The 144,179-nt window shown below is 41.6% G+C and overlaps 3 long non-coding RNA genes across 6 annotated transcripts; all 3 read right to left on the bottom strand.

Annotated features, from left to right (window-relative positions):
* Positions 1–24,624: 24,624 nt before the first annotated feature.
* On the bottom strand, positions 24,625–101,832 carry LOC120380947. 4 transcript variants are annotated; one of them, XR_005587888.1, is made up of 7 exons: positions 101,699–101,827; positions 99,571–99,741; positions 96,292–96,425; positions 89,798–89,943; positions 67,807–67,970; positions 31,201–31,358; positions 24,625–24,659 (listed from the first exon to the last, which is right to left on the bottom strand). It is a non-coding gene; the product is annotated as an uncharacterized LOC120380947 (long non-coding RNA). The 4 variants fall into 4 exon arrangements; XR_005587886.1 differs by lacking the exon at positions 67,807–67,970; XR_005587887.1 differs by lacking the exons at positions 67,807–67,970; positions 89,798–89,943 and having other exon boundaries at positions 101,799–101,832.
* Positions 45,442–67,225, bottom strand: LOC120380949. The gene is made up of 5 exons (XR_005587889.1): positions 66,993–67,225; positions 66,044–66,190; positions 47,793–48,132; positions 47,036–47,467; positions 45,442–46,397 (listed from the first exon to the last, which is right to left on the bottom strand). It is a non-coding gene; the product is annotated as an uncharacterized LOC120380949 (long non-coding RNA).
* Positions 101,833–113,933: 12,101 nt separating the features above from the next.
* Positions 113,934–127,204, bottom strand: LOC120380200. The gene is made up of 4 exons (XR_005587654.1): positions 127,095–127,204; positions 123,638–123,768; positions 123,424–123,537; positions 113,934–113,999 (listed from the first exon to the last, which is right to left on the bottom strand). It is a non-coding gene; the product is annotated as an uncharacterized LOC120380200 (long non-coding RNA).
* Positions 127,205–144,179: the final 16,975 nt, after the last annotated feature.

Raw genomic sequence — 144,179 nt, 5'->3', positions numbered from 1 at the left:
CAAACAAACATATGCACACAGAGCAATGCATGGCCTGTTATCCAGGGAGAAGTCAGCGCACATACCTACAAATGCAGCTGATCTTAAAATCATGAATGTGCCACCAGAGGAAAAGGGAAGATTAGCAGAGAGGGTGGGGGGCCGTAGTAACTTACCAGACTTGGGTTCTGGTTCCTGCTGCGGTTCGGGGTTCTCCACATGTTCATTATGGGGGGCTTCCTCAACCAGCTCCTTTGGGTGAAGGTGAAGATTCACATGCTCCTTGTCCTCTGGATCTCCTGCAGCATCCTCTGTAGTCTATGTTGCCTTCTCCCTGGCCCTCATCAGACAATGAGGCCAGAGGAGTTGGACAAGGGATAATGAGACACTTAAGGCTCAGTACTGGGAGTCCTGGACAGCATCAGGTCAAGCTCCTTGTAGAAGGGGCATGTATGATGAGCCCTCCTGGAGTCACTGTTTGAGTCTTTGGCCTTCCTATTCAGGACCCTCAAGTGCTTGCTGTGCTCCTGGCACTGGGCCACAGGCCGCTGAATGCCCACTGCCTCCAGCCTTTCTGAAATTTCCTGGCACAGGTGAAGGAGTGGGTTTGTGTCACAGCTAAAGACTTTGTAACTGTGCACAGTTATGGATTTTGCATAGCTTTAAAGTCAATAAAAATGTGTGTGTGTGTGTGTGTGTGTGTGTGTGTGTGTGAGAGAGAGAGAGAGAGAGAGAGAGAGAGAGAAGACCTGCATTCTGTATGTCTGATGAAGACAGTTATTTTAAGGGTCTTGATTACAGGTCCCGTTATCCTTGTATTGAGCCCAATAACTTGTGTGTGCTGTCATTGCCCCTTCCTCCTCGCAGCGCTCTAAGTAACTATAAGGACACTGACATTTGTGTACAAAAGAGATATATCCTGATTTTGCAGAAGCACCATAACAATCTTCCCTTTCAAAACTTTTCCAGAATAATATGTAAAGAAACATCAAATATTTCATAGCATTATTGCAGCAAACTAAAAGTGTTTCATTTCATGGTTAATTTATTTTGTAATTATAAATCTGTTGGTAAACAGTGCCATAATATTCTTTGCTTGTTTATGCTGTTGAACAATTTAAGTTTTAATATGTTTTCACTACAAACGACATGATAATAACTGCTCCTGAAAATGGCTTACTAGATGGGTTCATTCAAATGTAATATTTTAGCATTTATAGATATACAGATTGCTCCTGCATATACCTGCTAGTAGAGAACATTAAAAAAATTAGGTAAAAAAGAAAATGGATTCAGGCAATTTTTAAACTGCAGAATAGAAGTAATCATTTATAACCAGAATAATTTTAATACTATCTGTATCGTAATGATACTCACTTTTCTCAGAAAGTCAAGAAGACAGTTTTCAATTAAAACTACTTTGTGTGGAAACAAGATATGTTAAATTAACACATGTACATGCATTTCCTATTTTAAACCATTCTCTACTTCTTCAGCATAGAGAATAGACAGAATCAAAGCTGTAGACTCACATTCTACTATATTCTCATGTCTGCATTTTCAAAACAGAGATGTAATTCCCCCACCCTGAATTATGAGAGGGTAAATGGTAGTTTGCTTTTGCCCGGTTCTGTTCAGTACTTTGCAACAGCTTCCGAATAATGGGGCTTGGAATTTAAACACCTGCATTACCAAAGTGAAAGAGATTAGCCCTTTCAAAGTGTGGATTCTTTAACATGCTTCTTGCATTCTATTTTACAAGAATACATTTGTTTCAGCTTGGCTGTGGCAGTAACTTTTACAGTAGGGGTAATTGCTGAGCATATAGCAACACATAGGGTCCGATCATGAGAGTAATCTCCCTAATTATACGTGCAAAATGTACAGACAGGGAGGCCTATATTTTGAAAGGCCAACCACTTTTCTATTTCCAATAGGATGTTCTTCTATAGGCTCATGTGTATATTTGCATTTCAGCCTTGATGGTGAAAGCACCACCATGTGTTCTAACATTTCTAATGCATAGTATGCTTACTTCATGTAAGCTGACATTTGCACATGCACAAGTATTAGAAATTGCCTTCACATGACCCACAGAGGACAGCAGGATTTGCAGGTGTAAATTCTTACACGTGCAGATATTAAATTATGGAAAGCATGGATATAGGTATTTAAAATCTGTACAGAGGTGCTTGCATCTGCAAAACGTAGGAACCAGTGTGTGCATGAGATTAGGGAGACCACACAATAGGGAGATGAGCCTCTGAAAGTTTATGTGTCTGTACAGAAGACAAAGAACTTGGTTTTGTCTGGCCCTACACACATCTTCACAGGGGTGAGGACTTTGGTCAGTGTGGATAAGAAAGCTCAGGTAGCCATCTCCTTTATGCTGCTACACAGATTCTTAACACAACTGCACAAGAGACTCAAGGACTCAGCAAGTCTATTACTGCTGCCATAGTCTTATTACCTCCCTGTCAATCTGTCCCCTCACGGAAAAGAGCATAGACTACATCCTCTTCAAGTGCAGTACTGCAGTGGTTACACTTTATCATCAAGTGACCATAGTTACGTTGCAATTACTTCCAGTCGCTGTATTTTATAGCTTAACCTAGACTCAAAATGAATAATTTTGCTATTCTCTTCAACTCTTCTAACATATTTAACATAGGCCAAGGAAGCACTATGTAGTGCTTAGATCATACAATAATTCTTTTGCACAGAATAGCAACCCGTTTTTAATCCATTTGGAGAGGAGTGAGAGTATGGAAACATTATTGCCATCCTGAATCAGACCACGGATCCATCTAGTTCAGCATTCTGCCTCTGTTACTGCTCAGTAGAGACACAGGTTAAAGCCATTAGATTATCTAGTCTGACCTCCTGCATAACACAGGCCATAGAATTTCACCCCGTTATCCTTGTATTGAGCCCAGTAACTTGTGTCTGACTAAAGCATATCTTCCAGAGAGGTATTCAGTCTTGATTTAAAGACTTCAAGAGACAGAGACGCCACCATTTGCACTACCAGATGCTTTGGAGGAAGGTGTTAATGGACAATTGCCAAATAAACTGGTCATAGGGGAATTTCTTCCTAAAACTAGAAGGAGGAATATAATTATTAAGACAAATTTATGTAAAGGAGAGAATCGGTGTTATATTTTACATAGCTAGTTTTGTAGGAAATGTGTATATATATATATATATATATATATATATATATATATATAAGGACCACAATACAAGGCAACAGTGGCACAGCTGAGTGGATAGCTGAATTCTGGAGTCCACTTTATTGCGGAAAGCTAAGACAGGTGTAAGTGTGCTGCCTTCAACATGAAAATTATTTGTGCATTCTCCTGGGTTTTTAACATGCAATTCATATAGCAAATGATCTAGATTCTTTTTGGGTTCAGTTCTTGAATAATCTCTGTGCGAAGCAGCAGCTTTTTTTATACGTAGGTATCTTTCAACATATAAACAGCTGACTGTTTGTTCAGTTCTAATAATACATTCTTTATGCTCTGTTACCTCTGTCAAGTTTTAAAATCAGTTAAGAGGGTTTTAGTTCTCATTTTGTGCGTCAAAAAGTTTATAAAATCTTTTGATGTCGTGACTATGGAAGGAGGTTGAATACCTACTTTTATGTAACAATGATGTTTTTGTTATCTAGATGAAGAGAAAAAGAAATACCTATTTGTAATATCAAAAATGTGTTTCATTGTATTGTCTTTGTAGAATGTGGTAGAAGATTGCAGTTTGAGAAAAGCTAATTGTTTTTCTATGGTATGTCTGATACTTTTTAATGTTTATTGACATTTTAAAATATTTATTGAAATGTTAATTCATATTCTTTGAGAAGTACAAATTGAAACCTAGATCTGTTTACATAATACAAAAAGTGATTCATAAATACGTTGATGAATATATTTGGCCAACTCAATCCACTGTCATTCGTGGAGGCCATATTCTTCTTTCTTTGTAAGTATTCATTACTAACACAATTTTACTACCTGATTTGTTGGTGCAAATTTAGAGGATGCTTTGAGAAATATAACCCTCAAAATTACCTTTTTAATAATGCATAAAAATTCTTTGGGATAAGGCCCCAAGAGGGCATCAAACAAAAAAAAATAATGGATTTCCCTATTTTGGGGTTTTGTGAGAGAGATTGAAATATGGCATTCCAAAAATGTATGCAACTCAAATGATATAGAAAACTGACCAATGATTGAAACACTATGTTCCACGTGTAATAGAACCCTGACAGTGGAGCTTCTCAACAGATATACTGCTAATCATAAATTACACCTCTTCGGGGCACGAGAAAACCCACAAATCCAACCTTCCTGTTTGATCATAGGGTTGAAAGATAGATGATATTTCATATTGGGGTGGTTGGGAAAGGCATTAGGTTTATTTTCTTTGTATCTCCCAAGCAGAAAGTCATTTTAAAATCCTTCAAGCTGTCCATCTTGAATGATTTTCTCATGAGAAATTAATTTACAGGCAGAGATGATAGATCCCTAAAGACTTTTTGGGCAGAAAATAATTAACTTTGTCAGCTTCCTGAACACTCTGAATGATTTAAAGTTTCCTGAGTTACTGAGGCAAGTGGTGGTCTTATCTCATCACTGAGCACCAAGAACTTCTGCAGAAAGTAAGACAAACAACTTTGAATTTCATCATTTAAACATGGAACATCCAATTCACAACAGTAAAGGACTTTGAGGTCCTGTTACTTTCCATTTACTTATGCGTGTGGATATGCTGTCTGCACAGAAGTCTAGTTCAAAGGGGATGGATATTCATGTGGGAGTTTCACTAACAGTCTCCAGAATTAGTGAGACGTTGGTTGACCCTGCTCTTGGCAACTGAAAGAAAATATTTTCCCCTTCATTGATCCAGATCCTAGAATGAAAAAAGAAGTATACATTGGAGATGTAAAGTAATGATGGTTTCATCCATTTTCTAGCCATCCCCAGAACCTAGCTTGCTATAGTCTTTGAAACATACCCTCTTCTCTTTAGTACTGCAATCCAGTACCTATGTTTACGTCTAAGTACTTCAAGGACTCTCATCTGGGGATATTTAACTGCTGCAAGGACTAGTACATTCCACTCTGCATAGAAAGGAGATAAATATCCAAGTCCTTACCTGTGAGGTGCTCAGAACTCCTATTAGTTTCAAGTGAGTCGGGTGAATTCTGACTACTCTCACTTTCACCTATGAGTTACTCCCTTATACATTCATGAAGAGAGATAGCAAAAAAAAAAAAAAAGGATTATACAATCTCAGAAATAAAAAAAAGATCTATCAGGTCATCTAGTAAGTCACCTGCCTGGTGAGGGCAGGATTATCCATACTATAGATATATCTACACACACACACACACACACACACACACACACGACATCAGCTGAATGTTTTCCCAATTTTCTCCAGAATACTTTTCTTTATTTCATCCTAAAGTTTCTTGCTATAGCCCTTGGCACTATTGCAAAGTAATGTACTGTGCATAAATAGGATTTACATTTCTGAACCAGAATCTGAACTCTATCTACAATAGAAATTTGGGGCACTTAAGGGTCATAATCACACCCAAATTTCATGGCATTTGTGTCTATCAGAGGCAAAACCTGAACAGACTTGGAACTCTACAGAGATTTGATTCTAAATAAGTGTTTGATACAGACTTCATGACTCAGGCTGATCTCTGTCACACACACATTTGTATCTCTATCAAACACATATTCCTCCTTTCTCCATTGTACAGCTCTGAAGGGCACATGTGCATTACTCTTAGTCCATGGTGCTCTAGTATAGTCATGCATTATAAAATCCATGATTCTTTAAAATACATGAATTTAAAGCTTCACTTTTGTCCCAGAACCAGCTAAGTTTTGATGAATGAGATCTCAGACTAGACAGGTAAATAGAAAAGGGGTGAAGTCTGTGAGCTTGCAATGTATAATTTATTATAAGTGCCACAAATACTATTGCTGAGAGAAAACAAATTATTGGCCTCTCATGCAGTGACCATGAGAAGGTGATAAATATTTCATTATATGGTACTCATCAGACATTTGAATAGCTCATCTGTCCTATTTATGCCAGCTAAAATGAATTCAACCTATCAGTGGCAAATGTATTTTTAATGATTCTCTTTACCTTCTGTGGAAGAAGCAGCTAAAAAGTCCATCTTCCACAGGGATTACATTATTCATTTCATTACATACTGTAAACTGTTTATGCTCAAATAGGCTTTTCCTACTGAAAACAAGCCTTAACATCTTAAGAAAATTTCAACTGCATTGCTCATTCTGGTTACTTTCCTTGGGCAGAAGCAGAAGTTACCACCGATGTTTTCAAAGCTTTACAAACTTGATATTTTAATGGCGAAAAAGTCCATCCTCAACCCAAGTTTTAAAATGTTCAAAGATATCTGTGGGGACTTTCTTCTTTTGAGAAGGAATGCCAAGATGGCTACCATTTTGGAAGCTTTTTCTAAGTGCCTTCTGAACTTGAAAATCATATTGCATTTCTTCGCAAAATGATATTAGTAATGCTTCCTGTGGTGGATATTTCAAGCTGTCATATTTATGTAATGTCAAAATTTACAACATGTTTAAAAATTGTAACCATTAAATATGCAAAAACTGTAACATGAAAAACAAAAGATATAAGGCTACAAAATCATCTTGGTGCTCTAATGGCAACACAAAAACTTATGAGCTTCTTTCTCACTCATACAGTCCTTGCTTGTGCTGGGAGGTGCCTAACAATGCCTGAGCAATGCTGAGTGTCTTCAAGTCAGTAGGAGTTGAGAGCACTTGGCACATCATGGGATTATATCCCATAATAATAGACATTCTTAAGTCTATATCAGATTTATCAGGAGCATCTTCTGCAAGGCACCTATTACCTTGGCAGATTGGGCCAACAGTTACCAATATCCAAAGGAAGCATCACCTACCCCCCAGCCATGAGCTTCTCCTTGATACAATTTTCTACAAATTTAATAATGTGGTTAGCATTACTTTCATTACCATGTTCAATTAAGTTTTGGTCAAAAGCACACTCTAGTCTCTTAGAGGTTTTTAAACAGACACATTTCTTGCCAATACTCACGCATACGGGGTTACACGATATTACTGTGAACTTGAAAGTAAGGTTGAGAGCTTACGTTCAAAACTTCTGACATAAAAAAATTATCCCCCTGAGCTAAAAGTATGAAGTGAAAGGCACTTGCTGATTTAGACATCTGTATCTAAGAAGGGTCTTTTCATTTTTTTGCCTATATATAGTAGAGAATGAGAGGTTTGCAGTTGATTTAATCATCTAAAAAATGTCCACTTCTTATCTGTTTTGAGGGATGGTGACACTTGTGTCAATAAAAAAAGGATTTAGTGGATAATATTTTTAAAATAGCTGCATATCATCCTAATGTTGTATAGTATCTCACATTCTTCATCATATATCCAGAAGGCAGGTATTTGGGGTGAAAGAGGATTAAACACTAACAAAAACAAAATATTTTCTTTCACTGTGCCCATGAATATCCAAGCTGGATATTTTCAATGTCTTTAGTTACAAAAGGATATAAAGCAGCCACTATTATCAGGGGCAGCTCTAGCAATTTTGCTGCCCCAAGCATGGCGGCTCGCTGCGGGGGGCATTCTGGCGGTTGGCGGTCGCCGGTCCTGTGGCTCCGGTGGACCTCCTGCAGACGTGCCTGCGCAGGGTCCGCTGGTCCCGCGGCTCTGGTGGAGCATCCGCAGGCATGCCTGTGGGAGGTCCACCAGAGCTGCGGGACCAGCGGACCCTCCGCAGGCACGCCTGCGGGAGGTCCACCGGAGCTGCCTGCCGCCCTCCCGGCGACCGGCAGAGCGCCCCCCGCGGCATGCCGCCCCAAGCACAAGCTTGGCGTGCTGCGGCCTGGAGCCGGCCCTGACTATTATAAAGCTGGAATAGGCTCTTATGGTTAAAGCCCTGGACTGGGAGTTAGGAAATCTTGGTTCAATTCCTCCTCTGCCTTGGACATCCTATATGACTTTGAGCAAGTCATTTAAAAGGGCCAGGTCTTCAACAGCACCCACAACTGAACCTGGTCTGCTCAGGGCACCAGTGTGCTGAACTCCTTGGAAATCCTGGCTGTACATCTCTCTGTGTTTCTGCAAAATGGGGATAGTTATACATCCTTTCTCCCACCTTTCCTTTGTCTTGTCTGTTTAGACTGTAATCTCTTCTAGCTAAGGTACCACAGTATCTGAGCACCTCACAATCATTAATATATTTATCTTCACATCACCCCTTTGAGATAGGGAAGTGCTGTTATCCCAGGTTAACAGATGGGGAACTGAGACATAGAGAGACTAAGGGCTTGTCTAGCTGGACACTTAGGCTATGTCTACATTTATGGAGATAAATGCTGTGATCAGTGCAGTGGGGGTTGATTTAGCGGGTCAAATGAAGACCTGCTAAATTGACCCCAGAGCACTCTCGGGTCGACTCAGGTACTCCACTGGAGAGAAGTAAGGTAAATCAACGGGAGAGTGTCTCCCATCAACCCAGCATGGTGTAGACACCGCAGAAAGTCAACCTAAGGTACATCGACTTTAGCTACATTATGGAGTAGTGTAGTGTAGACAAGGCCTAAGTAGTGCAACAAGCTGGGTGTGTAAATCTAAAGTGCACTTGTGTATCATGCACTACCTGTTCATGTGGACTTTGGCCTGGTCTACACTAAGGGGGGCGGTGAACTAAGGTACGCAAGTTCAGCTACGCGAATAGCGTAGCTGAACTCAAACTACCTTAGTTCGAAGTACTCACCCATCCAGACGCCGCGGGATCGAAGTCCGCAGCTCCCCCGTCGACTCCGCCACCACCGTTCGCGGTGGTGGAGTTCCGGAGTCGACGGGAGCGCGTTCGGAGTTCGCTATATCGCGTCTAGATTAGACGCGATATAGCGAACTCCGAAAAGTCGAACGCTAGCCGCCGACCCAGACGGTAAGTATAGACGTACCCTTTGCTACTGTGCACTAAAGGTTCCCAAGTGTGCATTGACCTACTGCTGTTTCAGATCAAGAGTAGATTAAAGCACACTATGAAAATTTTAGTGTGCAGTACCAAGGTCCATATGGACAGTTAGTGCATGACACACTAGGGCACTGTAGACTTGCAGCCCAGCTTGCTGCATGCTAACTTGCCATCTAGACCAGGCCTAAGTGACTTAGCCGAGGTCACACAGGAAGTCTGTGCAAGAGCAGGGACTTGAATGCAGGTCTCCCAAGTCCTAGGTTAATGCCCTACCCACGGATCATCCTCTCATAGACAAGAACTCTCAGTACTATACGTTTGTACAGTGCATGGCATAATGGGTGCTCGAACTTAGTCGGGGCTTAATCACCCCTTTACTACCAATCTTTTTAATAAATGAACTATTTACCACAGAATTTTATATACTTGGCTCTACTAAGCTGCATATTTGAGAATAATCCATGCTTAAAAAATTACAGCTGCAGTCGACTGTTTGCCAGAAACAGAAACTCTAGAGACTAAACCTGACAGTTGACCTTATAAAAAGGTCCATCCTCCATTCAGACAACAAGCTTGTGTGGGACTCACAATAATAAAACCTCCCCTTTTATTTTATTTGAACCCAGTTTTCTTTTCTAATTTCTCATGAAATGCTGCATGGGGCTCAAGCAATTGTAACTGCCATCCGCTTGCAAAATGAAGTTAGCAGGAAGCATTCAATAACCACTGCCTCTCAACTTAGTCTGAACATTCTGATGGGATAATGATTTTTTTCAGAGAGGAGAGAGAAAAGGTGCGACATCCACTTGATACTGATGGAAAGATGCAGCACATTATTTTTTCCTGTAGATCATGCTGAACACCACTTTGGGAGCTGGAATGGGAGGCTCTGGGTTTTTAAATGTAATGCTTCCTCCCACCACCCACCCTTATGCTTTAGAGGAGGCAAGGAGCAGCCAGCTTGCATTGTGCAGCTTTGCCACTGATTAAAAATGTTGCTCATGCAGGGAAGATGTCACAACTCACCAGGGGCCTTACATAAAAAATAAAGATTTGAAAATCCAGACTTTAATGAACAGGGGAGTCAATAATAACAGGACCAGCCCCAACACGTGCGTATCTCTGCAAACTAGTAGAACTCTGTAGGAGGAACTACTTGTTTTCCAGCTAAAAGGCCGGAATACTAAAACTCGCAAGGATTAGTAACTGGTTAAAAGATAGGAAATAAAAGGTAGGAAAAAATGGTAAATAGCGGTGTCCCCTAGGGGTCTGTACTGGGACCAGTACTGTTGAACATATTCATAAATGATCTGGAAAAAGGGGCCAACAGTGAGGTGGCAAAATTTGCAGATGATACGAAACTACTCAAGATATTTATGTCCAAAGCAGACTGCAGAGTTACAAAGAGATCTCACAAAACAGGGTGACTGGGAAACAAAAAGGCAGATAAATGCAAAATAATACACATTGGAAAACATAATCCCAACTATGCATGTAAAATGATGGGATCTAAATTAGCTGTTACCACTCAAGAAAAAGATCTTGGAGTCATTGTGGATAGTTCTCTGAAAACACCCACTCAATGTGCAGCGGCAGTCAAAAAAGCGAACAGAATGTTGGGAATCATTAAGAACGGGACAGAAAATATCATATTGCCTCTATATAAATCCATGGTAAGCCCACATCTTGAATACTGCATGCAGATCTGGTTACCCCATCTCAAAAAGATATATTGGTATTGGAAAAGGTATAGAAAAGGGTAACAAAAATGATTAAGAGTATGGAACAGCTTCCATATGAGGAAAGATTAATTAGGATACGTCTACACTACCCGCCAGGTCAGCAGGTAGCGATCGATCTATCGGGGATCGATTTATCGCATATAGTGTAGATGTGATAAATCGATCCCCGATCGCTCTCCCGTTGACTGCTGAACTCCAGCTCAGCGAGAGGTGGAAACAAAGTCAATGCGGGAGCGGCGGCCATTGATCCCGCACTGCGAGGATGCGAAGTAAGTGATTCTAAGTCGATCTAAGATACATCGACTGCAGCTACGCTATTCTCGATTCTTAGATCGATTCCCCTCCCCCAGTGTAGACCAGGCCTAAGACACAGCAAGCTCAGTGAGCCAACAGAAGCCTGGGATTGCTAACAGAGAACTTCATTCTTCAGTCCTTCGCTCAGTACCACCGCCATTGAGACCAATGGGAGTTTAGCTAGAGAAAGGACTGAAGGATTATGTCAAGAATCAGCAGCCATTAAATGAGCTGATCTATCAAAACAGAATGGCGAATACTCACACTTCCCATGGTCCTTCCAGCCTCTCTACCTTTCCTTTGAGCCAATTCAAAGAAATTCTGTCTCAGCTGTATCCAGGCACCTGGTATCACTGGTACAAGCAGATTTTCATGTAGATCCTGAAACAACAATGAGCATGCCCTGCCATAAATTGAAATAAGGGGTTAATAAATATGATAATCAACCAAGTAACTTTCAAAGCATCACAATGTTACCAGGTGGAACCATATAATTACATAACGTATTAGACAACTTCTTCTTCCTCACAAACCTCCCACCCTTTTTGGGGGGGCGGGCACATTGCTTACTAAAAGCTTGGAAATATGTACAGTAAAAGCTCTGTTATCCAGCATATTGGGGAAATGGGGGGTACCGGTAAATGAAAAATTCCAGTTAACTAAGAGTTATATTTACCAATGGAGGGAGGTAGTTTGGGTGCTGGAGGGGGCTCCGGGCGGGGGGATGGGAGGGGTTTCGGGGTACTGGATCTGGGTGGTGCTCACCTTGGGCGGCTCCCCAGAAGTGGCGACATGTCCCTGCTGTTCCTAGGCAGCGATGCGGCCAGGTGGCTCTGTGCGCTGCCTCCGTCTGCAGGTGCCACCCCCTCAGCTCCCATTGGCCACGGTTCCCAGCCAATGGGAGCTGCGGAACCTGTGCTTGGGGTGAGATGGGGCAGGGTGGGAGCCATGCATGGAGCCTCCTTGGCCATTCCTCCACCTAGGAGCAGCAGGGACATGTCACCGTTTCCAGGGAGCCACCCAGGGAGCCTGCCAGGCCAGCACCAACTGGACTTTTAACGGATATCAGAAATACTGGTTTCTAGAGCCTTCCGGTTGGTAAAGTGCTGGATAACACAGCTTTTACTTGCTTACCCTTTTACTTTCTACCCACTATGTGTATGAAAGTAGGGGTACAAATTTAGGGCTGCTTCTGCTCCCATTTATGTCAGCAGCAAAGTTGTATTGATTTCAGTGGGAGCAAACTCAGACACTTAAAATTCACTTTAATGCCCTTTTTAAAAGTTCTCTTCAAATTTTGCAGAAACAGTTTCCCTTCGCCTTTAGAGTAAATACGGCAATTTTCAGGCCAAGCCAATTTTCCAAGCCTTTGCTTTGACAGGGTTAAAACAGGACTTTATCATGGGATCTGCCTGCAACAGACCACTACTTCTTCATGAAACTGGAATTTTCCATGCAGCACAAGCACAACCCATTTTGGCCTATTTACGCGTATTGGTGGACAAGACTGGTGGGTGATCTATGCCCTTGCAATGCTCTAGAAACAAAGCATAAGAGTGCTGAGCCTGCCGCTCCAGCATCTCTCAGTGGGGAATATGGCTACTAGCATTTCAGGGTTCAATCCTGTTTCTGTTGAACTCAATAAGGGTTTTGCTATTAACGTAAACGATAGCAGGATTAGGCCTGAAAGCCTTTCTTTGCTTTTCTTTTAAAAATAAATATGTAAATTCATCTAAATTAATCGATATAGGTGAAATAAGGAACAACAGTTGGCACTGGCTGAGGAACCTGCAGAGCATGTGGAGGGACCCATAAACTCCCCTGTTGGATTAACAACAGTTGAAACCAAAGTCCTTAACAGAGAAGTGGTACACACAGGATTTAAAAAAACAACAACAAACCACAGGTAAAATAGGAACATTATACCCATTCTTTATGCAATAAAATTTATGAAAAAAATATTTTAAATCCTTATTTTCCTTAAAGCATCTATTTTACTGCTGACTCTCCATTGCTTTGCATTTATCGGCACATGATTTATGAAAGAAAGCAGTTAAATATTACAAGTTCCATATTTTTATAGCTCAGCTTTTCCCAGCAATTCCTTATATGCTTTTCTTTTATTATGAATTCCAGACTCTGCATTCAGTAATCATTCTTTATGACAACCTAAATATGTACTGCATTATTTGTGAATTAGAGAGCAATTTATTTAGGAATTGCAGAAAACGACTTTTCTTCTGGGTGCTGTTTTACAGTCTATCCATTTTCTCTTTTATCTGCTATTACCTCTTGTGTGTCACATGAGCCTTAAGAGATATTTCATTCAGATGTGAATTGCAGTGTTACAAAAAGTGTTTCAAAGAAAAGTTCCTGCTTTGATTGTGGTCAGAAGGAAAATAAAAGCTCTGTGAATACAAAAGAATATGAAATGCCTAGAGAAGAAAATGGGACTCCTTAAAGGGGCACTGTCAGCATGGTGCCAGACTACAGTAGCAAGAGCACAGGGGACCACAATGCCTCTTGGAGCCCAGTGTTATAGTTAGAGTGCACCAGTGGTGCCCAGATGAAGCACAACCACTGTCAGATCCTGTAAGGCGATTCCGGTTGGTTGGTAGACATATGGGCACAGTGCCATGCCCTATTGCTGTCCACTCACAACCTTTTTTGAGAGCTCTAGATAGCTACCAAAATGCAGTCAGGAGAGTGCAGGGAGTGAGAGAGGGATATGACTGGGACACAGGTGGTCATGCCCAATGGTTGGAGGCAATGGGTGATCTGAAGATGTAGCCAGGATGCAGAGCCAGGAGTGTCAAGGATGGAGAAATGCAGGGCCTGAAGAAGGCACAGGAACAGGCAGAAGAAGCAGGACCAAGCACAGTTGCAGGCATGGATTGCATTGAGCAGCCGGTGAGCTCTGGCTACTGCTGGGTCAAGTAGTAGCTAGCGTCATTCCTCCACCAATCAGAAAGATCAATCAATCAGGCGACTCCTACCAGGGTCAGCTCTGTCCAGTGTGTTGCTAGGAGACTGACTCTGCTGCAGCTAGCTCCTTGACAGTGTAGTTGTAAGGCCATAAGGCTTTGTGCACACGCGCTTAGGCCTGATCTATACACAGATCTTGTACCAGTATAGCTATTTCAATTAGTAATAAGTAAGTAAGGGGTGATTTTTTTTAAACTGATATCGTTACACCTGTACAACCCTTAGTGTGAACACACTTATATCAGTATAAGGATGTCTTATATTGATATTCCTTGTTTCCCTTCCCTTCCCATCCAAGAATAAGTGATGCTGGTATAACTGGGAGCAACGTAGTGCTCTAGCTCAGTGTTTTCCAAACTTGGGACACTGCTTGTTTAGGGAAAGCCGCTGGTGGGCCGGGCCAGTTTGTTTACCTGCCGCGTCTGCAGGTTTGGCCGATCGCGGCTCCCACTGGCCGCAGTTTGCTGCTCCAGGCCAATGGCAGCTGCTGGAAGCGGTGTGGGCTGAGGAACAGCAGTTAAACAAACCAGCCCGGCCCACCGGGGCTTTCCCTAAACAAGTCTGCTCTAGCTAGTTAAAGCAATGCAACATTTGTGTCTAGACAAGACCTAACCTAATAATTAGGGACCTGACCCACAGCCCCTTGACTTCAGAGGATTCTTTCCATTGACTTCCCTGGGCTTTGAGTCATAGAAATATAGGGATGGAAGGGACATTAAGACGTCATCTAGTCAATCCCCCTGCAATCCGGCAGGACTAGGTGTACCTCGACTATACCTGATAGATGTTTGTCCAACCTGTTCTTAAAGACCTCAGATGATGGGTATTCCATAACCTCCCTTGGAAGCCTATTCCAGTGCTTAACTATCCTTACAGTTAGAAAGCTTTTTGTAATGTTTAATCTCAGTCTCCCTTGCTGCTCCTATTACTTCTTCTCCTACCTTCAGTGGACATGGAGAACAATTGATCATCTACCACTTTATAACAGCCTCTGTTGGGCAGCTTGGAGAGGAGGGCAACTTAGTGGTCAATGCATCCTTGTCCCTCTGTCAGGGCAGTAGAAATATCTGTTCCTGACTTTAAGCTGGGAGTCTTTGGCTTCCCGCTCATACCTGGGCTTCAGCCCTCATGGGGTACAACACGGAACCTGGGCCTTCACTCTCCACTGCGTCCCAGCCCAGAGTTCTGTAAGAAGCAACAACAGAGGCTTGCAAGTCTGCTTCCTTGGGCTATTTCCTACCAATATGTCCCTTCAGTTTGGGGCATGGCCCTTATATTCCACATAGTTTTTCAACTACAACAACAAAAGCTCCAAGTGAGCAAGGCCCTGATGATCTCAAAGTGGCTGGTGGTTGGAGAAGGCACTGCTGGTGGGCTTTACCTGTTCTGTAGTCCCCTCTCAGGCTCAACCATCTGCCTGTCTTGCTGGAGAAGGAGTCCTCTCTCCTGCAGTCTGTCCACCACCCTTTACCTGGGCTTCTGAACTCCATTGAACCTGCTTCTCCAGCTGGAGTATCCTTGACCTGATGCCAACATCATCTTTAACCACTTTGGGCCCAGTGTGATGTTTATGTACCTCATCCCACAGTCCTTAACATATTTGAAGACTATCAGGTTTCCCCTTAGTCTTCTTCCCTCAAGGTTAGTTTTTTTAATCTTTCCCAGTAGGTCAGGTTTTCTAAACCTTTTAGCATTTTTGTAGCTCCCTGTGGATGCTTTTCAATTTCTCCACATCTTCTTAAAGTGTGGTGCTCAAAATTGGCCACAGTACTCCAGCTGAGGCCTCACCCGTGCTGAGTAGAGTGAAAGTTACGTACCGTATCTTACATATGACATGCCCATTAATTCATCCTTCAATTATATTAGACTTTTTCTCAGCTGTGTCACATTGTTGACTTATATTTAATCTCTGATCCACTATAACTCCCTTTTTGTGTTTGTGCATTTGATTTTTCCTTCCAAAGTGACATAGCACTTGTTTTTACTGAATTTCATCTTGTTGATTTCAGACCAATTCTCCAGTTTGTCAAGGTCATTTTGAATTCTAATCCTGTCCTTCAAAGAGCTTGCAGCCCCTCCCCGTCAGACTTTGTGTGCCTAAATGAGGAATGTGGGATGCTGAGCAATTTTGAAAATCTGGTTCATAGCCATGGTGAGACATTTCTATGAATAGTATTCTGCAGCAGTTAACTATATAGCATCATCTCTCCCTCATTTAAGGAGCTCTCCAACTGATGTCTGAACTTTCCTTAATCAGAAGAGGCAAAAGAGTCAACCTGTCCTAATTTATGTATTTTCATTTTTTTTTAAAGGATTGGGTTGGGTTACAGTAAACATTACAGGCTAAATTCTGCTCTCACTTTCAGCAGGGATGACCAGGATATAAATTAAAATAGAAATTGGCCACAAAAAAACTAATTAAAGGGAATAAATGAAATGGTTCTGAAGTCCAAGTTCCACATCTTTTGTAGAAAACATGCACATGCTATTTAAAGAGAAAAATCTATTTTCCTTCACATTTAATGTGTTAATGTAAAATAAAGTACATTCTCTTTAGTGACTAATTAACAGCTGTGGTTGAGATAACAATTTAGTGAGCTCATGAACAACTTAGGTGTTAAAAGTCCACTTAGGCTTGCAGAATGGGAATATCACCTCTCCCACCTCTCTCTAATGAGCACTAAATCTAATGAAAAAATGCATTCTGTTACAAAGGCCTTTGTAGCCCTCAGTATAAAATGTTGAGCTGTTATAGTATTTCACCAGTTTATATCACAATCCCAGGCAAAAGACTTTATTGACCTGGAATTAAGATTTTTTTTTAAAATATCCTTTATTTCATCCCAAAACAGCAGATATCTCAAAAAACACAAACATCATAAAGCCAGGAAATTGCAAGGAATTGTTCCACTATTAAGAAAAAATGTTTTAAAAAATAATGCACTACTGTTACTATAAGATCAGTGGAACAGGACAGATGTGTGGAGCAACAATATTTCTCTGGTTATAACACTGAAAAGGTTTGTGGAATCCTTAGCCACACCACCAAAGCACCACCGATTTATTCTTGCATAGAGCTTGTAAAAATATTTCATCAAAGCTTCTTTTACAACAAAAAGTGATTGTTTTTGTGTTGACAAAACAGAATTTTTCTTCAAAAAGAACAGGAGGACTTGTGGCACCTAAGAGACTAACACATTTATTTGAGCATAAGCTTTCATGGGCTACAGCCCACTTCGTCGGATGCATGCAGTGGAAAATACAGTAGGAAGATATATGTGTGTGTGTGTGTGTGTGTGTGTGTGTGTGTGTGTGTGTGTGTGTGTGTGTGTGTGTGTGTGTGTGTGTGTGTGTGTGTGTGTGTGTGTGTGTGTGTGTGTGTAGAGAGAGAGAGAGAGAGATATCCTTGAGACTTTTGTGGGACTATATATATCTATATCTATATCTATATCTATATATATCTATCTATATATCTATCTATCTCTATCTCTATCTCTATCTCTATCTCTATACACATACACACACACACACACACAACATGAAACAATGGGTGTTACCATACATACTATAAGGAGAGTGATCAGTTAAGATGAGCTATTATCAGCAGGAGAGAAAAATAACTGTTTGTAGTGGTAATGAAAATGGCCCATTTCCAGAAATTGACAAGGAGATGTAAGGAACTGGGGGGAGAAGGAACAGTACTCCTGTTCTTTTTGCAGATACAGACTAATACGGCTGCTATTCTGAAACCTAGATTTTTTCTTGTGAAGCTTTCCATTTTCATTAAAACGATTTGGGTTAAAATTAAAAGTCCATTTAAAAAAAAATAGAGTTTAACTATAACCCGAAAGATTCCAAGAAAATGAAAAAAATATTTTCTTCAAAAATTTTGCGCAAAATAAATTACATTTTTTGAGCCGCCCTACTCCTGAATCTGTGTGATGATGGGTAAGTTTGTCCCCAAATCTCAGTTTTTCTTTGGATGGTAATATAAGGTGTCGCTCTCATGCTCTGGTCCCAGGCTGTACTCAGTGAGGACATGAGGGAAAATAACAAGATGTGGGGGAAGAGCACAGATTTATGCTGAGAATGATTTGGCCTCCAGTGCAAAATTAGAGTACTCCTGACTTGCACTGGCTGCTAAGAGCCCCCAAAGGCCATTATACAAGCTAGTGATTGCTGGAGCACAGCAGCACTAGGACATTTCCCCCCCAAACCCCATATGCCTGGAATTGGCCCTACATCATTTAGAGATTACCCCACATTGGGTGACTCACCAGCTGGCCAATAACATCACCTTTCCAACATAAAGGGCCAGAACAGAGCTCAGGATATGGCCCTCCATTTCTTTGGTTCGACACAAGATCCAGTGTTTGCCAGGCCACAGTACTGTACAAGTTTCAATTGCATTCCAAGAGCCACATTTCTCTCCTGTATAACCTCCTGTGACTAATTATGACACAAACTTGCAAGTCACTTCTTGCCTCATTTTCTCTATAGGAAAAGTTCAAATATTACGTTTTAGGACCAAATACAAGCCTGGTGTAAGTAGGGTCAGTTCCCACAAAAGTCTCAAGGAACTTAATTAAGCAATAATAGAAATAATAGTATAAATTAAATGACGAGAAGAGTAGGAAAACAGGTGCACTGAATTGGCATTCAGAGGGAGAACAAGTTGGGTGTAATTTACACTTTTAAGGCGGGAAAAGCTGGCAGAGAGAAGCTACCATGAGGGTGCAAGAACCAAGAACTACTGAATTAGTCTGTTACTGCATTACAGCTTATAGGAACCTAGGGCACAATGAAGACATTTTGAATGTTCCCCTAGTGTCAAGCAATTTACTATGTAAGATTCCCTCCTCCAGCTCTGTTTGAGACAGTGCACGTCAGGTATTAGGCAGACAGTAATGGCTCCCTGGCTCTGAGGGCTAGCTCCCTGACTCCAAAGGTCAGCTGAGCTGCCAGACAGGTGCTGAAGGGTCCTTTGTGGGCTCTCCACCAGAGGAGGATTGTCATACAGCAACTCCACCCCATCCTCACCCTGCCCTTTCTGCTGGGCAGGATTCAGAAGAACAAAGCAGCCTCTTTGCACCAAGCAGAGGGTCCCCCTACACCGGAACCCAACTGCTGTGCATTTGTGGCTAGGTCATGAGTCCTTTACACCATTCACTAGAGAACCTGGCCACTGACTCCTATGCCTATTATTAAAGTTGACTCCTCTAACGGGTTCCTCAGGGGGTCTTAACTGGGAGCCTGGTAGGCACATTCACCTCAGGACAAAAAGAAAAGACTTGAGTAAACATCAGTAAGCTTGAAAAAAATTATGGGCTTATTTTCCCACAGGTAATAACCTGGGTGAACTGTTTGTCATGGGTCTAATGTTTATTCTGGTGGAAAACTTAGTCTGCACACTTTTCTTTCTTTTTTATTTTTTGTTTCTGTCTGTAAATTTTAAAAATATCCAATGACAAATAGCAAAGATCAGAACCTTTCCCTGAAAATAAATAGTGCTCTACTGCTTTTGTATCAATATGTTATTAAGCATTACATTCATTGAAAGAAAAACAGACGGTTCTGTCTGTCTCCCCCGCCCCATACTGCTTCTCCTCTCTCTTAAATAAACAGCAGTGCTTTCTGAAGAGAACTTGTACCACACTGAATTACTTTATTTTCAATAAAATCCAGCAGTGTGCTGCTATAGTAACTGTCTTAACCATGATTAATGTAGGAAACATTAGGAAAGCATGTTATTATTATTCTAAATTACATTTTGCTTGAATTAATTTTTATGCGTGGTTACTAAGATGTAAAGAGTTCTGAATTTCTAATTGCAACGTTCATGCTTCTAAGATAAGATGAGATTCAGAACACAAGTGCACCCTGCTGAAAGATTTGTAGTTGGAGAATTTGCCAGAGGGCCAGCATATTAAAATAGTTAGTCTATAGGCCACTAAAACAATAGATTGTGATGCCTATGATGTCCTTAATTAGAGCCTTTTGTTAAAACCAGGGACCTTAATGTAATGGTAATTCTTAGGTTAATGATATAACAGAGTGCAATATCATTCTAAAACTGCACAATATTCCCCCACCCAAAAACCATAGTTAGCAGTTTGCCTTTCTTTACCACCCTATTCTCTGTTACCCAGCTGGTGAGTGTACTATAAAGGAATGACAAATATATATTGCTAGCTGGATGCTAAAATTCCCAGCATTCTTTGTAATGATGTGGTAGATTAATTCATATAGGGGTTATGGGCTGAATTATCCATCCCCTTGCATAGATATGGGCGGCAGATTTCTGGAATTTGCAGATTTCTTCCATGCCTCCTCTGGAACCCTTTTGTCCCCACTTTGGTTCCCAGACAGCCGGGTTCCATTGGAGCTGTAGCGCCAGGGCTTCCTCATAGCCCCTACTGAGGAGTATTTTCCCAGCACAGAGGAATACACAGATGTTGTACCTGTAAATTTGGGAGAGAGAATGCAAAAAGCCACCTTCTTGGTCCTCCCTCTCTTGCCACTAGCCTGCGCCCTCTACAGCTATAGATCCTCAATCCAGCAGGGGTTTTGCAGGATCCAGGGACAGCGGGAGAAGATGCTCGGAAGGCTGAAAATGGCAGGTTTCCTCCTCCTACAGGAAGGGGAAGGATACATGCATAAAATGGGGGTTTGACCACACACAAGATCCTGCCACCTCCATCCCTCTATGCTACTACCCAGACCATCTCACCTTATGTTAGACATACAGCAAGTCAAATCCTCTTTTCTACTCCTCACGCATGCCAGCATGACCATATTTTGCATGCCAGGCTTAATAGCGTCAATTCTAGATGGTCAGTTTTAATGAGTGTCTTGAAGGCAGGTTGATGTTGCACTTGAGTTCAGGAATGGTGATTCACACTCCTCCTTCTTTGAGAATAAGAACCTCCTCAATGACTGATACGTGCACTCAGAAAATGATGAAAATACTGCAAAACAAATCACTGTTTAAAAAACAAAACAAACAACAACAACAAACAATTCCCTAATCATTGCTTTCCAAGAGATTTGACAGTTCTATTTAATGGATATACTTATCAGTCACTCATCAGGACAGCAGTAAGCAAGGATTGTTTTCTGGTCAATGGGCAGAATGGATATTTCTTTGCTTTTTATCTGCATCTAAATGAGGATCCAGTATTTGCTGTCTTTGCAATGACATAACCCAAAATGCCATTATGATTTGATACAAGAGAGTTTAAAAACACACTTTTCTCCTCCATGCTTTCCCCTCATTATAAATAGCAAACACAGAAACACACTTGGAAAATCTGATCATGCTTACCCATTCTATTTCCCACATTTCCATTTTCTCTCGCCATTCTTTGTTCAAAAACTCATCCACTTCTCTCCTGAATGCACTGGTGCTCCTTGACTCAACTGTTCAGATTGGTAAATTATCCCAAAGTAATTTGTTGTTCTGTCACATGAAATAACTGTGCTCAGGATCCCCTAAAATTCCAATTTTTGGTCATTTAGAGGATACCTTTTCATATCCTTGGGTTGTGCAGATCTAGAAATAGGAGACCATGTAGAAACCCTGAAAGACATTTTATAGATAACTCACCGTGTCCAAATTCTGGATTGCAATAGGACAAAGAATGCAAACAATTACTGATGATCACTTGTTCCATTTTTTAAATATTTTTTATTCAGTTGCATTTCTGCCCTTACTGTGTGTTCAAAGTCCATGAATATTCTAGTGCAAGGGCCAGATCCTCAGCAAGTGGAAATCCATACAGCTCCACTGACTTCAACGGAGCCACGTCATTTTGCATCAGCTGAAGCTCTGGCCCAGTGAGATAACTGGCAGGAATGTTCATCCAAACAACACACGTTACAGGATGTTCATGGAAAGAATACAAGGCCAGGTTGTCAAATAGCATAAATTAGCATAGTTCCAATGAAGCTCAAGCCACAGCTCCATCAACACAGCTATACAGTTTATACCATCTGACAACCTAGTCCACTATCTTCCTTGTTTCCCCAGCTATTCATATCAGTGAATATATGAGTTTTGCTCATCCAGTGAAGGAACAGAAACACTGATATGTGGAAGGTTGAGTTTCATATGGCCTGTGTCAAAGCAATCCTGAGAGCCAATAGCTCATGGACAACCCATAGGCTGAAATATATTCACAGAAAACAAGCAGTAAATAACTTGTATGATGAAACAATTCATTGAAAACATGGAATGTTCACTAACAAATCAAGAAGAGAAAAAAAGGACCCATGTTCTATGAATGAATTGCTTGTTGCAAAAAAGTTCACCCCAGTTCTACTCATGTTTTCACTTTCGGAGACTTGTGCTCTAGTTATGGTGCGTTGCAATCCCCAAAGGCAATTATATATCTATATTTAAAAGCTATTGGATAGTTATCAGTGCTTTAAACAAGATTTCCAGACAAAGTCTACCCAATGCCTTATTTATTAATAATGCCTCCTCCTTTGATTTATATTGCATATACACAGCAAAGCAACCCAGTGTCCCTTGTGGACAAAAAGCTCCCCTAATTTAGTGGATAGAGCAAGATGTTTTTACCTTCAACCTATCTAGAGAGTTGACTACAAGGTCAACATCAACCAAATTAAAATTGTAGCTGTAGCCCTTTGCAGAAAGAACAGGGAATCACACAAAGAATAAGTTGGCAATAAATAAAATACGCATCTTGCAATAACGTGCGTGCAAGCTGGTTGACAGCATATGGAGTAGAGATAATCCTGTTAACACTAGCTGGTGGTATCATAAATTAAAGAAAGTGAAGAAATAGCAGTAGCTCCTCAAGAGTCACTACATAGCCAACGGCAAGTACTATTTGCTGCTTGTCTATCTTCTTTCTATTGACTTCAGTGGGCAATGGATTAAGCCCATAGTGGGTCATTCTTTCAGAGAGATGATCCTCTGCCTCACTGCATCTTGTATATTGTTTCAAGGGCCAAAGTGGGCCATAATTAGCTCTTTAATATGGTAATATTGTTGCTAGCTAAGATATGAGCTAACCAGTCAGGAGTTTATGTACTTTCTTGCCTGTTTCTCATCAACCTGGGTCTCAGTCCTGCAGTCCTCGCTCAGAGACTATTCTTCCATCTACTCCAGTGGGAGTTTTCACTGAGAAAAAGTGGATTTAAGGACTGACAGAGAGATTGAAATTCATCATAAGAATGTCCTCTGGATGGAAAATGGATTGATCATTTTGCTGCTTTAAAAAAAAATCACTCAGATACTGTGAATCACTATTTAAGTTCATCAGAGAAAACATTAAAATAATGTAAAAAGAAAGGAGAGCACAGAGGAGTGGAGCAAGAGAAAAAATACACTATTGCATAGCCTCTGGAAGGATCCTAACTCCCTTTTACATAGCACAGACTTCCCATTAGTTGGAAACACTATTTCCTTCAAATTAATCCCTGTTTAAAGAATATGGTCTTAGACTATGTATAGGGGCAGAAAGAGGATTTAGAATCTAGAAGATGTTTTGCTAACATGCTCCTCAGAAATTCTTAACCCTTATTCACAGATAACATTTGATATTATACCGGCTATTGCTTAATGGTTATAGTGCAGTAGCATGGAAAGGCCACTAATAGATTAGGGCTCATGGTGCTAGGAGCCGCAACAAATATATTCTAAGTGATAGTCCTGATCCCACTGAATTTCATCTTCTATGCATCACAGTTACAGGGATGGATCTTGCTAACCTGTCTGATGAATAATCATCACATTTTAAGGGATTTAGCCCCATTGAATTCAATGGCAAAATTCTGATTGACTTCAGTAGAGCCAGGGTTTCACTAGGGGTGCTGGAACATTTTGTATAGTTGGGGTGCTGAGAGCCATTAAACCAAACTGTAAACCTTGTATATGATGGAAACTACTTTGAGCCAGAGGGTGCTGCTGTACCCGCGGCACCTCTAGTTCCAACACCTATTGTTTCACCCATTGTATTTTTACCGGTCCTGCTAATCCAGCATCCATTCTCATCTTCCTTGTGCACTCACAGATTCTGCTGAAATCAACAGGAGTGTTGAGCATGGAAGTAATATAGAATTAGATCTTTAAAATGCAAAGCTAAGTATGAGAGATTTTGAACAAAATATATTTAACTTTCCAGTAAAATTTTCAAAGAAAACAAAAGTGTTAAGGGGGGGAGCAGATTTTTTCAGATTTTTGTCAACAAACTTCACACTTGAAAGCACATTTTTCAGTATTTGGTTTTTGAAAAACATTTTTTGTTATTTTGGGAGTTTCATTTTTTGACACAAATCCCATCAAAATTAGATGAAAAGAGAAAGTTTTTCATGAACATTTTCACTTAGTCATATATATATAGATATAGATGATATAGATATATAGATATTTCACAGAAAAAAGTGACAATTTTTATGAGCAGCTCTACAAAAGGCAACTTTAAAATACCCCCAGACATGCAATATTTAGTTTCTTGTAGTATACTCATACTGTGAGCAGCATTAACAGAATCCTTCTCAAACAAGGTCTTATGCCTTTGAAGCTGGAAACTTCATAGCTTGTAGACATGTTCTCATCTTGATTTTCTCTTTCATTAAACTTCAATATTTTCACTGTCAACATCAGAAATTAAAAAAATAATAATTTAAATTATTGAATAAAAATAGGAAATCAGCAAACAAAATTAACATTGGTGATTCTTAATCGGGCTTCTGAGTGATTTACAAAAGCTACATCTGTTAAATAGGGGTACCAAGAGTTTAAGGAAATGTGGTCTGGTTAATAAAGCCAGGCTAACGTGACTAACTCTCCTTCATTCTGTATTTATACATGTCTAGTTCAAGGGATCAGGATGTCTTTGATTTTTGTGGATACACGCACTTCCTTCATGTTCTGTTGATTAAGAAAAAGTTGTAAAATAAGCATATCTAAAAAAATTCAAGGCCAGAATTTCAGCCCTAGGGCCAGATCCTCAAGGTACCCATTAACTTCAATGGTGTCATGCCCATTTACACCAGCTGAAGATCGGGCCATATTATAGCCTTTATATTTGCAAACCCACTTTGCATGCCCAACTCGTTCCAGGCATGAAAGATTCCATGCAGCTGCTTTCCCTGAAAAATTGGGCTTATTGAAATCAGATGTCAGCTGGAAATATGCCCTTCCATGTTTTAACCTGTTTAAAACATAGCTGTATCCAAAGGGAGAGAAAAGAAATGGACCATAAAAGGTCTTGCTGACCTCTTCACAATGACAAAAAAAAAAAAAAAAAAAAAAGTAGCAGCAAAATCTATTGTCCTCATGAGGAGTCTGTAACTGGTGAATGAATTCAGCAAGAGTGGAACTTGAAGTCAACCAGCAGCAGGATGTGTTTAAAATGCTACTTTCTCCGGTGCACAAAAGTGACGGAAAAACAGAGAGGTGGTAAAGCTATTTTGATCAAATAATAACAAATAACAAATCCTCATTACTTTTATGATGTTAAAAATATATTTTTAGGACAGCGCAGATTAGTAGCCAGTCGAATACTTCATTTTGCAGCCATCTGGCCTAAATTGCTTTTCCACTCCCTCAAATTACCTACATTAGTAATTGGTATTTCAAAGTGCGACTTTCCACAGAAAAGCTCTGTGGCACTCTGATTAGTTTAGCTTTTACTCTTTCAAAAGTCTGGGTTTTATCTGGAAAATGCTAATATAACTTAACTGCTAATACCTGTAAGACAAGGTAAAATAGTAAATGGTAAGAGATTAGTGTCTGGACAGATGCTGTTGTAGAGTTCATCTTAAATCACTCAAGGCCAATATCTTTTATACCTATAATTGCTGCTAAAAGTTCAGTGTGGCATTTTGCTGATGTGCTTAAAATAGTCTTCATGGGTGGGCTGTTATACTTGATTTGACAGTAGTTAAGGTATAAGGTGCAATGATCCAGCTGAATGCCTGTCCAAATCATTTTGATAAGTGAACTGCCTGTGCAGAAACTCCTTAATTGTTCCAATATTCTTCAATTGTTCTTGTTATTAGGGTCTTTGAAAAAGGTCATTAATCAATCACAGACAGTGTGAAGGTTTTATGTTTTGTTTGCTTAATAAAACACATCTTTAGGGAAGTATAGCCTTCTTAATTTCTTAGTAACTGATTTTAGTGCTCCCTTTCCGAAAAATAAATTGGGAATGTGAATCATTTAATGTCTCCAATAATAGGGAGGTACACGGTGAGCACCCTTCCTTGCTCCAGGTTCTTTTTCTCAGATTGCAGATGCAGGAGAAGCTAGCAGACTTACTTAGATGCAGCAGAGGATAATAGATGGGTCCACGACGACTATAAACCTGTAATTCTCTCAAGGGGGGGTGAAATGATCTTGGTAAGCATGGGACTAGATGCCACAAACTTTTTAGGCCTATACCCACGTCCTAGGCCTGCTACTGCATCATGTGGGTTTGGACAAGTCACCTAACTAGTCTATGTCTCAGTTTCCCCATCCACAAAATAAAACTAATTCTTATGTACAGTGCTTGACGCGTGGATTAGTAAGCGACTGCTTTGACATGCACAGAGCTCTGAAGATGCAGAGCACTTTACAGCCTAAAGGCTGTTCTAACTTGTGCCAGTTCCCCCAGGGAACCATTGGCTGATATAATAGGCAGTGGGCACCAAAGCCCAGAGCTAGGCTGTGTGACTTTCTCCTGGCTATAATCCAAATCCAAACATCCCACTATGATAGGGTGAGGCACAGTGGTACAAGTAGAAATCATTTCTTGCCGGTACTGGACTCATGGGATGGACACAATGGGGGGGGGAGCACATGACCTCCCCACGTGACTCTCCATGTGACTCCTCCCCATCCTGCCCCCAACCCGGGGCCCCGCCTTCTGCCAAGTGAAGGGAAATCTGGTCTCACTGTAAAAGATGGTGTTTGGAGTCACATGGGCAAGTTACATGTCCATCACCCCCACCTACATTCTAGTTAGAACCTTCACCTTGTGGGCGTTATCACAGGAAGAAACATAGTAAATATAGCTAATGTTCATAACTTCAGATACCAAGATAACACATGCATAGAAATAGCATAATCATAAGTATCAGCTATTTCACGTACATGATTATTCCCAAAAGAGATTCTGAAAAATCACATCATGTATCTTAGACCTATGTGCCCCACTGGAATTTTGTTCTCTGTTACATAACAACAGAGATGGAGCCAGTGACATGACTCTGTTTAGTGTAAAAGGGCAAGGTTAAAGTTTAGCTGTTCAGGTGTGACTGAGCCTTAGTCAGTGAGGGCATACCGGCTGGCACACATCCAGATTAATGGGCTTCAATGTTCCTTTGTAGTTAACTTTTTAACGTTCATAAACCTGGTATGTGCTGAGGTGGTTTAAGCATAACACAGGTTTTTAGGTTTGCAAATGTGTGAATCCCTGCCTCTATGAGATTTTATTATTATTATTTTTTTATTTGCTGTTCATAATGTGGGAAGGTCTCCTCTCTGTCCTCTGCTCATGAGGTTATGTATGTGTCTTGTAGCACTCTTCTGAACACCAGTTGGAAGGAATTTTTTTTTCCAGTAAGTGTGGACGGATTCTTTTCTCTTAAAAGGCATGTACTTTTTTCAGGTACCCGCTGATTAACGCAGAAAACAATCGGGGCTGTTAAACTTTCTTCAAATTCCATAGAAAATTAAGTTCAGCTAAATTTTCCAGTACAGTGATGAAATGGGTGTTTGTATATACAAACATCAACATGCTTAACTTCTCATTTTACCCCCAAATATGCAGTATTTCAGTCTGTTTATATGGAATATGGGAGTTGGGTGAGGAGCCATTTCAGCATATGTATGATTTATTAAAAGACAACATTTAAGTAGGACTGTATCCTAAACTGCATTATGGAATTGTCCCCAAACATTGCATTTCAATGGGAGATTCAACTTCCTTTATAGGAACAGAACAGACTCCTGAAACTCTTACCACAAAAGTGGTCCATAGTTATACAAATAGTCCCATTGTCTTCAATGGAATTGATCAAATGATTAAGGGTTTACAGGATTAGGTTCCAAGTTTCTAAATTGTTCTGGATGAAACTGACAATGCCTGAGCTGTCAGATCAGAAGGAGCTCCATTCGAATAAAGGTGGGCAGATGTGTGATAAGTCTTAGCTCCGTTGATAAGATGAGGAACATATTTTCAGCAAAGGTCTTGGCAGATTCCTGAGGCAGCTGGTTTAAGGCTGTCGGTGTCCAGCATTATAATCTTCACTTATAGTTCTCTCACCCACAAAGCTGGAAAATGAGGCATTTGTTTTCTTTGTTTTGCTGCTCCAGTTCCAGTTAGCAAAAGGCATGTCAGAATAGTTTGGCTGCAAAGAAGAATTCTGTGTACATGGGCACACCCCCTGATTCCTGTCAGGCTGCAGAAGAAGGGCTGACATCAGAATCCAAACATCCTCTGGTCAGTGCAAGCAGAGGCATTCCTCTAATTATTTGGACTGGATGTGATGCAGTATGGATGTCGTGGATAATTCAGACCAAGGGGGAGAAACAGAATCAAAAACATTGTTTAAACACCTTCCGTCCCTCCCTCACCCCTCTCCTCTTGAGGACTCCTGACCAACTTAACAGCACAATACATGTGTGAACACACTTAAACAAAGCCTTAAATGTATTGTGCTGTTAAAGCAGTGGTTCTTAAACTGAGGCTACCGCTTGTGCAGCGAAAGCCCCTGGCGGGCCGGGCTGGTTTGTGTACCTGCTGCGTCCGCAGGTCCGGCCGATAGCGGCTCCACTGGCCGCAGTTCGCTGCTCCAGGCCAATGGGAGCTGCTGGAAGCGGCACGGGACAAGGGATTTCCTGGGCGGCACTTCCTGCAGTCTCCATTGGCCTGGAACAGCGAACCGCGGCCAGTGGGAGCCGCGATCGGCTGGATCTGCAGACGCGGCAGGTACACAAACCAGCCCAGCCCGCCAGAGGTTTTCCCTACACAATCGGTGGCCCCAGTTTGAGAACCACTGTGTTAAAGCCATATAAAGAATGAATGCCCTCCCTAGCCACATTCTTCTCCTTTAAGAAGCAGTGTGCAGCCCCACCCCCAGAGGGGGGTGGCGCTAGCCCCAAGTTTTTCCATACCCTGTACCCACTAAAAATCTTTTGCTGGTACTGCATACAGTAGGGCACCGCTCTACTTGCATTTCTGGTGAGTCAAAGTAGCTTCACCCAAGTGGAGACTCTGGTCCAGGCCTGAATTTGACCTCTGTCTGAAAAGCTCTACGTTTCATGTGATTTCAAGGTTATCATAGTAACAATGGAATTTTTTATTGAATGGACAAAAGTATTCAATAAGTATGATGTATGAATTGTGCATAATTTGTTGGCACTTAATGCAGGCCTAAGGCAGCAGGTTCTTATTTCAAAAATAAACTCTTCACTGACAAAACACTCTTGACAAAATATTTAAATTTGATAAAATATTTAAAATTTTGCACTTACTGCTTTTGGAAATGCTTATTTTATGTATTATCTATGGTTAAGAACATTTCCTTGGGTCTACTACTGGAGGGAGGTTAGCTAGGAAGCAATCCCTAGGGAGTTATAGAAGAGATCTGTGAGTAACCCCAGCATTGCTATTTTTCTCTCACATTTTCTCTTTCCTATCCAGTCTCACTCATGTGAAGTACCTGTGTTAGGTTGTCCACAAGGTGTCCAGACTGAAATGCAACCCCCTACAATTGTGATTATTTTCCATTTTGCCTGCAAATATTTTTCTCATCTCTAGCTATGGCATTTCAATCACAAGGACTTTTCTTGGAAGAAATTATAATGTAAAATATAAAGGTGGCATTATTAAAAAGTTTCTTTTACTTGCATTTATTAAGGACCTGATCCAAAACCAACTGAAATCAATAGAAAGACTTGCATTGACTTCAGCAGGCTTTCAAGCAGGTCCTTAATGAACCCATTCCCAAAATCTCTGGGCCACATTCTCCATTGCTCTGTACATTGTGGTGTCCCTGGTGTCACATGGCGTAGGGGAATGGAGAACACAGCCATCTGTGAGGAGAGGAAAGGGGAGGGGAATGTACACATTACAGGTTTTCAAGGTGCCAAATGCAGTTGTGAAAATACAGATGACCTGGGCCTGATTCTGACACCACACCAGTGTAATTCCATTGCATTCCATTGACAGTATCAGATCCATCAAAGATTTTACATGTCCTCTTACCTACTTTCCTGACAGTTCACTATAATTGAAAGAACGCACACATGGTGTGCGTAGAATTTCCTGCAATTCCTGGAAGCATGCAATTATTTGGAAGAGGAAATCCCTTACCTGATGTTGGACCATGAATAAATGAAAAATATTTAAATCCCTTAGGAATTAGACAATGGTGTCTGGCTGAAAAATGGAGAGGATACGATTCCCTTAATTCCTTTATGCTTTTTGCATTCCTAAGATTGCATATTTTTTTAAAATCTTCTTTTACCACAATTTTATCTCCCTGATCATCCAGCACAATCAGCTCTCCTTTTGAGTAAGATTCAAATGCAGAGTTGCCAAACAATACTGACATCAAAATATAGTTACCAACATTTCTAAATTTAGGGCCAGATTTACTATATGCTATGTGACAAGGGAACATTTTCCAGTAATCATATCACAGGAAGAAAATGAAAATTATCCCCATGCAAACAACACTACAAATATTTCATCCCTCCTTGTAATGCAGATTTGCCATGTTATGTTATTTAACTGATTAACTATGGTAATTAGTTATGTAAAATATATGCAACAGACTCTGTATATTTTTGTTTGTTTGTTACATTTTTTTAGGACAGGATTTACCTTTTTAAAAAATACCCTAGATGTCTCTTTTGGCACAGGTTCCTTTAAACTTGCAAGTTTCTCCAGGGCATTGTAAAAGAAGGAGAGAGGAAAAGAGAGATATTTTCACACATATGAAGAAGATTTATTGAATAAGAGAGCCATAGAATTTGATCATTTTGCTGCATTTTCACTCTTCTTCAGAACAAAGATAAAAAAAGAAATTCCATAAACTGAACATAACTGATTTTATGAATCTTTAAGACGCACATGCATAGTGTACACAGACCTGAAGGTAAAAGGAAAATATGCATATCTGAAAGTCTGACACTCACCGTTGTTTTAGCGATCTGAGTTATGAATGCTGTGCTTTGCTGATGGTGTGTAATTACATGAACTCTGGTGTAAAAATCTGTGGTCCAGATCGCCAGCTGGTGTAAATCGATGTACGTCGATGGAATGGTGCTGCTTAGCACTGGCTGCAGATCCGTCCCTGTCAGACATCATAGGATTAATAAACAAAATAATAACTTGAACTCCATTAGATCCTTTCTTCTGAGTAACCCAGAGCACTTCATAAGTATCCACTCTTGCTGGGGTAAGGAGGTTTCTTGCCAGCCTAACTTGCTGCACACAAGGGCAGGTCATGATACTGCCACCTACACTCCCTGTGGGTTTCTATTGGGAGGGACACTTTAATCTCTGCCAAGGACTCCATGGAATACCCACAAGTTGAGGGAAGGTGCTGTGCTAAATGCATTTTTTCTCTCTTGCTAGCACAACACTTTGGGGCTTGCTCCACTTGATTGTGGGGTCCCCTGGTAAAGAGGATGTTGTGGACAACTTAAACCATAATCATCATTCTCCAGATGGGCTTTCTACATTGGGAGGCCCATTAACTAATTAAGCCCCAGAACTGATCTGTATGGTAGATAAGCAAAGAGAGGAGCCATATAGATCTGCAGCAGTGGGAACTGAGGTTCAGCAAAACATCATTACTTGAGCTGACATATGAGCTGGATGCCTGTGTGACCCGTCAGTTGGTTCTGAAAAACGCCATAAGCAAATGGTCAGGATGTCAGCTTTACATCTTAGCCACTGTCCAGAAACGCAGCACTCCCTCGCACAGTGCTAGGGAAGCACTTTGCTACTGCTGCAGAATTAAGAGTTCCACACATTCAGCATCACCTCAGCTTCTACAGAGATACAGAGAGAATGATAACTTCTTTCTTGAAATGGCTGAAACATTAATGCACCAAAGTCAAATAGTTTATGGAAATAAGATTGTTTGGTTATTTGTTTATTTCATTTCTTTCCAAGCCTATGGCAGTAACACAAAGCTGATTAATTAGGTGACACTCTGATCAGCCAAGAGGCAAAGTGCAACCCATTTATATCTAGGATAACATTTTTAAGGGCTTTTTAAAAACATAATTGTTTGTTTGCAAAAGTTAAAAATAAATAGTGCCTCCTGCAAAGAGCAGGCACAGAGATACTGAGGTTCTGCAAAGACGGATTTATAATGGTGAAAAGAAAATGCCGCTTTAATAAAGCACCTCATAATATAGCCACCTGTTTTCACATACAGCTGAGAGTGACAGACCTCCACTCTCAAGGATTAGGAGGTGTAACAATCTAGAGAGAATATTGCTTAGTATTATTGAACAAAATCCTGGAGGTCTCAGTTCTGCTACTTTTATTCACATTGAATAGCCCTCACTGAAGCACTCTCATTGGGTTCAATGGGCATATTTATGTAAGGACTATTCTGTGTTTGGAATTCATATGAGTCAATGCAACTCAGTATGAGTAAAGGGAGGGTAGACTCAAACCTTAAATCCTTACACTTATCCATAGAGAGATGAGAGGTTATCCTGAAACAAATCTACATGTCTTTTGTGTATGGCCAATGGGCCTGGATGTTTATCCCTGTCCTATTTCTCTCAATAATTTAACCATATGTGGTGACCAGATAGAAGCAGGAACATAAGGGTTAGAAAGGTGAAAAACAATGGGGTGGAGGAAAACCCCCAATTATCCCAAAGTTTTAGGGTCAGATACTGCTCTTGGTTACGCTGGTGGAGCTATGGCAGATTTTTTTGCCAGGGTAGCAGCAGAATTCACAGCATAACCAGAGAGATATCTCATATCATCAAGACATTGAGTTTATCGGACATATGGGTCAGATGAGCTGAGGATGATTGCTGAAGCTTATGTTGTCTGGGTGCCAGGGGATGGCTGCAGCGATGTGGTTAGAATATATGGCTGACTGGATGGGATGCAGTGTGGTGCACTTCTCAAGGCTATGTGAAGACCTGCCCATGGAAAAAACTGTGGGTAAAGAAGAACAAATCTCATCCAGGTTCTCTCTGAAGATATTTCTCCATAATCATCCCATTGTCAGGGAAGGGGGATTCCTATACAATTCTTCAATTGCTGAGGGGATGGATTTTCCTCTCTCCCAGAGCAGGACATGGGCCCTGCTGAAAAAAAGTCATAGATGGGCAGGATCTGCAGCTATCTCCTGGGATCCACCAAACTTCACAGCAACCCTAGGCAAGGAAGCACCAATAGATCCAAACTCACAGGGACTCCCTCGGCTGCAGCTTTCCCTAGAACTCTCCCTTACTGGAGAATCCCCACAGGAAGGAGGACAGTAGAGACGCCTTCAGCCATGTTACTTTTCTACCCTCAGTTCTGCAGGCCCAGCCTCATCTCCCCTTTGCACGTTCTATACCAGCCCACTCACTGCCTGCCCTCTTCTCTGTGTGTGGGAGCTAGGAGGACTGAGGGAAGGGGCTGGAACACTGCAGCTGAGGTATATACAGAAAGGGATGCCAGGGGACCCAAAATTAATAGCAATGGTGATAGCTTGGTATTTTCACAACACTCCGTATTTTAAATTCATTATCTTTTACATTTGAAATAATGTTATCATGTATAATTATTATTATTAGCACTTTTAATTAATTCTCTGGTTACTCACTCTTCAGTCAAGTAGAAATTTTACTTCATAATTAGAGTATTCTGTTCTGCCTCTTAACCTCTAGCTGCTCTAACACTGCTTCAAGTAGATAACTATGAATAATCTCACTTCTATCTTCTAATAATAATTAGGAAGAATTTCAGTTTGAGGAATCTTCTACCATGGAAAAACAATTTGGATTTGAGCTTCCTGCAATTACACAAGCAAAATTCCCATTGACTTGACAGCAGTTACATGCCCAGACAAAGCGGTAAAGCACAAAAGGTGATTTTTAAAATGATGTGGTGGTGTTAGATGTGAACGTTTAGAACCACTATTCAGAGTGGCCAATAGGGGGCGTAGAACATGTATGCATGTTCAGGAAATAGAAACAGGAAATGGAGACAGTTTTGTGTTCACTCCATCCATGGTGCTTTGGATCTCTATAAATCTCTACAAATATTTCCTGATATTTTTAACATCATCATATTATTACAGACTAAATTCTCTCCTCACATCCATACAGAGCGGGCCAAACCTCACCATTTTCAATGAAAAAAGGCACACATTTTTAAATGAATTATGACTGTTCTTCCCTCCTCTTCTATTCACTTCTTGTAGCATTTAGGCTGTTATGAGAGTGCTGCACAAAAGAGAGATATCTGTACACATATGCTGGGATTTAAGAATATGAAGCATTGTTCATAAATTAGGTTCTACACAGTTGTGATTATGCACAGCAAATTGCGTCTTGAGTCCAGCTCTTAACACAAGTAATCGATTTCTACTCACACAAAGCTTTGCTGGAAGTGAATTTTAAGCTTGCTTGCACATATGCAGAAGTGGCACATTTTACATGGGAAGTACTACTGCTTGACACAGCAAGGGGATAAGACTCCTAGAATTCCCTTGCCAGATCTTTGGGCACATAGGCAATTAAATGATCAAGATAAGTATTTAACTACACCCCCGACAAAGAGGACTATGTCTCTCACAACTAGGACCGAGCACATGACATTAATTTATGTCAGTGACTGTGGCGATGACAGGAAGTTACAAACCTCTAAATGGTATTCGGTATATTTTATACAAGATGAGATACTACAGGATGTACAATAGGGAAAGGGTTCCCAATGGCAGCTTAATAAGCCATAAGCCCTATTTCTGATTGTAACCAATCTGCTTGTCCAATCAGAGAAAGAAAACAATATTATGTGACCAATTGTTACTACACAGCATTTGAATTCTAGTCTATATAGGTTCTTATGCCACGCTCATCACTGTAGTATCTGTGTTCCTACATCTAAATATCAAGTATTGCAGCAAACCATTCACTTATCAACAAGATTAAAATAAAACAATCCCCCAATTTTGTTGAGTAAATACAAATTCCAAATGAAATAATTTAGGTCTTTTGTGGACACTCTATAAGATTTTTTTCCCTGAAGTCCTTGCATCATGAATATATCGTTTTATTCCAGAAGGAATCAAAAGTGTCAGAGTGAATGCATATAAAATAACCTTGTTGCTTATATTGAGTAACACTGTAAATGAATCTATCCTCTTTTCCATGCCTAATAATGCTAATGCATGTGAATTGAAAAGAGAATATAATCCATAATATATGCACAAAACCTGCATTATTGTTGGTACAAGAGTCACGCTTGTCCTTGGGGGTTAGTAATATGCAGTGGTAGTACTCTTTTATTTAATAAAGTCTTCATTATTTTTTCTTTTAATTGAATATTTTATACTTTATAGTAGCATTAGTAAGACCATTTTCAGCTGTATTTTTACTATAACCCAGCCATCCTGCTGTTTAGCACTCTGTAGGGATGTGTGAATCTGCCTGTCAAAACCTGATATGAGCCAAATTTTATCTCTTTGGAAATTCAAAAAAGTTCAGCAAACTTCTCATTTATTTGTGTGTTTCTGCACTTTTTTGATCTCACGTAGATAGAAGCAGAAGTGTAGAAACACTGCGACAAAGGCAGTCACTTCTGAAAGTATTTCTGGTCCACCTGAAATGCAGAAGCAGTAGGCCCCATTCAGTGGGGCCAGAATTTCACCCATAGGTGTTTTGCAGAAAGCCCACTGCATTGAAAGCTTTGAACAGAAGCAAGAATCTTTCCCAGCAACCAAGCAAACATGTTGGGACAGGTCTATTACCAGCCCCTAAAAACAGAATAAACTGAATCCTGCAGAATTAGTCAAGACTTAATTTTCATAAGACTTCCAGTCTAGTTTTCAGACCAGGGAGGATTAGACAAGTATCTGAGGCCACCAGAGGACTAGCTCATTCATCTCTCAGAAACAGCTTTAATTCCTCTATGGGTGGAGAGATTTCTCTCTCCCTTGAGGGATTGTCCCGCCTCCCCCCGAATTAGGTTGGGTTTGCAAATGTTGGCCCTAGTGTGCCAGATGCTATGTTCAGATGTGTCCATTGTTATAATGTAGCACACACAGTTACAGATATTTGCATTAAATAGGAAAATAGAGGTGATAAGAAATGCAACACATTTGACCTGCTAGGAAGCATATGTATTTCCAGGATCTGACCCTAAAGACTGCAAAGATAAAATAGAGCATTTCGCCATGGACACTGAAACCTGAGGCACATGGTTTAAACAAGCATGATTCTGATTCAGCAGATCCTAGCTGCAGCCTCCACTGGCCCACCTGCAATGTAAAGTTGCCATCCTCTGACACAAAATCTGAGAGCAGCAATGGTAAAACAGCAACCTTGAGCATTCTGAAACCATTAGCCAGACCCCAACCACCATGAGATTGGCTTAAAATAGGATTTTTTTTTTTAAAATAACACATTTTATTTCTCTTTTTATTTGTTTTCTGAGTGTTTAGTGGCTCATGTTTCCAACTTTTCTCTGTAACCATGAAGGCTAGAAACTGAGGGTGTGTTGACACTGCAAGAAAGACCCACAGCAGTGAGTCTCAGAGCCTGGATCAGCTGACTCGGACTTGTGAGGCTCAGGGTCCGGGGCTAAAAATAGCAGCGTAGGTGTTCAGACTCAGGCGGGAGCCTTTGAGGAGGTCTCAGAGCACAAAACATCTACACTGCTGGTTTTGCCCTGCAGCCCAAGCCTGATTCAACTGACCTGGGCTCAGACTCACTGTTGTAGAGTTTGGGTTTTTTTTTTGTGGGGGGGGGGGGTTGCTGTATAGAGGTAACCACAGTATTTTTTAAATGAAAACTGCATGCCTCCCATAAAAATCTGACTGCAGGAACTGGGGTGTTAAGTAAGCCACCCGCTATCACCCAATCCATGGTACAATTAGGACAGTTGGTAACAGTTGCAAATACACCTCTACCCCGATATAACGCCACCCGATATAACTCGGATTCGGATATAACACGGCAAAGCAGCACTTGGGGGAGAGGGGGCAGGGCTGCGCACTCTGGTGGATCAAATAAAGTTTGATATAATGTGGTTTCAGCTATAACGCAGTAAGATTTTTTGGCTCCCGAGGACAGCGTTATATCGAGGTAGAGGTGTACTCTATCTTCCCATAGGGTGCTATAATGCCCCCCGGTGAGCAGAGGCGCAGTGTCCAGAACTGAAGTCTGCATCTCCCTGCATCTTGCATAGTGATTCCCACCAAACCTGTGGATGTCACGCTGGCCATGGCCTTTGCCTCATTTGTTTTGTGGGTAAATAGCAAAGTGCCATTTCCAGTGCTATCAACCCAGGCCCTTTCTCTAGCACTAATTTAGAAATCACACAGCTTTTGGAGATTAGGCCCTCAGTAAATACAAGTGAAAATTCATTGGCAATGTATGGAACGTATGCATTGGGAGTACAGCTTGTAAGTCTGCTTATGCTTTGACCTTCCTGTTTTGCCAGGTCTAATTCTGAATTGCTCTGCATATCCCAAAGCAACCAATTGCTTATTCTGCCCCTGTTACTAGTTTAGGGTAAGAATATGTTATTGGGTTGTTGTTGTTTTTTGGCCTGCTCTATTTTCTCTCTCTCTCTTTTTTTTAATTAAAAAAGTCTTTTGTTTTTCCAAACAATGAAAGGGTAAAATGTCTCCCATTGTATCCAATGTTTCCTATACATTTCAACAACAATTCATGGACAAACAGCATATGCCCTGTGGGAAAAGTATTTGTACAGACAAAAGATGTTGATATATTCATGCAAATAACTACACAGTTTTCCAAACAATTGTATATGCTTTCCCCTGCCCCCTTTTTTTCCAACTGAGGCACCAAAGTGGGAAATGTCTACATTTAGTAACAAAATAAGTTTAGCAAACAGCATTTTAGCCAAGTTCCCCTTACAGAATTCCATTAAAAACATTCTATAGCAGCCTTTAGTTAACTATTCATGTAGGTGACAGAGTCTTCTGAGCCGAAGAGCTCCTGCCCCGTGTGCTCTCTCGTCTTCCAGCTCACAGCTCTCATAAGAGGACATTTTATTTAAATGATTTTCTGAAACACCTACACAATTAATAGGTTTCTTTTTCCCCTCGGTTGGATTTGACAAACATAAAATGAAACCAACCCCCTCCCCCCACACACACACCAAACCATTTTTTTCCAATAAACCCACAGGTTAAGACTCATGTTGCATCTAAAAGGGGAGAGAAAGAAAACTTTTAAAAGGTAGATTATTTTCAAACCATTTCTCTTATTGCTTCCTGCTCAGACTGCCAGCTTCAGCGATGACTCCGAACACTGTAGTGTTTTGGGATATGAATTCAATTTTCCTTTAGGGTCTCATTTAGGTCTAATGGAAATGACCCTAGTTCAAAGTCCCTGGAGTAGGAGATGCTTGCCCCTTGTCATCAGTTCACATTTAATTTAAGAGAACATGAAGAAAAAAGAAAGAGAGGTGCAAATCTGATCTGTGTGTTTGCTTTAGCGACAGCATTTGTATGAGCAAATGTGAAAGGAGAAAAGAGCTAGCAAATGGAGTGACTTGAATATTTTTGATGGCAAAAAGCTTTGGAAAAAAGGTTTCCTTTCACCCAGAATTAAATACCTATGAGATGTAGCTCTGCATAAGTAGGGGGGGTCAGAACAGAATGCAGATCGATGTGGACACAGGGGCAAGGACAGACACACACATGGAATTAAATGGCAGGCTATCACTTTTATTATACTTTAACACAGGGGAGGGATGCTACCTGCCCATCACCCAGACTCTCCCACACCAGGAATTTAACTGGTTCTAGTGTGGGGTGTACAGGGCTCACTACTATATAACCCATTAACTGGCTCCAGGGTTACAGGGTCCTTACCATATAACCCATAACGCAGGGTGGCTCTCCTCAGCCTACCCCCCTACCCCAGTACTGAGCTTTCTCTGTGTGCTAGTGTGTGCGCGTGCATGCACACACACACACACACACACACAAACACACACACCCCAAGCAGGAGAGAGTGTGCAGCACACTGGGGACCTTGGCACAAGAAGACCACAATGGCTAACGTTGGGCTGCGAACGCCACAAGGTCTCACTCTATCACATGAGCCCACGACCCATCTCCAAAATCCCAGGTCTTTTATCTCTGGGAACTATTCATTTTATTCTCTTAGCCACACTGGAAACTGGCCAGAAGTTGCGACGATATATAACCATCACATACTGTTACCAGTAATCGAAACAGATATAAGAGAAGTGGCATCTTTGTCCACTTGGGACAAATAAACACCACCACCTCAGTACTTCAGTTAGGTACTAAGCACATCCTTTACTTACATAATATAACTAGTGAATTCTAGAGACCTGATTCAATGGGAACTTGGATTGAGAAGAGACTGAAGAATATGGCCCCAAAATGTGAACTAATTATGTCCAGCTCTTTAAACCCATGCCTATAGGCTCTGCTACCAATTCTTTTCATAAAGGAACATGTAATATTTTGAAGATGTCATTCAAATACAAAGTTCTAATAGGTGATTGTTGTCCCAAAGCACAAGGAAAAACAAAACATATATAAGGAAAAAAATTACATTTGCATCAGAACAGTGCAGTGCTAAAAATATATATTGTATCAGACAGTATACAAGTCACTGTCCGTTTCTATCAATGATAGAGCAGGCAAACCCAGTAGCTCATATTACTCCTCTCTTTTCTGCAGCTTCCCCTTAGGTATCACATAAATTAGTTAGCCAGCTACTTACCTTTCCTCAGGAATAGACTGTCTTTGTCAGTTTGTCCTGACTTTATCTGTGGTGAGTTAAGCTGTGCCTGAAGAGTTCTGGAAGGTTCCTTGATATCAGAACAGAGAAACTTCTATTTAAATCATCATCATAATAATGGTGCCCAATTCAGTTGCCAAAGTGGAGGGGGGAAGCTTTCCTACTGTGATTTTCCTAGGGTATTTGCTACAAGATAGGAGAGCATGGGGGATAGCTTGCCATGCTCACAAATCTGTTCCAGTCAAGGAAGAACTGAAAAGTCGGGAAGTAAATGAGTAAAAGTATCTCAAAATGACAAAGAAACACCCGAAGATCATATAAATTCATTCTAGAGAAATCAATGGATGTTCATTTCAGTTATGCAAGAAGAAAGGCATGCAGAACATAGAAGAAAGAAAGTGAACAAGGCACCAATGTAACTACCACACACTGTTACAAGTAATCAAAACAGATATAAGGGAGGTGGCATCTTTGTCCACTTGCTTCACATCACTGATGGAGATGAGCAAATCAATGGCAAAGTTCAATGGTTTGCAAAACCTCAGCTAGATATGAAACAATTCCCATCCTGTTTCCATCATATGGGTTGAAATTCACCCCAGTGTTCAGAATCTGTACAAGGCCATACACATCTATTAAGCCCTCCGTATGGGGCTTAAATGGTACATTGGATGCCTTGCAGTGAGGTGAATTGCATGTTTTGCTGTATGATCTCCAAAGTGACTTCTTGTGGAATGTACAAACACACTTCTCTAATGGCCAGAAAAGATTATTTTTCTTTTCTAAAATCACTAAAAATAAAAAAGAAATGTGTTGCCACGTTTAGTTATGTATATACGCAGGCAACTGGTCCTTTCATAGAAATTCATGACTTAAACCAAGTATTTAGGATAGTCTAAGAACAATCCAAGAGTACAGTTCTATTCATTCCCAATCCCACTGAACCACTAAGCAACTATGCAATCTGAAGGACAAAATAATCACAAGTCATTACATAAAAAATACAGTTTTTGAACAAACTACAGAGTTAGCCAGCTGTGTCTCCCATATTGTATCTCAGACGATTATGTTGTGTTCTTTCCCCCTAGTTTAGCAGATGAGTTGAAAAATTGCCAACAAAGCACAGAGTTCAAGATGCAGATTTGTAGATCAAGCTGGTATTTCTTTCCTTAACCACCTCCCTCAACAAGAAAAAAATATCAAAGTTAAGAAAATATTTTGTTAGTCTGTATTCTGAATCTACTTTTTTAACAAGTGCCCAGGGATTTCCTCAAAATATTGGACAATTGCAGACTTGAGATGTCCAGAATTATTCCAGTGGGCAAAGAAAATGGAAGCGATTGTAAAAATAAATAAAGATACAGCTTGCAAAAATATTATTCAGCATTGAATAATATGGACCAGATTATCCCTAATGTAAGATCACCATTAATAGGCTTGATTATCCTCTGACACTGAACTAAAGCTAGAATAACTATTCAGATGCAATCTGTCATGTGGCAATTTTGCCACTGGTCCTGCAGAGACAACCCACTGCATCCCCTGTTCCTGCTCCATGACCCCTATGCCAGTGAGTAGGGATGAACGAGGTGGGAAAGGAGCTGCTATGGCGATGCATAGTTCCTCATATGCTGTAGAGATTAGGGTGACCAGACAGCAAGTGTGAAAAATTGGGACAGGGGATGGGTGGGTAATAGGAGCATATATAAGAAAAAGACCCCAAAATCAGGACTGTCCCTATAAAATCGGGACATCTGGTGACCCTAGTAGAGATCCTCCTGGAGCCAGATCTGCCTGTTTTAGGGGTCTGGATTGCTGGAGCTGGAGGATTGGGGTCACTGGAATTACACTGCTGTAAACTTGCAGTAAGTGAGAAGAGAATCAAGGACAACGTAGTCATGCTAGGGATGAGTGTGGCCCCAGATTTTGCACATTCTTAGGCATAACAAAATGGGAATGAATTAAGTCTTACATCTAGATTTTCAGTATTCTCTGTGGACTTGCCAAACCATTAACTTTTTGTGAAAGCAAGTGGGATTGGTGTGGTTTAATAAGGAAATATTAAACCAACTTGAGCATTTCTTATGGGTTATGCATCCAGTGCTTTTAGCCACCAAGAGGAAATTGAAGATTCAGTTATCTTCATTACAAATAGCTGTGATAGAAATAGAACATAGCATGCAGATACATTTATATCATCTGATTTAGTGAAACACTAAAAGGAATAATTTCGAATTCAAAAATATACTAGAGCAGAGTGAGAGTCAAATTTTCTAATGAGTTGAAGTAGTAAAAATGTAAAATTTAAAATAATTCATTTAGGGCCCAATCTAATGCTGAGTGATGTCAATAGGAAACTTCCCATTCACTTCAACAGCTAATGCACCAGGTCTTTAAAAGAGTGGGTCTATAGAAAAATAAAACAGTGTACACACTACTTACAAATGGATTTTAGATCTGATATTCCATTATCTAAGGCCTAGTCTTTGTATTCTCATCACAGGTAAAATTCCTATTTACTTAGCTGGAATTTTGCCTGCATAACAAATCTGGATTAAGGGTCCCACTGTTTTTCTGTGCATTGCCAGGAATAGTTTTTAGGGGTTAGGGTCCATGTAACATATCTATGCAGTCAAAACACTATGGTCCTGATCTCACACCACTGAAGTCAATGGGAGCTTTGTCATTGACTTCAGTGAACTCAAGATCCAGCCCTCTGTGAAAGGAATGTTGACTTGTCACAGGGTTTGATAAGACAATTAAAGTCGGTTTAAAAGTCTTGAGTTTCTTAAAACCTAGTTAACCTTATGCATAAATATTTAATTTCTTTTTATAAAGACAAACATAAATAATTCAAACTGAATCTATTAGGAGTGACCTCCCTCTAAACAAAACATGAGCAGTCTTAGCTCCCAGTCAATAGGGACATCTGTCACTCATTCGGACATCATCCAGTACATTGGCCTGGACAAACCCATTCTCCAGTCAGCAGGAAGAAGCTGTTCTGAGGCGGAATTGCCGAGTGATTTTTATGGTGAGAAGCAGCAGCTGATGCTGGAATGGCATTAGGCGCACTCACATTTTGTTATTTTGGTTTAAATTTTTTATGTTTGCCCTTATAAAAAATTTAAATAGAACATTCTTACCCTTTAGCAAGGCGTATCAGGATTGATAAAGGAATTTGGCTTCAGGAAATAGAGAGGGACTTATAAGGGGCACCCAAAAGCTCTGGACACTACTATATTTATGGAAAGTTCTGACACTGCCTCATCAGACCAAGATTTGCACTGAATTTAACTCTGTGTATTAACATGTATAACTACTGGGGTAGGTATCCCACTTGTATGAATGCAGTCCAAAAGTGGACATAGAAATCAGAGATCTGAGCTGGATTTTTAGCCTTTATATAAGTAAATCCACAGTAGTGACAATTGGATGTTCCAAAGATTTTTTTTAAAAGAGTTTACGTACCTAAGAAAGATCAGCAGCTGCAGCTTTTCAAGCAAAAGTGGTAAAAATACCCATGTCTTGTCTTCGTTGCTTATATCAATCATCACTGCAGACAGTTACTGAAATATGGCTAGTATAAACGAGGACAGAGAGAGGACAGACTGCTATTCAACCATTTCAGTGGTCCAGCAGTCAGAACATCTCTGGGTGCTTTGATTCTCACCACATTGTGTCATGAAGTCAAACCTTACATGCAACATCTTTTAAGGGATAGATCGTGATTATGGACTATCTCATATTCCGGTGATGAAGTTTAATATCATGCATCAATGTATACATGCACAATTATAGATATAAAACTTAACTTTTAAGTTAACCAAGGCAGGCAAAAATTAAATAAAATGAAGCTCTGATGCATTGTTTTCAAGTCATTCCTGATCAGGTGATGCATAGTAGCTATGCAGTGCAGACCAGAGGTGTATACAAAACAGTTTACCCATAGCAGGGACAGGGATAGGAAGAACCCTCCAAGCAATTGGGCACTTAATAGTATTAATGGAGTTAACTTGTTCTTTGTTATTATCCTGTCAGAAGACAAGACAAATAAATGCTTTTTCCACAGAGAGGATTCATATGAATCATGCTGGCTTCTGAAGCAGCTGGATTTGGGGTATACAGAAATCAGGTAGGTAGGTAGGTAGGTAGGTAGGTAGGTGTGTGTGTGTGTGTGTGTGTGTGTGTGTGTGTGTGTGTGTGTGTGTGTGTGTGTGTGTGTGTGTGTGTGTGTGTGTGTGTAAAGGAGATGAATTTTTAAAGATTTGTGCTCAATAACTATGAAATACAAGAGTTCCATTTCAGAGAAAGCTGGTTTTACCGAAAGCATTTATTCTGATTGTGCTCCAATTCTACACAGCATGCATAATTTAAAAACAATATATTTTCAATTATTTTGAGCTTCCAAAACAAGACTTTTTATGGATGTTAAATATAACCAGGTAATCATTAAAATCTTGCTTGTGTTGCTATTTCCTGCAGTTCAAAGCCAACGTTAAATTTTTTTAGTAGTAAATGAGACCTCTGGAGAGAAATGGTTAGAAAGAAATTTAATCAGTTTTTCCACAAGGAAGAGGAAAAAAAAATAAGCAGCAGCAAAATAGCTTTCAATTTTCCTACTTGTTTTGGAATCAAAGTCATGCTCCAATATCCCATTGAGAAGAAAATTATTCTAAGCTAGCAGATCTACAGAGTGAATCTCCATTTCCATGAAAATGTATTGACATTGTGATCTCGCTAATATCTGATTATATCCAGTGAAAAATTGACTGCATGACCAAAAGTGTTTGGGTAGCATTATCTAAATGTTCGGATATGTAGTTTGATGTGACCTCATTATTATCAAATTAATTCAGACCCTTATAGGATGTTTTGAAATGCCTGCCAGAAATAACAAAAGTGACAGCTTAGTAAATCATATTTCAGTGACACCTTAGTGAAAAGTCAAAAGAAATCAGCTTGGTCTTCCTAGATGAATAGTTCAATGTTCAAGCTACTTCTAGCCCTCAGACCCATGTCTGTAAAAATATATAATCTAGCAATGAAAGATGCAGAGACATGTCAAGGCTCACAGTTTTCCTGTGAGCATAACTGATTTCTCATTAAATTCCTATGTCCATAAAAGCTGTGTTATTTCTCAAAAGTTGGCCATTTTGAACTACAGGAAAAAATCATGGCCGACACATTCAAGGCTCACAATCTACCATACTGCTGTGATTGTAGGCAGCTGGAAGAAAAATTCAAAAAGAAAAAAAAAATTGAATTGAGAAGAATTTTCAGAAGCACCTAATTAACATAGGCTTCTAAGTTCCACTGACTTTCACATGGACTTGCATAACTTAGGAGCCTACATCCTGTTGAAAGTCAGTGGAACTTAGAGGCCTATGTTAATTAGGTGTTTTTGAAAATTGTACTCAGTGTCTTTGGTCAGATGGGGTTGATACACTATAACTCGGGCCAGAATCCTTAATTCTCACAATATACCTATTAGGTAGGTATGGCTCCAGTCCTGTGAAACACTTGTATATGTCCTAAACTTTACTTACATGAGCAGCTCCATTGAAACCAAAATGTACAGAATATGCATTGATTTTTATTTTTTTAAAAAAACAGGCTTGGGGCCTACACAAGCATTATCATCTCTATTTTATGATGAAAAAACTAAGACAGAAATATCGAATGCTACACTTTCAAAAGGACTGACTCCCAGACTCCCTTTCTTGTTGGCACTATGCACCACTCAAAATTTGTGACCGTCTTTTGAGGCCCACAAAGTTAATGGTGGTCACAAATGCGTGTTCTTAAGTGTCAAGCTACCTGATTGGTGCCTATGACAGACAGCTCAAGCCAGAAATAGAGATTTTTGGAGAGGATTGGTAGGAATACATGTTTTGAGGCCCACAGCTATGGATAGAATTATTTCAGCTTTGGTCTATCTATAGTTGTGCCCCACATATGGGGACCCTTAATTTGTCCCTTATGTCCTGCACCCTATATCCAATAAGTAAGCATCCGCTCAGATAAAAAGTCCTGATCTGACTGAAGTCAGAGGCAAAACTCCCGTGGACTTCAGTGGGAAAAGATTTCACCCTATGTTTTCAAATAAAGATCTATACAATCCTACACTCTTACATGAGTATATATTTTTCTGCCCTGATTAAAGTAGTGAGGGTGCTGTCCCTTAAAAATAAGGTGGATCCTTTATTTTTCATACAGTCAGCCTGTGATTCCTGGAAATCTAGGTGAGCTACTCTTGTTACACAGAAAAAAAACTGGAATGCAGCAAAATGTGTGGTCTAACATTTTGCTGTGTTTTCGGGCAGGAAAATACTGATTCAGAATGCACGTGTATCGGCAGCCGGCCTTCTTAACATTGGCCTTCTAGCTTCTGTAATCTAAGGAGGAAGAGGAAAACGCATGAGATCTGCAAGGTGAGAGGACTATCAGGATGCTGCAGAAAATTAGAGATAAGTGTTTGCTGTCAAAATAAATTAAACCATCTTGGGTTCCTATTCATCTATTTCTTGTACATGGGAGGAATTAAATTGGAGAGGCATCCCAAAAAGAAACCAGAACAACAATATTAATTTTGGTGTTTAAATAGCTTGAGGACAAACAGTAATGATCTCCGCAGTCAACAGAATGGTTTTCTTTATTTATTTTATTTAACGAGAGCAATATATGATTGAATAAGTCCTATCTGTAGTAAATTAATTTACTCTTGGAGAAGAGCATATGGGTTTTTACTGACACTATGCGTGAGCCATTCTGTTTCTTTTTTCTTATCCCCCACCCCCCTTTTTGAAGGAAAATAAAAAAGTAGATATGGTAGAATTTAAGCCACCATTGAAAATCATATCACTTTTTGTCAGGGTTTGTAGTTTTATATGTGGGTGTGGAGCAATTTACATAAGAAACCGACTCTGCAGCTCTGGCTTCTGGAGAAATTCTTTGAGGATAAGGTTGCATTTGTAAAATCAGAGCTCAGCGCTGAAAATGTTACCTATGCACTGTGACGGGGTGCTCTACTCACCACTGAGTGGCACCTCCTCCTGGCTGTTCTGGGGATTAGCTCAGCCAGGCCGATGCCCTTTCCTGCGGTTGCACTGAGTCACTCTTCCTCTTCGTGACTCAGTCATCCAGCCTGGTCAATAAGCGGTTTCCCCTTCTGGGGTAGCCTTTCAAAGTGTCTCTCCACAAGCAGTGTCAGGCAGTCCTCACACACGCTGCCCAGACTATGTCACTCCTGCAGTGATCTTAGCATTCTTCTTATTTATTGTCCTTAGTGATGCTACTCTGCAGTGGTTGATAGGGGAATTCAGGCCTGCCCTCTTCTCTGGGTTCCAGTCCAGGGCCCTTTACCAAGCAGTCAAGGTCTGCAGATTCCCTAACTTTACTGCTCTCGCCCTGGACTACTTCCTATTTTGCTTCTACTCATCCTAGTCAGACCCCTCTCTCCTGGGATCTAGTAGAGAAAGAACGGAAAGGGGAAGAGAACACACAGGGGAAATTATTTTGCATGTCACATCATTATTTGATAGACAGCTGAATGCCACAATGTTACAATAAATAATCCAATAAAAACCTTAAATAATGGGATGGGATAGAATGGATTGGGGCTGGTGCATGCAATGAAGTTCACTAAGGGCCGGAAAATGCCTAGAGCTGTATACCACTAAAAGAACTAGGAAACTATCCTCAATCATGTTAATGACAGGAATTTCTCAAATATGCATCAAGTAGTGTAAAGGAGAGAGGGAAGGCTGCCCCGGTTGTCTGTAAACTCTAACCTTTGGTGAGTAGCTGTTGCAGAGATGGAGTGCTAGGAAAGCAGTTACATATGGATTAGTTGATCGCAGAGCTGACTTCTCTCTTTTGCCTCAAGGGTTGTTTCTCTATTTATGAGCACCATTTATCTTGTATCTAGCCCCAATGGAGCAGAAAGTGATATCCAAAACAGACAGCATAATTTGTTCCATTAAGCTCAGAAAGCTTGTTCCTTGAGTCCTATGGAAAAGCCTCTTGAATTGCCTGATTTTATTGTCACCGAACTCAGACACCTGAGTGAAAACAAGACGGTGCCTATGCTTATCCAGAGTATCTTCACACAAGCCTGTCAGGCTGCATGACCTGAAAAAAAGACCTGGACAATTACAGCTGGTCAAATATTAGAACATTTGTGACTATGTTCATGAATAAAAGTACGGCGTTTGATTCAATATTGTTCATGGATCATGTTGTTTATTATGCACGACTATTTGGGCAGGCATGAGATATCCATGAAATTAACTGAAAATCCCCAAACCTTCACAAATTTTAGCACAAATCAATATTCTTCTAAAATTACAGCTGGAAAGTGCCCGTTTGCTGCATGCCATTCATTATTTGTCATTGGTTATTCTCCAGTTTTAAAGAATTTCAAACTCATCCATTCGGGCGGCAGAGACAAAAATCACCTGACATAGGGTGTGTCGACGCTTCAAACTGTCCCAGCCTGATTGTAATTCCCAGCCTGAGGAGGAATAAGCATGTTAGCTCTGATCCAGCTAGCACACTAAAAACAGAGCAGAGCTATGGCAGTGCAGGTGACCAGCTGCCCCCCGTACATGCCTAGCAACCCCTCCTGATGCTCACACCACAGCGGCTACGCTCTATTTTTGGTCTGTTAGCTCAATCAGAGCTAGTGTGGGTACATGTGCTTGAGCTGGTAATTATACCTCCAGCTCAAAATGTAGAGCTTTAGTTGACTAAGACCACATCATAAAGCACAAATAAGCCAAGTGTGTCGAGTTTTTAAGCAAGCCACAGGCTGACCATAGTTCTTCCAAATTATTTGGCAAACACAAACAAGTCCATTAGCAGAAATCAAGATCATTAGGTAAAGGATTTGCACAGAAGGGCTGAATATGCAGTGAATATTGTTTGTGATTAATAATTCAACTGGTTCTAGGTACAATGCACACAGGTGTAGATAAAATATATGCTATACTTACATACCCACAAAGTTGCTATCATCATTAATTAGCAGTAAGAATTTGAAATGTGAATTTTGTATTATTTGGAATTAAGTATCCACCAAACACTGAATTAGGTGTGTGAGCAGGAAATTAATGTTATGTTACAAAAAATGTACTTTGTGAAACTATCCCAAAAATGTGTAGCAAAGGCTTTTAATTCTATTGGCCTGTTGTCTCACAGCTGAAAAATGAAACCGAAGAAATGGGTGAAGATCCTTGGACCTGGCATAATCTATAGTTAAAGTCTGGCTAACAAGGAAGCCATTCAAAACTTAATTTTGGAAAAGCATGGAGGTGTCCACTGAGTTTTGCCTTGTGTTTCAGTCTGATCTGAAACTCAACATTCCAAGTAAAACCTAGTGGTGCAAACTATCCCTACAAAATCCAGATGGGTCTATGGGTGAAAAGTAGGGATTGAAATTTGTTCAGATAAAACTGCCACTGACCTCAAACTTCTGCCTAGCCTTTAACTGAACACAAGTCCTTGAGATTTGAAAAAGGTAAGTTAATAAATTCTTTTTAAAAATTTGCAAGTGTGGTCATTAACTGACTTGGGTTGAATTGTAATTATCAAATTATAGTTAAAAATAAACACAGAAAGTACTTGAAATCTCCCCCCAAAAAACTCTGATCTTGAAACGTTGCATACTCCATATCTACAGCAAAGATATTTAGATGTGTGAATTTGCTTTTCATAGCATTCAAACCTTTCAATTCTTATTCAGACTTTACTTATCAACCTTTTGAAGTTCGCAAGCAAAGAGCAGTGCAGTCAAACAACAAATAAAAGGTGTTCTTTGTGTAGCAGTGAATAGTGCATGACAGAACAACTATTTCTGGTGAAAAAGCATGTCAATGCTTTCAAGGTTGCCTATATGCTGATAATAGGCCCTCTTCAGAATCTCATTGACCACCACCATTAGGCAGAATAAGCTTTCTCTCCACCAACCTCCCTCCCCCCATAAAGGAGAGAAAAAAAGATACAAGTAATCAGAATGCAAAATCAAGTTTCTGAGCCAGCACAGCACTACATTCAAACTGCTCTGATGGACTCAGCTAAGGCAGCAAGTCATGTTTAGTTGGGAATATCGCTGCATTATAAGCATATTCTGAATATTTTTTTTTGTCTGCGAGACTATGAGGCTGGGCACTGTATCAGTAGAAGAGACCAGACGAAAGAGGGAGGGATATTCATAGACCATGTAATGGCATTTTCAAAATCCTTTTCCCTGTGAGCACAATGACCACACATACACACAGTTTGAGATGGGGGCAGCATATACTGAGCAGAAGATATTCATTAAAAAAAACAAAAAAACAAAAAAAACCCAACAAACCAACAACCCCACAGTTCTGGTGTTTAGTAATCACTCCAGGCCCTTTATTCAGTGACACAATTCTGTGTGCCCCTGCTTAACAGAGCACCGGCTGCTGTCATGCACCTCCCACAGATTTCCTGTGCATTGGAAGCTAAACCACTTAAAGGGACTGTTCCCAATACCACAAGAGCCATCCACAGTCTATTTCAGATTCGAGTTGTGTGCTCCTTAAAATAGCATTCATTTATTCCGTTTATTAATTTTTGGAGCAACGCATTGTTCCAATATGGGATAACACCTGAAAAGAGAGGTCGGTACATCTGTGCTTTAAAATAGTCCTGCTTCTCCATCAGAGTAACAAAAAGTTGGACTACCAAAAGAAAATATAGCTAACAATATTGTCCCTTCTCCTCTCCGTATACAAGTGACGTACATAGGAGCTACTGGGCACAGTTGCTCTCTTGACTTAGTGTCTGACACAAAAACCTCACAGCATGGTTTCTTGAATCTTCTTTATGTTGAGGCAAATGTCTAGTGCAGGGGAATTCACCAAACTAGCTCAAATAATAAGATATGGATTAATCCCCACTGACCTAGGTCATTGCTTCCTGGATGTTCACAATGCAGCCTTCCCCTCCTACTAGCTAGTTAGAAAATCTTTCTAAGATGTGACTTTAATTTACGCTTACATGGCAAATTCTTCGGGGGCAAGGATCATCTATTTCTTATGTGTTTGCGCAGCATCTTGCACAATGAGGCTCCGATCTGTGATTGGGGCCCCTGGGTGCCACAGCAATATAAATAAATAATAATAATAATAATGTGGCATGATAACGAATCATATTAGAGCTGCTCAGTGTGCATAAGTAACATTAGAACAATAAGTACCCATTCCATGCACGTAACAGAGAAAGACCTAAAGCAATTCAAACAGAACTTAAGCCAACGATACTCACTAGAGCTTCTGTCTTTCCAGTGCATTACACAGCTTTCCCTAGGACTGCTAGCGAGTTTACCTTGACAACACTACTCAACCGAGTCAATGACAGTACTCATTCCACATGGAATGGGCCAGATTCCGAGAGGTGCAGACTTTCACTGACGTCAATGGGAGCTGCGGGTGCTCAGCAGCTCTCAGGATCACGCTTTAATAAGTACTTCATTGTGCTCATAAACATCACATGCATGCTTGAAGGACGGGGCACGTGCGTTAAATTCTGGGTTTCCATATGCCAAGAGCAGACCGAACAACTTCAGCCCTTCCCAAGAAGGAGCCGGTGAATGGGAAATGCACAAACCCTAACAATTGCTTTATGGCTCTGGGGGTTTGAAAAGGACCCTTCTCATATAATAGACAGGAGAATGGAACAGATCATCCAGCATGGTAATATCCTGAAGTACTGTAATTGTTACACAGGGGGATTCAGACAAACAGAGAATGAGATTTTCCTTGCCATGGCAACAACATGTTTATTGTGGGGAGGGAGGGGAAATAGGTGGAAAGGGAGAGGGGTGCAAAGGTTTGCTGTAGAAAAATTCAGTTTGTGACTAATGCAACGGAGAAGTGTTTTGAGAATAGAAGTTCATCCATGTGAAAATATGACCCCGTGATGCGGCCAAAGTCAGCGAGACCCAGCGTGATCTGCTGAATAAGCACTGGCAAGGAAACTTAATGCCAGCTAAGGGATGGTTGCATTAACAGATGCACCTGCATTTCCTGACATGTCAAAAAAAAATTTCAAGCATGGGAATGCGTGTAACTTTACTCTTTTGTGCCACTTCCTCAGACCCCCATTCCTACTTCCTCAGACCCCCTTTGGTAATTTGGAAGAGATATGCTATAAAGGAGAGAGCTGAATTTGCTCTGTTTGAAGGAGGGAGCCAGGGCATCACATTCGCATTGGATGAAAACCTGAGGTACGTGAGGTAAGTGAAAGTACACCAGTGCCCTCAGCTTTGTAGATTAAGGCCTTTTAATGAGCTGCAGACTTTTTAAAAGGTAGAATAACTCTTTTTGTGCTACAGCTCTCAGTTTCCTGAGAGAGAGAGAGAAAACTTGAAGCTGCTGAGCCAGCCGCTGAAAGTAATAGCAAGGAAAACATTTTCCATGGACGATATTGTAATTTATAGACAGTCCATGATGGTGTAAAGCGGAACAAAGGTTTTGTCACTGTGAATTTGGAATGGCTGCTTTACTTACGAGTGGTGACGCTACAAATGTCTTATTCAGGTCACGAGTAGCAAGGTAACTTTTATACCACCACCCATCACCATATACTCTGTCTTAGCCCCAGTCATTTTTAGCTCCCTGTTATGCATCTTCAAGTTGCCTTAGTTACTATGGGGGAGGTGGGATCCTTGTTCACACACCCACATGGATGGATGCTTGGCTGCCTCCGTGGTATCATTCCTCTCTTCCATTTTACACTGTAGAGGGCTCTCTGGTGGTTCAGGGATCTGTGCAGAGGAGAGCATGGGTGCTGGGGGGAAGAGGATACACAATGTTCCACCTTAATCCCTGAAGAATTTACTCAGAAGCAATAATTCAGCCTGGGGCTGCATTGCCTTTCCCAAGAACCACCCTCCATAGCAGAGAGGGCTTCCCAGAGCAACCCTGGCTATGGGTATCTTTGATACAGAGGATCCAAAAAAGCCTCATTGTGCCTGGGAAGAAGATAACTATCAAGGGACTGAGCTATTGAGAGACCAGAACTTTCTCACAGGCCACCCCTGAGATCTGCATGATTTGGGAGTGTGTCCCACCATCCATTCTGCATAGGTAACCTCTGGTTACAAATGGAGCAACTTAAGTACAGTTTAGCTTTGAGGGGATCCGTGCAGAGATTCCAGCCCTATGTATCCAGCTGTACGGGTCTCACAGGAGAAGAAATTTATAAACCAAACATTATCTTGGAAAGTTGTACAATTACTTCAGCAACTTTACAATGCATAAAAGAGTCACAGTTTTAAAGCCTGATATCTTGGCATTTTACGTGGCTACAAACAAGAGTTATGTCTCTCATTAGAAAGATGGGAACCTCCCCTTTCTAGAGGTCTAAAAATCTCATTTCTAGCTCTCAGGAGTCACAGGACATCAGACTTTAAATCTGCTACTGATGCAAGACTGCACACAGCCTGTCTTGGGATCCATTCAGTGAAAAGAACATTGGGAGGAGAGAGTAATCTCCATTTCGGGAGGAAATAGTTCTCTGATGGGTTGTTTTTAGAAACAGAATCTGTATAATTTCCTACAGGCTTGTGACAGAGCCAAGAAAGGAATTCAGCTCTTTGGATTCCTTGTGCTGTGCTCCAGTCATGGGGGAATACATTGACTAGGCCAGTCCACCCTTTTGAAAGAGTTGATTCGCAATAGCAGGTCATGTGGCACACTCACTCACCATTGTGTGGCTACAATTTTTTCTTCTTTTTTTAGTGTTAGTGATGTTATTTAGTTTTATCATTTTAATTAAGAGGACCATCCTTTGACCAAGAAAGGAGTTTTTAATCTACCTCATTGATCTTTTCTTGATGAGCATGCAGCTTCTCAGCCTCAATCTAACATTGCTTATAGATTTTGGATGTGTGTTAAAAATTGAATCAAATAATGGAAAAAATGGGTAGACTCTATATTATTATCACACGCCATGGCCAGCACATCCCTCAGCCCACACCGTTTCCCGCAGCCCCCACTGGCCTGGGACGGCGAACCGCGGCCAGTGGAATCTGCGGTCGGCCGAACCTGTCAACGCGGCAGGTAAACAAATTGGCCTGGCCCACCAGGGTGTTTACCCTGGCGAGCCATGTGCCAGAGTTTGCTGACTCCTGTTATAGCTCATAGAATCATAGAAATGTAGGGCTGGAAGGGACCTCAAGAAGTCATCTAGTCCAGCCCTCTGTTTACAAGCTGAGTGAGTAATGTCGTATACTCTAACATGATAGCATTTGCTATAGTGTGAATGTGACAAAGCATTCCTTTTATCTGTATAGCATGCCCTTTTTAATGGAAAAGTGACCAATTCTAAAAAGATGGGTGCTTAAATGCAGCCTATCTTCTCCTGCATTGTTACAGTACGAATAATTCTCCCAGTTCTAAGCAGTAACATACTTACTGCGTGTGAACTGCATGACTTAAATGGAACCTGACCAAAAAAAATCCAGCTGACCTTTCAATAGATGGGTGACTGGCTAATGTTCTGTCCATATTTTGAGTCCAGTATTAACAATCTGGTGCTCATTTGAATGTTACCATGGTCTAGAGAAGAGGTGAATGCACTGGCTTTTGTAATCCATATGCTATTCATGTACAATTTGCATTTAAATCAAAGTTGTGACTTTTTAAAGGCCTCAACCTGCTTAACAAAGCATTCTGTAAATTCAAAAATGTGTCATGTTGAAGCTTACCACCCCTTCAGCAAACCAGGCATCCTCATATGGTGGGGCACACCTGTTAGATAAACCCAAGACAGTGTTTGGATATTTATAAACATGATTCACAACCCTGGATTTATTTTGAGGGATGTGACAGTACCTGCAGGCAATACTATGTCAAATAAAAACCAGAACAAAACATGGTCATGTTTCTGCTGGTGTTTCAGGCTATGTGAACCAAGATTGTTTTAATGGTTATTGTTGTTTAGGGTGCAGCTCTGCCATCAAACAGAGAATAATAGCACAATCCTGTGCTCAGTTAAATAAAGAGGAGGGAAGATGGGTTTTTTTAACAAGGATTTCCTATTGTCCCAAACCCTGCAAGAGTGGTGGCTGCCATCTTGGCTGACACAGCAAGGACTGAATGAATGCCTGGCAGAGTTTAAGGCAGGAGTCTCTGCAACGTGAGCTAAAGAGGCAGGATCTCAAGCTGGGAACTGTCGCAGGTTCATCCTCTGTGGAAGAAAAATAACTGGAGCTGGTAGGGAATTTTTCAGTGAAACTGGGGAGTGGATGGAGGTCATAAAATACCAATTTGTCAGAATTAAATTTTTTCACAGGAAAGGTTCTGTTCTGATAAAATTTTCATTGTCTCAAGTCTATAATGGGGTGGGGAGAAGGAAGAACAGGAAACTTGTTTTTAATTTTGTAAATTCTCACAGGCTGGGAAATCCATTTCCCACCCAGTTCTCCACATGACACACTGACCAGTGAGTGGGTTAAACAAACTTGTTATACATGTTAGCGTTCAGTTCTCTAACAAATACATTGTAGATTTATACAATGGATGCTAACTACAGGTTCAGATACAAGACAGCTTTTGTTCTTCAGAAAGCTGAGCTCATATTTGGTTTTCAAAACAACCGTAGTAGCTAAAAAATGGAAGAATTTAGTTTCAGCACACATCTGTCTTGTAGCATAACCACAATGACAAGCAGATAAGATTGTGCATGTAGAGGTTTCTGTTCTCACATGACCCTTTTCTGCCAGTCACCTGTGACCATTCATATGTGTGTAATCTATGTAGAAGGGAGGTAAGTCAATTTACATACCAATTCTGTGCTACAGAATTCCTCAAAGTATTTGCACAGACCATGAATTCCTATCCTTGCAAGAAACTACAGCTGGATTTTGAACAGGAATCCTCTAAATATTAAAATTAGAAACTATAATAGGATTCACTTTCTCTCTCTCCTTAGGAATCCAGGAACAATCTTTACCATAAGACAGTTAACACACACACAGTTAATTTCAAATTTCTTTTTATAAATAAACACTCAAAAATATATCTGTTACACCACAGCAGTTACAATCCATTTTAACTAGACTAACCTCACTAATTAGAATTTTGCTATTTTCCTTTAAAATTAAGACTATAACATAGGGCCTACCCCTCCCCTCCATACCCACCCAGTGTGTGCATTGTATACACACATACACCTTATGAAATCAATACAGGGATTGGGACTTCTGACAGTCTAGGTCTTCTACTTCCACGTAGGCTCACCCTGGGTATTGACAATGAAATACAACATTCAGTGGTAGTACATAATCAGTTGTTTCAGCAGCCACACTGCTGAGCATGTACAGAACTTCAAATAAGAAAAAAAAAAGAAGCTTGACAATGACTGTAGCTGTTAAGATCACACACTGTTTCTGGTTCAGTGATGTAGGACACCTCCTGAAGACATTTGGCGCCCAGTCTGTGATTGCTTCTTTATGGTGTTTCCCCAGTCTCAATCTCACTGACTTCTGTAAAATTACAGGAAACTGCCTTGATATCAAACCCACAGTCACCCCTGGGTTACCCGTGGCAGCTCTATCTTCTCCCTGCAGGCTGGACTGGATCTGTCTGATGCTCAAACTGGCTGCCAGTTTTGTACCCCTGACAGAACTCACTGTTGATTGACCAGGAGCTTCTAATTAAGGGGGGCACATGTCTACATGCACAAATGTCTGCCCTTAATAAAGTCTTCCAGATAGCTTCAAAACAGTTACTGAGCATGGTTGTTAATTTCTGGCACTCCCTCTAGTGTGCTAAAATAGCAGCTACTACTTTGTGGTCATTCAAGGCTCAAGGAGAGAAAGCAGCTGTAATAACAGCCATATGTATTTGAGGCTGAACATCATGAAATAAGAAAAAGAAATTGGGCTATTTTCTCTAGTGGGGTATTTCATAATTCTGTGCAATGCCCATATATGCACCTGAAGATATTATTGTACATATAAAATGGCTATTTGTGCATATTCCTTGGTGTTCGGAAAGTGTCTAGAAGATTTTGGGTGCTAAGTCAAGTCCATTTATTCATGTCTGAACACTGGTGACATTATAGCAGAATTTTCAGAAGCCTTCTTGGTTAATTGCTAACTTTGCACACACAGCAGTTGACCTCCCAATGATCTGTGCAAACCATCTATCCATCTCTGTGCTGGTTATCCCTCTGCTACAATTACCTGCCCCCATTCCTTCCATGATAACCTTGTCAAGATTACCACCATCTCTACACCTGCTGTGACCAAAGTACATACATTTGCACTGTTGATTACTGAGCAGAATTTGGTCTAATACTATTTCTAACATATGTGTCCATCTTCTTTTCTGTCCACCAGATAAGCAAGAGTCCTCACCAGTGCCACATGGCAAAGGCTTACATTTTCCTCGTATCTGCAGCATTAGTTTCCCAGGATTCACCTCCATAAGTTTTAATGGAAAAAATTAAACTCTCCACTAGTCGAACCTTCATATATTTAAAGATGTCACGATTTTTCCACACTTCTGCGGAGGCGGCCATGGTTAAATGAGCCATTCCTAATCTTCTTCAGATTTTTTTAGAACCGCCTCCTTGATTAGATATGTATGATCCCAGTTAATTAAATTAGTCTACTGTGTCTACAGCTTCACTGTTAAATGCATCTTATTATTGATCATGTCAATGTACATGCATTTCATTTTTGCCACATTCAAGGGATAATCCATAGTCCTCACTAACTGTTTCTACAGACTCAACATTTGTTGCATTGCATCAGTGATTGCAGCAATGAGCGTTATATCATCAGCATATCTGAGGTTGGTTAAGAGGTGTCCACCAAAGGAATACCCTGCCTCTTCCACCTTGTCCGAACCTTCCAGGATTTGTCTCAATAAATTCTGTGCTCATTTTGAAAACACTTGGGGATAGAATCCACCCTTGTATCACACCCTGCACAGGGGAAAACCAGTCGCTGTTCACACTGTTCACACCGTGGTCTGTTGACAATAGACTTGACGATTCCAAAGTATCTCACTGAACTCATCCCACTTCTGCCAGTATCCTCTGGAAGAAGAGCTCAGCGTAAGTTTGAAAGATTGTCTCTCCCACCGAGAGATATTGGTCCAATAAAAGATATTACCTCACCCACCTCGTCTCTCTAGTATCTTCCAGAGACAGTCATGTGAGACAAGATCAAATGCTCCGGAGTAATCAATGAGTAAATATACTCCCCGCATTTTTCAATGATATTATGGGTTATTCGTGATTTGATCACATGTGCCTTTCTGAAACCAGCTTGTTGCAGTGGTAGTTCTGCTCATTAGTTTCATGCAATCCTGAATTACGTAGAGCAATACTTTACTCGTGTGCAATATCAGGGAGATGGGACTATAGTTACTTCACATTGTTATACCCCCATTCTCTAGTAAGGGCAGAAATAGTCTTTGTCCAGTCATCCGGCCAATTTCTAAACATTCAGACATCATTGCAAACTGTCCTCATGATATCAATACTGTGGACACAGATCACTTTTAGCAATACTGCGGATATATTATGTATCCCTGATGTTTTCCCTATCTTCATTTTCATAACATGTACCACTTCCTCTTGCAAGATTGATGGCTCTAGCTCCATACTCTCTTTTTATGTTGTCCAGTATTGTAAGTGGTTCTCATGAGGCATACAGATTGGCACAATAATCTCTCAACCTGCTTTTGATATCCTCACCTTCAGTAAGAACTCTGCCATCAATGATTTTTTTATTATACTCAGTCATGGGGAAAAAAATTTAGTAAGAAATCTGGCTTTTGTATTATTACTCTCGATAATTCTCAAGCTCCTTGCATTTTGCCCTGATGTATTCATTCCTGTCTCATCTAGTCTGCCTTTGAATCGGTCTGCTCAATTCTTTGTCTTCTCTCCTACATTCTTAAGTCTCCAAACCACTTTTTCATTCTACATTGTTTTTTTGATAGATCAAACACATTCTCCATTAACGGTGGTGTGGTCCAATGCTGACCTTTTGGAATGTGAGCTTTGGCTGCCTTCAGGCAGGATAATAATCATTTTATTCCAAAGTTAATTTGGGTTGGCCTCCTCTTTCACCAGTGATCATTCCTCACACCCATTCTGGACAGAAGTCATGTAATTTTTGGTGAGCAGTCCAGATGCTGGACTTTTGGAGAAGTCCAGGTGCTGAAGGTCTTATTTTTGTAAATTTTAATTTTATGATTGAAATGAACAGTGGACAGTCTGACCCTCAGTCTGCACTCCAGAAAGTCTTTGTACACTGGATGGTCAATCTCCAGTGTCCTTGTATCATTGCATAGTTTAACTGGTTCTTTGTTATGCTGTCAAATATACATGTATATGAATGTTTACAACGTTCTGTGAAGATGGTTTCATAATGACTAGGTGATTAGAGCATTAGAATTTAACTAAACACCTTTGTTTCTCATTTTGTAAACTCATTTCCCCCCCCAGTATTTATGAGAGCTTGCATCTTCAACTTTCACATTCATATCACCAGTTACAAGGGTGATGTCTTTGCTTAGTGATTTAATAAAACCATTTGTAGAACTCATCACTTGTGTGATCATCAGCTACTGTCATAGGAGTATAAGCCTGTATGATAAACACAATAACTGGCTTCATTCAAAGGTGAATTGTAATAATCCTGTTGCAGATTGGGTTACATCCAAGCACACGCTTTGATATTTTCTTGGATAAGATAATTCAACCCCATTTTCTCACACTTTCTCAGATGCTGAGTAATATACCACACACCCATCCATCATCATGAAGTGACCCTTACCGTTCCATCCCAGCTCTGAGATTCCACATATATCTATCTTAACACTTCCCAATTCTTTGGTCAAAACGACTTCTCTTCATACATATTCCTCACATTCTATGTTCCTAGTCTGATGATTTGTTTACAAACGTTCAGGTCATTCTCTTCCTTGATGCAAACATCAGGCGCTATACCTCCTAAGGGTTCGGTACAGCATCATCAAAACCATAACTGGTTCTCTTAATGGCCAGAGCCTTCCCTCCCATCGGACCTGGAGGTCTTGTCGTCCAGCATCACACACAGATCGAATTGCATTGCATTGCATTTGTTCTGCAATAATAGTTCTCATGGGAAACAATACAGAGGGCAGTTTTCTGTTGCCATCACTTCAGTTTGTAGCTGCCATTGGTTACACTGTTATTACTCTCTTCCACCTTTCAATGGCATTTCTTCAATCAAGGGTTCCACTCCCCGCCTCAGGCACTCTCCCCTCTGAAGCCATTGGCACTTCCTGGTGGTACTATCTATTGTCATTATAGTAGCAGGCTACAATACAGTTTGACCTGGTCTATTCTGGGTGCTACTGCAACAGAAATATTTACATGCTTAAATACAGATTCTGTATGTGCAGATTTTGCAGACATACCTCAGGTGTACATGCTTGGAAACATGGTACTTGATGCCCAACTGCCCATTGCAGAGAGAGAATATATTGGCTCCCTACGCAAGATTTTTCAATATTCCTAGAGACTTTGAACTAAAGTTCTACTTCCAATGGCAGCAGTGTTAGGCATCATAAGCATCACAATCCCACAGGACAGTTAAGCTATAGTGCTATAAATTTGGCAATAATTGAATTTCACTATTGACTACAGCCATTTTATCATTTGTGGTTTAAAAACCATCTGCAGAGGGTCTTTCCAGATTTTTCTCTTAGCCAATGAGTTAGGGAATTTTAACATGATGAAATATATACATGCATTTTTCATAAACAGAAGTTTGTTACCTAGTAGATGGTCTTTATACCGTCTTTTACTTTACAAGCAGAAAAGCCGAGTGAGACATGGGTTGAGAGTTTCATATATACCATCTCTAATCTGTTTCCTTATATCTGTATGCATCTACCGCAATGTTACTTAACAGCTATATTTACTTTTGGTGGTTTAATTTCAAGTGGAAAATAAGAATATTTCTAAGTACTTTGACATGAAGAACACATGATGCAGACTACAAGATGATTAACACTCTGGAAATGCTCATTTTACTGCCTTGTACCTCACTCCAAACATCAAGTTTTAAAACCACCTAAACAATAAAATAACAGAACATTGGAAAGTGATTTGGTTATTCAGGTCTTGCAGTTATGCTGCCACAATTCATTTCCTTAATTATACTAAAAGTCATTTGCCCTGAGTGTTAACACAGTTTTTGAATGGTAATGTATGTAAAAAGCCTTTGGGGTTTAATGAATTATGGAACATACGTTTTCTTTCACTGGGATTGGAGATCACTTGTGGAAGTTTCATAAATATGGGAAATTATTATTAGAACTTGGGAAAAATCCTCTTGACAAATTGATGGCTCTTTCTTTTTTTAAATTCCTCATGTTCACAAAGCTGGTGAAATAACTTAGTCAAAGTACAAGATGGTGAAGAAAATCCACTACACATTTCTGGATCACGTTGTGTATTTTTTAACAGATTAGTCCTCAGCTTTTTCTAATAGAGCTACAGAGCTATATATACACATGCAGACACCTTTCTAATAGCGCATCCCATCCTCACAAATCAATTTATTCTCAAGGATAAGGTAGCAAGTTTTGCAGATCAAACAGCTGTATAGTAGGATGAGCTGTGAGGTGTGTAGATGTGGGGAAGGAAAGTATACAGCCAGACAAATGTTAAAAGCTCCATCCTGAAAGCTGTTCATGGAGTCAGGTGCCAGTGTCTGCATGGAAAATCCATTCACTTATTTGCAAAAACAGGGCCTAAGAACCTTTATAGTTTACATTTTCAAGCTTTCCTCCACAATCATTGGGGTTGGAAGCTTGCTTTGTTTACAAAGAAAGCTGAGCTTCTCATGATCACGTGACTCCAGGAGCTAGGGCTTTAAGAAAACACAGCACATCTTGCAAAACTCATGGTGAAATTGCAAGAGTTAGCAACACCAAAGCAGTGCCTGGAGATCAGCTAATAAGTCATTTATTTTCAGGATATATGCTGCCAGTTCCAATGATACCACTTCATGAATTATCTCCACAAAAGTATGTCCTCTTCTAACACTACTTCTTGTGTAGACTCAAGTACAGCTGGCTGAAACTTTTCCAACAAAACTTGGTATTGATTTTTCACAAAAAGTGTCTGCTTTCTATGGAAAATCTCAGTTTTTCATTGATAAAGCTAATGCCTGAAAACAAATATTTTAACTGAACACCAGAATATTTCTAATCTGAAATGTCATCACAATGTGTCATGGTATTTGTAGGTTGGGTGTCTCATGCTCCCATTCTCCGCTGTGAGCTGAGCTCACCAGACAGACTTTATCTGCCATAATTTGCTGAAGCCAAATAACTGCCATGATGCAGTGCCTCCCCTTGCTAAGGGGGAAGACAGTGCATCATGGGAAATGTAGTCCGAGCATGAAGCCCAATTTATAGAGTAGAATGAGACTATGAGGCACTTGAACTTTAGCTCCCACGAAGCACCGCAGCAGCATTTCAAAAATCAAAATATTTCAGTTTTGACCAAAATATTTCAGTTTCTGATTTTTTGCTGAAAACCTAAAATATTCTGTAGGGAAAAAAAGGCCCATTTTCTTACCAGCTCTACTCACAAATACGAACAGGATCTTATTTCTGAGTGAAAGTTGGTAATTTTTCAACTGATGTCATTTTGAGGGTGGAATATTGTAAAACGTTGATATTCTTCTAATGAAAACGGAAACATTTTACAAAATCCAAAGAATACATGAAGGCCTCCAAGATTTCAGAGTTTTCAACTCTCATTGGGAATATTTCAAGCATCCTTAGTCACTGCATTGACAGCTGCTAACTGAGTGGGACATCATTCTTGCAAAGAGAAAGGCTATGGGCAAAAACAGCAGCAGTTCTGTTATTTAGTGTTCCCTAGCTTCTGAAAACTACACGAGCTGCCTACAGGTAGATGGGCAAAAAAATGACTATTTGAATCCTCACCAGTATAGACTAGAGTGAATCATCATAATCTTTTCTCTGATTGGCTATTATCAGACTTCATAATAAAGTAAGACCTGCTCAACTACTAAGTTGTTTACTAGCAGCAAGATAACAGAGTAGAAAGCCTTAGTACAGTTAATTAAGCATTTTCTTTATCTTCAGTCTTAATGAAGTCAATGATGGTTTTCTTTAGCTCAGGTGTTAGAAGGCTGCATTTTTGGTGACAAATGCCTTAGTTTTTAATAACTTTTTTATATTAACTGTCAAAGATTTAAGTACTCCTAGATTAAATAATCTGAAGGAAAGCTAACAAACATCAATATGTCATTTATTGATTGTGTCTTAAAGAAGCAAGCTCTTTTACAAGGAGCAATGAAAGGTCAAATCCTGCTCAGTTTACTCTCACTGACACCAGTAGCACTACTCACATGTGCAAAAGGAGCTGAATTTGGCCTTACATTTAAGTGTTTTACCAAACACAGGCCAAGAGGGGCACAGCAAAAGGACAAAATGGAGAAAGCAGGGAAAAGGAGAGAAGCAGCAAAGGGAAACACTACAGCAGATAGCTATTGTAACTGGAATGGGATTCCAGTCATTGTCAAATTGTCTTCCTTGCCCTGAAGCCTATAAACTGCCTTCTCATAAAGTCTGCTTTGGTAAGTGATATTATCCATTCCCTTTCCACTGGAGAGCTCTCAGATTTCCAGTGTCTTAGAATTATTACCTTGGCAGGACGGTTTTGTGCTCTGTTGTTCCCCATATGCGCTGTTTAGTTGGCTGATGTGATGTTTGTGTGTATGCAGCGATGGCTTTGCTACAGGCACTAAAATGTATAACTAATTCAGGAGGAAGGGGTAGTGTTCTTGGCATTTTTCTTTATCCTCTTCCCCCCCATTCCCCATTTACAAGAGAGAAAAAATTGACAGTGTTTTTGAATTCACAACCTGTCCTTTAAAAATCAAAGAGACGATTGACAGGTGGCATGTGGAGCCTAAATTGCTGATCTTGCTTCCTAATCTGCAGCAGAGTGGGAGCTTGTTCTTAATTCCAGTTATGCAAATAACTTTAAAAACCTACGCATATTTGAATTTGTTTCTTTAGGGGAGGTGGAAGAACTAATTTGCAAGTGTAGCACAGCCCACATACTGCCTCTTCCTTAATGTTCATGAGCTCTGTGTTGGCTCATTCTACTGTGTTAAATATATTAATAGCATTCCAAAAAATAGTTGTACAAATGGAGCTGCAAATGGGAGAAAATAGTGAAGAGCGTGCAGAAACTGGAGTGGAGCTGGTTTGGAAAGTGGGGGAAGGTACGGTATATTCCATTGTTCTCCCAGTAATTGGGCCCAAATGTATAATCTGTTTTCACTACTCTGCAGAATCTGCTGATTTTATAGCTCTGCAAATTTATTAGCAGTTCCAGAAATCCTCCTCCCCTTCTCCATCCCCCCTCCACCCAAAAAAAAAGTGCACTGGCCAATGAGTTGGAATAGGAGAGATTCAATAATCAAATTTATATGACTCTGGAGAAGTAAAATAAGTATTGTATCTTCATTTCATTCATGGCACTCTATCACCTTTTCTTCCACTGATGCTAGAAGTCAATGAAATCCTATTAACACTGTGATCTGGTATTAAACCCAACAGTTTACAAATTACAGAGGTCTTCATTTCAAACGTGGTCAGTTTGTGGCATGCTGGAGCGTTAAAAGTTTGAACAAAGTTGATAAAAAAGTTGTGTGTGTGTGAGAGAGATGTTCTCTCATTTTTAAATAAAGAAAATGACATGATTATTGTGACCCTTTCATTCAGTCTAGGAAGTGCAGCAGAAAATAGTGGTGCTAATAGTTCTATGGGCCTGATCCAAAGGCTGTTGAAATCAGTACAAGTCTTTCCATGGACTTCAACTGGCTTGAAATCAGGTCCTGTGTGCTCTGTGTAATTAGCGGTAACCGCTTTAGCAATGAGTAACATATCCTAAAAAGAGACAGATTAAAGCAACTGAACCTTTAAATGGGTAAATGAATAGATGTCTAACCAGCAGGGCTGGAGCTGGCACCTGCAGGAATGGCAGTCATGGGTAATCTCAGCCTGCTGGTAAATAAATCAGAAATCATGCCAGAATTAACTTGGGGACCAGTCTAAAGCAATTTTGGTTGGTGAGAAATTTCCCATCCTCTCTGCACCTTCCCAGCTGCTGATTTAAATTCCTGTTAAACACTGTTTGGAGAGAATAAATGCTCTCTGCACCTTCCCAGCTGACACTCCCCTTCCAGCACTAACTTTCTGTATCACAAATAGTCCTTTCTGTGACAGGCATAGTGGCAGAGAAGATGGCATTTAAACAGAATCCAGAAAGCATCTGACATCTGTAAGGGATTGAAAATGAATCCAAAGACCCTGAAAATGAAAGGTGAGAGAAGAGAATCCAGGCTTCAGTGATACAACAAAATGTTGGCCCAATTCCAGACAGCACTTACGAACATCCTTAACTATAAACATGTGTAAGTGCCTTGCTGCAACGGGGCATCCAAGGTTGCAATGGAAATGTAAGTGAGAGGTGAGGAAAAATAAAAGGGAAGGTGGAAGAGAGAACTGTGAATATGAATTGGGGTGGGGAGGGGGTGGATAGGAACTGAAGGAAAGAGAAGTGGAGTAAAGAGAAGAAAGGAAGTGTGAAAAGAGTGAAAGGAAAGCAGAATAGAGAAATACGGGACAGAAAGAGCAAGAGAGGAGAAAGTTGGTGAAGCTACATTTGAGAAGCCCACCCTCCTGCATGCTGTTTCTTTGATCTCTAAAATTAAATAGTGCTTGGTCTCAACTTACTTGGTTAATAAGGCAAATCACAAGAGCGTGTGGGAGGCTCTGTGTTTGTGAAGCAAGTATTGCCTATGGGGTGGATGGTCTGGACACAGGAATAACCAGCCAGTCGTTAAGGCCATTAGACTGCCTTATTCCCACTTGTAAACAGTCAAATATGTATTTTTGCCCAGAAATTGCACTTTGCGACAAGGAAACCTTTCAGTGCTTCAAATAATTACCTCTAGAAATGATGCCAAGTGGTCGTAGTGGGCAGATGTATAGTGCATTAATTATATACATTAGTAATTCATCTGACAGTCCATGAATACTCCAAGTTATATGCACTGATGTCTGATGGTATCTACTTTCCTGTTGCTGTCCTTGAGCTGGGGATATGAGAACTAAATGGCAGGATACTTTGCATTCAGCACCACATTTAATTTACCTGCAGAATGACTTTTTTGTACAAATAGTTAGTAAAGCTGCAGCCTTGGAGCCTTAAATTTCCTCCTGAACTGTAGTAAAGTGGTGTCTTTGTATGTTAATCAGTGAAACTAATCTGCTGGGCAGGGGGAATTTTAAGGCCCCAGGCCTATAACAAGCTCATGGAGGCAATCAGTAATGAGCCATTAACTAAATTCCCTCTAAAACATACACTGTAGGTGAATCTAAACCTTTCTGCCATCTATGATAGTTTAGTCTTAAGAGACATTCCCCATTCATGTCCAGCCATATCTTCAAATACACGTTGATAAGAGAAATGGACCTGACCACAGCATAGTTTTAATATTAGGATTAGTTATGTAACCTTTCTACCATGTGGTTAATGCCAGTAGTCAGAGCTGGGTTCAATATATCTTGGAACCCCTTGACAAATAACTAAACTGGCTCTAGCCCTGACCCATAAACCTGGGACCACTAGACACACCCATCCTGCATGACCTTAACAGTCAGAACTTCCCCTCTCAAAAGCAATCTGAGCCTATGTACAAACACAGAAATCTTTACTGGGGCAAAGAGATCACCACCAAACTTGGAAAAATACAGCTACAGAATGTACATAGAAATAAAGAGTAAAATCTTTACACCCACCCACCCCATCCAACTGTTCCCACTTGCCCATGAGAATGTCCCATAGATAATAGTCCCTTAAATGCAGCACCTCACTCATCCACCAACCCCACTCACAGTTTGGATCAATGAATAGCTGTTGTTCAAGTGTCTCTTTGGAGGTCTGTCGCCAGTCTCAAAGGAGCTGCTTACCTAGTCTCACCTGGAAATACCATTACCTAACCTAGCTTAGAGATCTAGCTTTATTAATGAGATTGGTAATTGGAACCTCAGCTGAATTCACTTATCTCTGCTGCTGTTCTCTGTATTATTTCTCACTACAGTAACCTCCCAAAATAGGTACTAAAAGCAATTAGGATCCTGCTGCAGACTGCTTAGAAATAAGTACTTTCCCTACTCTGGAAACTGTTCCCCCCCAAAATCCAAGTTCATTTCCAGTTATGGTGACTCCACAAATGTCACTAGAGAAATTGTGGGTAGGTAGTCTATGCAAATGTAGCTCTGAGGCAGCACTTTTCCCTTTTCACAAATCAAGGGAGCAGAGAGCTCTTCTTCTGAAGTTTCAGACCAGAGGACTTACAGTTACAGAGCAGTTTCTTTTCCTCTCATCCTTAGACAACTCTATGATCAGGGTCTATTATTTCCAATGTTCATGTTTAAATAATAAATAAAAATAAGTGTTCATGTTTAAATAAAAAAGATGAGCAATGCCACCTTTTCCTCTTCAGGCTGACAGCAATTAATCAAAGATACCATTTGAAGAGTGTACTGGATAGCTTTGTAAATTCCAAGCCCTCCACTATTAAAAACCAAACAGAAGGCAAAATTACATCTGCTGCTGGTTTTGTCAGCAGACAAACTTATATTGTACATTGGAAACACATTTTGCCAGGAACAATTGCAAGGGTTGTCAGCAACCAAGCACACTTACATGACTTTTCTTTTGGCTGGGGACTGGCTCACTTTCTTCTCTCTGGGTATTGGATTGCTTTCCTTCCTTTTCAGGAGCTCCAATAAATAATCATCACTGACACATCAAGTGACCACTAAGGACAAGAAGATGTTGCCTTATGCTCTGGTTTTGCATCTTCCCACCTCTCAGCACAAGGGCAAAGGGCAGGAGGAAAGAAAAAGAGAACAAGGATTTGGTGAGAGGTGTTTCCCTCTGTGCTTTATACATGTGTTTTGTACAGCACCTCGCACAATGGAGGTCTTTGTGTGTTTTACGACAATACAAATAATAGTAACAGTCTAGCTGGTGCCGAGAGCAAGAATTCCTGAGAATGAAGCATGCTCTTTTACCACTGGCGGGACAAGGGCATAATCTGGCCCTTGTCACTTTGTTATTTCTTTCATCTTTCACCTGAGCATTGGGTTTAAAACATTTCCAGCTCCAATGTAAGAACAGCTGTGGGAGCAAATCTTTGGTTACTTTATCTGGCAAACACTGAAATAACCTCTCGCCTTTCTTGCTCTTATGAAAATATTTGAAGACTTTTTTCTCTGCCCTTCAAAACTTTGGCTGAGTGTGGTGCTCAAGGCAGATTGACTAAAGCAAGCGAGTGCAAGCGTCCACATTTTACACCTGGTCAGGAATTCTCCTTTCATCCAGGCATTTCTTGAGAAATGATTGCAAGTGAAGAGCTGGTTTTGTGATGTGGACAAAATTCTCCAGGAAGTAAAGGATCCCTATCCTTTTCCCTATTGAAGTCAGTGGGACCTAAATTAAAATAATCAAATCACTGTCAAGTCACAAATGAAATGATTTTGAAAATGGATTTCAAACTATGACAGTCTAATGAACTGACCCCTTCTCACTGCCCTCTGAGGTTACAATTACCCAGGTGGTGCATTTGTAATCCTATGGCAAGAAGCTCTCATCATTCTTCAGGATTGTTATGCCATGCAGATGGGTTAGCAAAATGAGGCATGTAGCCCCCTTTTACTTTCTGGTTCATCTGTTTTCTGCAATTTTAAAATTTCCAGTGTGTTTTTAATATAAAAGGTGCCCAGCCTAGGCAATTCAGAAGATGCCATATTTATAAAGGATTGGCTGATGGACTGATTGAGTTAATTAAAATCTATTTTCAAAAATTGGTTATGCATACTTAATTTTAAACACTATCATGCTTAATTTTATTTTGGCTAGGGACGTATTTATTAAAAAAAATTACAATCAGCTGCACACTCAGATGAAAGTAGATGTAAAACAGATGGGTTGGGAAACAGAGAAAAAGTTCTGTTGTCATGAGGAAACACCCCATTGTGCCTTTATAATAACCAATTATGTGTTCTCTGCTGAAATATCCTGGTTTCCTTAGTTCAAATCTTGTCTGTGCATTGGCTCTACATACAGGGTCAGACACTCAGCTGGTGTAAATCAACATAGTTCCACTCGTTTCAGGGTTTGGCCCCATATGTGTAATAAGCTCTATAGTGAAGAAACAAGGTCTCTTGTATATTCCATTGACTTCAGTGGAGGTCCACCAATTTCCATCAGCTCAGACTCTTATCATTTCCACCAATAAAGAACAGCCATCAGACCCAAGAGTGCCACATTAATAAGTTCTCTAACTGAAATTAGACATGCATCTTCTGTCTCTATGATAATTGGATAGTATTATTAACACCCTATTATTGTGCCAGGCTAAACCAATCGTTAGTTTTACAACAAGATTTTTTAATTATTTTTTGTATATGTGTTGCAATTTAGTTATACCATAGTGAGAACTTAGTTGCTGAGATGGTAAAGAGTGTGGTCAATAAAGCAGTGGTAGTGATCAACTTTGGAAAAAAAAATATTGTTCTTCCTTGACTGGCAGGAAATTAGGCACTATTTGGGGCCTCGAGGATGGAGGAAGTGGAAGGTAGAGTAGGACGATTTTAGAAAGAACTGTGGCTCTACAAAGGAGGTAAAAGTATCCTACGAAAAATACCAACGTTGCAGAATACTTTGATCAATTTGTCAACAAAGAAGCTGGATCCTCTATGTGGAGGAGACCCTGAGATTCCTCTGGCCCTAGGGCTCCATAACACCATTCCATTCCACTTCCCAGGAGATGGGGGCATCAATACAGAAGCCTAGATCGATCAAATTAGGTCAACTGAGGCATCACACAAGCCTTGGGCCAAATCAGATATTTTTTTCTTGGCAGCGGGATGGGGAGGGAGGTTCTAACAAATTTAGTAATGATTTTATTTTCTCCATTTCTGCATTTTTCTGCATGTAGGACCCTAACAAAAAAGACTATTTCTGAACCAGCCAGAACCAACACTGGAGATTTAAAAAGAAACAAAGTATCAGAGGGGTAGCCGTGTTAGTCTGGCTCTGTAAAAAGCAACAAAGAGTCCTGCGGCACCTTCAGACTAAAAGACATATTGGAGCATAAGCTTTTGTGGGTGAATACCCACTTAGTCAGATGCATGTGGTGGAAATTTCCCACCACATGCATCTGACGAAGTGGGTATTCACCCATGAAAGCTTATGCTCCAAAAAGAAACTTGGCTCTCAGAAGATTTGCAGACCACTTGCCAGAAATATAGTTTAGAGAAACAGCCAGGCCTTTGGATAGTTATCTCCACCTTTCAGTCCTATCCATTTTCAGCAAGCCTCTATCCATGCAAGATTCCAAGACTCAATTTGCCAAGGTTTCAATGAGTGTCTGTCTTCTCTGCATCCTGTCAGCACACAAATAAAATAGGACTGAACTGTGTGCCAGTCCCACACAGACAAAAGAGATGCAACAGGATTGAAACTTTTTCATGGAACAAAAGACTCAAGGCAGGAAAGGAAGAACTGGTAATTGGATACAATCCAGCAACAACCAGGTGTCTCTACCATTTCCTTCTTGCAATTCTCTGCCCCATCACCAAGTTAATTTGTCTTATCCTGTCTCAGCGATGAATGACTCCTCTTTCCCAATCCCCTTCACCGCCTCTTATAGTCCCCAGCTGCTGGCAATTAAGCTAATCTGTAATTAATCAATTAAACTCCACTCTACATGTAGGGGACCCTATGTTTACAATTCCATAATCACAGAGCATAATATATTCAACCAGGGGGACCAAATGTCTGAAAAACTGCATTTTTAAAAAGGATCTACAAAGCAGCCTGTTCCCATCTTCCTAACAAAGAATATGCAGTAACTCACATTGCCGAAGACAGGAATAAAATTATCCATGAAAACGCAGTGCAAAGCACAGTATCAGGATGTGCTGGCCATCTGGCCAGGTATTGTAGCGAGGCTGTTCACTCAGGGAATAAAATGGAGCCCTTCATTACAAGGGTGTTCTATCAGGATGTGGGAGACCTGGATTCAATTTCCTGCTCCATCGCAGACTTGGCCCTCGATTCCCAAAGGGACTCCAGTGTCGCAATGCTGCCTGTTGCAACGCCTAACCTTTACGCACCCAGAAAATCAGGGGAACAACAATGGGATCCACGGAGCCTGAGTTAGGTGCTGAGGGCCCATATACAATAAATGGGGAGAGACAGGCACCTTAGAATGGGATCCACAAAAGCCAGCACGATAGGCAGAGAGCTGCTTAAGGTAACCAATGGGAGACACTGACAAGAGAGGTGTGTCCCGAGCCCCTCCTTCTTACAGAGTTAGCTGCCTAAATCCAGGCTGTAGGGAGCTACCTATCTCTGCTTGTGATCCACAGACAAGAACCCCTGGCCTGGAGTCAAGTGGCTTAGATGCTTAAGCTGCTTCTTGCAAGAATGAGCTAGGCATCTGCCTTACTTCACAAAGGTGGGGGTGGGGAAATGGTGCCTAGGTGATAGCTTTTAGCCAAGTGGCACTAGAGCACCCCCCGGTGATGTGAGAGACACAGGTTCAATTGACCCTCTCCCTTATGGGGAAACGGGGAACCCCATCTCTCAGAAGAGTGCACTAACCGGTGAGCTATGCTGTAGTCTGATGTGGCTTCCTCAGTCTCTCCTGATAAAGCTACTCCACTGTATATAAATACTTGAAAAGTCCCCTGGGTAGAGAAAGAGAGCAAGAATGTCTCAGTACCCTGATGGTTAGGGCACCTGCCCAGCAGACCAAGTCTTCAGCCCCCTGATCCAATTCCTTTTTAAATTATGTGGATCTGAGCCTCAGTTTCCCATCTGTAAAATGGGGATGATAACACTCACCATGTTAGACAAGGGAGCAGCGACCACTTAATCAGGTCAAACATGACCCTGAGAAGATGTGGTCTATTGGCTTGGGGACATGACCAAACCTACCACTTCTCATCTGCTGAGATTATATTGTGTGCTAAAGGGAGGTGCAATCTAATCTTCTCTGGAGCAGCAATCAGACCTCTTCAGTGTGTGCCTTCCAGGCCCCTTGAGCCATTCTGCCCTGTGCTGGCAGCCAGCTCTATTCCTTCCCTACTACGTTCCACCAGCACCCCTAAATATACTAAGAGCAGGACTTTGCCCCAGTGTGGTCACACTGGAGCATGAAATCCACCTGCAACCAGGCAAATTTAGCTTGTTTCAGGTCTTAATACACTAACCGCTGGAGGCTGTAAACACTTCTAAATATGAGGAAAACTTTGAGTGTGGGTAGAGTGAGTTATGATTTCACCTCATTTTTTACCTGAACCTAAGTCAATGCTGCTGGCTGTTTGTTTTTAAATCAAAGTTGAACTAAGCTAAGAAAAAATTATGCCAGGCAATTGAGTTTCATACCCAAAGTGAAGCAGAGTGGATATGAGCATTTTTAGTAAGGTTATTTTGTTATTGTCATTGATTACGAGGAAAGGTTTTCAGCAGCAGTATCTGGTGGCAGAAGGTTACATTAAAAACAATGTTCTTTTCTACAAAACCAAGCTGGTTTTAGACACCATCAGACTATAGACTCCAGGGAATGCAAAGCTGAATTCTCCAAATTACATACTCCCAACCTCAAATACACTTGGCTGAGCCTTGCGTTCACGATTTGATGCATTTGTAAGCCTCAGCCCATGTTGCAATCAGGAAGTCAGTCAGCTCCCTTCCCAGCATCCATCCTCTTGCATTCCTCCCTGAAACCTCAGAACCAGCTCTCCCACCGTTCTTTTAAAGAAACTGGACTCTGTCCTCCAAAGTGCAGGTATATTGTGTGTGGGGGGGAGGAAATTCCCTGTCTCTGTGAGCTAACCTGCAGGCTCTGTGCGCAAACCCCTTTGTTAATTTAACATTGTAGCCCCAGCACTTCGCTATGGCAACAAGGTGATCTCCATTCTTGATTTTAGGCAGATCTCATGAGAGAAGCCTCGGCAGTTTGTTACTGAGACTGAATGAAAATGGTAGTGGCACCTGTTCTACTAAAGGACTATTGGTCCTGATTGGACTATATAGTAAAACTGTTGGTCAAATCAGTTTATTGAATAATTTTAAACAGAAAGAAACCCCTGCTTGGACACTGGGAGAAGTGATCACTTAATCATAGTTCCATGTATACTAGAGAAAACTCCAGGAACCGAAGCATTTGTGTTCTTTTCCCCCATAAAATAGTGTTCCATTGAGCCAATGTGACATCTTTAGATTTGTGTATAAATCAGATTCTGCCTTCTCTTTAAAAACTGATGTTTAATAGTTCTACTGTAACCATATGGTTTTTCTATGGAAGGATGGTCCAGTGGTTCAGGAACTAGCCTATGACTTAGGAAACCACAGTTCAATTCTCTGCTCTGCTACAGACTTCCTGTCTGACCCTGGGCAAGTCACTTGGCCTCTCTGTGTCTCATATCCCTGTGACTAACACTAACACTGAATGAACTTGAAACCACAAGTAAACCCCTTGGTGTATATGTTATTGTGAAACTGTATACAACTCCTCTAGGGATTGACTAATGCAATTGCAGGTATTAGGAACTTCCAAGGCTTTTTGGACCAATACATGTGAAGTGGATTTCCTAAGAAATACCTGGGGTAACAGTAATAAATGACCAACTTTGAAACCACCCTTTTGAAGCTAAGCCGTGGAGAGGAAAACCCATTGTCTAATTACCTGCTCCTGAAACCTCCAGGTTGAAAGACCCTTGGACTGTATAAAGAGTGGACTAGACCTGCAATGAGTGTGTTTGTTCTGAGCTGAAGCTGTGATGAACTTGAAACCACAAGTAATCCCCTTGCGTGGGGTGTGGAAGGACTGGTCCTGCCAGAACTCATGTTACAGTTGGGGTGATCTCTGGGAAGTTTCTTCGTATTCATGTAGCTTTTTAAAAATTGTTTTAAATGTTTTCTCTGTAGTGTTTTAACCTGAAGAATACAATGGGTTTACATCAAAAGAGCTGTGTGGTCTCTATAGCTGTGGACAGTCACATTGTTAACTGTCTCTGAAGAGAAAGCAAGCAGGCTTTGGCAGTCTATCTTTGCTGGAAATAACACAGTGGATGCAGGGAACCGTTCAGCCTGGAGCATAGGCTCTGACTCCAGGGATGCTCCAGGGCTCAAGCCTCCATCAGAAAAAATAAGGGGTGATCAGTACCCAGGAACCACAGCCATAGGTGGGTGGGAATGCCAGAAGCTCCCTAGAAGTGGGGGGAGGGGCACCAGTGCCCAGACCGTGGTTGAAAGACTAATATTTCAAAGGATCTGAAAACTGTGAGGTGCCCAATTCCCCCTGAAATTGATTATATGACAGTGGGTAGTAACTGAAGTGTTGTTATGGCAACACTAATCTCCTATTGGTAAAGTTTATTTTCCCCAGAGATTACTATTTTGGGACAGTTTGGTAAAACTCCATTTGTATATTTTAAATCTAATATCTTAAATCTGTGTCTTAATTACAAATATTTTTGGTAAAGCTGTGCTTCCAACAGAACACTGGAAAAGTCTCTTCTGTATCTCTAATAAGCAATACCTGGAACTTTGGCATATTGTAATGTAGAAGAATTTGATGCTGATATTATGGAACTTTCAAATTGTCCCTGTCACTTCAGACAACGTATTTAGATTTTTTTGAGCAAAGGGCATAATTAACTTCAAGTACAGAGCCCATTTCCAGTCTATAATTCCAATTACTTAAAATATTATGTTCCCCGCCCCTTCCCACCGCTTTTCTCAACTGGTTCACACCTCCCATTCAAACACTCTTTTTTCAGTGACTAATCATCTGTAAACCACAGTATGAAATCTGGAGAGTAATGTGGTATGGAAATGAGCCCTGCAGAATGCAATAGACAATAGATGGTAGCATTAGTAAAAGAGAAAGGAAAACATAAAAGGTTGAGGTCTGGTGGGATAACACCCAGTTGTTCGTTTTCTTATCCAGATTAATTCAAACTTTAGTTTTCTACAAAATTCATTTGGAAACCGCACCTAAAAAGACTTTCTCGTGGCATTTCCATGATGGTTGGAAACCAGAAGTGGAGAGTTGCACAAGGGAAAAAAATATAGGGACGGTTTCTTCCTGTATGTTCGTGCAATGCCTAGCACATTTTGAGTGTGGCTATAACAGAAATAAATAAATAACATCACCTTACCAACATTAAGAGTTCATGGAACAAAATGGGAATTTTACTGTTGCTCTCATTGGGAGTAGGATCAAACATTAAGGGCCAAATTTTCTCTCAGTTGCAGTAGTGTAAACCTAGAGTAACTCCAGTAAGTCAGTGGAGTTCCAACAGTGAGACCATCAGGAGAGCTTGGATCTAGAGAATTTACTCTTACATCTCCTGTCTATACATTTTCAAGATGATGAAAATGAGATACGGATAAGTTTAGTGACTTGTCCAAAGTCACAAAGAGCTAGATTCTGATACCCTTGCTCAAGTAAGTAGTAACCTTACTCCTTGCATAGTCTCACTGAAACCAATGGGTCTATCTGTGGAGTGAGGTACTGGTTATTCTGAGTAAGAATATTAGAATCTGGCCCCCAGTAAGTGGAGAAACTCAGAGAAACTCCCCTGCTAATCCTGACTACTAGGCTGCTGCTCTAGCTACTAGACTACATTTCTCCTGATAGTGGAAAAGTAAGGGCTTAGACCCTTAAATTTTTATCAAAAGGTCAGTAGGACATGGGGGGAGGGAGTTTTATTTTATCCATGTGAGATTGTTCAGCCCTATGACAGTATATATAATATAACCAATAATAATACAATATGAGATCATTAGGCATATCTGCTGCTTAATTAAGGACAAACGAATACAGAAAACATAGGAATGGCCATACTGGGTCAGACCAAAGGTCTATCTAGCCCACTATCCTGCCTGCTGACAGTGGCCAATGCCAGGTGCCCCAGAGGTAATGAACCGAACAAGTAATCATCAAGTGATCCATCTCATTGCCCATTCCCAGCTTCTGGCAAATGGAGGCTAATGGCCATTGATGGACCTATCCTGCATGAATGTATCTAGTTCTTTTTTCAACCCTGTTATAGACTTGGCCTTCACAACATCATCTGGCAAAGAGTTCCACAGGTTGACTGTTCATTGTGTGAAGAAATACTTCCTTTTGTTTGTTTTAAACCTACTGCCTATTAATTTCATTTGGTGGCCCCTAGTTCTTGTGTTATGAGGAGTAAACAACACTTCCTTATTTACTTTCTCCACACCAGTCATGATTTTATAGACCTCTGTCATATCCCCCCTTAGTTGTCTCTTTTCCAAGCTGAAAAGTCCCAGTTTTATTAATCTTTCCTCATATGGCAGCTGTTACATACCCCCAATCATTTTTATTGCCCTTTTCTGAACCTTTTCCAATTCCAATATATCTTTTTTGAGATGGGGTGGCCACATCTGCAAGCAGTAATCTAGATGTGGGCGTACCATGGAGTTATATAGAGTCAATATGGTATTTTCTGTCTTATCTATCCCTTTTCTAATGATTCCCAACATTCTGAACGTTTTTTTGACTGCCGCTGCACATTAAGTGGATGTTTTCAGAGATCTATCCACAATGACTCCAAGATCTTTTTCTTGAGTGGTAACAGCTAATTTAGACTCCATCATTTTATATGTATAGTTGGGATTATGTTTTCCAATGTGCATTACTTTGCATTTATCAACACTGAATTTCATCTGAGATATTTGTTGAGGTGATGCAGGCCCAGGATGGGCTACAGGCCCCCTTTGGCCTTCGGGATTAGGAAATATCAGGAGTAAAACCCTTTCCCTCTCGAGTTTTGAAGAACTTCCTCTATTGCCCCCATGCATAATAGGACTTGCACTTCCTGCACATGAAGCTGCTTGTGAGAAGGGTTGCTGAATAGGGATGAGGTTTGTGCTGGGAGTGGGGAACAAGTTAAAGAAGTATGGGCTGGATGAATGGACTATAAGGTGGATAGAAAGCTGGCTAGATCATCGTGCTTAATGGGTAGCGATCAATGGCTCCATGTCTAGCTGGCAGCCAGTATCAAGTGGAGTGCCCCAAGGGTTGGTCCTGGGGCCATTTTTGTTCAATAGCTTCATTAATGATCTGGAGGATGGTGTGGACTGCACCCTCAGCAAGTTTTCAGATGACACTAAACTGGGAGGAGTGATAGATATACTGGAGGGTAGGGATAGGATACAGAGGGACCAGCAAGAGCTTACCGGACGTCGCCGGAACTCCGATGCTTTCCAAGATTTGGGCCCCTCTCTCGGGGCGAATCCATTCCGGGGCGCCCTGCCCTTCACATTGAAAGTATTCAATTATTAACAGTTTAAAATTTAAACACTGTCCAGAATAATAAAAGACAGCTTTTTTTCATAAAAGCAGCACTGCTTTCAACCTCCATTCCCACATGTTTACAGTACCTGTTCAAAGGCCTATTAGATCTAAAGTCTTTGATGTATGACCAACTACTTCTGTTGTGGCTTTTTGTTAACTCAGATCTAAACCTAGTGGGGAAAAGGACAAATTGGTTCTTTTATCAAATACCAACTTACAATGAACTGGGATGTCCCTGGCTTTTGTGTGCGTGTTTGTGCATGCGTGTGCTACATGATGATGTTTATGACAAAGTGGGGAAATACACAACTCAGCATCTTAATTAGAACAAATCAAATATGCATAAGCAATGGGAATATGAACGGTTCCATTTCTAAATGAAGATTGCCTGTCTAAGGCCCTGAACATAGCACGCTATCCACATGGACAGACCATTCTGCTCTCCCTGAGCCCTCTTAAAGTCAATGGGACTCCATAAGGGTATGCTCACATGAACATCTTCACAGGATCAGAGCCTATATAGGCTGATAAATTAAAGCCTTAAGAGCAGTGGGACAGACTTCTTCTGTGATAAGGACTTGGTGCAGAGGAATGTGTATCATTTTTATGCAAAATGAGACAGGACATTAAATCAAGTATCAGAAAATACATCTTTCAAAGCCTAAATAGTTCATTTTCTCAGAGGCAACACAAAACATATAATAAATAAGAACGAAGAGTACTTGTGGCAACTTAGAGACTAACAAATTTATTTGGGCATAAGCTTTCGTGGGCTAAAACCCACTTCATTGGATGCATGCAGCAGAAAATACAGTAGGAGGATATATATACACAGAGAACATGAAAAACAGTAAAACAGTAATAAGTACCTACTTTTTTGCTATCCATATGTCTTTACTTTAGGTACCACACTTAGCTCTTGTTATGAAGCTATATTATCTAATACCATCTCCAATGTGCCCCTACCAGCCATTCTCTTCTTGCAAATGCATGAAATCACGTTAGGATTACATGTCCGGTGTGAAGGGATGGGCTGCAGTAAGGAATCTTCTAACTGCTTCTAGTAGCACCCTATGGACTCGTGGGCATGGGTAAGAGGCTTGAGTAGCAAATGGCAGGGAGTCTCAGCAGCACAGATTTACAACAGACAGAGACACGACAGACCAGAGAGAGGCTGAGAGAAGCTCCCTGATGGCATGTCATTGAAGAAAAGATTGGATTTGACTTCAGTGGGTTCTGGATCAGACCCAGAATGAAAATAATTCAGGGTCAGATTCACAGTGTTTTTCAAGTGGTTTAAACTTACAGTCAAAATCAAGCTTCTGCTACTCCAGGTCATGAGCTGAAAAGGAAGAACTTGATAAAAGGTGAGCTGCTCTCTTCAGAAAACAAAAACCCCATTTAGTCAAAGTCAATGGAGAATATTAAGGAATAACAAATTATGGCAGCACTTTAAAATGGCCCTGGGGAAAGCAGAGGAAACTAAAGCAACTCACAAGTTGTGTGACATGGAACACAACCAAGGATAGGGACCATCACATGGAGAGCACGGGGAAGGATATAACCCACCTATTTCATTGTCTTGTAGGAAAGCACATCCATTATATTTTAGAACAGGCTGGTTAAATTCTACTCTATATAGATTTCTATCCTGCACTCATCACTGTAGTATTTAGTGGGATACAAATAAACTAAAAACTCAAATTATGATCCTATTGAGGTTGTCCCCGAGGAAACCATAGCTGTCACTTTGATGAACCAGTCTGCATTATCACTGTACTGTATATTGGGCATGTTGGCAAAACACAATTGACACATGAAGCCTGGAAACCCCCAGACATCACTGAATTATAATAAGCAATATATTTAAAGTTTATTTCAAAATGTAATGATCAGCCTTCCAACCTACGAAGACCTTGATGTATTTGGGGAGCCGTGCAGAGTTGGAAGTCTGGTATTTTAAGTACATTGCATCACTGTATCAATTACACATTACTGTTTTAAAGAATGCAAAGCTACCGTGATCAAAAAAGTTCTTTAATGTGCAATGTATTATTTTATTTGGATTTCATTCTTAATGAGGCCTGATTTTCAAAGTGAATAAATTGCTTTGTATAAATTGCTCATCTTTCTAATCACTCTGAAGTCAATCTAAAAAATACATTTAAAAATGAATTCTATTGTTTTTAAAGTGGGGAAAGTGCTAATGTAGATTTTTTTTCCACCCTCACCACCGTGTTTTAATTGAATTGAATTCTTGAAACTGAATAAATGATGCATGAATGTGCATAGATTAAAAGTTCAATTTCTTCAATCAAAATTTCAGAATGTCAGACTAGGCATGGTAAAAAAACAAGGCAAAATAGCATCTGCTAATATTAAACTGAGACTCTGCCACTCCACACTGAATTACAAAACCTTATCTAATGACAGAATAATTAAGCACACATGAAGTAATCACCAGCACATTGTCAGAAACTGAGTCTAAAATCAAGATATAAATATCAGCAGTTTCATGTGCTAAGTCTGTAACATTTGCTTTCCCTGACTAACTCCAATCAATGAGTCAACTGCAGCAGGTCGAAAGCAAATGTGATAAAATGCCACCTTATGAAGTAATTGCCTTCATAGATCTTACCAAATGAGTCATAAAACTATTCATCAATATCCTTGGTTGTGCAGCATAGCAGAGTTAAGAGGTAAGCTCAGGGAATTCTCTGATCAGAAAAGCTTACTGTGTGATTCCTGTCTCAGTCCATAAATCATAATTTCTTGAATTTGGTACCAAGGTTGAGTAAGAAATGAAAACATCCACTACCATTAGGCGACTGCTAACAAGGCGTTAACTTTTCCATTAATGGCGTTGACAAATTTAAATAGATTTTAAAAGCTCATTTGCGTCAAATCTAAAGAGATGAAATAAGTTGTCTGAATGTTCCCTTTAATTATATACTGAATTATTTGCATTTTTTCATGGATTTTCTTTTCTGCTGACATATAGCTCCCAGGCACCTGAGAAATATATGTCACACCTACTTATACCATACTCTCTGCTTGTTTCTCTTATTTCTAGTTTTCACATTTATTATTTTTAATTATTAGTTTTTCAAGTTTATAAAATATCACCACTGTGAGCCATCATGGAGCCCCAACAAGACGCTTAAAAGTACCATATACTTCAATGGGACCTAAACATGGGTTTAACATGCTGAACAGGAATGGACTTAAGTATGTGCTTAAATGCTTTGCTGAAATAGGGACTGGAGACCTGTCCTATAGGAAATCAATAGTTACCCAAAATAATATAAACGGGACTGCCCATCGAGATATAACCACTCCCATTTTTAGCCTGGTCTCTTCTCAATAGCCTGAGAAGAGATGGCAAAAGATGCAATGACAAACACTTTAGTGCAACGTGTGAGATATTTAAATATCTACTACTCACAAGAACACAAAACTATACTCTTCTCAAGGTAAAATCCTACTCTTTCCAATTTAAAGAACATCTTGTATTACCAACTCAACACCAGCAATGATTCTCCCCTAGTTCTGAGCTATCACGTATGCTTCAGCAGGTATAGAATCAACACATTAACAAGGGCATGACAAGGCATCATCAGAAAGATCATTAGCAAGGCAGGCACACATGCAATAAGCAGGCAGGTAACTAGCAGAGGGATCTACTCCCTTTACCAAGGGTTAATGTGGGTCCTTGTGTTGTATCAACCAGGCAAGGTACTAACAAACTTCAACGGGACCTTATTTTTACAGTGGAAACCTCTTTACCAAGCTGCTGCTGCACCCTCTGTAACTCTCACTCTGCCTCCTCAACTCCTCCCCCCTCCTTCCTGTTTCCTGTCCTTTCAGACTCCCAACAGGCAGTGCTCCCAGTTCTAAGAATTACAGCAGCATCTAAACACCACACCTTGCATGCCACTAACCCTGTAATGCAGCTCTCTGTGTGTGAGCGCTGAATATTCCAGGCTCTCTCTGAACTCCTTGCACGCTGTGCAAGTCAGTTCCAAGCCAGCATGTAGAGGCATGTTGGGAGAAGCCTGTGAGCACAGGCCTAGGGAAGAGTCACTAGATCTGCACCAGATCTGCCCTGGTCTGGGAAGTGCCAGGACACAGAGGTGTAGCAGCCACCATCCCAGTCCCTAGGTTGAACTCAGTGGGCGTTTTGCCTATGGAATGCAAGACTGGTGCCAATGAGCGCCAGCTCCCTCTCTCTCCTCTAATGTCCTCCTCATTGCTCCCTTCCTTCTCTTACACTCTCTCCTGTCCTAGTTATGTCCTACCTGAGTTAATAAAATGCTTTCATGCAGCATGATGCCCAGTTAAATCTTCCATTTGTGGAGGACCAAGACCACAAACTTCAAAGAACTTTCTATACTCTTTACAAGGCTCATTTTCCTTCATACCAGAGCTCTAAAAGGGCTGAGGGATACAATGCTATTTGCTGAGGGAAGGATAAAAAGAGGGATCTATGTCAGTAGTAAGTGAAGGGCGAGGTTGTGCCAGTGTAGAGACTGTACAGAGCCACATTGCCCCAGGCTGGAAGGACCAAGCACCACCTCATCCCCATCCTTAAACATTGGTACCTTAGAGGCACACAGAGAGAGCAGAGACGACAGCTGGGCGACTCTTGAGCCATTCTCCTGTAGGGCCACCTGCTCAAGGGTCAGTCACATTCTGGCCCAAAAGACCAGACTCTCCCTGAGACAGGCTCCCAATGACTTCAGCAGGCTTTGGATCAGGCCCCGGTTGCCGACTGCTATTACTTTTTAAGTAGTTTCCCAAAAATTCATCTTATACATTCTTTCTCCTCTGGGCAGTGGAAAGCTGCTAGGCGCCCAGTTTCTCATGTAAATCCTGGTATGTTCCGTTCACTGCCTGAAAAATCTTTTCTGCAACAGAAACTTCGTATTTTTCCATCCAGTTTGTAAATAAGTAGCACTCGCTTAGCATTGATATGGTCTCCTGGAGCCTTAATAGCTTGCATAACTCTAGGTAATGACACATTTGATGGCAAGTCATCTTCCAATGACTGACTAACAGCAAACCTGGGTTAAGCATGCCTACTCCCAGCTTGACCCACTACAGAGCTGACAGCAGGCTGCCTACACACAGCTGGAGGTGTCTGCAACTGCGTAGGCTGCTTTGACTGGCTACATTTTCCTGGGACTTCTCCTGCATTTGGAGGAAAACTAGTTTTTAATCTCGGCAATACACATTTTTGCTGGATGGTTGCTTTCTGAACCTGGGGCATCTGAACACAGCCAGAGACAGAGCATGGATGGCAAAATAATGCATTGTCTTCTTAAGAGGTAAAACAGATTGCTGTTGCCTTACACAAGCAGCAATACAGAATTTATCAAATATACGTGATACAGGAACACAGCACAATTGAGGAAAAAGTAGTTACGGATTACAATAAGCCTATATAATTTCTATCATTCTATTTTAGAGTTTGCTATAGTGCCTATCCTCTAGTATGGTTGTGTGACTTTGTGGGGGGATAGGTCGGACAGGTATAATCCCCAGAAAAATAACAGCAAGCACAAGTTCATTTAACCAGGAAGCCAGTTCTTTTATTGCTGGAAGGAAGGGCACAGATAGCTCACCCTTGGCTGTTCGTGTTGGTGTTACATTCAGGCTCACTCGCTCAGAGAGAGAAGGGAAAAATTAAGAAGGCACACTCCTGAACTTGTTCCCCTTACTGATTCCTGAGCTCGGGTCCATGTAACACAGGTTGAGCTCTTTGTGTTAGCATGCAAAGAAACACATACTCACCCAGCCAACACAATTACTCCATCAAACTAGATATAAGGCACACATTTTTATCAGTAACCATTGGAACAGGTTACCTAGGAGTGCAATGGACTCACCGTCTCTTTTTTAAAAAATAAAGACTGGATATCTTTGTAAAAGTTAAAGAGAAGTTGTGGCCTTAATGCAGGAATTTATGGATACATGTTTATGACATGTGTTATGCAGGAGGTCAGACCTGATAATCATAATGTTCTCTTCTGGATTTACAGGCTATGGATTACAATACCAAAGGCCTCACCAGCTAAATTGCTAGTAGACTTTAGGAGTCTTCTGCTCTTCTCCCTTCCTATTAGAGGAGGTTCTGCTTGGAATATACTTCTCCTCTTCTCTCTCTTACCCCTTCACAATAATTAACATGAACAATCCTGTTATTATAAACTTCTCAGTGACATGGCTGTAGGTTAAATTATGACAAAGGTATCAGACTCAAGGCCTACAGCCTAGAAAGAACAATCATTGTTTCTCTAGGGTCGCATTACCTTTTGCTAATCTATGGTGTTAAAACTGCCCCCTCTCCCCCCAGTGAGAAAGTAGGCTGGTTTTCTGTCAGAGAAAAGGTGTAAGGCTGCCGAGGGGGTATCTGCTGGAGTGGGCTGCAGTGGCACAAGACACCTGTGGGGAACCAACTCAGCCCCCAAAGCACACAATCCAGCATAGCCCATTTCAGTCTCTTTTGGCAAAGCCCCAAAGGAGTCCTCAAAGTTAATGCTACCCTCCTGTGGGTGATGGTAGATATACACAGGCCTATTGAAGCCAATGGCAGAACAACTATTGACTTCAGTGGCGCCAGGATTTCACCCCTGGAGAGCAGTGGGTTTCAGAGGAGAACAGAGGGATGTAGGGCAAAGTTTTCAAAATAACCTAAGTGACTTTGAAGCCTAAGTCTCATTGACTTTCAATGCAGTTATCATAACAATACTAATAATAAACCATATAAATCAGAATTATCTGTGAAAAGAGCCACCTAGAGGATTTCCTGCCAAAGGTGAGGTTGTTGATTCACATTCATTAATAATTTGATTTTTTCATATCTTTAATCTCAACATTATAAAATGGTTCCAGGATATCTCTTTTAAAGTTCTTGCCAGTGACACCGCTGCAGCAAAATTACATTGTGTTACTGCAATAATTTGGCACTAAGCAGATCTTTTTCTGTAAATCGTTCTTCGAAAAAATACTTTCTAAACAACCCTTGTGAAGACTGTCATTCTCTGTTTGCCAGAACTCTTGCATCAGACAAAATGCTGTACTGGTAACTTCTGAATAATTTATTGAATGGGCCGGCATGGGTTCTTCCTTATAACGCCCTTTTCGAGGTTAACAGGAGTCTCAGCTAAAACCAGTTTGTGACGACATTGAGAGGTAAATAATTTTGAAAGTGAAATAATTGCACTGAAAAAGTTAACTGTCCATGTAATCATATACATATATCAAATATCCATAGGCGCAGTTACTTTTCCTCATTTCTCTTCATCTCCTCTCCTCCGTTAACAAGAGCAAAACAAGCAGTGGCTTAAACTGAATTTTTCATAAGACAAAAAATTATTCAACGTTTTAAAAATTCTTCTTAGGACATTAAAGAAGGTTGGTTAGTATTATCCAAAGGACAGTGGACAATTGGAGGGAATAGAACCAAACATGGACTCTTTTGAAAGTCACATCCTAAGTAAATTAGGCACTCCAAAAATTGTGTACAGTGTTTAGGTACCTAAAGATGCAGATAGGCGCTTAGTGGAGTTTTCAAAAGAGGCTAACCATATGTCTGTACATCATTACTCTAAAAATCTGGCCCTCAGCTCCTAAAGAATTTCTTAGAAATTGAACTTCTAACTCCCAAAATGTCTAAGACTTCTTTGAAAAACTCCAGGAATAATATTCACATTATAGCTGACTGATGAAATTTTTTCAACTACAATTTCCAAAAAACCTGGATTTTTACAACAATGAAATTTTTCATGGAAAAAAGTCATTTTTGTTTTTAAAAAACCCAAATTTTTTCAAAGTTTTACTTTATTTATTTTTTTGGTCTTAAAATTGCAGCAAAAGCCCCAATCTTTGTCTCTCTTTGTCTTTCTTTTTCTTAGAACATTTTCCAATCAAAGCAAGGGAAACATATTTTTTTAAATAATAGATAATGGGATTTATTTTTCAGCTCTGGTGGCCCTGGGACTAGCTGCCAATCAAATATTCAGCGGCTGGCCTCACGCTCCCAGCAGCTCTTCAGTGGCTGCCCCACTGATCATTTGTTCAGTGGGGCTGCACTGACACTGGCTTCACTCTTCCCCCTCCCACTGCTCTTAAAGCAGGAGGGGGCAGAAAGGCGCAAGCTGCGGGGGTGGGGAGGTGCTCAGGCGGAGGGGGCGGAGTGGGGACAGGAAGAGGTGGAGTGGGGCCCTGGGGGGGCTGAGCTGGTGTGGGGCACCCACCGGCAAAATGAAAAGTCAGCACCTATGACTGCATTCATTGTGTCCTTTAAATGGGAGTCCAAATTCTGAGTTGGGAGTTTTGTAACTAAACTGTGGTTTATTCTGGTGGCTTATGTGCCACAAGTACTAAATTGCCCGGTGTACAGCAACCCCCATGTTCAGATTTACTTACGTTCTAATCAATATGTTCCATGCATTTTGTCTATATTGGAGCTCATCTTATTACATGCTCAATTGATTCTTGGAACAACAACAAGCTGTACAAGACTGTACCCTGTGGATAAGGCAGATGTTTTTCTGACCTCCACCTACTAGCTTTAGATAGCCAGATTTGTTTCTGTTTTTTTGTGGAAAAAAAAAATATTCCCACTACACATTTGACCCATGCAGAGCAGATATTACATTGTGATATAGATAGCTAGATAGATTTCTTCCTCTAACCTGTCAGCCATCTGACAATTATGTGTGAAAGCCATGGCAAAGTTTTAATTCCTAGGAGACTGGGACTTTAATTCCTGGCTGACATTCTTTGTGAAAATTTTGGCACATGCCATGCTGAATGCGGAGTATATTATCCAAAGGAAATTTAAGAAAAATGCAAATTCAAAATGAGCATTTGATTTTGAAGCGGGGGTGTGCACATGGGTGCGTGTTTGTTCTGCTGGCTACTTCTGCTGTCTAGTTGCATAATGGGGTGTTTCTGATTACGTATGAACGCAAGAGCTGCCATACTGGGTCAGACCAGTATCCTGTCTCCAGCAGTGACCCATACCCAGAGCCGGCCCTTGGGTACTGCGAATTAGGGCGACTGCCTCAGGCTCCGCGCTTTGTGGGGCCCAGTGCTTCGATAAAATCGTGAGGAGGCGGGTGGGGAGGCGAGACAGGAGGCAGGCAGGTGAGCGGGATGAGGAAGTGAATGGGGAGGTGAGCGGCAGGCAGGTGGACGGGCTGGGGGGGCGAGGAGAAGCCTCCCTGCAAGAGCCTCCCCCTCCCACCAGCGCCTCCTGCCTGCCGGTGGGCCCCATTGATCAGTGCCTCCTCCTCCCTCTCAGTGCCTACCACCTGCCATGGATCAGATGTTTTGTGACATCAGGAGGCCCTGCGGGGAAGGGGAGAGGAGTGAGGGTGCAGTGTGCTTGGGGGAGGGGGTAAAACTGGGCAGGAAAGAAGTAGGGCAGGGGCAGAAAGAGGCAGGATGGAGCCTTGAGGGAAGGGGTGAAGTGGAAGCAGGGCCTAGGCGGAGCCAGGGGGAGCACCCCCCAGCTGATTAAAAACTCGGCGCTTATGACCCAGGCCCCGCAGCCCCGTAGTGATGGCCATGGCCATGCCCATTCCAGAGCCATTACAGAACAGGGCAATTATGGAGTGATCCATCCCTGTCTTCCAAATTCAGCTTCTGGCAGTCAGAGGTTTAGAGTCACCCTGAGCATGGGGTTGCATCATGACCATCTTGGTTAATAATCATTGATGGGCCTATCCTCCATGAACTTATCTAGTTCTTTTTTGTGACAGTTATGTTTTTGGCCACCACAATATACCATGGCAATGAGTTCCACAGATTAGTTGCATGTTTTGTGAAAAAGTACTTGGAAGTGAATTAACAAACTGAATTATGGCCACTTTAATTCTGAATGAGGCTGTTCACACAGGGATTTAATGTTATTTAACTAATTCACTTAAAATTCGCACCTTTAGTTAATTGAGGTTAACTTTCCTGTGTGTCCCCATGTCGACAAGCCCCCAGTCTATGTTAACTGAATGAGATTTTGAAATCTTCAGTGGCAATATTCATGTGAGTAAGAACTACCCAAAGGAGTAAGGGTTTGCATGATGTTGCCCTCACTTAGTGTATCTTCATGTTCTATAATTAGTATTTGATTTTAGAAGAAAAAAATAGCATTTTATTTCTTTGTAATTGTAAAATAAATGCCTCATGTTTAAATGACCATCAACTACAGAACAAAACAAAAATGCTCATATACTATTTCTGTCTTGGAGTTTTACTGATGTTGGAAAGTTCTGACTGGTTGGTTTAACTCTGAGTTTTAAAACTGAACAAGATATTGCAGAGTGAAGGCAGTATGAAAACTAGAAAAATCTGTCAGTCATAAGAACTGAGAAGAGAACAAGCTCTCCCCCTCTCCCCCTTTTTTAGAAGAGCAAAAGGATCTGGTAAAAGGCATTGAAAGAATTTCAGGCAGGAAGTGCAGCAAAGATCAGATAGACAGCAGTGACAAAGGATAAGGAAAGAGAGGTGTGGATAGAGATTTGTGACCTGAAGTATAGGAACACTGCCTCTAAGGACATCAGAGACCAGAAAGCCTGAGAACAAAGCACAGTATTGATTCATTGTATGTTTTGTGAGCTCTTTGACTGATTAACCTGTTCACTGTGGGAAGCGGGATTGGGGGTGAAAGGAAGGGACAAGATAAACAAAGATCTCCAGACGTACACATACACAAAAGTGACTCATGGGTACTTCTATTACACCATGTAGTAAGGGCCTCAGCATAATGTTACCGGGTGATAGATACAATAGATCTCATCAATAGCAGGTTTCTAATACAGCCAACAATATGGTTGACAAAGAAATGAGTGTACCTGCTCAGCCTTTATTAGCATCATGAGATCATAGTAGTTAGAAGGTCGCGTTTTTGATTTAATTGTATATTCCATTACTTATATTGACACAACCACATGACAATCTCACACATAAAAAACATTAGACTGAGATTTTCAAAGCCACCCAAGGGCATTGAACACCCAATTTCCATTAATGTTTATGGGCACCCTAATGACTCTAACAGAGCATCAGCTGTAACAATTAGGAAACCACATGTGTAGGTCTTTGTAGGATTAAGGATGAAGTACTGGCAACTTGGCTGAAGATTCATTTCTTTACCATGGCTGGGGAGTCTACATGGTCAGATGGATGCTGCACTTCTGAACTGAAATGTCTGCCAGATGTAAACAAAATGGCCAGTCTGGATAGATGAGTTTGATCAGGGGTATGTTAATTTCAGCCGTCTGGAGTTGGGGCTTAATCTTATCCCCACTGAAAACCATAGGAATTTTATCAATAAACATCATTTTCAGAATGTTGGCTCAATGCTTGGTTTGAGGCTTGAACACCTTCTACTATAAATATCTATCTGATTGAAAGAAGAACAAAAAAGATTCTGGTCTTCATCTCAAAACACATCCTGACACAGATATCTCCTCATGTGTTTTGATCTGTCTTCTGCCTGATCCCCCTTGTGTTTTGCTCTTGTGGCTTCTAGACTACAGAGCTTCTACTAGAAAGAAATAAAGTGCTTTCTCGTGGTATTTGACAGGGGAAGAGTGCGCCTGTGAAGGTTCTGACCCTTATTACCAATACCCAGGAGTGTAGTAGAAGAATAGAAGCTAAAATCTTCAAAGTTGAACACTTAGAGAAAGAAGGTGGGGGAAAGGGGGAAACCCCAAACCACTGAGCTTCTGGAGTGTTTCTGATAGCAAATAAACTGAGAAAAATTCAAAGGGTGTTCAGACTGGCAGGGAGTGAAAATCTGAGCTTTAAACTGTAAACTCCTGTGCCCATAGTCCATGTGCATTTATGGAGAAACAAAAGTTTTTTTTCCAGTTTTCTGTGACGTTTTGAAGCACAGGGAAAGGAACAATTTTTGAGCCTTTGTGCTGTCTTGGTCAGTTAGTCATTCCAATATATATTTTTAATTTGTTAGGTTCTAAATCAGTTTTGAACCAATGGCCTGCCATGATATTAGCAGGCCTATACTGCTGGAGGGCCCATTTTTGGAATTAATCTTAAAACACTGATAACTTGTGAGCAAAGTTCCCACAGCACCTTTTTTTTTTTTTGCAAAGGAAAGGACACTAGCTGCCATGCCATGCCTCAGTGATAGCTTGGATAATTACATTCTTCCCTCTGAAACTCCCCCTTGCGATTTATCTTGGGTATGATATTTGTAAGAACATGCCACTGCCCCAGGAATAAGAAACAGAAAACACAACAGAAGTTAAGAGCTCTTACCGGCTGTGAGCGTGAGAACTAACACAAGGAACAACTAGCTGCAAATGGCCTCTTTAAAGCTGCAGTGGTATGTCTTTTCCAAATTTCAAGGTCCATCTCCTGCCCACAAATGCATGCTGGGAAGAAGTTCCTATAAGAAGACTAGCCTACAGAAAGGAGAGGAGGGGAAAGGAGGTGTTTGTGGGGAAAGGCCTATTAGCCAACACACCGGGAATTGAACTATGGCTCTCCAAGCCATAAAGCATGAGTGGTTACAGCTAGAGTTAAAGAACCACTGTTTAAGCAGGGCTGCAAGAGACCTAGCCTCTTTGCAGCCCAGACACAGCAGGAGTCCATGCTATACCAGGAGGGATAGCTCAGTGGTTTGAGCCTTGGCCTGCTAAACTCAGGGTTGTGAGTTCAATCCCTGAAAGGGCCATTTAGGGGTCTGGGGCAAAATCAGTATTTGGTTCTGCTAGTGAAGGCAGGGGACTGGACTCAATGACCTTCAAGGTCCCTTCCAGTTCTATGAAATAGGTATATCTCCATATGTTATTTACTAAACTCTGTGCACTATATCACAATGGTCTTATATCTTAAATAATGTACTACATTTTAGTAGGTGTCTTAATCCTTATACATAATGTTACTATTGTAAATGTCATTAGCATGATCTGTATCGTGCCCTCATGGGTCAGGATTTAATCAGAGCTCAAGCTGTAGCTCCCACCTGTGCCTGGCTTTGCTTTCAGATCAAGTGATTACAGGAGGGACTCTGGGTGAGGCTTATATAAGGGTCCTTTCTGCTGGGGCATGGTGGTGTGTGTGAAAGTAGCTGGTATAGGAAGTGCTTAATGACAGGGGTCTAAAGGAGACAAATGGTAGTTCTCCACAGAAAGAGAACTGATAGAGGCATCCAGGAGGAGAGTGCAGAAGAAAGCCTGGAAATAAACTACCAGGGCTGTACCAAGGTGGTCTAAAAAGATCCGCTACTGCAGGATGTGGCTTGGGAAACAATGAAGCTGAGTGGTTTTAGAGCTGCTTGCACAAGTAGGGCAGATAGATAGATAGTGCTACCTGGGGAAGGTGGTGTGGAAGCCACTGGACAGAATAGTGAGAGATCACTAAGGCCATGTACCATGCAACCATGAAAAATGGATTAGCTTTGCAAGGACACAAGTTGCATTGAGAAGGGAAGTCTGCAGTTGGTGGAGAGCAAAGGACTATTGATCCCCAGCACTGAGGGTGAAGTTTGGTAGCCTGGGGAGGTTAAAGGATGTTTCTGTTTTGTTGTTGTTTGGGATGTCTCTTCACCCTGGTAAGGCGACTGCCATGTTTGTTTTGGCTGGAGAGTCAAAGCACAAAGTCCTCCCTCCAGCAGGAGGAAGACTATATCCAGTGGAGGTAAAGTGAGACACAGCGGTGCCTCTTGAAGAGCCAAACCCCTGCACATATGAACAAATAGGGTGATGTTTCCTTCCGCAAGGAGCTTAGTCTAATTCATACACAGACAAAGGAGCTCAGCCAAAGGAAGAAATCTAAGTGTCTAAGTAAGGCTTAATCAACTAATAAAGTGCTCTGTGGTACTCAGATGGCAGGTGTAATATAAGTGCAAAGTATTGTTCTTATTAAGTTCTTGCTAATGCCCTCAAGACAATCTGCTCCCAAGTTTTGCTGCTGCACGAAAAATGCTATTCCCAGACCTAAGATTGAGCAGAAGCTTTTGGTTATGCATGATGCTGAACTTCTGCTTTGACTTACGTTGGATAGTAGTAAGAACAGCTAAACACAAAGACCTCTACAAAGGTCTCTTTGGGATTAGGGATGCTCCAATATTGTATGTGTGAGCCTCTTTATAACTGCTTGTCCTCAGTGATTCTGTGAGCTGATCAGCATAAAACACTATCCTCATTCTCTAGGACCACTAGCCAGAGTAAGAAGCACATGTTCAATATTGTTCATCTCATACTTTTTTTTTAAAATTCAGGCAGCTGGTTAGGACAACACAGATGGAATGTCATGTTGTCCAAGTGTAATGTTTGCCTGCATTCTTGATAGAAATGAACAAGTATTGCTATATCTTTCCCTTTGTTTTCTGGGCAAACACATTTCGCCTTTTCCCCTCTCCCGCAGCCCTGTCCCAAGGAAGGAGTTGTAGTTTAGGCTCCAGAGAACTTTCTCTCTCTCTTCTTTAACTCTCTTCAGTGAGTTAAGGATTAAATGTAACTGCCCATCTACATGGTCCTCATCTGGCTAATCCTGTATTCAAACCTTGTTTTATTTTTTCCTGGATGGCTTTAGGCATTTGACCCTCTTGTCCCTGGCTATTGAAGTATCTGAGAGGGAGAACTGGAAGGAATTGTCATGTCTTTTGTCACTCCTGCCTTGGAGGCTTTGGTGTTGTTGATTCTGTAACTCATTCAAGATGGGCAGGAAGTTGAAAAATAATCATTCTTCCCATCAGCCTCAGAAAACTCCAGTGCATAGAGGTAACCCAATACTCCTGACCAGCCTGGGTCCCATCTCTGGCAGACAGATGATGTCCTCTATTAAATTTGAAGTAGAAAGAACATGTGTAATTTGATTATGTTCCCAGGGTGGGTGTAGGTGTAGATTATTTTATTCTCTCAAATGGAGGGTTGTAGCAATAAGTGTAGAAGAAAAATGTCTGGCTGAGGGCACTGCAGAAGTGATAGACATTAATCATACTACCTGGATGGATGTTTGTCACTTTTTTGGCCTCATTTAATGGTGTTAAGGATGTTTACATTATTCTTTTATTCTATTGCATGAAATATTCTGAACATTAAAGTGTCTTAGAGATCAGATCAATTTTGGTTTAATAAAACCCAGGTGCAGAGGAAAAAACAAGTAGATTTTGAGCCCCTCAGATGTTCTTAACCTCTTATACCTGCACTAGGGACTGAGGAGACAGGAAGAGCAGAGACAATTGGGGTGAAGCCAAAGGTAGGGACTCGATTTAAATCACCTCCTTGGATACTGAGCTGAGAAAATCAGGTCTGAGCCTGCCTCAAATCACACATCTCTAAATTTGGTCTATAAGTAGTAAGTGAAAAATCCGAGTGTGTGCTAGAAGCAGGGTGACAACTTCTGGCAGGGGCGAGCGTGCCGTGGAAGTTTTGGGTGTGACAATAATAATTATAATGACAAAATATGTACAACCCATATGCATAGCAGAGAAGCTGTGCTCACTGCTTGATATACTTATTGTATTCTTCTCGTTGTTACCTATACTCACCTCATCTGGTTGTTTATATCCGGCAATTGTCTGTAAACTCTTTAGAATGGGGCCTCATTTCACTGTACCCACACATCGTGGAAAGGTAATCCTGCCCCCTGCTTGCAGCCTATAGGGGCTCCCATATTGCAGATGATAATGAGAAAGAAGGTCAGCTATGGCTGAGAGAAATCTGACTACGAAAAGGGTTTACATTTTCTATTTACTATTAAAATAATTTCAAAACAGACCCACTTTTAATTATAGTGTTTGACCAGCTGACTTGGTTTTAAATAGGGATGGTCAAAGATTTTCCCTTGAAACTCCTATTTTAATGGAAAAATGGGCTGTTCCTCAAACCGCAGGCCCAGCAAGGGGACGTAGTTTCCCTTAGGGGCTCCCAGGTAGGATACTTCTACTTCTCCTGTCAAGTACTGTTGCTACTCTGTCTACTGAGGAGAAAGGCTGGGAGCACTAAACCAGCACTTTACAAACAACACACAAAACAATAACTACAACAACTGATGCAGGGCTGGATGTACTGCTGAGCATTGCTACAAGCTCAGAAATGGGGCCTGCAGTCAGAATCTCAGAAAAGAGCATTGACTTTCTAAAGGTTTATAGAAGAGATGAGTTTTCCTAATTATCAAGAAATTAGAAATGAAAAACAGAATCCTTCTCTGTTTAAACTACCTAATCTAAAGGATGCATAGAGAGAGCGTGCGCGCTAGAGAGAGATCATGCATAATTTAATGTAATTGAGTAAGGGAATTAAAATATCATTTTCACTCTGCCACCTATTAACACTGTTCTCCTGAGCTCTGGGAACATTGTCTTAGCCAAAGGTGGAAGTTTCACTGGCAATTCTAGGTGAGAATAGATACATTTGTTTAATAGAAATAAGTAGAATGAAAGGACATGAAAAGGCCACATTTACTATATTGGGGGTTAAGGAAATAATTAGAGGTGGCCCTCTTTATTCTTTAGTTTAATATTCAATCCTGAATGTAAAGTGAAGTTTAAACTTGACTTAAGGCTGAAGGACTCAGACCCATAGAAAAATGTCATTAACAACAAGTTAATTTGCATGGGTGATGGTAGGTGGGATGGCTGGAGAAACAGGCAATGGAGTATTGAGACTTTCTGCGGTAGTTTCCTAAGAGTGAGTTAATGTGGTTAGTGGCTGATGGCAGTTTGGCCTTTGTGAAGCGAGTTGGCAGTGTCTACTCAGCGGGGTTGGGCAAAGCAAGCTGAGAAATTCTCAGGTGTGCCAACTACAGTAAATATTTGACACTTGCAACATCTCTATCCCAAGCTGGGGCAGAGGCGCTCAGCAGACAAGGCATTGGCTTCCCTTCCCTTCTTCTGGCAAGAGGAACAGCTAGCACTGGGAAGATGAACAGCTGCCAGGATGGGCTGATGTTTGTGATTTGGGAGGCAGAGGGTGGAACAACAGACATTTATTTTCCAGATACTAGAATTCCTGAACACAGCTCTAAACCTGTATGGCTATCTATCTATTCATCCAGCCTCACAGACCAGGTCCCGAAAGACTAGTATTTGCATTGAAAAGAAAAAAAAAACCAAACACTCCGGGCTGTAATAGGCATCTTTGTTCACACTCTCAGTAGGGACCCAATAGCCATAGGGAATATTCACAACTTGGCAAGCACCTTGGTCCCCATTGTTGCAGTGTATTACCAGGGAATGTTTCACAGCTGCTACCCAGTGAACAGATGAAGAATACCAATCTACAGAGCTATCAGTGCCTCTGGTGGGTGTCCACTGACCATTCGGACTTCTCTGAACAGTGGGCATTGTCTGGAGTTCTCTACTAAGAGTCCCCCTCTGGAGCGCTCATTTTGACCCTGTGACCACACACCCCATTCCTGGTTTTCCATTTTTTGTGCCCCCATGATCTGTTGATTACTAGGTTCTGAGGCCCCCACCCTAACTTCAGGGAGCAGCTCTTTTGTCACTTGGGTGGGCTTCACCCACAAATCCCAGCTGTCAGAGGGGCTGGTTCTTTTTCACCAGCCCTAAATTCCCTTAAAATACTATTTAGAACTTCCAAAAAGGGGTAGGAGGACCCTGCAAAAGAAGGGCGTGTCACCGTGGTAGAGTTCGGGCTTTGGATTTTGGAAACTTGGGTATTTATGAACAAAAGGTGAGAATGTTAAGAAAGGACAGGTAGAAAGTTTTGAATGTACCCCTACAATGGAGTATAGTCTGTCTAGAAAGGCTTTAACATCTTCACTTTTCTTGATTATGAGAGACGCTCTAGAAGCAGGGTGGAGGGGAGCTTAATTCAGAGGCTGGATGGAAATAGAAGGATTCTCTTTGAAGTTAACAGTCTGAGGCATATCAGTCTCTCCTTACAAGAGAAAGAACAGAGTCTTACATCAGTAGAACCCCCTGATTATCTAATACTGAATAGGAACACTCCAGCCCCAACAGTAGGGGAAGTTAGCCCCCCAGAATAGATTTCAATGTTGTATAAAAACAAATAGGTATGGCATGTGAGATCCTAAATTGTCCAGAAGAAAGTCTGGGAAGAGAAAGTGAGCTGATGGCTTGTTCTGCATTTTTCTGTGAACTGGGGATATACATTTTTGACCCTTTTTATACAGAAGCTGATTTCTTGCCTTGTTTTTGTGGTTCAAACTCGTTTTTGCATTTTAAGGAAGGTGGCAGGTAGAGTAGTGACATAGTTCCAGTTCTGTGAGGGCACCCAGAAGGACTCCCTAATTCTAGTCCTCTTAGAAGCTTGGTAAAAACATTCCTTCCCACCCCATAGCACACTCTTATCATTGGCCCCTCTTGTGTGTCCTTTGGAACACAGTAAGTAGGCAAATAAATCAGTAAAAGATCAAAAACATCATCAGTGAAGTCATTAATTAAGTCATCAAAGTTCCAGTAAAAGGATTTCACTGATTTCTCCAAGCAAAATTATAAGAAACTTTAACATTAAATGGGTATTTTCTCTCTAATTCTTAGTGAGTGGAGAATTATTTATTAAAGTCATTTAGGCTCCCAAGGACATGGAGTTCAACAGATTATAAAAGCATAAAGACTCCTTGGGTCAAATATGTAGGTTGAACTACTATTTATTGTCCTTTAGACCAATAGCTCTGTCATTGGAACAATATCCTAGGTGCACCTTGACTTTTTCTTGATTGTATTGCCCTAACTCTGAAACATATCCATTTAGTTTACTCCTGGAGATAGATGAATATTTTCTCTGTTGCTTCACAGCATCTTTCAACACACTACTTACTTATTTGCTTGGATGCTACATTAGAAGAATATTTTCTCAGGGTTGTGTTTTTTGGTCTGACAAGACTGGTCTTCTGCGAATCAAGTGTCCGCTTCTTGGGAAAGAGCATTCCATCACCTATCTGTAAACAGGATCTGTAAAAAGGAGGATGAGTATTAATGTCTTTCGCAAAGTGCTTCAGATTCACTAATAAAAAGCCCCATGTAATAGTCATAAAATTTAGCTCTTGCCTTCTATTCATTTCTCTTTCTAATAAAGGAAGATTAATGGTGGTAGTTAGCCTATATCATGGGTTTTTTTCATTCTTTATTTTGTAATTTTTGTTGCCAGGGATCCCTCTGATATCCTACAGCTGGCATTGCCTTTGGAATGGGAAAACAAACTTAATGATGGGAATTGGTAGAAAATCTGATTCTTCCAGAATTTCTGATTTACTTGTATTGGAAGTCTTAATTTGCCACACTGCTGGGCTCATCAAAGCTTCTGCAGTAACAAACAGGACCCAAGTAAGGCAGAAAGAGCACAAAGAGGAAATTGAGATCCAGATCAATTCTTCCATTTAGAGAATTTATCTTGAGTACAAGAACAAAAAAAAAAATGTCATTGTCATGGCTTATTAACCAAAGAAATCTATGTACTTGCCTATTTAACTTAGAATGGAATGAAAACTACCACACTCTTTATACATGGATTGAGACACCCTTACATTCATTCTACAGTAAAGATGGGTCCTGCAGTCTGCAGATGAGTTTGTACATACATGTTAACTTTACTGGAAATTATTACTTCTCCTTCACAGCTTTTCCCAAATGGGCTGAAGCACTGGGGTCAGGACTTTCAAAAATAGGTGCTTATCAATGGGGGGTATGGTTGGTAAACCGAAAAAGTGGCTTCGCTGCAGGTGGATGTTGGGTACTTTGGGGGGGGGTGATTACTCATGAATTGCTGTGGTCCAAACTTAGCTTGGCACACCAAAAACACAGGGATTTGGGGAGCTGATGCTAAAATGTACCTGTTGCTAAGAAAGTTGTGATGCATATATGTTGAATCACTAAGACCCATTTCATATTAAAAATAGATATCTAGTACTCATTATGTTCCACGGGGAAACTGTCAAACAGCTAGTGATGCCTATGCCATCTGGGATGAAGCTTCTGCATCTGTCTCACAACATCTTCCTTTAACTAATCATTTGGAGTGCCAGAAGATGTTGTTCTGGGATTTGCACTATTTCTTTTGGCCTGTCAGGTTCATAAACAGGCTGCAGTCCATTGAGTGCAGAAATAAGACAACAAGCTTAAAATTGGTCCCTATGCAACTAATGGATAAGCCTTTGGAGTGTATAGCAAAGTATCCTATTGGTCCACTTGAGCAAAGCACAGATGGGTTCTCTTTATGGGGATGAAAAATACAGTGCACTCTTGCATTTCGAGAATCCCCTATCAAAAAACCACCTCCTGGTCCTTCTTTGTCAATAAAAAGTGTAAGATTAGCCCTGAGGAAAAAATAAGTTTTACAAATAAAATTCCCCAGAAACCTGTAAATGAAGTGCCTCTTCTTACAGTTTGAATGTAAAAGTTCCAGTAAAAGTTAAAATTTGGTACAGCATGAAATCCTGAAGAAAAAGAGCAATGATGCATTGGAAAATAGTGATCAGACACCAGGGGTGAAAGTAATTTAAAGGATTTACTGGTATGCTGGAGTCCTGAGCAGGGGGTGTGGCCTCAACCAGAAGAGGCATGACCTCAACCAGAAGAGGCGTGGCCTCTAAATACCCAGGGCCTATAAATCACCCCCAGAACTACCAGCTGCAGAGGCGGCTGTGAACTGTGGGGCTCAGGGGCAATTTAAAGCACCTGGGGCTCCAGCCACCACTACCTCAGCAGAGCTCCAGGCTTTTTAAATCACTGATGGAGCCTTGCTGCCGCTACCCCAGGGCTCCTAGCAGCAGGCCTCTGGTGGCACTTTAAAGGGCCGAGAGCTCCCCGCAGCAGCCGGAGCCGCAGACCCTTGAAATCATCGCCGGAGCCCAGTCATTTCTACCCCAGGGCTCTGGCAGCGGGGCTGGGGAGGTGATTTTAAAGGGCCAGGGGCTCCGGCCACTGCGGGGAGCCCCAGGCCATTTAAATCGCCAGCCTGGGGAAGTTGGTCTGGTCCAGCACAGCCTACTGTCTCTTGCCGAAACACCGTACTGGACCCTATCGGCTTACTTTCACCTCTGTCAGACACTGACAGACAGTATCAGGCAGCTAAATTTCCAAATATTTTCACGGTCAATTTAATAAAGACCAGAGTCCTAATTTAAAGCGATGGAAAGGTTCAGAGTTGTGAATAGCATTAGATTCACTTTTCCTTTCTTAATTTGACATTATTAGCCTTGCAGGCAGATTGTACTATTAAAATAATGTCCAGAGATGGAAGTCTGGAGCTGCATTTCTCCAGGAGGAATAGAGGGAAGGCTGATAGAAAATCCCTGGCAAGCTGGGAGAATGGGCACACGTCATCATTTTGCCTTTGGATGGCAAAATCTGCCCCCTTTTCATGTCTGCCAGCTCTGTGGGCAAGAGCAGAAAACGGGCTTTGGCCCCATCTCCTTCCTGTCCCTTCTCAGGTGGTTTGCACTATGGAAGTATATGGAGTGAACAGTTCTTGTGTTTCCCTTAGTGCAGCATCCCCAGTTGCTCCTAGCCCTGATGTTGAGAGCACAGAGGGCTCAGGGAGGCTCCTTTGTTCTCCCACATGATCTAGAGGGTTGGGCAGAAGTCTACCAATCAGGAGACCTGGGTTCTTTTCCCAGCTTGTGGTATTTCCACTTGCTTTCCTTGCTGTAATCCAGCATTTCAGAGAGTGGGCTTTTCTTTAAAACTTTTCCTGCAGATGCAACCAGCTAGAAAAAAGTACAATTAAAGATTTGGGGAAAGTGCCCACGTGTTCTTAACTTCCCCACCCCAGTTCATCAGCACCCAGTCAGTCAGCGCTCCTGAATGATAGTCATTTACAGAATTCTAGTCATTTATAGGAATAAAAAAAAATCACCACTCTTTGAATAGATTGGCAACTTGGGGACTCCATTTCTCAAACGATAAAAGAATAAATAATGTATTAGGACACATGAGAGAGCAGTAACATCTCTAGGTTAAAATTTTATCTGGGAGATTATAACTCACTTTAGTTGCACATGTGCCCTTGAAGGGCAAAATTCTGCAGCCCTTCCTCACATTGAATAAAATTCTGCTTCAAAAGTTGTCTCATTAATTGAAAGTGTAAGGGTAAAAGTACCTTTAAAATAGCTTTGCAGTAGCTGCTAGCCTCCTTAATGATGCCCCATTGCTTTAATGGAACCTTTTGCTAGAGGGTGCGTATCTGCACTATTAGTCTGGGACACTGGTGGAAATGTCCCAACATGGATTCTTCATGGAAGTACAATTCTCTTACCGCAATGAGTGATGCCTATATTTGGGATGAAATACAATTAATCTCAAGGACCCTAAACAATTATTTTTATTCATCATTGTAAAAGTGTTCTTTCTAGTGCTCCAGGCACAGAATAATAAATGAATTAATAGAAACAAGGTCAGAGAGGCATTTTGCTAAAGTGGCAGTCTTGAGATAGCAAGGATGGGAGCTAGGATTCCAGCAAACCCTCAGCTGTTTGAGACAGGTAATGACACATCATCATGATCAAATGTTTCTAAAGCTAGTGGCAGTACAGAGAAAACTAAAAAGAAAGATCAAGCCTGAATCAATCAGCTGAAAGAGTCTCATTGCATACTCTGTGATCATGATCAGTCATAAAAATGGACAGAAATTTCTTATATCGAGGATTTTTGGTAAAGGTAAAATTTCAGACACAACCATTTGAAACCACTTGTGCCAAGAAAGGGTGATTAGAATTTGGGCTAACTGCCTTTCAAAATAGTCTTTTTAAAAGTATGGACTCTCTGCCTTTGAATTAGTAACAGAACTCTCCGACAGCCCCAAAAAGGTTTATAATTAAACTGATGTAAAATGGAGTGGACTGGAGTAGGTTTTAAACAACTTGGAAAAAAGTCTTGGTAAATACAATCAAAATGAGCTTGTAAATGGTAATTAAATCAACATGGCTGGAAGCTGAAGCTAGCCAAATATAGACTGAAAATAAGGAGTAAATTTTTAACAGCGAGATTGTTTGGTATGATGGCTATCTGTTTGCACTTGGAGAGGAAGATGATGTCTTAACAGTGAGAGTAATTAACTATTGGAACAACTTGCCAAGGGTCTTGATGGAGAATCCACCACTGGGAATTTTTAAATCAAGATTGGACAGTTTTTTCCAAAAATATATTCTCTAGAAAAAAATTGGGGGGGGGGAGGGTTGTTCTATGGCCTGTGTTATACAGGAGGTCAGATTAGATGCTCATAATGGTCCCTTCTGGCCTTGAAGTCTGAGGTTTTTTTCCACTTGGCCCCACTTTTATGTATGTCATAACACCGTAAGCGCTGCTCCTTTCTTGAGTGCTGAGTGCCATTGACTTCAATGGGAATTGAGCATGCTCAATACTATGCACGAATCAGACTGAGAATTAGGATATAGTAGTAATGATGACACCTACTTCTTATATAGCACTTTTTGCTTATAGGTCTCAAAACACTTTACTAAGGAGGCAAGTATTCTTATCCTCATTTTACAGATGGGGAAACGGGGGCACAGAGCGGGGTTATGACTTGCCTAATGTTACCTAGCAGGCCAGTGGCAGAGCCAAGAAAAGAACCCAGATACCCTGTATCCCAGTCCACTGCTCTAGCCACTAGATCACACTGGAGGGGAGGCATGCAGACATGCATCCGACGAAGTGGGTATTCACCCACGAAAGCTCATGCTCCAATACGTCTGTTAGTCTATCCTTATAGACTCTTTGCTGCCACAAGACTCTTTGCTGCTTTTATAGATCACACTACTTCTTGTGATGTATCATTACTCTTGCCTCTGAGTTTATTGGCCTGAATTTTCACTGTGCCCCTAATCTTTGTGTTTGCCTATGAAAATCTATATTTGACTGTAGCTGATCACAAACTCACTACCATAGCACCACCTGCTGGTCAGTCTGGAAATTAACTCTTTTCCAGCCCCAGAGCACCCCCTGCTGGCCACTGTCCCTTCTGCTGCAGGCCTCCTGTGTCCCTCCCAGACTCCAGTGCCCTTTACCTCAGGGTGCTACCCCACCACAGTACCCCACACTCTGGGCCTCCCCTCCAGGGGAACCCCCAACCCTCTAAGCCCACCTTGCCTCAGTGGCTACTGCCAGTCATTATCTAGCCCCCTTTCCCTGGGGCAGACTGCAATCTATAATAACCACTCATCATTAGCAAGAGGGCAGGAACTACTGCCTTTACCTATCCCCAGGCTCCCCCTCTGCAGCCCTAGTACCTTTTGTAGGCCTTCACCAAGGCCTGTAGCCTAGGGGTTTACCAGGCTGGAGCACACCAGCTCCCTTTGCCTTTCCATAGCACTACTCCATTCCCAGTACCTTGCTCTCAAGTGGCTAGTCCTTCCCACTTCAGGACTAGAGAAGAACTTCTGCAGCTCCTGCCCCCCCAGCCCTCTTATCAGGACCAGCTGGGTCCTGATTGAGCTGCCCACACCTGTGGTCAGCTACTCTGCCAGCTGCTCTCACTCCTTTCATCCCTGCCACAGGCCTCTCCAGGGCTGCTTTTAACCCCTTGTTCTGCTGGAGGGGGGAAATTGCCCCACTAGATTGACCCAATTTGTCAAAAGGCCAGACTCTGTCACAAGCTGGCTGGTCCTTTCAGGGGAGTGGGGTCAGCTTTTTAAAAATGAATCATCTGATGGCCTAGGCCAGTTACCAAACCCAGCTGGAAGCAGTGCTGGGGATTTCCCTAAAGGGAAGGGAGAGTTTAGTTAGAGGGCTGCAGGAGGGAAGTAGCTCTAGAGAGGGTGATAGCAGAGAAGGAGGCTGTGGCAAGCCTGGAAGAAGGCAACTTGTAGATAAATGCTCTGGATATAGAGTGGGGCTAAGGATCTCTTCTGTGGAGACTGTGGGGAGGACTCCAGGAAGAAAGCCCTGAGCGTCAGAGGTGTGGGTAAGAGCTGGGCTCCCAGCCCAAAATCCCAGTGGGTCAGTAGTTTGCAAGAGTGTGGGATGCAGGATTAGCCTAGGAGAGGCAGAAGACAGTTCTATTTTGTTTCCTTTGAACTGTTGTTTAAGTTTCTGAACTCTAAAAGACAGAGCTTAACTAGAAGGGCTGTGGCAAGCCAAGGGCTGTAGCAGACCCTCCTCTGCTGGGACTAGACCCATCTGGGGTCTCAACTGTAGCCAGCAGCAGTAAGGAGCCACCAGGCACAGACAAGCGATGGCAGGAAGCCCTGATTCAATGATGACTGATAATCCCTGGGAGACTTGCCAAGAACAGAGACTTTTGACTTTGTTATACTCACTTTTTGGAATTTGGATACCCCAGAATGGGTGGCTGTAGTGAGGCGGCCTGGCTCCCAGCCGCCCCAGAGAGGGGCGAGCCCCTCCGGATGCCACAGTGGGTGGAGCCACTGGAGCCTGCGCCCACCCCCCAGAGGTCAAGGTGCAGGACAGAAAGTATAAAAGCCCAACCCCAGGGCTCAGAAGCTGGCTGGCCACTGGAGAGGTCGGATGCTGGTGTCCTAGTGCTGCTGGGGAGACTCCTGCTACCTATGACCACCCCGAGGCCTGGCTATACCCGTTGAGGCTGGATGTGGACCAGATGCCAGAGCAGTCTGTAAGCCTACCGGTGTGAAGGGACCCAGAGGAGCTGCCCAGCTTACCGCTTGCTGAGTACCCCGAGAAGCCCATGGTGCTTGATACCGTGGAAGACGCCGACGAGACGCAGGTACTGCTACAGCGGGAGGTCAGCAGTAGCCCGGGGGCAGCCGACCCGAGTCTGGCTGTGGCACACCCAGAGTCGATGTCAGTGTGTTGCGGCCAGGATCCCTACTGACACAGCAGCAGGTCGCCTGCCGCTGTCAGGGCCCTCAGCTGGGACGCAGTGGAGTGGGCCAGCCTGCGTCCCCCCTGCCACCCCACTCACGGGTGGCTGTCTCCCCCTTGCCCTGACGCTCAGGACCAGGAGCCTGGGTTTTGTTCTTGAACTATTTGCTCAGCCCCTGTTTGAGGGCTGGAGCTCCCGACCGGGCACTTGCTGCCTGCCCTTATCCAGCGTCGGGCCAGTCACTGAACTCTGCGCTCAGCCCCTGCCTGAGGGCCTGAGCCCTTGACTGTTTCCTGCCCCACCAGGCTAATTCCCCAACTCACCGGGCTTGTGTAGTGAGGCGGCCTTGCTCCCAGCCACCCAGAGAGGGGGCTCACCTACAGTGGCCCTTTGGTGTGACTTAGCCAGAAGGCTGTTACCACAGCAACAGACCATGTTGGAGGCAGCTGCTGACCACGGAAGATCCAGAGAAAAACTGAGGCCAGGTGAGTAGTGTTATGGGGGACCACAAGGGGCTGCTGCAGAGGCAGACCCTACTCTAAGTCATTTTGTGCCTGAATTTTTACACTTTCAGTTGAATTGTGTGCACAAAAGTTTGACTAATTTTGCCTCCATTTGATTTGAAGTGTGAACTGACTATTTAGAAGCACAAGAATGTAAATAAAACTTGTAATTAACTCTGTGTACCCAAAATCCCGGGTGTAAATTGTTCCTGCATAGAAGCAATCTGGACTCTAGGAAAATTTACCCCATGAAGGGGGCAGGTTGTGAATGCAAATTGCACAGGCAAGTGGACTTTTACGTGACATGCATGCACAAAAGTGAGCTTAGCGTGTACAGATAAATGTGTGCACAAAGACAGGGCTGATGAAGCCTTGACCTGTGTATTGTGCCTCTCAGTCACTTTGGTTTACTGAATCCCACCTCCTCAAATTTTGCTCTTGCACAGCATTAGGTACATATGAATAAGCTCAGATTGCATAACCATTATTGCTCTCAGTTAATATGCAAATACCTTTATGAGCATGGGTTTTTTGTTTTGGTTTGGTTTTTTTGGGTAGTGTAGGGCACTTTGGCAGAAATAAAGGACTTGGCATCATGAGAAGAGGTGAAATGGCCTTCCTTATCCTTTACTATGTGAAGGATAAGGAAGGCCAACTTTCTTGTCACAAAGCAATAGAATATGCCTTTGGATTTCATAGGGATTGCCATACTAGACTGACTACTGGTCTGACAGGATAGTGGACTGAATCAGAAAACTAGTAACAGATGCTTGAGGAGAAGGTCCAAAACGCACTGCAGTAGATGGAACCTTCCCCTGAGAGAGCTTTCTCCTAACCATGATGATAAAAGTTTGGCTTAAGCCTTGAAGATTGACTCTTTAGGCGTTTTTTATGTGGTAGTCATTCTGGAAGGAGTCTGTGGGCCAGATCCTCAGCTGGTATAAACCAGTGCAGTTCTCCTGGAAGTCAATGGAGCTTGGCTGGCATATATCAGCTCTGGGTCTGGCCTGACACCTCCAACGCAAACAATTGCTGACTAGGTAAAAGCCCTTGGTAATGATGTAACTGCTATGTAAACATCCTAGCACTAAACCAATGATCAAAATTGTTACCATGGGCCAGATTATGTTTCTTCTGTTTAGGCAGAGCTCCCCACTGGTCTCAGTCAGGACTCCTGCCTAAAAAGCTAGGGAGTGTCTTGACCAATTGCAAATTAAAATGTTTTAGCCATGAAATTTGATATGGGTCCTCTACAAATAAATCATACCCTTCTTAAATGCTAATCAGAAAGCAGCATTCACTCTATGCTATACATACTTGTCTCCTGGCTGTGGTTCCCTATTTCTTTTTCTCTTATCTCACATGTGAGAAAGGTGAAGCGTTTGGTACAGCTCTGCTGTGATCTGAATACTATGATCTGGGGCCATCTGGTGTCTTTAGCACCAGCATAGGCAAGAACAAGCAGACTTTCATATGATGTAAAGGTGGAGTCCTAAATTATTGATACGTGTCCTTTGTCAATGACCTGAGGAGTGGCATGTGAAACAAATAATCCAATGGAACTCCAAAGTGAAAATGTGACCAGCAATAGTGTAGGTCATTAGATCCTTAATCTTTCTGTGATTAAAACCTTTTGAAATTGTACCAAAATACATCAACTGTAGAAATGTGCTGAAATATTCAAAACCGCTTGAATAATCAGCAAATGCCTTTGTCCCCATAGGTTCTAAAACAGAGCTAGTTCAATATTGGCACAAGGTGAATCCGCAACAGAACGTCTGCAATCCAGAATTACTGTCTGTGCCTAGAAGATGCTGCATAGAGGCAAAAAAGCCAAGTGGTGGTCTTACAAATGCATACTGTTGAATCAGATTTTACAGATACAGCCCATTTCAAATGTTTTAATATAAATATCTAGTTATTAAATTAATTCATTTCAAAGGATCATAGGTGCCTTCTGTAGCTGAATATCACTGAGAAAGTTAGAAAAGTATCAAGTATCAGAGGTATCAAAGGGGTAGCCGTGTTAGTCTGGATCTGTAAAAGCAGCAAAGAATCCTGTGGCACCTTATAGACTAACAGACGTTTTGCAGCATGAGCTTTCGTGGGTGAATACCCACTTCTTCGGATGCAAGCAGTGGAAATTTCCAGGGGCAGGTGTGTATATATAAGCAAGCAAGAAGCAAGCTAGAGATAACGAGGTTAGATCAATCAGGGAGGATGAGGCCCTGTTCCAGCAGCTGAGGTGTGAAAACCAAGGGAGGAGAAACTGGTTCTGTAATTGGCAAGCCATTCACAGTCTTTGTTTAGTCCTGAGCTGATGGTGTCAAATTTGCAGATGAACTGGAGCTCAGCAGTTTCTCTTTGAAGTCTGGTCCTAAAGTTTTTTTGCTGTAGGATGGCCACCTTAAAATCTGCTATTGTGTGGCCAGGGAGGTTGAAGTGTTCTCCTACAGGTTTTTGTATATTGCCATTCCTAATGTCTGATTTGTGTCCATTTATCCTTTTCCTTAGAGACTGTCCAGTTTGGCCGATGTACATAGCAGAGGGGCATTGCTGGCATATGATGGCATATATTACATTGGTGGACGTGCAGGTGAATGAACCGGTGATGGTGTGGCTGATCTGGTTAGGTCCTGTGATGGTGTTGCTGGTGTAGATATGTGGGCAGAGTCGGCATCGAGGTTTGTTGCATGGGTTGGTTCCTGAGCTAGAGTTACTATGGTGCAGTGTGCAGTTGCTGGTGAGAATATGCTTCAGGTTGGCAGGTTGTCTGTGGGCGAGAACTGGCCTACCACCCAAGGCCTGTGAAAGTGTGGGATCATTGTCCAGGATGGGTTGTAGATCCCTGATGATGCGTTGGAGGGGTTTGAGCTGGGGACTGTATGTGATGGCCAGTGGAGTCCTGTTGGTTTCTTTCTTGGGTTTGTCTTGCAGTAGGAGGCTTCTGGTACACATCTGGCTCTGTTGATCTGTTTCCTTATTTCCTCGTGTGGGTACTGTAGTCTTGAGAATGCTTGGTGGAGATTTTCTAGGTGTTGGTCTCTGTCTGCGGGATTAGAGCAGATACGGTTGTACCTCAGTGCTTGGCTGTAGACAATGGATCTTGTGGTGTGCCCGGGATGGAAGCTGGAGGCATGAAGGTAGGCATAGCGGTCGGTAGGTTTTCGGTATAGGGTGGTGTTAATGTGACCACCACTTATTTGAACCGTGGTGTCTAGGAAGTGGACCTCCCGTGTAGATAGGTCCAGGCTGAGGTTGATGGAGGGGTGGAAGCTGTTGAAATCGTGGTGGAATTTTTCCAGAGTCTCCTTCCCATGAGTCCAGATGATGAAGATGTCATCAATGTAGCATAGGTAGAGAAGGGGCGTGAGTGGACGGGAGCTGAGGAAGCGTTGTTCCAGGTCGGCCATAAAAATATTGGCATATTGTGGGGCCATGCGGGTGCCCATAGCGGTGCCACTGATCTGGAGATATATATTGTCATTAAATTTGAAATAGTTGTGTGAGGATAAAGGCACAGAGCTCAGCAACCAGTTGTGCTGTGGCATCATCAGGGATACTGTTCCTGACAGCTTGTATTCCATCAGTGTGTGGGATGTTTGTGTAGAGAGCCTCTACATCCATGGTGGCTAGGATGGTGTTTTCTGGAAGGTCACCAATGCATTGTAGTTTCCTCAGGAAATCAGTGGTGTCACGGAGATAGCTGGGAGTGCTGGTAACATAGGGTCTGAGTAGAGAGTCCACATATCCAGACAGTCCAATGCCAGAGATGATGGGGCGTCCAGGATTTCCGGGTTTGTGGATCTTGGGTAGTAGATACCCTTAGAACCCTGACCAGGGTTATTCTATGTTGATTTGTTCCGGTGTTAGTGTAGGGAGTGTCCTGAGTAGATGGTGCAGTTTCTTAGTGTATTCCTCACTGGGATCTGAGGGAAGTAGCCTGTAAAATTTGGTATTGGAGAGTTGTCTGGTGGCCTCCTTTTGGTAGTCAGACCTGTTCATGATGACAACAGCACCTCCTTTATCAGCCTCTTTGATTATAATGTCAGGATGGTTTCTGAGGCTGTGGATGGCATTGCGTTCTGCACGACTTAGGTTGTGAGGCAAGCGATGTTGTTTTTCCACAATTTCTGCCTGTGCACGTCGGCGGAAGCATTCAATGTATAGGTCCAGACTGTCATTTCGACCCTCAGGAGGAGTCCATGTGGAGTTCTTCTTCTTGTGCTGTTGGTGGGAGGGTAACTGTGTATCAGTGCGCTGTTCAGTGTTGTCCTGGAAGTATTCTTTGAGTCGGAGACGGTGAAAGTAAGCTTCCAGATCGCCGCAGAACTGTATCATGTTGGTGGGGGTGGCAGGGCAGAAAGAGAGTCCCCGAGATAGGACAGACTGTTCTTCTGGGCTGAGTGTGTGGCTGGATAGATTGACGATATTGCTGGGTGGGTTAGGGGTATCACGGTTGTGGCCCCATGTGGCAGATAGGAGTTTAGACAGCTTACAGTCCTTTTTCCTTTTTAGAGAGGTGAAGTGAGTAATGTAGATCTCCTGTCTTATTTTAGTGAAGTCCGTTTGTATGGAAGTTTGGTTATTGATGAGAGTCTCTAGGTTGGAGAGCTCTTTTTTGATGTTTTCCTGTTTGCTGTATAGGATGCTGATCAGGTGGTTCCTCAGTTTCTTAGATAGAGTACGGCATAATCTCTCACTGAGGTCTGTGTAGTATGTAGATAGCAGTGGATTTTTTACCTTTAGTCCATTAGGTATGATGTCCATCCGTTTACATTTGGAAAGGAAGATGATATCAGTCTGTATTTGTGCAAGTTTCTTCATGAGGTTGATGGATTTCCACTCCATACGGCTAAATGCAGTGCCTTGCATGGTGTCAAGTATCAGAGGGGTAGCCGTGTTAGTCTGGTTCTGTAGAAGCAGCAAAGAATCCTGTGGCACCTTATAGACTAACAGACGTTTTGCAGCATGAGCTTTCGTGGTATGGTACTATACTTTGAAGTATGCTTATTACCGGTATATTTAAAATATGGCCTATCCTTCATTAATAGATATCAATAAAGCCAATTCCTTAGATGTCTTTTATTAGTGTTTGTGACACATGTAAAATGAGTCTGGCATTTAAGGGATTATCAGATTCCTGTTTATCACATGGCTGACCTGGGGAGAGTTATAAAGGGAATGTGGAAGTTGAAGAAAAGGAAATTGCTCTAGGAGAAGGCTGTGTCCTATTCTTCCTTCCCTGACTACTGAATCTGAACACTGGCTTACAGTGAAGTTCTTATTATACAGAGCGTGTGAGACTAATGAAAAATAGACACAAATGGTACATGTATTCTTAGTAACAAATTTTGATTCAAGGAAGTTTTTTGGGGACCTGGGGCTTGAAGGCACGAGACTGCTTCTCATCACAGTCTTGTGGTTAGGGGACTAGCCTGGGCTATGGAAGACCTGGCTCTCTCTCTGTTCTCTCAAGTCTGTTCTGTCTGATTCAGAGTAAGTTGGGATGGAAGACTCTGCTTTGAATCATGTAGAACAGGGACTTGAAACTTGTTCTCCCATGTCCAAGCCCCTCCCCCACACACTTCCCATGAGAGACCTGGACCCCCCCAAAAAAACTTTCCTACTGAAAGTTTAGTCAAAACTGATACAATTCTATGAAGTATTTTTTTTGGCTTTGATGAAATGAAATGTTGTCATGCCCTGACCAGTTTTATTTCAGTATACTGAGTACATAGTGGATAAGAAAATATGAAATCCTTCTTTCAGGATGTGATTCCTGAAGCACTGCTGGGTCTGCCAAATACTAAATGATAACTCATTAAAAAAGAAGTCAGTTTTTTTATTAGGGTTTGAATTGGAAATTTATCCCAATAACTTATTCATATGCCTCCTCTACTTCAGGGACTTGGCAAAAATGATACCTGTCTCTGGACCACACCTAACTTTAATTTATGTAGCAAAAGCATGACCATAGGTTTCAGAAAAACAAAACTGCCACTGGCCTTGCCCATACCTAGTTGGAATCGAATAGTCCAACAGTTAAAACAACTCAAGAGTCTAAATGGAAAGATTAAAGTCAGTAACAACTACTTGGGGTAAAAAATGTTCTGCCTAATAACCAAATTTACAAGAAGTGGTGTCATTCTGCACATGCAATTGCTTTGTCTGTCTGTATGTGCAAATATTTGCTTGCATGCACAAATGTCATCATTCTTCTTCGTAGCATATGCACAACATGCCTCAAGTGGCACATGACAAGGATCCACAACCAAATTTGGTCCCCTGAGTGGATCACCAGTACCCGGCCCGAGGCGGGGAAGCTAATGGGGAAAATGCGACGTGAACGCTGATCCAGGCCCCCCCAGTGCCATCATTGCATAGGCATATATGGCAGATGGTATGAAAACACACCCTTTTTGTGCATGAATTGGATTCTAGGTTGAATCCAGCTAATGATTTGGTTCTATATGTGGAAGCATACAATTCCATGAAATCAATAGAGCAGACGTTATGTAAAATATATGGAGTAACAGGATAAGACAAATATGTTTTGTGTTGAACAATTAGTCATGCAGTCTGTCTCTTTTTCTCACACTTTGCTTATCTGTAAACTTGCCTGTCACCATCACTGGAAACACTGCCAGAATTTGTCTTGACTCTGATCCTGGCTTGCTACATTCTTTATTCATGCTTTAATCACTTCTTGCTTCAACAACTGCAATTCAGTCTTCTTTATGGTCTTTCTAAATCCCTGCTCCCCAGATATCAGGGAGTTAAAGACATATGATGTTAGATTACTTTCCCATATCACCCCATCCTCTGACTTTTCACTGACTTTGTATCTCCAAATCCAATTCTAATTGTCCTCCTGGTTTAGAAAAACTCTCCATGGGTTTGTCCTAGTCACTCTTTGGCCTCACATGTTCCTACTATTCGCATCATTCCTTCAGTGTTGATACCATCCCTGCTGCCTCTTCTAATTGGAACTCTTTCCTCTCGCTTCCCTCTGAGCCACTCAGCCACATGCATTCTTTAAATCTTGCCTTAAAACTTTTCTCTCTAGTGAGCAACTGACTCTCTGTAGAGCATTCTGAGAAATGGAGCCTGCAGTTTAAAACTACTTGGCATGCAACTGCATGTGCAAAATGTTCATGAAAATGTTCATCTCAGCTGTTTACATAGTTACTATCCTAACACATGCATTCAAATCCAGTAATTGTATATGCAAATGGCTAAATATGATGTCTTAAATGTACAATTGCTCTAACTTGTATTTACATATACATTCATGTAAATAAAAGTGTCTGCTCCAAGTTGTGGGTGTTTTTTGACAAACTTTAAAACACAAGATATGCGAAAGGTAGTACAACCAACAGTTTAGGCTCATGCAGTACTTCTAATTCATTAATCTTTCATTAGTCTGATCACAATATTTGTGAGGTTTTTCTTTTTTTGGGGGGGGTTCCAGTTAGGGGACTCATTAAATTACATGAGAATCGCTGATTTCATTATTTAGAAGTGGTTTTTTAAGCCCTCACGGTTGGAAAGAAAGTCTTAAATATGTGAAGGCAGTATACAGCACTCCAAAGGCTCAGAAGGCAAGTAAAAGGGGCCCATTATTTATTATTCATGAAAATCTAATGACTTTCAGGAGCCTGACTCATAACTTTTGAATGCTTGAGGTTGGCAATACTGCACACTGTAACCAGCTAGAAATGAGGTTGAAAATCTGAAATACTCCATTTCCCAAAAATGAATGGTCATGCATCTTCCCTCGGCCCAAAAATCAATGGGTTTTGCAGGATGGCCTGAAAGCCAACACACTGTCTTATTTTGGGCCAGAGTAGAGTGAATGAACTCCAAAGTCAAGGGGCTTTCATAGAGAATGCCCAGCCAGCAGGTATCTTCCATTTAAAAGGAGTGGGTTCCAGGTCGAGTGGCTCCCTTGACTGCAACTGCATCGCAATGGAAGAGGCAAGCCCACAGGTAGGATTTTTAGATCAAAAGCACAAACTTAAATTCCACCCAAAAATCAATGAGCAGCCATTGCAGTTGATCAAGCACCGATGTGCTGAGCTCATTACAGGATTGCTGCATTTTGTAGGAGCTTTGCTTTTTCAGTTTATACATGTAGCTGAATTCCCAACTTCTTTAAAAATTGAGTGTTCTGCCAGCGCAGGTGTTCTGGTGTTTCCCAGCTTTGTATTATTTGCCTTTCCTTCTGAAAGTGTTGTGGCAGAGCAGAATTTAGAAATGACATTCTCACCTTGCAATGTTCCTAACATACGATAAACCTGATTCTTTTTTGTAGGGGAGATGCATTGCTTAAAACATCTAGAAGTTCAGCCAGCCTGCAGAGCTCATTAGAGCTAAGGAAATGCTCTTAAAATTGTAAACGGCAAATTCTCTCCACTTAAATGTGTGGCAAAAGGATGGGTCAATATGGGTTAGTCTTGTTTAGATTAATCATGGTAAACACAAGCTCCTGAGCTGACCTGTCAGCTATCAATAACCACTAAAGCAGATGTTATTTAATCAGGTAATTTTGAGCTCTGGGCAATGTCTCTGCCAACACAAACATGACTATCCAATTCTTCAACAAATATCTGAAGTTTTCAGTGGCAGACAGTTATTGATCTCTCCCTCTTAAAAATCAATGCAAGTGTGCAGCTAAGACTCTGACTACACTGTGTAGTGTAGCAATAGTGAGCTAATGCAATGGCTTTCACTTTATCAGCTGTTCCACCGGGGATATGTTTAGGGGCATTGGGTAAAAGCTCTCTGCTATGCAATACCTTATTTACCACAGTGCTCACTATGCCGGAAACTTGCATTATACGGAGTAGAGAATGTCCCCTCTGAGCTCTATTTAGAATAGATGGCTAAGAACTTCTATTGCACCGTGAAGTTCATATTGGTGTTACTCATCATCTGAGCGGTTTTAAGTTGATGATGTTTAATGACATCTATGTCATTCAGATGGATTTCAAGCTGTGACTCAGCAAGACTTCACCAATTTAGTCTTCCTAAACATACCTTCAGCTTCCTTTCTGTGACTACTTCATGCCACATAAATTAGTCTTCCATTGAGCTAATTGGATCCTTGTGGCTCTTAATTTTTTTTTGCAGATATGCTATTTTGAAAATAAATCATGAAGCAACAACTTTGAGTGCTAAACATAATTCACTTTGATTCTATTTATCTACTCTCTGTAATGTGAGCGTATCCATAATGTCTGAGGTTTGTGTATTGGGTTTTTTTGGCTGGGTTTTGTGGGTTTTTTGGAAATACAAGAAGCTAGATAGAAGAGCATGTTAGAGTAGTAGAGCCTATAGAGTAGCTATGGCTAGCTTTTAGGGTGATCAGATGTCCTGATTTTTGGGTCTTTTTCTTATATAGGCTCCTATTACCCCCTCACGCCCTATCCTGATTTTTCACATTTGCTATCTGGTCACCCTACTAGCTTGGTCTCTTACATTTCCTTTTCTCTAACCCTTGCCATTCTGCCATCTGAGCTGAGTCAGAAACACCTAGCCTGTGATGGTGGGTTGCAGAAATAAGATTGTACCAAGGTCAGAACACAAACATATGAACAAAATAGGAATGAGGAGGTATTGCTGATGTGGTATTGCTGATGTTGTGGTTTGCAGTAGCTTTAGTTTGGTCAGGAGAAGGTACAATAACTTAGGTTGCTTGTGGCCCTGTAGTGAAATAAAAGCTCTTTAGGCAATAACACTAAAACTTTTTTTAAAATAGTAATAATTTGACTTATTTTTAATTGTGTGATAGCCTCATATTGCCTTGGTAGAGCCATGACAGTAAACTGTCTATTATGTATGAAATAGAACTCCTTGTTGTAGAGCACTCATGAAGGGAGACTTAACTATTACTGATACGCTATTCCCAGGAGTGTTAAAATTGGGTATAGCTCGAAAAGCTTTGGCTCTGTCTTGATGAGGAAGGAGTTGCAGGGAGGCACAAAGGCTGGCTCTTTCACTTTGTAAGAGTTGTTCTACTCTAGGTCTCCGATTCTTTACTTAAATAGGAAGGGAGTGCTTGGAGAAAACCCAATTTTGTGTGTGTCCTGGTTCTGGTGGATCAGTGTGGAAACACGGCCTGCTCCCCTCACCATAATGTTTTCCCATTCTAGGTCGGCCCATCTCTGCTCAGTGTGGTGTAATATGCAGTAGCCAGAGTCCTTTTACGCACCTTCCTCCATCCGCACATTCAGAAGAAGCCTTTAACAAAGAGAAAATATTCTAGTTTGTTGGTAATGTCTTAGCTGGGGGAGAGGTTTTTGTACAAACCTGCAAAGGAAGCTTTTTCTAGCCTCTCAGTACTGCACTGTAAAACAAAGTTTACATTTGGTTATAAAATCAAGAGGATTTGTTTTAATGGTACACCTGTTTTAACAAAACCAGGTATGTTTTTTAAAAAAAGTACTCATTTTAAGGCATTAGTGCACTATTTGAGCTAAACTGGCCAGTTTTTCCAAGCACAAACAGCTTAGGAAACATGAGGGAAAACACTTTTGATTGATAAAATCCCCCCACCCCTTGTCTCCCCCAAATTGTGAAGAAAGGAAAACTTGGTGCACACCATATTTGTTACTACAAAATCCAGTTTTATTTCAATTAATGCAATTTTTTATTTTAATGCAATGTGTGTTATCTTAGCATATTTAAGAAGCCTACTTTCCCTTTTGTTCTTGTGAAATAGTTTTTTTAATCAATGATGTGAAAATCTAGTGATAGCAATATCATTCTCCTGTAATTCTCCTTTAATTCCCTTGAGCATCTTTAAATGGGTCTCTAAATGCTGCATGCACTTGTAAGTTTTGAGCCCTTGTCATATGTTCTTTTCCCAAAGGAACGAAGTATTTAAAAAAATACAGTAAGGCTAACTGGTTAATATGTTTGGGGGGGTCTGTTATTCAAGTGAATACATCCCCCCAAGTGAATCATCACAATTAGGCATATATCTGCTCCTAAGCTCTATACATCTGTGAAGGGAGCAAACAGATACTTACTCTCTGACATGGGTGTGTCATGGTGCTACCAAAGGGGAAATGGGTAGGCAGGGCTTGCATATAGCCCAGGATATTCTACCTTTCTGCACTAACTTGTGGCTGGGGTGGGGGCCTAGAGGGGAGTGCACACTGCACACATTAAAGGGTGTAGCAGTTGCCATTCCTTTGTGCACTCAGCAAGTGTTGTGCCTGCCTTCATCCTCACCCTTCCTCTGAACTTCCACATGTGCAGTGACCCTCTTCTGAAGCCCCTAGTGGAGCAGTAGCCAGTAAACCTAAAATTTGTCCCATAGCATACAAACAAACACTTGTATAAATCTTAAACGGTTGTTGAAACTCCACTTCTAGGTAAACTCCTGTGTTTGAATCTCTAGGCAGTTTTTTCTCGCATCTGCTGGAGAAATTATTTTTTGCCCACATTTTTGGGCTGTCTTTAATATAATATTTGTTTGGCTCTAGCAAAATGCACTGTCTGCTCCATAATTATGTTCTTAAGTATCATGCCTAGTGTGCTATAAATACAGTGGTAATTATAAAAATGATCTAGTTGTTGTCAGTCACATCAGGAGCTCTTTAGCATAAGCCTACTTGTGCATGATGACATTCTGGGTAACTTCCACTTTCCTCTAAAGGTGCCTTAACCTTTAAGGTACTTAAAGAAGCCTTTCTAGTCTTCAATCCTCTTTTTTTTTTTGGCCCTCAACACTCCTGTTATAAGATCAGTTAGCTGTGACAGGAATTTCAGTGCTGAATGGCTAACGATATCTGGTGCAAGATATGGATGAAATGAACATTGAATATCATGGGTGATGCAGGAACTCAACAAGGTAACATGAAATGTGTATTTCCCAAGAGCTGCCAGGTAGTTATCCTCAATCATCATAAAAGATTAGAATACATGACTAGATAAACTGTTCCCTCCACCATTGTGCACTCTTGAAGACAGATATATGAACAAACAGGAATATCATGTAAAATATTCCGTTGATGATACAGGCTTTTGAGATAGATCAAAGTCCAGAAAAGTTAGGCTGTCCATCCTATTCTTAAAGGACACCATCCACTGTTGCACCCCTCTTCCTCAATTCCCATTCAATGCAAAGGAAGTTCAGGGCCCTCGGCACCACATCGGATCAGACCCCAGAGGACTGTCTTGAAAATGTGTGTTGAGCACTTTACAACTTGTAGTTCTTTCACTCATTACCAAGACGGTCATGCAGGAAAAAATGAGACTTGATTAATCATTAAAGGACACCATCAAATATTTTATATGCTTCTGACTTTACATGATATCTTCAGTAAAACCTCCTACCCAATCTCCACCCCTACACAAAAGCATCCTTGATGTGTAATTTAAAATACAATCCTAGAGCAAGCAATAGCAAAGAAATGCTGATTCTCAGTTCAACACAGACCAGTCTGTGAAACCTGAACTTCCCCACCTCAGCTTCCACAAAATTCTGATTTATCCAAAGAATACTCCACACCCCATAACTGTCCCCCTCCCCCAAATCTCTGCCTTCTCCAAACACCTGCCAAACCTAATGGGTCTTGCAGAAAGATCTAATTGTTAAACTTGGGCTATTATGGAACAAGGTAGGGAGTAAATTTCTCTCATTGCAAAAGTTGAGACGCTGTTGAAGAGTTAGAGAGATTAAGCTTACTCTGTTACACACCTAATGGAACGTCAGAAGTAAAAGTATGTGCCCTACTTCACTCTAAATGATACCTTCTGGCTCCTTGATGTGTAAGTTGCACCAACTTACACACACTGTAACCATGCATAAAGGAGTACGAGTCTAGAAGTCCAACTGAGTGCAATGGAGCAAGAGTTACACTAACTTCTTAACTTGGCCCACAGATCGAAACTGAGGTCTGGAACCCGATCGAAACTTTCCGAAAGCCTGGGGGAAGAGAACACCCTGCAGTTCTGTGTCAGGCTTATCCTCTTTTCACAAGCCATTCCTTGCGTCATATTTGTGTATTAAATTTGTGCCTCTAGCTCTGAAAATTGAGCTCCCATTTAGGACTGATGACGACTTTCTGGAAAATCTTTCTTTTTTTTAAACTCCATGGGGCATTACAGCTGCATTTGCACATCAAAATATTTTGAATTTGATTGTCTGATTTTTTTTTCCAGAAATCAACCTTTCCCCCCCCCATCAAAATTTTGTCAAGCTCCTTGTTTTCATGGACATTTTCTGAAAGGAGGGTGGGACTTTATTTGTCCTACTCATCTAAGAACAGGGGAACAGTTTATAATAAAGGGGCTATTTTATTGAGAGCAACTGTAGCATTTTCCTTGTTTATACACTGAAATCTTGGCTACAAACCTCCTCAGATCCAGAGCTGCTGTTCAGATAGTTGAAATGTTTATAGTATGACATATTTCTCCCTATTTGTACCCCTCAGATGACTCTAGGTCTGAACACAGGCTGTATTGTCTCTTACAAAACTATAGTGTTAACTTTGGGAAAAGATTCTGGATAACTTTTTGACTAGCAATAACACTTGTAATTATATATTAATGCAAAGGGGGTAATAAAGTCTAATACTTTAACATGTGAACTGATCATAGTACGTATCCAGTTTCCTCCTTCCTTATCTGCAGAACTGTATAATTTAAGGTATAATGTGGTGCCTTCTTTGACACATCTGGAATAGCTCACATCCAGAGTGAGAAGATTTAGACTGATGGCCTAAGGGTCCTATCTGCTGTGGCAAATCCTATGGATCAGGTCCGACTCCTCAGCTGGTGCGAAATAATGTATCTACATTGACTTCAATAGATCTATGTTGAATTACACCACCTGTGGATAAATTACCTGTGTTATACAGGCAATCAGAGCATATGATCAGTGATCCCTTCCAGCCTTGTCTATTCTATATATTTTAACGTGAACACAATTTTCAAGACTAAATGCTTTCATTTCCCACCCCTGGTTGTATGACAATTACAATATACCATTTAGGGCTATGTTATACCAGTATGTGACTTTAATATTCAAAAGGACTTGGAAAAATAAGAATGTAGTTTGCCGAACAATTAAAACTAGTGGTTTGCAGTTTCATTGAGGTGTATGGTAGGCAAGTTTTGTAAGTGATGTTCCAACCTGCTAATGCAGCAAAGAATCCTGTGGCACCTTATAGACTAACGGACGTTTTGCAGCATGAGCTTTCGTGGGTGAATACCCACTTCGTCGGATGCAAGCAGTGGAAATTTCCAGGGGCAGGTATATATAAGCAAGCAAGAAGCTTGCCTGCTTATATATACTAACGTCCGTTAGTCTATAAGGTGCCACAGGATTCTTTGCTGCTTTTACAGAACCAGACTAACACGGCTACCCTTCTGATACTTGACAACCTGCTAATGTAATCTTTAGTAACTAATAAGATAATTGTTCTAGCCATCTTCAGTGGTGGCTCATTTTTCACTTACACCAAATTCACTTGAAAAATAACATGGTACCTTCAGACTTATAAGGCAATGTAACCTAAGCTAAAACACCTTTGTGTGTATCTTCATGTTTTATTCTTATTAAGCTATAAGTTAGAGAGCTGACTGTGCTGTCATAAACAAACCAGTATGGCCCCTTCCCTTTCCTTATGAGTCTGCGGTCACCTACACAAACATACAGCTGTCGCATGTTTTTCTGCCCGAGGTCTTTTCTGTCTGTAAGATGGATCCAGCCCAGGGGAATGACTGGCCGTTCCTGGTGACACTGGAATAAGTGGTGACTCTGGTGTCTCAACTGACACTAGCTACTTATTTGGTATAATATTATTGAAAATTGCATAACTACAAAATCTTCAGCTATTCAATTCCTGTAATTGGATATCCTTCAACTGATGACCCATCTTCAGCAAGAGCAAAATGATACTGCCATATTTTGCAAGAGTAAATCTTCATGCTGGAATGATTTATGTATCAATAAAACCAAACAAAAACTAATTGGGTAGGGTGAGACTACCAAAAATTATGTTCATAATGAGAAACAGAAGTAGAACTAATTACTCTGGTGCAGTGTTCCATATAGCTATCATTCTACAGTCAAATTGGTATTCTGTTTAATTGTACAATTAATGAACATATAAATTAAGTTCAGTTTTTTCTACTACTAAAGAACGTATTTGAATTGCCTCTGTTTAAAACACATATGCGACTCAATGCACACATTATTAAAATGAGTTTAGCTATCTACGTTCAAGGTATTTCCTAATTATTAAACAATTACTCCCCTGGTGTTTAGATGTTGCTTTTGCTGTTAGAAAATAACTTAATAGCCTCTTTGCAAATAAACAGCTATTAGTCTTACACATACAGATTTCCCTCTCTTTCTGCCCCTCCCCACAAATTCTTGAGGACCTGTTGGTAGAGAAGAATGCTTTCAATCTGCTTTGTAGATCAGAGCTAGGTCACTCTTCAGATTTCCCCCCCCCCCCACTATTTTCTCACTTGGAAAAGAGATTATTCCTTTTAGCTTCTCCACGTAATGCACATTGTTTGTTCTATGCTGGTCACACATCCTATATGTGACATAACATATGCCATATGAAACTCACCACAAAGCAATGCATTAGCAGGTCCACTGCCTCAGTGTGCCTAGAGGGTTAACTAAAAGGTTATAATCTACAGCAAGGATGAGCAACTTTTGAAATCGACTAAAAACCTGTCAGGTCATACTTTTTTTTTTTAGAGGCTACATATTGCATAATGCTGAAATGTTTGCTAAGGTACAGCATATTGACATACAATTAATCATGTAACAGTGTAAATCCAAAGTGGTCTTAAATATAGAAGTCCTTTATAGCACCACCTTTTTTTTTTTTTTTTTAAACTTAAACATCAATCTTTCACTGACCCTTTTTTCAGTGCACAGAAGAGCAGGAGATTAAGAAATGAAAATAACAAAACAAAACCTCTCAATGCTTTTTTTCACTGCTGCTTCACAGTTAGTGTGAAACTCAAGGGTGAGCCTGCCTGTGCACTAAGATGGGCACATCTATATCCATTTTAATGCATCCAACCTGCATAAGATGGAAGAGTTTTCATCTGTCAGTCGATTCCTTCCTTTTGACATTGAATGATTCATTGCAGAGAAGTTACTTTCCCAGATGTACACGCTCCCAAACCCAGCACACAATTTCACAGACCACCTTCTCAGATTTGGGGAACAGGACTGAGGAAGCAGTTTCTAAAACTGAATGCCCCTTTTATTCTTCTTTGGAACAAAGAAGGGATCAGTCTGCAGTTTGCGCACTTCCAGTTGCAGTTGAGAAGCCTAGCCGCTGACAACAGCTGCAAGTAGCTCAATTTAAAAAGGATCAGTTGCAGTCAAATTTTGAAATGCGGCTGCTTAATTTCAATAAACCTATTTTAAGAATGCTCAAAATTGGTGTACCTGCAAAATTTTGACTTGCCTTCTTGTACTTGCATCAGAACTGCAGCACCCATGTGGGCAAAATCCAAAAGCAACAGGTGAGTCTTAAAAAGTCTGAGCTTGATTTGGAAACAATCTGGGTAAGCAGCAAGGTCCAAGGCAGCCTGCTCCCTGCCGTGCCATTGCAGAGTCAAACATTTTAGATGTTGAATTGTATCAGTCAAAAATGCCTTCTTGTAAAGCAACTGAATCTTTCAGTTCTTTTCTGAAACTCCCTAGTGTCAGGAATCAGTGTCTTTCAGAAAGACAACCATCTCCTTTCAAAGTGCAAAGAATCTCTCCAGGCATTTACCATGATTCATCCATCACACTTCAGTATATTGCTCCAAATCTCTCTACTCTCATCCGCTTTAGAGAAAAGCCACATACCTGTGATGACTCAGTGCTCTGTTGCCACATCAGATCACGTTGAACTTTCATGATCACATTCGTGAAATGATCAAAGTCCAGCAGTTTTTCCTCACAGCAACTCTTGTTGAATAATGCAGTGCAGTGTTAGGCCACCCTAGTGTGCTTCTGTAAATCTGCAAACCCCACCTTTGATCCATGCATAGCAGGTGGTCCATCATTAATCACAGCTGACAACTTTCAAAACCTCCAATATCTGCAACAGGCTCCCAAAACCCACCAAAAATATCTGGACTCTTTCCTCCATGTTATGAGGCTGATTTCTTAAGTTCTTCCTTCATGTTAAAATTTCTGTCATCTATCCATATGTATATCAGTAACTGTCTTACAGCTGCACTGTTTTCTCATGCCAAAGAAAAGTAAGAACCATCTTGCATAATTTCCTTTAATTTTTCTTCTGCATGATCAAACATATCTGAAACTCCTAATGAAACTTAGCCCATAGCATATAAGAAATTCCCAAGGCTGCCTTTGAAAATTCCACAGAGCACTAGATACTCAGGTGACTTGAGTGAAAATGACCTGTGTGCCCAGTTCCCACTTCAGCCCTTAGATTGGTGTCCAAATGGTTAGTTGTGCTTACCAAAAGCTTTTGCAAATTTGATCTGTAGTGTGAAATAGCCCTAATCTGCTTCCCATTCCACAACTGTAACTCTCTCAAGTACAGAATGGGAAAACTGGCTTTTACTATGCTTATATAATGCAATGATCAACTAGGTGCACCCTCATCTAATTTTTTAGACTCTTCAGTAAGGTGCTTGTGAGATCATTGTTTCCTGTGGCCCACTGGAAGAAAGCAATGAGAGAATTGCTGAAGTGTCTTGGACTGCAGAGCGAGCAGTGCCTGGAGAGCATGGTGTCATATAGTAATGAGGTTTTGAAAATTTTTGTGGCTGACAAACCTGGCTGAGACCTTGACAGCTTGGGCTTCTAGAACTGAGCAAATTTTCAAAGAACAATACCACTCTTCTCTGCTTTGAAAATTCCATTGCTTTTTGGAGTCCCCCACTAGACACTCAAATCTTTTGCAAAGCACCCAAGGAAGATCTTGAAAATGCTCCTGCTTACTCATTATGGCTAGTTAATTAAAGCACAGAAGTGTGTGCTTAAATCCCATTGACCCTCTGGGTGTAAGTGCTTTGCTGAATTGGATGCCTTTAATTGTTGAATTTTGCAATCTATATTTCTGGTTTAAGATGAGCTTTTTATCTAGGTTTTGGCTAATGTTCTGTCTCTGGACTCTTCTGTTTTTAAGTCTCTTTGTTGCAAGATGCTATGTGAGAACAGTGCTATTTAGATGTTTATCATGCTGGAGTATTTTTTTATCATGTCCTTCCCAAGAAAACGCTTCTATACAAGGTATTCCCAAGGGTCATAGATGCTCTCTGGGTTATGTTTGCTAAGAACAAACATGAAGGGGCAATGATAAGTGTATCGGAAGAATAGAAATAATTGAAGATGGAAAAAATCTGGCTCCATTGAGGAGCAGATAAATCCTAAACTGACCTTCAGAGAATAACTGATAAGAAATGCAAAGGTAAAAAGTGAAAAGAATGCATTTGAGGCTTGAAAAAATTACTCGTTTTTATCTAAGTACATAAAGAACAAGATGTTAGTGAAGGAGACAATAAGGCCTCTGAAAGCCTACTAGAATAATTTACTGATAGAGGAGGTAGACAGTGTTTAAAATAAATTGTCTGACTTAAGGCTTGTCTTCATGGAGACTTAATATGCAGCAAGCCGGTGTGTAAATCTACAATGCACCATCTTGCCCTGCAGTAATGTCCCATTTGGACAAAAGTTCCATACTGCTGTTTCAATCGGTAATATATCAAAGCACACTACGGTCTTCAGTGTATGGTACCAGGGCCCACATGGGCCCTTAGAGTGCGATAAGCTGGTATGCCGTAGAGATGCTCACAGGCGTGCATGCCCTAAACTGGTGTAGACAAGCCCTGAAGCAGATGAGTGACCACTACAAAACAGATGTTTTGTTTTAGCCAGGTTTGGAGCAAATGATGGCAAGGATTACTCCTTCTAGGCTTGCAATCCCCGCTAACCCTTTTGAATACCCAGCATGCTATCCCACCTCTCACAGCAAGATCCTCTGAAAAGAAGCAAATTCCTAGCTGATGACATCCTCTTTGGAAAGTAGCAACTGCACTTCCTAAGGTTACAAGTCACTGAGTGCATTTTGCACAGGTACAAGCATATATTATTGCCAACCCATACGATCAAATTGAGTCTGGGCTCTAAAAATCCTGAGTGGCTGAAACTCATAGGAACTCGAACTTTACTAAAAGGTACACTTTTTTCATGCTTTTCTCTGAAATCATGAGGGCTAGAAACTTATTTAAAATAAAAGGAAGGAAAGCTGAGTTTTTCACATAATTGCAGAACCTCTGAAGCGACAGCATTAAGAAAACACCAATTATAGCAAGCCTTTCAATAAAATCATGAGTTGGCAATGTGTAAGTGGAAATACACACAATCTTACAAAATTCTAACCTCTTCCATCATTCTAAATGTTTTTCTGTCTACTTTTGGAAATATTTGGTTTCTCCAGTAGAGTAGGAGCTGCTAGGCAGGTAGAGCAGAATGAAGACTGCAAAAATATTGATAGCTGTCAGAATTTTAAACAAATTCACTTTAGCTATGTTTGTGCCACTTTTGTGTTCATTTTCCACAAACACTCCAGTGACTGTATGTTTGCAGGGCGGTTTATGGAACTATTGGAAAATATTCAAACAATGAATTGTGAACTCCTTTTCCATGAGCACATACCATTGGAACTCTAGTTCTAGGAATTGTCTAATCAATCTGGAAAGAAAGATGCACCAGGTGACTTAAGAGTGATCCATCTTATCAACTGTTCTCAGCAAGCAGCTCACAAACATACTAGGAAACAAAGGATTGGTTGTATTGAGGCACTTGGAAATTATTGCAAGTCACTTCTGGACAGTTAGCGAACAGGCATGACATTCATTAGATCACTTACATGTTGGGAACTGTGGGCCAGGACTTCAAAATATGTTGGCTGCTTTGGAGCAGCTGGTGAGAGGAAGGAGAGAGCGAGAGGGGTGAAGGATTACCTTGGAGCAGTTCTTGTAGAGGTCGCAGAACTGATAACTGAAAACACACAAAACAAAATACAGAAGCACTTTCCTGAGGGTGAAAGGCTATTGCTATTATGGGGTTTAGGAGTCTTCAACTGGGCTTTTACAACCCTGAATAGGGCCTCGAGACAAGTCAGAGATGATTCTTACTGTTTCTCTGACAAGCTAAATAGTATGGGATGCTCGGGTTAGGGAACAGAGCTGTTGGACCGGGACAAACCCATCTCCGTGCTGAAGCCAATGCAGTACAGTGGTGCGAAGAAGTGTGCATGTGTGTGTTCCCTATTCAGAATTATGCAAGTGTCTCAAGCACTAGCTCTGCACTGACTGCCTGAGTTTGTTGTTCTCCTGATACATCTGTCTCACCTTGAAAAATATGAAATAGATCTAAATGAGGGATCTAAAGAAAACCATGCATCTGTAAATTAGCCCTCTATCACTGGGGAAGATTAGGGATTTCCTATTCTGGAAGCACTTCCACATTTCCCTAAATTGTGTGTTTTGTTTTTGGTGGTTTTTTAACTAATTGACTGACTGAGAAGATGTGCAGGTTCTTATTTTACTCTGCAGTAAATTGATGACATTTTGTTGATTTAAATAACTGTGGGTGATGGTTAATACAGAGTAATAAATATCAAAACGATGTGAATGGAGAGGAACAGGTGGATTAATGAGGTTTTATCTTAGTGCAACAAAATGTAAAATAATGCAGCAAGGGACATAAAACCAGAATAGGAAATATTCTCAATGCTCAGAGTATAAACCAATGAACTGGAAGAGATTCCTAAAGTCTTGGCCTGTGCAATTCTAAAACCAATATTGAACAACACTAAGTAAAAGCAACCTAAGTCCAGAAATGCATAAGGAAAGGACATATGTGGAATATCTGCAGAGAGAACTCTAAGGCAGGGATTAATGAGGACATGCTTGCAAATTGTGTGTAGGATTGTGGTCTGCCTGTATGTGGAAGGTACAGCAGAGGGCAACCAGACAGACTTGAGGTTGCAACTTTACGTGAAAATATTGGACTATGTGGCAGATTCTGCTTTCACTTACAGCAGTGTTTCCCAAATTGTCTCGCTGCTTTTGTAGGGAAAGCCCCTGGCAGGACTAGCCAGTTTGGCCGAACCTGTGCACACGGCAGGTAAACAATCGCAGCTCCCACTGGCCACAGTTCTCTGCTCCAGGCCAATGAGAGCTGCTGGAAGTGGCCCGGGCCGAGGGACATGCTGGCCGCCACTTCCAACAGGTCCCTTTTGGCCTGTAGCCGTGAACCGCAGCTAGTGGGAGCTGTGATCGGCTGAACCTGCACATGTGGCAGGTAAACAAACTGGCCAGGCCCACCAAGGGCTTTCCCTACACAAGCGGTGTCCCAAGTTTGGGAAACACTGACTTGCACCAATGCAAAGGAATTTCAGCGAAGTATTATGGCCTGATGCTGATGGCTCCAACTAATAATGGCCAATAACTCTAGGTCCTAGTCCTTTGTCTTTCTCTGTTTGTACCTCACTGATCACAATAAAGTAGGCTTTTTTTTTAAAGCATGCCAGGATTTTAAGTTTGACATCTGCAGTTCCCACAAGGTTGGTAGGAAGTAGGAATTCTCATACCAGCTGCTGGTTGCCACTTAGAACTTTCTTCATACAAAGATAGATATAATACCTAGCATGTATATACATCACTCTTCATCAGTAGAACTCAAAGCGCTTTACAAAGGTGGTCAGTGGCATTATCTCCACTTTGCAGATGGGGAAATTGACACCCAAAGAGGTGAAGTGATTTACCCAAGGTCACCCAGCAGGTCAGTGGCAGAGACAGAGATAGAACCAAGGGCTCCAGAGTCCAGTCTAGTGCTCTATCCACAAAGCTACACTGTCTCTCAAAACCGTAGTTTCCAATTGAATAGTCCCTGTATTCAAACAGAATTCCCAGCTTCCTTAAGGTGCTTGTTTCACAATGAAAAAGGATCCAAGAGCATGACCAGGATTTTACTGTTAATACAGGACCATTCAAAATGCTATGCCTGCTCCGGCATTGCTGCACACCACCCAGGAATGTGGTCTTTGGAAAAGAGGAGAATCAGAAAGGTGTGTTATTGCTGTGCTTAATAGTCTGAAGGTAGAAGTGACAAGATAGGGATGCAAAACATGTTTGTTCTCACATTTTGACATTAGCTTGAGGGCCATGAACTTAAGCTGAAGAGAGGGCTGGCCACTTTAATTTCCTTGAGCTAATTTTATTAAACTTGGCATAATTTACTATATGGGATAAACGGTCAAGGACAACAATAGCAGTAAGTATTTTAGTGGCTGATGGGGGGAAAAATGTGAGGTACTAGTGACAATACAAGAGAGCCCTGTATTATTGAATAGCACTGTTATCTCAAGATAATTAAGGATGGGTACACTAACTAGGAATATATACAGCTTGATTAGAGCCTTTATCCAGGATGCAAACCTAACTGATTTAGCTTCAAAATCAGCTGGGTGTCTTCCCTCTACTCCTGCACACTTTTATGTGCTGCTAGCAGTTCTTCAATGGAAACAGAAATGGAAGTACTCAGGTTAACACCTACCTATTCCCATGATATTTGTAAGTCAGTAGAAAATACTGTGAGTAGTGCCTGCTTTTGTAAGATAGCCCTTCTTTTCTTAAACTCTGGCATTGGAAGGTTTAAAAATATAATGTAAATGTTTTCAATTGAAATTAGAGACAAGGTGGGTGAGGTAATATCTTTCACTGGACCAACTTCTGTTGTGAGAGAAACAAGCTTTCAAGCTACACTGATCTTCAATAGAAATGTCTACTAAAGATATGAAGAACTCTCCAAACAAACCTTCAGTCCAAGGTTACTTTGGTCTTAAAAGACTTGATGTTGGTCAGCAGGCTGAGAAGATGAAAAGTAAATGTAGACATTCATGTGCATGATCCAAAAACCCTGGGCCCTTTAAATCATTGGCAGAGAAGCTGGTCCAGTCTGGCACGGCGTACTGACTCTTGCCGGTATGCCATACCAGACCTTACGGCTTACTTTCCCCTCTGAATCCACTGCACCTGGGGGGGAAGGCAGCTCTCAGCATGCTCCCCTCCCACCTCACTCCACACATTTAATCTGGCCCTAGCATTGTTCCTCTGATCCACCATTCTTCCCTTCTTCTGAGGACTGAGTGTGGAGAAAAGGAATGGCCTCACTGTGCCAGACATTATGAGTAGGATTGCCAGGTGTCCGGTTTTCAACCATAACGCCCAGTTGAAAAGGGACCCTGGCAGTTCCAGTCAGCACTGCTGACTGGGCCATTAAAAGTCCAGTCAGTGGGGCTAAGGCAGGCTAGTCCCTACCTGTCCTGGCACCGTGCTGTACCCTGGAAGCAGCCAGCGGGTCTAGCTCCTAGGCAGGGTGTGGGGGCATATGCAGTGGACTCCCCCCATTCAGCTTACCCTCCTGGTTCATTAGGGCACCAGACCCGTGGGCCCTCCCCCCCCCCCACTGCCACTAAATGTGTATCTCCACTGGACACCAACCAAGCTGCAACAACATGAACACATTATGACATAACCTGCCCACTGGGTCCCTGAGCTGCTGAGGGAGGAGTTTAAAAAAACCCTCCCCGCCCATGCCAGTCTGGCATTGAGGGATGAATTCCTTCCAAATCCCCAAAAGGCACTAGCAAGATGCTCCCAGCCGGCCTCCAAAACACAGTCCTTAGCTAATCCCATGGGGTTGTAAACTGTTGCTCTTGGGCACAGAATGGAGCCTAGGCACTTCCCCCAGGTGTGCAGGAGCCAAGGAGCTTCACCCTTCAATAAACCAAGGAGCCCCCCCTCAAGTCCATGAGACAGCTGAGTGCCACAAGGAAGGGAGGAAAAGGGAGGGGAAATTCTTAAACTGGCCCAAGAGTTTTCTTTCCTTTTGTTAATTCAGACAAGGCCTCCATCTCTGAGGCTGTGGGATGAGATTAAACTATTTTATAAATGGATCCTTAACATAGGTGCTGCCGCACCCCTTGGCTTGAAGTGATTCCCATTCTATATAGAGTTTACAGTTTGGTTCAGTGGCTCTCAGCACCCCCACTATACAAATTGTGCCAGCACCTCTGATCCTTATATTAAATATGACCATTTTTTCTTAGTGTAGGCACAGCACATGGCAAACTAGGCATGAGCGAAGTGAACTCTAACATAGGAATCCATCCCCCAAACTTCTCCATACAAAATTCTGCCTACTCATAAGTCAATTGGGAATTTGCAAAGCATTGTAGGCCAGATCCCTAATTAGAGTAAACTGGCACAGCTATCGTTAAGTGACTTAATCCTGTCTTTATCAGGATGTTTGACTTCAGTTGAGCTACAGAGCTTTACATCATGTGAGGATTATGTACTAGAAAACATTCTTCTCATTTAAAAATAAAAATAAAAATTGTCAACTCAGATTTGGGTTTGGATTTTGTTTTTTGGTGAACCTACAAAGGTAACATCTTCAAAGTTCCTATCTCTGCAAAACTGTTCAGTAAAGATTTAAACAGAAAAAATAAATATAAAGCAAAGAACAGTGTGTAAATGCATAACCACTAGCCTTGACATTTCACATGTAGCACTTTTGTGTTCTGTTAAGGAATGTACTGTACTAGAGACTAAAAGATGTTTGAAACCAGGATACTGCAAATGAGAATTAGTAAGTTTATGGAGGCACTGAAAAAGTGGAAACTAGGTCAAATTACAAAGGATGAATATAAACAAATAACACAAGTATGTAGGGACAAAATTAGAAAGGCTAAGGCACAAAACGAGATCAAACTAGCTAGCGACATAAAGAGTAATAAGAAAACATTCTACAAATACATTAGAAGCAAGAGGAAGACCAAGGACAGGGTAGGCCTGTTACTCAACGAGGGAGAAAAAAAATAACAATGTGGAAATGGCAGTGGTGCTTAATGACATTTGTTTCAGTTTTCACCAAGAAGGTTGGTGGTTATTGGATGTCTAACATAGTGAATACCAGTGAAAATGAGGTAGGATCAGAAGAGGCTAAAATAGGGAAAGAAGCTAAAAATTACTTAGGCAAATTAGGTGCCTTCAAGTCTCCAAGGCCTGATTAAATGCATCCTAGAATACTCAAGGAGCTGACTGAGGAGATATCTGAGCCATTAGCGATTATCTTTGAGAAGTCATGGAAGATAGAGATTCCGGAAGACTGGAACAGGGCAAATATAGTGCCCATCTATAAAAAGGGAAGTAAGGGCAACCCATGGAATTAAAGACCAGTCAGCTTAACTTCTGTACCCAGAAAGCTAATGGAGCAAATAATTAAGCAATCAATTTGCAAACATCTAGAAGATAAGATGATATATAACAGTCAGCATGGATTTGTCAAAAATAAATCGCGTCAAACCAACCTGATAGCTTTCTTTGACAGGGTAACAAGCCTTGTGTATAGGGGGGAAGTGGTAGACGTGGTATATCTTGATTTTAGTAAAGCTTTTGATACTGTCCCGCATGACCCTCTTATAAACAAACTAGGGAAATGCAACATAGATTCTATTCTAAAATGTTTTAAAAACAGAAATCTGATTCTGGGCCTGATCCTATCATTGTGGCTTAATTAACACTGTCAAGCCCATATGAAATAGGCTTCCCACCATTAGAAAAGATGGAGAACTAGTGGTCAAAGGAAATGCAACCTAGATGGAGCTACTATAAGGTGGGTGCAAAACTGGTTGGAAAACCATTCCCAGAGAGTAGTTATCAGTGGTTCAGAGTCATGCTGGAAGGGCATAACGAGTGGGGTCCTGCAGGGATCAGTTCTGGGTCTGGTTCTGTTCAATATCTTCAACAGTGATTTAGACAATGGCATTCATAGTACACTTATAAAGTTTGCGAACGATACCAAGCTAGGAGGGGTTGCAAGTGCTTTGGAGGATAGGATTAAAATTCAAAATGATCTGGAGAAATGGTCTGAAGTAAATAGGATGAAATTCAGTAAGGACAAATACAAAGTACTCCATTTAGGAAGGAACAATCAGTTGCGCACACACACACACAATGGGAACTGACTGCCTAGGAAGAAGTCCTGCATAAAGGGATCTGGGTTTCATAGTGAACCACAAGCTAAATATGAGTCAACAGTGTAATGCTGTTGCAAAAAAAGCAAATATCATTCTGGGATGTAGTAGCAGAAGTGTCATAAGCAAGACACAAAAAGCAATTTTTCTGCTCTGTTTCAGCCTCAACTGGATTATTGTGTCCAGTTTTGGGTGCCACATTTCAGGAAGGATGTGGACAAATTGGAGAGAGTCCAGAAAAGCGCAACGAAAATGATTAAAGGTCTAGGAAACATGACCTATGAGGGAAGATTGAAAAAATTGGGTTTGCTTAGTCTGGAGAAGAGAATACTGAGAGGGGGCATAACAGTTTTCAAGTATGCAAAAGGTTGTTACAAGGAGGAGGAAGAAAAATTGTTTTTCTTAAACTCTGAGGCTAGGACAAGAAGCAATGGGCTAAAATTGCAGGAAGGGAGGTTTAGGTTGGACATTAGGAAAAACTTCCGAACTGTCAGGATGGTTAAGCACTGGAATAAATTGCCTAGGGAGGTTGTAGAATTTCCATCATTGGAGATTTTTAAGAGTAGATTAGACAAATGCCTGTCAGGAATTGTCTAGATAATTAGTCCTGCCACAAGTGCAGAGGACTGGACTAGATGACCTCTCAAGGTCCCTTCCAGTTCTATGATATTGAAAGGAAGGAAATCATGGAGCTCTAACTCTGTGACTCATTCAATGTTCTTCCAAAGATGGTTTGCATGTTCATGTTAATTTTTTTGAATCACAGCTGGTTATAAATTAAAACTGCACCTGTAAAGTTCTACAGTTCTACTTCTCCTTGAAAGTCAGAACTTGTCCAAATTATGCTGTGATTTTATTTATATACTGAATGATTTGCATTTATAGCTTAAAACTTGACTTTTTTTTCCAGCTTCCCACCCTACCCCATTTAGCTGTGACCTAACTGTGTGTACAGAAGTTAGTGCATTCTAAATTAGACAAACTAAGATATGAAGAAAGGCCAAACTTTAGTCTTTTATGACTGTAGTGAAACATGGGTATAACTCATAGCTACAGATAGTGTCTTATCTTTTCAAGAATAAATCTATACCAACTGATGAGATCATGTAGGTGGGATCTCTTCTAAAATTTTATTGTTCTCAATTTTTCTGTCTATTTTTTTCCAGCTACCCAGCAGTGTGCAAAAAAAGGGAGGGGGGAGAAGAGGAGGAGAAACTATTATCTCTAATTATTGAACTGTTGAAGATTGGAAGGAAAAAAAAGTTGGATTTCTTTCTCTTTGAGTTCTGAAGGATATTTGACTGAATAGTTCCTCATATAATGCCTGGATGTTTATATTGATTCACTCTATTGTTGCCTACACCACATGGAATTTTTCCATACTACTGTCTCCAATAATGGACTTATAGAAACACTTGGCCATAAATCTTTAAGCTTTTAATAACTTGGCTTAGAGCATTAGGTCTCCACTCCATAGAAATTATAGTAGATGGTGAAAATCTCATTTTCGTAATTATTTTGCTGGGTTTTTTTTGACAGAATAATAGACTGAAAGACAAACTTATAGTTCACTACTTTGAGACTAGCTCAGTAAATTAAGAATTCACTGACAATGCTAGTTTACTCTGCTGGTATCACTAATAGCTTTGAAGATAAACTGCACTAATATTCTGTATTAATCAAACTACTCTCAAATTGCGTAGGGATAATACTTCCCAATCTGTGTCTTTTTTTAAGAGGAGTTGGTTTATTTTTTTAGAATTATTGACTTAAAATATTTGCGGGGGGAGACTTTTTTGAGTTATTATATTCTTTACACAACTATATAGAGCGTTGATATTCATTCATGGTGGTTATCAGTTTGACCTCTAATGAAAGAAGAGATTTATGGGAAACTCATTAAAGAGTCAGGTTATGACTTTAGTGATTCATTCTGGCTGATAATTAACAGCATACACTGAACGAGTTCTGAGAGCTCTACAAAATGAACTTAATATGAACTGTACTTACCATAGACAAGATGTTTTGAGTAGACTGGAGAAAAAAACTTTGGTCATTAATATGTCTCAAAAGGTTTCTCTAATTTTTTTCTCTCTTCTTCTTGGTGCGCGCGTGCGCTCTTTTTCTCTCTCTCTCTCTCCCTCCAGTTACTGCAGGAAGAAAACTTAATAAATGCCAACTGGCAGCTGAATCTCAAGCAGTTTTTTTTTGTTTGATTATAATTGGTCCTGTATGCAAGCTATTATTAATAATAATAATAATAATAAATAATTTTATTTGAATTTTATTTTGCATGCTTAAATTGAGTACAGGACTGTACTTCTGCTGAACTATTCACTCTAATGCATAATAAGGATTCGCTCTCTAATGTATCCTTTTATACTAGAAACGGAAACATGGACCTAATGTGGTGGTTTTAAGGTGTTTTTTTTAATTTCACAGGTTTTCCTGTGATAGTTAAATGCTGATTTACTATAGTGCTCCCAGAGATGTATTTTTGATAGATACTGAAACCAAAAATAGCCTACTTTTCTAAAAATAAATAAATAAAGTTAAGGAGACTGACAACCATGTAGTCACCTACCATGAGGGAGTTTAGGTTGTCTGTCCAGAGGATGAGAATATCATCGATTTGTAGCTCAGGTAATTATCGATTTATAATCCTGCATAGATTTCCACCACAACTTCAACCGTTACCCAGACATCAGATTCTCTCTAGAACATTCCTGCATTATCATTAGCTTCCTGGACACCAAGATCAGCTTCAACAATGGAACCATTCAGGCCACTATATACAAGAAACCTACAGATCACCATTGTGATATACTGTACCCTATATATTCACCACTGTACCCACATTCACCACTGTAATATGATTGATATGTTTCGTACAGAGTATGCCTTGGGAGGTATCATTTGAAAAGTCTTAATTTGATTAATCTCATTCTGTTTAAATGTGTGTATCATCAGTGTACATGAATGCATAAAATTTAGCTATATATTTGTTGTAGTAAGTACAGGCCCTGATAAAGGCCCAGTATGAGGCCTGAACTAAGCAATGATCAAGACTCTGCTAACATAAAGCAAAGTTAAGCTGTGAGCCAGAGGCCGGCTTGGTTCACAGAAGCTGGCACGGAAAGGGCTGATTCTGCAAAAGCATATATTCACCTAGCATATTGAAGTATAAACACAGTACTAGAACATATTATACTGAAACATTCCATAGATAACGAAAGGACAGGCCGACCCATCCCAATGACAGGGGCAAAAGGGTAAAATGATGGATAGAGTTGTTTTGTACGAACCAACATGTACAAGGTAAGAAGTGTGCCTCTTTAGAAGGGTTGTAACTTGCTACGTAGAGAGGCTGTACCTCAATACGTCAGGTGTGATGTGTAACTTGTTTGTATCTGTGTATAAGAATGCATCCTTGGGGCGGTGTCTTTGTCCGGCCGAGGGGGCAGTGGAAATTCCCGCCACTGACTGAGCCGGGTCCATTGCCAAGAGGCACTTTCTCGTAGTATGCCCTGAATTAGGCTAAGAAACCTACAGGAAACTGCCATTGTGTCCGAGGTCGCAATAAACCTAGTCGACGTGACTTGCATCTTACTGGACTCTGTGGTTATTGGGGGTTCTCGTCGGGTCTGCTGTGTCAGCTATCTGCGCAGAGCTGGGGCAGCACACAGAGGGAACTCACGCATGCAGCCGAGTGATATCAACAAGGAGAAAGCAGAGCACCATACCGGTACTGCTCTGACAACATTTGTTATAGAAACATGCTGTGACTCTGGGAAACGCCCACAGATTAACTCTTCAGTAGCAACAAAGGAATGATCAACACCCAGTCAGGTGTCAAGTGACCATCCCTGGCCATTCACCAGCAGAGAAGTTGTAAACAAGATATTTACAAGTCACATGAAAGACAGTTGCTGGAGCATGTACACAATGGGGCTACCTAAACCCCATATCAAGGATCTTTGCAGCACCTGGAGGAGAGAATAAAATAAGGAAGAGTGATGACATCACTTGACCTCTCTTCCCCACCTACAGTGAAGGCAACAAAAATGTTGGGAAGACAAACATTTGAACTGGGGGAACTGGTCCTAACTGGAAAAGCTTTTAATTTAGTACAGACTACTGTAGGCTTTTGGGTAAGAGAAACCTTATTGCTTCATATTTGACTTAGCCTAATAAAATTACGGTCTAATTCCTAAACTTTATCTTTTTATTGATTTTTTTTTTTATAACCAATTCTGAACTTCTATGACTATATACCACTTAAAACCTATCTTTCTGTAGGTAATAAACTTATTTTAATGATTTATCTAAACCAGTGTGTTTTTATAGCAGTTTGGGGAATCTACTCAAGTTACAAAGGCTGGTGCATATTCATACCCTTTGATGGTATGACAAATTAATTGAGCTTACTCTGATCAAGGGAGTCTTGGGCAGTGTAAGATGAACATTTCTGGGTGCAAGGTGGGGGCTGGGGGAATGTGCAGGGGTCTCCCTCTACATAGTTCATGAGTAGCTGTGAGAGCCTTCATGTAATTTTGCTGGGTGTGCCTCTGCAGGCTGATGACTGAATGAACAGAGCCAGGCGGGGTTTACTGTTCACTATTGTATAAGACAGCCTGGGCAGGAGAGTTAAAGGGGGCACAGCAGTTTTACAGCCCAGGTTGTACCCTGGGGCATGTCACAACCATATTTGCTTTCACAGATCTAGTAACCATCCCAAACACACAAAGAAATATGTAGTCTACAGCCAGGCAGGCACTCAGACACTTATTAATCTGCTCTGAAGAGAAAGTCCAGGGTACGCACCTTTAATGCACTTAAAACCACCTTCACCAAACAAGGACACTCCACCAGAGAAGTAGATGGTTCACCCAGATACCCTGAGAGAACCTGCTTCAGTACGGGGGCAGGAGGGGGAACCCTTCAACCACACATCCCTTGTTATCACCTACCATGCTACACTGAAACCCACAGAGAGTATCATTAAACAATTACAACCCATACTCAATGGGGACCACATCCTGAAAGAAATCTTTCCTGAACCCTCTCTTCTGGCCTTCCTGCAACTTAATCAAGCTCACCATCAGAAGCAAACACCTCACAAACCAGGACCTACTAACTCAAAGGGGCACCAGACCCTGCCATAAGAGATGCAAAACCTGCAGGTACATCTTCACTGCAACAGTGATCGATATTCCCCCACAACACCTTTCAAGATCTATCACCTGTGGTGTACCTTATCCAGTGCACTAAATGCCCTAATAACTATGTGCGTGAAACCAGACAATCACTATGCTCTCAAAGCAACTCACACAGGAAAAAGTGATAGACAAAAACACCATATCACCTCTGGGAGAACACTTTTCGCAAAATGATTACACCATATTTGACCTCTGTTCTTGTGCTCAACACTTTCAAAAGACAAACCTGGGAGCCTAAATTCAGAACTTTGCTCGATATACTAAAATCGCGATCTTAGTACAGATCCTGGCTTCATGGTTTATTACAACAATCTGTAACCCATTAACCCTATTTTTTTTGACCTAGGACTGCAGAAGTGTTAATGGGCCACTTCATCTTGAATGGTGCCTTAGAATATGTTAACTATTTATGCTAAACAATCTTTTTCTGCCTCATTTTGCCCTGACGCTCTTTCCCAGGCCTGGTCTACACTAGGCGTTTAAACCGGTTTTAGGAGCGTAAAACCGATTTAACGCCACACCCGTCCACACTGAGAGGCCCTTTATATCGGTATAAAGGGCTCTTTAAACCGGTTTCTGTACTCCTCCCTAACGAGAGGAGTAGCGCTAATATCGGTATTACCATATCGGATTAGGGTTAGTGTGGCCGGAAATCGTTATTGCCCTCCGGCGGTATCCCACAGTGCACCACTGACGCTCTGGACAGCAATCTGAACTCGGATGCAGTGGCCAGGTAGACAGGAAAAGCCCCGCGAACTTTTGAATATTTCCTGTTTGCCTAGCGTGGAGCTCAGATCAGCACGTGTGGCGATGCAGTTAAAAATCAAAATAAAGAAAAATCTCCCGCATGGACCATGTGGATGTGATCGCTGTAAGGGCAGGCAAATCTGTTCTATCAGCACTCCATTACAGAAGACGAAATTCAAAATCATTTTTAAAAAATCTCCAGACAGACGCCATAGCAGGGGCAGCGCGCACTGCTGCGTGACAAATGTAACGAAAAGCCAAGAATCAAATGGGCGCTCATGGACTGGAGGACTCAAGCTATCCCACAGTTCCTGCAGTCTCCGAAAAGTATTTGCATTCTTGGCTGAGCTCCAAATGCTTCTAGGGTCAAACACAGCGGTGGGTCAGGGCATACCCACCCCCAGAAGTGAAAGGAAAACAATCCTCTCTTGACTCTTTTACATGTCACCCTATCTTTACTGAATGCTGCAGATAGACCCGATGCTGCAGCACTGAAACATCCTTGCTTCCCCCCGCCATGGGTGGCTGATGGTGCAATACGACTGGTATCCGTCCTCGTCATCAGCCTATTGGCACATGGGGCAGTGCAAAAGGACTGGTAACCATGCAGACGAGCATCAGTGAGGTCTATCAAGGGTGCCTGACCCTAGTTTTTCCTGGTAGATGGTGCAGTACGGCTGATAACCATAACAGGGGCTGAGCATCATCAGCCCCACCTTCTCATGTAAAAAGATTCAATTGCCCCTGGACTAGCAGAGGGATGCTGGGCTCCTCTGCTCCACACTCCTTAATGTCCTGTCTGGACTATCATAGCCGCTGGAGGCTGCCTTCCACTCATTTCTCACTAACAAGTCAGTGTGTCTTATTCCTGCATTCTTTATTACTTCATCACACAAGTGGGGGGACAAAGTATCCCAGGAAGGCTGTGGAAGAACGGAATCAACAGGTGGGGTTGTTGCAGGAGTACCCCCTGTGAATAGCATACAGCTCATAATTTCTGCAGGATCTGACACAGAGCAGCTGTGCTCTCTGATACAGTGGTTCTCTAGTACACTTGCCCATATTCTAGGCAGGACTGATTCTATTTTTAGATACCAAAAAGGAGGGATTGACTCTGGGAGTCATTCCCTGGCTAAGAGCAGCCAGGGGCACTTATGACACAGCAAATGGTGCAATACGACTGGTAGCCATGCTCATCTTTTACCAATGTATGGATTGGTAGATGGTCTGGTAACCATCTCTGCTGTCATGCAAAAGCAAAAGCATGCTGCTGTGTAGCGCTGCTGAATCGCCTCTGTGAGTGGCATCTAGTACACATACAGTGACAGTCACAAAAGGCAAAACAGGCTCCATGATTGCCATGCTATGGCATCTGCCAGGGCAATCCAGGGAAAAAAGGCGCGAAATGCTTGTCTGCCGTTGCTTTCCCAGAGGAAGGAGTGACTGACGACATTTACCCAGAACCACCCGCGACAATGATTTTTGCCCCATCAGGCACTGGGATCTCAACCCGATTCCAAGGCGAGGAGGCTGCGGGAACTAACTATGGGGGATAGAATAGCTACCCACAGTGCAACGCTCCAGAAGTCGATGCTAGCCTCGGACCGTGGACGCACACCACCGATTTAATGTGTTTAGTGTGGCCGCGCGCACTCGATTTTATACAATCTGTTTTACAAAAGCGGTTTATGCAAATTCGGAATAGTCCCGTAGTGTAGACGTACCCCCAGACCTGAAAGACCTCTGTGTAGCTTGCAAGCTTGTCTTTTTTTACCAACAAGTTGGTCCAATAAAAGATAAAACACTGAAATATTTTAAATGAAGTATTTTGACTTTTTTTGCAAATTTCCCCTATTTTTCCTTTACAAAAAAATTAAACAAAATGTCTTGCTCCAGCTTGAACAAAACATTTTAATTCAACTCAAAATACACTTTTGGGTGGTGTGGGGGGCGGGGAATTGCCAGTTAATCAAAAAAAATCCATTTTTCACACCAATCTATTCAGGTATCTTGTATTTATTGCAACTCATTTGATCTGAGTGGGAATCTTCCATGTGTAAGAACCTCCAGGTTTGGCCCATTATTTGTGCACTGGTTCTAGAATTGCTTTTTGACATATACTGGGAGATGTGAGCTACAGCACAGCGCATGCAGTCACTTGTCACTAAGGGAAAAAGTCAGCATGTGCTCACAGCTTCCAAGGCCAGGTGTCTGAGATATTGCAGTGTTTCATTATGGTTAGAATAGGAAGGAATCTTGGAGGGTGGGGTGCTGACTGTCTGCTGATAAAGGCAGATGTTTTATGTAGTGTAAGCGTCCTGTAGTTACTGGTGATGACATCTTTGTAACTACACGAGAAACTGCCTTTATCTCAGACCGCGTCTTTCAGCACATTTGTCTATGCGTTCTCAACCAAACGATATGTTTTCATTCTAAGTCCTCACAGCTCTCGCCCATTTTGTCTGAGTCAGCTTGTAACTAGTCTAGATCCAAAGCCCACGTGACAGGCTTCATCCCTATTGGATTTCAAACAGACAATCCTGGAATGCAACTGTGATGATCCTGTCCAGGGGCAATGACACAACTAGATTACTCATACTAATCACACTCCTCATGATGATACAATTAAGGTTAATTTCCCCTTATTCCTAAACTCTCCATTATAATGTATGTTATTTAAGGGCTGTAGTAGATGTAAGTAACCAAGAGACCAAACAATTGAAGAATGTCAAGATTTAGCACAGAATGTAGGAATATTAGAACAGCTGGAAAATGTAATAGGGTTGCCAGGTGTCCAGTTTTTGACCAGAACACCCAGTCAAAAAGCGACCCTGGCAGCTCCAGTCAGCACCGTCGACTGGGCCGTTAAAAGTCCGGTCGGCAGTGCTGGGGGTCTAACGCAGGCTAGTGCCTACCTGTCCTGGTAATGCACCGCACCTCAGAAGTGGCCAGCAGGTCTGGTTCCTAGGTGGGGGGCCATGGGGTCCCCACCTTGAGCACTGGCTCCGCCCTCCCTTTGGTCGTGATTCCCGGCCAAGGGTAGCTGAGGGGGCAGTGCCTGTGGGCAAGAGCAGTGCGTGGAGCCTCCTGGTCCCTCCCTGCCTAGGAGATGGACCTGCTGGCCACTTCCCAGGGTGCAGTGTGGAGTCAGGACAGGCAGAAAGCCTACCTTAACCCCCCTGATGTGCTGCTGAGTGGGAGCTGCCGGAGGAAAGCCTGAGCCCCAGGCCTGAGCCCCCCTCAAACTCCTCATCCCTGGTCCCAGCTCAGAGCCCACTCCCCCCGCTGGAGCCCTCACCCCCTGCACTCCAACCCTTTGCCCCAGGCCAGACCACCCCTCCCACACTCCGAATCCCTCACCCCCAGCCAGAGCCCACACCTCAACTCCCTGCCCCATTGTGGAGCCCTCTCCCACACCCTGAACCCCTCATTTATCCACCCCTGAGAGCCCACCCCCCAGTTAGAGCCCTCACCCCCTCCCATATCCCAAACCCCTGTCCCAGCCCAGTGAAAGTGACTGAGGGGAGGGGAGAGCAAGCCACCAGAGGAGGAGGAATGTAGTGAACGAGGGGCAGGGCCTCAGGGAAGGGGCAGGACTAGGGTGTTCAGTTTTGTGCGATAAGAAAGTTGGCAACCCTAACATGAAATGAAGGCCAGTGTCAGATTTCTCCTGTTTGAAAAATAATGGGGACAAATCCTGCCCTCCACTGGAGAGAGTGCAGTACAGGAACAAAGGTTAGGTGGCTTGTGCCCTGCCAGCCAGGCTTTCCTGAGGGCATTCCCAACAGTGGCCCCAAATCACTGCTGCACATGGCCATCTCCCTCCTCCCCACTTCCCATTGTCCTGTGGCCCATCGGCACTCCGCTCATGGCTCTGCTGCCTTTCTGTGAATGTCTCTGCCCTCTTCTGTCAGCTCTGTGACTATCAGATGGCCTAGTGCTATTCACTGGTGTGAGGGCAGGCCTTAGGCCTCCCCTGAGATCCTATAGCAGACCCTGGCACATACAATGGAGTTACTAGGCAGCAGAGAATCAGGCCCAATAAGAGGCCTTAATAGAGCTACATTTTGTAGGTAGTTGTAATGCATGGGATATAGTTTAGTTTCCCAGTAACATTTTCAGAAGAAGAAAACTGCCAAGCTCGGTAGGGTAACCCTAACCCTTCTATTTCCAATTCCTGTCATATTTCAGCTTTACTCTTTCCTTTCGCTATTCGGAATGGCAGTAGTCACTGGTTTTGCAAGGTGCAATTTACATTTTCATTGTCTCATCCTTGCCCTGCCAGAAGGACCTTTCTCCTACTTTTATATTTAGAAACAACTGCCATTTTTTTAACACCTATATCAAGACCCAGAATGCAATTCTAGCTCCTGGCTAGGTTCTATTGATCATACTAATTAGTTGTATAATGCTTTAAAGGGTAGTTACAGCTGCTGGTCTTCTCCTTGTGTTCTGTCAATTCTTTTCCCAGCTGGACTGCATTGGGAACAATAATTACACTTCCATCAGTTGTTAGACTCCTCTTTACCACTGTGACCTTATGACATGTCTCTATTTCTTAATAATTATCTTCTGTGATAAAGATAACAGGAAGAGAAGCAGACACATACCAGGCTTATCCATGTGTTCTCTCTCTCACTTTCATAAAATCTCACTACTATACTGGATGATCCCCCCCACCCCCCACTTCCTTCTCTAATTTTTCTCCCTTGTGGAGCTTCATAATGAAAATAATGCACAACCTCTTACCTCTGCTATGTCCCATGCAACCGTTTTGTCTCCTTCGAACAAATAAGGCAATATTTTTTTTGAATTGACAATATCTGTCTTTTACGATGCTCCATAAAACTCTCAGATGAGTTCTGGGGATCCTTCTGGTTAACAGCAACCCTTAATTAAGTCACAACATCTGAATCTGGAGCGAAATGTTGAATGTCTTAGAATTCAGGAGTGTTTGCAACAGGACAGGGTATAGGCTTGGGTCTGCGTCCCACTTTCTCACATCTCCATTTGATCCATGCATTGCTCAAGATGCTGCATTATCAAGCAAGGTCTGTCTCGTCCACCTCTTTGTTTTAAATTTTAGCCACCTAAAATATAGTGATTTTAACAATGGCCAACTTCCTGCCACAACACTTGATACTTTCCCTATACTTAGAAATATAAATAACTCCAACACTAAGAACAGGCGCCTGTTTTCTCAAAACATTTTGCGAAGGTATGTGAATATTTAGAGTAAGAAAAGGCCACCTTCCAGTGAAATCAGCCATTCTCCAACTGAGAATGATTTCCTCATTGAAACTGTTAAAATATTTTTATTGCCTGTTTTTAAAGCAATATACTTAGTCAAATATATTAATAAAATAACATGAGTGAAGTGTGAAATTGTGTGTGTGGTGGGGGGAACCCCAAAATGCCAAAATACTCTTCTGGAACAAAAATTGTAAATTTCACACAGTGCGGGCTCAGAGTCGTCTACTGAATGAAAAAGCCTAAGGAGAATTAAAGCGTAAGCTTTGCTTTACTTTTATCACAGCCAGTAAGAAATAGCCTCAAGCAACATAAGACTACATCAGTAGCAACTACCACAGCATTTTTGTCTCAGTTCAGTTTGGATCATCCTGTATTTTTCCTTTCCTTTCCTTTCCTTTCTTCTGCAATGAAAGAAAGCCTATTCCATGATGCTAATGAAAACAATCAATGATATCCTTATTACCCAATTCTGCTTTAAAACACCATAGTGACTTCCCTGGTAATTCAATTTATGTATAAATTCATATTAACAAATATTTCTTACAGGAGCCCACCCCATTGGATCTAATTGCAGAACTGGGACTCTGAATCTGTGCATTTTAACCCAATCCTGTAAACACTTAAGCAGATGCCCAAATTTATTCACATGCGTTGTCCCCTTGAAGTCTCCAGTGCACAAAGGTGTGCGCATGTACTAATGTTTGCAAGATTGGGCCTAATGCTACTGCATTACTGCAGTATCTTTCTATTAATATAATGTGGAAGATACTTTACCTCACTTTCCCCAAATTTGTTAGCATTGTTATTCTAAGTAGAATAGACCAGAGTTGTCATGGCTGGTGGTGGAAGCATTTTGTTTAGACTACACAGTCCATTTTCACATGGGCTCCATAGGCCACAACTGGATGGAATGGAAAACCACCCAATTCTGAAGTGTGTGTATGAAGAAATGCTGCTACATGGCCAGCTATCACATGGGCACCAAAAGCTTCAATGGTACAAGATTACCAGTGAGAAATGTAGATTGAATATACAATCAGGCCAACTTAAACACCCTGGACAGTATTGATCTGGGTAGTGTTCAATTTGCAAGAAGGCCGTTTCACTTTGGGATTTGCCATGATGATGGTAGGCCACAATTCTTCACCACCAAAGGTGGAAGGCTTTTTAAATTAAGAATTAAAATTTCAGAAGGTCAAATTTGCTCTCATCCTACATCTATGCAGTGGTATTGCCTGGATATGATAAAATATACTTTGACCCATAAACCTCTAATAGTAAAAAGAGTGGAAGAATGGCAATGTTGCTAATGCCTTTAGCAATCCAGGCAGTGGAGTTATAATAAATATATGCTGCATAACTGGTCTATACCTCCAAAAGATTTTTGCATTGAACAGAAGTTTATATATAGGAAGGATCAGATTGGCAGAGACCCTGGGAGTTTTTCACCTGCCTCTGTAGCATAGGTAGGGTTGCCAGGCGTCCGGTTTTCGACCAGAACGCACACTTGAAAAGAGACCCTGTTGGCTCCAGTCAGCACCACCAATGGGCCATTACAAGTCCAGTAAGCAGCGCAGCAGAGGTTTGGGGCTAACGTAGACTCCTAGTCTGCCCTGGCTCTGCACGGCTCCTGGAAGCAGCCATGAGGTCCCTGCAGCCCCTAGGTGCGTAGGCCACCAGGGAGGCTCCACGTGCTGCCCCTGCCCCTAGTGCTACCTCCAGAGCTCCCATTGGCCAGGAACTACAACCAATGGGAGCTACAGAGGCAGGGCGTGAGGGCAGTGCGCGGAGCCTCCCTGGTCGCCTATGTACCTAGGGGCCGCAGGGACCTGGCGGCTGCTTCCTGGGAGCCATGGTAAGCGCCCCTGGGACTCCACACCCTAACCCCCTGTCTCAGCTGGGAGCCCCCTCCTGAACCCCAAGTCTCTCATCCCCAGCCTCACCCCGGAACTCACACCCCAGCCAGAGCCTGCACCCCTCCATACCCCAACCCTCTTCCCCAGCTCAGAGCCATCTCCCTCACCCTGAACCCCTCATTTCTGGCTCCATCAGGAGCACACACCCTCAGCCCAGAGCCCATACTCCCAGATGGAGCCCTCATCCCCCTCCGGCACCACAACCTCCTGCCCCAGCCTGATGAAAGTGAGTGAAGGTGGGGGAGAGTGAGCGACTGAGAGAGGGGGGATGGAACGAGCGGGGAGGTGGAGCATCGGAGAAGAGGCGGGGAAGGGGTGTTCGGTTTTGTGCGATTAGAAAGTTGGCAACCTGAAGCATAGGCCATGGGTCTGTTGCTGATTTAAACTAGAGCAAATGGTGGATTCTCTGTATCTTGAAGTTTTAAAAATCATGATGTGAGGACTTCAGTAACTCAGCCAGAGATTATGGGTCTATTATAGGAGTGAGTGGGTGAGGTTCTGTGGCCTGTGATGTGCAGGAGGTCAGAGTCCAGTCGAAAAGGGAACCTGGCAGCGACCAGTCTGTAAAAGTCCAGTTGGCTGCACTGGGGAGCTGCTCTGTGCTCAGTTGCTGATACCTGACAGAGCAGTGGCTGGCTTCTGGACCAGGCTCCAAGGGGATCCTGTGTGCCCCCCGCCTTCTGCCCTGCTGTGCCCCAATTGCCCGAGCCCTGACCCCTCACTATGGGAACCAACCCTCCCCCCGGCCCTGCTGAACCCCAATTGGGCAGGTGGGCAGGCTCCACGTCAGCTCCTCCCAGCCTGGCTCTGTAGGCAGCAGGTGAGTCCTGGGATCAGGGGGTGGAGAGAGAGTGGGTGAGGGCAGGGCCTCGAGGAAGAGGTGGGGCCTTAGGAGAGGTGAGGCAGAGGGCGGGGCAAGGGTGCTCGGTTTTCAACGATTAGAAAGTTGGCAAACCTAAGTCAGACTAGATGGTCAAGATGATCCCTTGTGGCCTTAAAGTCTGTCAGATCTCTACTAGGAGATATATAAACAGATTTCGTCCCTTCATCCCTCCTCACATGCTGGACGGGATGATCTGGGCCTGAGTTAGAAATACAACCTTTGATTAAAGGCTGCATGTGAAAGTTTTTCCAAATGTAAAAATCAATAGGGAAGGTAGCATGGACTCCGATTATACTGTGGCACCTTCTCAGGAACAAGCCTATATAAAAAATTTTCTGCTATCACAA

This window comes from Mauremys reevesii, linkage group 13, assembly GCF_016161935.1.
Source record: "Mauremys reevesii isolate NIE-2019 linkage group 13, ASM1616193v1, whole genome shotgun sequence".
NCBI lineage: Eukaryota > Metazoa > Chordata > Testudines > Geoemydidae > Mauremys > Mauremys reevesii.
Note: the sequence above shows the minus strand (reverse complement) of the source record. Positions and strands in the feature narration are given on the sequence as shown.